The sequence below is a fragment of the Balaenoptera borealis genome (assembly GCF_965194805.1).
Source record: "Balaenoptera borealis genome assembly, chromosome: 5".
Classification (NCBI taxonomy): domain Eukaryota; kingdom Metazoa; phylum Chordata; class Mammalia; order Artiodactyla; family Balaenopteridae; genus Balaenoptera; species Balaenoptera borealis.
In genome coordinates, this window is record NC_138862.1 from 39,317,011 (window position 1) to 39,461,189 (window position 144,179).

Genomic DNA, 144,179 nt, shown 5'->3' on the forward strand with positions numbered 1-144,179 from the left:
TTGAGGCATTTGAAGGCAAATTTCTAATACCAACACTGGAAGTTTAAATGTATAAAAGGGAAAAAAAAAACCTACTTCAACCACTGCTATTTTAGATTGTGTAACACATGTAGCTCTACCTAATCTCAGGCTACAATTTTATTAGTTGTAAGCAAATATACAATTTCTATATAATCCTGGTTAATTGAACATTGATCATTGTGTAGTGACCCTCACTTTCCTATTTATATGTATAGGAAACTTTTGGGCTGTTTATGTTTTGTGTATGTTTCTGGTAAATAGCATATTGTGGGATTTTATTTGATTTTCCATTTGGACTTTCTCTGCTTTTGTTTAACTGAAAAGTTTAGTCCTTTTGATGATTGATATATTTTGACTTATTCATCTTACTTAGTGTTTTACGGTTGTCCCACTTTTTAAGACCATTTTTCCTCCTTTCTTTTTCATAACAATTGTAAATGTTTATTTTTTTCCCTATTTTTCATTGACTTTTACCTTGTAAAATTGGGAAGTTTTGGCTTTTGGCTGTCATTTTCCATGCATCCTTTAATATTGATGTTTGGCCTCTGAATGATTCAAACACCTAAGGACTCTTTCACTTTTTCACCTCTAATCTGTTTTATAGATCATTCTGTTCATGATTTTACTTTCTTCTTTGTAGCCAAACATATTTGATATTATACAGATAAATTTGTCAAAAAATATTTATTTATTTATTTGGCTGCGCTGGGTCTTCATTGCAGCATGCTGGATCTTTGTTGCGGCATGCGGGATCTTTTTAGTTGCAGCATGTGGAATCTTTAGTTGTGGCATGTGGGGTCTTTAGTTGCGGCATGTGGGATTTAAATTTTAATTAGATTTTAATAAGTTTATAGCATTTTCGGGGCTTAAACAACAAAAATTTGTTGTCTCACAGTTTTGGAAACAAGAAACCCAAAATCAAAATGTCACTAGAGTTGGATCCTTTTGAGAGCTATTAAGGAAAGATCTGTTCTAGGCCTCTCTCCTTGTCTTGCAGATGGTGTCTTCATTTCACCTGGCATTTTTCTGTATTTTTACATCATCTTCCCCAAACCACTTTTTTTTTTTTTTTCCACTATTCTTTCTTGCATCTTAGACCATCCTTCTGGAATTTTTTTTTTCCTTCCTGAAATATACTTTTTAGATATTTCTCTGGGGAAGAATTATTTGTGGAAAAAATTAACTCTAGTTTGTTAGAAAATATAATTGTTTTACTCATTATTAATATATGGTTTGGCTGTACAAGCAAATTTAGGTTGATGGCAATTTTTTCTTTTCATTCAGTCTTCTGGCTTCCATTGTGGTTGATAAGTCTGCAGTTAATCTATTGGTCTATCATGTCATTATTAGTGCTTATTTTATGTTCTTTTTATATGCTACTTTTTACCAATAGTCTCTTGTAATTTTATTATAATTTATATTGTTTCACACATATTATGGATCCTATTTCTATGACTTTATCTCTGATTAGTTCTGGGATTCCATTTGAAGGATTTTTAAAGGCAGTAAGTTTTAGTCAGTACTATTTAAACCTTAATATTACCACAAATTTTCCAAATGGAGAGGATTTCTCCTCAAGAAGGATGAGGCCTACTGATTCTAGGTAAAAGAAAATCTGTGTGGCATTTAAAAATTCATTTATGTATGTTCCTATTTATGAATTTTTAAATGCCACACAGATTTTCTTTTACCTAGAATCAGTAGGCCTCATCCTTCTTGAGGAGAAATCCTCTCCATTTGGAAAATTTGTGGTAATATTAAGGTTTAAATAGTACTGACTAAAACTTACTGCCTTTAAAAATCCTTCAAATGGAATCCCAGACAATAAAAATCATTTTGGGGAGAACAAAGATGATTTTAGGTAAGAATTTTTTTTCTCCCTCTTTTCCACACTAAAAATTGCTGAACTTTCTCCCAAGGTTAAGTAGGCGCTAAGTCATCTTATGTAGACAGCCAGGTAAAGGAAAAAAAGTCACAAAATAAAAAGAGAGATGGTTTCTCTTTCCATGAGCATACAGAGGGTGCTTCACTATTTCTGGCTTATTAACTCTAACTTGATTTTTTCTTCTCTTAAAAAAAAAAAAAAGATGTGGGAAAGTGGGAAAGTAAGTTATATTGATGTTACAGGAATAAATTTTTTCAATATTAAAATTAAATATTCACAAATTTGCAGCTCAGATTTAACCTTGAAAATAACAACACCTCCACTTAAAATTATTATCTTAAAGCTCTAGTACCAGTTTGTTCACTCATTCATTTATTCTGCAAATATGTATTAAGCTAATAATGCAGGTTATTAATCTACCCCTCTTTTGAATTTTTCTTGACACCTGCTGAATAAATGAACCAAAAATGTAATGGAGACTCACTTTAAATTAAGGGGGAGAAAAGGAAATGATAATTTTTTCTTAAAGTATTATTTTTAAAAAGTATAATGGGGGAAATAGTTGTAAACCCATATATAATGGTATACTCTATTTTTAAACTCTCATATATTTAGATCTTTTCAGAAGCAAGAAGTAGGTTAAATAGAATCCAATGCCATCCTTGAAATATTGATCTTGTAGTAGTAAATTACTGCAACAAAGTTAACCCTTATCAGTAGTCATTTTGGCTATTGCCTATAGGTTCATGTCCCACTGTATCTGTATTGTACTGAGTTTAGAAATAACCCAACTTCCTACTGCAAATCCTTTATAATGAGGACAATTTTAATCCTCAGTTTCTTTTTGTAAGCTGTTCTCACTGAGAATCTGTTTCATTGATAATATTTTAGCTTCTTTAAAAGTAACCCTTCATCTTTTGAGGTATCTTTGATATTTTTGAAGGATTGCAGTAAGCAAAGCAATGATTTATTATCTACTTTTTTCATTGAAACTTATAAACTATCATGGTTGAATATATTTACTATCCCTATATATTAATATTTTGAAGTTAAATTTCATGACATAAAATGCATTAACTAGGCAGATAGTATAAAAAATATTTAATACATATTCGTGTTCATTGAGGATACCAGAGTTTAACTCAGAAGTTAATGTATCTACTCTACTAATGTTTAATGAAGGGATGTGGCTGTGAATTACAAAGAATAACCACGATTAGTCTCATTGGTCATTTTTGTTTTAAAATAAGGATGTATATATACAGGGCCAGAAAGTTAATTTTTAAAAATCCTATGCCTTCTTGAAGCTTACCATCTAAGTAACTAACACTAAATTAAGCAAAATTGGACTAGGCAAAAAATATTCTGTAGAAAAGAAAATCCTTGAATTAGTTTAATGAAAGGAACAAATTCTTACTTCCAAGTACGTGTTTTGGAGTTAGACGACTCAACTTGAAATGCCTTTGGGCAAATTTCCTCATTTTTTTTAAGTCTCCACCTCCCTTCCCCCCACTCCTCCTCCCACCCCCAAGGTTTTCTTTTTGTAATACGTGGTTATAATATCATCCCTATAGCACTGCCCCTGTCACATGCCTCAGCTACTTCCGAAGATTTCATTGTACTACCCCCCCCACACACATTTTCCTTTGAGATTAGAATAATTTAGTGGCTGAGAAATGGAGTAGTGTGTTAAAAATCGGTGAAAAAAAGTCAGTAATTCATCTCGGGCTAATTTTACTTTGCTTGTATGTGGCAGAAAGATTTGGGATAATTATCATTTTTTTATTAAGATTTATCTTTTTCTGTCTTCTTTCCAAAAATCAAGTCTTCAAGCAAACATTTGCATTCAGGTGAGAGAATTTCTAGAAGCTCAGGTCTTTTATTTTACTCAGGCGGTAATATGTTAGGAATCACAGGACTTGATTTGGAATCACAGATCTCCTAGAACCTGTGGATTCTGTTGTTTCACATGATAAATTATAGTAGTAAAACCTAAATCACAAGGTCATTATGAGGATTAAGTTAGAAAATATGTACAAAATGCCAAGTAAGCAAACAGTGCAAGAGATGCCAACAATTATTAGTGCATATTAATTAGAAGTGGGTGGAGATATCATACCTATTTATGGAAGTGATCTTAAAAATTTATTTTCATATTTTATAAACAACTTAAAAGCCAAACTAGAATCATTGATTTTTATTTTTAGAATTTTTACTTTTTGTAGAGGAAAACTACTATCAGAGTTTTATTGAAATATACAAAATATACATATTTTTCACATGAAATTCACAACACTATGCATGATCCTTCCTTATGTAACACATTTTATCATTTCACTATCCATGTTTGAAGATGTATTAATAGTTTTATAATTTGCATCAAGTGGGAAGTACATAATAATAAAGGCTAATTCTTATTGAATGTTTAGATTGCCTATTCAAAATGCTTTATACGTAGTATGTAATTTAATTTAAATTATACTCCTATGTATAGAGATATAGAGAAAGAGAAACTGAAGCACAGAGACCTTAAATTGCCCATTATCAAGAACCATAAAATAGATGTGAGAAGATAAAAGTAAACAGTAGACTTTAGAGCCAGTATCCCTTTATAATACTGTTACCCTCTACTAAAAGTATTGATTGAGAAAAAGTGAATTATTCTCCATATACTAGATAACTTCAACATTTAAACATATATTTTCTGTTTTTCTATATGATTCTAAATAATTGAGTAAACATCTGTTTTACATACCTTAAATTATGTGGACATAGAAGTGATCTTCAAACTAATTATTTTCAGTATTAAAACCAAAAATATTAAAACATTTATTTTGCCTTATTTTTAGAATAATTTTTAAATGTGTATCTGAATGGCTAACGGAAAATATGTTGTAAAATACTCTTGGTATTTTATGTAAATGGTGGCTGAGATAAATTGCCAATTCTGATTTCAGCTCACTATGTGATTGGACATTGAGAAGAATAAAAGTTAAATATGCAGAGTGACATTACAGTTTACTTTTTATAAGCTTAATTTAGATGTATGGCAATTATATTCTTTAATATTCTTTACATTTTGAGTTAATTTTGGTGTATGATATAAGGAGTGGTCAAGTTTCATTCTTTTGCATGTGGTCGTCCAGTTTCCCTGACACCATTTATTAAAGAGACTGTTCTTTTCCCATTGTATACTTTTCACACCTTTGTCATAAATTAATTGACAATATATGAGTGGTTTTATTTCTGGACTCTCTATTCTGTCTCGTTGATCTATGTGTCTGTTTTTATGCCAACACCATACTGTTTTAATTACTATAGCTTTACAGTTTACTGTGAAATCAGGAAACGTGATGCCTCCAACTTTTTCTTTCTCAGTATTGGTTTGGTTATTCAGTATTTTTTTTCTGTGGTTTCATACAAATTTTAGGATTATTTGTCTTATTTGTTTGAAAAAATGCCATTGGAATTTTGACAAGGATTACATTAAATCTGTAGATTGCTTTTGGTAGTATGAACATTTTTACAATATTGATTCTTCCAATCCATGAGCACATCATATGTCTCCCTTTATTTATGTTGTCTTCAATTTCTTTCATCAATGTTTTATAGTTTTCAATGTATAGGTTTTTTGCCTACTTGGTTAAATTTATTCCTAGGTGTCTTATTCTTTTTCATGCAATTATAAGTGAGATTGTCTTATTTTTCTTTCTGATAAGTTATTGGTTATAGAAATGCAAAAATTTTGTGTATTGATTTTATATCCTGTAACTTTACTGAATTTGCTTATTAGTTCTAGCAGTTTTTTAAATGAAGTCTTTAGGGTTTTTATATAAATATCACATCATCTACAAATAGTGGCAGTTGTACTTCTTTTCCAATTTGGATACCTTTTATTTCTTTCTTTTTCTTGCCTAATTGTTCTGGCCAGGACTTCCAAAATGATGTTTAATAAAATTGGCACAAGTGATCATCCCTGTTTCTTTTCTTAGAGGAAAGGCTTTCAGCTTTTCACTATTGAGTGGCTATTAGCTGTGGGCTTGTTATATATGGCCTTTTTTATGTTGAGGTATGTTCCTTCTATAAAAATGTTGTTGAGAGTTTTTGTCATAAGTGGATGTTGAATTTTGTCTAATGCTTTTTATGCTCCTATTGAGATAATCATATGATTTTTATCCTTTATTTTCTTAATGTGTATCACATTGACTGATTTACAGATATTGAACCATTCTTGCATCCCTGGAATAAATTCATCAAATGTATTGTTAAATTCAGTTTGTTAATATTGGCTTTATATATTTAGATGCTCCTATGTTGGGTGCAAATACATTGTCAATTGTTATATATTCTTGTTGGATTGACTTCTTTATCATTATGTAACAACCATCTTTGTCTCTTATTATAGTCTTTGTTTTAAAGTCTATTTTGTCTAAGTATAGCTACTCCTGCTTTCTCCTGGTTTCCATTTTCATAGAGTATCTTTTCTTCCATCTTTTCACTTTTAGTCTGTATGTCCTTATATCTAAAGTCTGAAGTGAGTCTATTTTAGGCAGCATATAGATGTGTTTTATTTTATTTTTTTAAAATCCATTCAGCCACTCTGTGTCTTTTGGGGAATTTAGTTACATTTAAAGTAATTATTAATAGGTATGTACTTGTCATTTTCTCAATTGTTTTGTTATTGTTTATGTTGTTCCTGTCCTCTTTTTTTCTTTTCCTTTTTGTGGTTTGATGAGTTTCTTTAGTGATATGCTTAGATTCTTTTCTCTGATCTTGTGTGTATTTAACATAGGTTTTTGCTTTGTGGTTACTATGAGGCTTATAAATAGCAACTTACATCTCTATCAGTCTATTTTAAACTGATAACAACTTAAGTTTGATCCCAGTCTAAGTTTCAACATTTTTACTCTACCCTCCATATTTTGTTTTTGATGTCACATTTCACATCTTATTATTGTGTGTATCCCTTTACTAATTATTGTAATCATAGTTATTTTTACTACTTTTGCCTTTAACCTTCATATTAGCATTATAAGAAATATTTCATTCCTTTTACTATATATTTAACTTTCCAATGAGATTTACACTTTCATATATTTTCTCGTTACTAATTAGAATCCTTTCTTTTCAGTTTAAAGAAGTTCCTTAAACATTTTTTTGTAAGGCTGGTTTAGCTGTGATGAACTCCTTTAGCTTTTGCTTATCTGGAGAAAACTTTATGTCTCCTTTAATTCAGAATGATAACTTTGCCAGTAGAATGTTCTTGGTGGAGTTCCCCCCCACCGTTGAATATATCATGCCACTCCCTTTTGACCTGCAAAGTTTTTGTTGAAAAATCTGCTGATAGTTTTATGGGGATTCCCTTGTACATTACAACTTGTTTTTCTCTTGCTGATTTTAATATTCTCTTCTTGTCTTTAAGTTTTGACATTTTAATTATTAACATGTCTTGATATGTCTCTTTGAGTTATGCTTTTTTGGGGCTCTCTGGGCTTCCTGGTCTGGATGTCTGTTTCCTGTCCCAGATTAGGGAAGGCTTTAGCCATTATGTATTCAAATAAGATATTTGCCTCTTCCCTCTTCTCCTTCTGGGAACCCTATAATGCAAATGTTAATTTGTTTGATGTTCCCTAAGTCTCTTATGCTACCTTCACTTTTTGTCATTTCTTTTTCTTCTATTTGGCACTCTTATATTTTCCATCTCTTTGTTGAAGTTCTCACTGTGTTCATCCATTCTTCTCCCCAGTTTAGTGAGCATTTTTATGACCATGACTTTTTGAACTCTTTATCACATGAATTACTTATCTCCATTTCATGCAGGCTTTTTCCTGAGGCTTTATCTTGTTCTTCGAATTGGAAGATATTCCTCTGTTTCTTCATTTTGCTTGATTCTCTGTGTTAGTTTCTATACAGCAGATAATACAATCACCTCTCCCAGTCTTAAAGGACTGGCCTTGTGTAGAAGATGAAACTTGTCATTCAACCCTGCTTCAGCTCCTTATTGTCTCTCAAACCTTTGTGCTTGTCCACTCAGCCTATTATATTTTTAATAGTTTTCAATAGTTGAGGAAGTGCCAAGCCTGTCAGTATCCCTCAAAGAGATCTCAGCACCTAGAATCAGGTTTGAAAACTGAATTCTCAGGCAGTAGCTTTTAAAAGTATGTCAGTATTTATAGTCAGGTGGAACTACAACCATAACCTCACTGTCCAGAGGATCTTGCCATGTCCCCTGGGCAGCAGTCACAAAAATCAGGGCTCTCGATGAGTATATAAGCTTTTTTTCTGGGATAAAAGAGAAAGCTGGAGTGAGACAGAGGGAGAGTGCCAAGATGGTGCCCACAGCATACACTCCTTGAGAGCAGCTCCATAGCCTACTAGATGTGTGTCAAACCTGAAAGTCTTTCCCTCAGGCCAAAGCTCCAGGACAAGCAAAGAGGGCTTCCTTCACAGAAAGACTCGGGGTGTGCCTTAGTCTGTGCAGTACCTTGTGGAGGGTGGTGCAGCTGCAGTCTGGTGGAACCTAGGAATGTAAGTGCCCTGGCCACCTGAGCCACATGATCAAGAGTCATCCCCTGGGTGGCAGCTGCCCAAACCAGGGAACCAGACATAAAAGCCAGGTTACCAGCCATGTGTAAATATCCCTTCCAGGAGACACTTAAGCTCTGGATCACAGCAGAGGGAGAGCACAAAGAGGTATCTGGAAAGGACTTCAGTCAGCCCCCAGAATCCTGCCTCTCAGGCCACAACCATAATGATTAGCTAACAGGCTTCCTTCACAGAAAGACTGAGCTCCTGGGTCTGTTGCCTCTTGTTGTGCCCTGGGGGTGGTAGCTATTTAATAACGTTTTCTCTGTTAGTAATAGTTCTGTAGGACTCATGAGAGTAAGCCCCACTAGCTTCCAGAGCCAGGCAATATAGAGGTGTCCCCTGACAGAAGTCACTAAAATTGGGGTGCCGGACAGGCATAGGAGATTCTTTCTGAGTGACACTAATTATTACAGTCCCCCTGGGACCAGGAACCAAAGTTCTCCTGGCCTCCAGAGTCAGGCAGTCAAGAGGCATTCCCTGGGTGGGTGCCACAGGGATCAGAGCACCAGACACGTGAGACAGCTCCCTCTCAGGAGATACTGGTGCTCTGCAGCACAGGAAAAGAAAAGCATAAATATGCAAACTGCTAGTCTCCATGCCTAGATAGTGTTCCAACAGGATCCTAGATGTGTATTTTAAATTAAATGCCTGCCCTTGAGCCGATGCTTTAATATAAGCAGGTAATGCTCATTTTACTTTCAGTCTGGGTACCATCGGCTGCCTCTCAGTTAGGTTCTGGGGTGGGTAAGTCTGAGCATCACAGGGGCCCTTTAAGAGCTGTTTCCCAGATGGCCACAATCTTGGGGGTCTCATGATGTGAGCCCTGTTGGTTTTCAAAGTTCTGGTGTCTTGTCTCTCACGTGTAAGCCCCATGTAGGGTTTGAACACTTTGCTCCTTGGAGATAAGCTCTGGGTTTTGAGTTTTCTCCCAGTTGTGGGTCACTGTGCTGTGGATAGGATTTATGGTGAGATTGTGTCCCAGCCTCTCCTACCCACTTTGATATGGTTTTCTTCTTGTTTGCTCAGTAATCCTCACTCAGCCAGGCTTTAGGTTATTTTAAGAGGAAATTGTTTTATATGTAACTGTAGACTCAGTGTATTCATGAGAGGATGTGAGTTCAGGACCTTCCTACGTCACTGTCTTGAACCAGAACCTTAGTCAAATTACCAGAATTAGTCAACTCTTGGTTTAAACAACAATAACAACAACAACAACAATAAAAACCCCTCTGTTGTATACTTTACATTAAGTATAGAGAGTGGTAATTTAATTCTGTAAAAATAATCTATAAAACCTGAAAACAACAACAAGGTGATATCCATGGGAAAAAACGATTTTACCCCAAATAGCTCTGATGCAAGTCATAAAGAATCTGGTTCTGGGGTGCCAAGAAAAAAACAAAGGTAAGACCATGAAAGCTTGTGTTCATTTGCTCTGATAGGATCATTTTTTACACAGTGTGAACTTATTTATCAACATGGTGGATACACAAAATATAATCCCTGCATTTGTGAATGATTGGCTACTGATAGAACTCTACAAAACAAAAACAAAAAACAAACCCCTCACTCTTGACCACTTTTATTAGCAAGTTTTTTTTACTTGCTAACGGATGCTAGATTAGAGAATTAAACCAAACACATAGAGTGTTTACACCTCACTGTTATTACTAGCACAGATTTTAAATGGTCCATATATCTATCTGTAACACTAAGGAAATGTGTCTGTGTTGATGAGAAGCAGGCTGTTTGAATGAAAACCCCAGTGGCTCAGAGGAACATAGCTTTGGAAGCTCAGAGATAGTTCTGTAAAAAAAAAAAAAAAAAAAAAAAGAAAAAATTAGTCTAGGAGAAGGGAGGCCTGTATTCCAGTCCTCACTCTTTTGGTAACTGACCATGTGATCTTGGGCTTCTTCATTCCTATTTAAAAACTAAGTAGATTATTTTTAAGCTCACTTTCAACTCATAAAATTTATATCTCTGCAAACATAAGTGTTCACTGTCAGTATTAGGTGGATCTTCTCCACATGGAACATCTTTCCTCAAAAAAAACCCCATATATATGTGTGTGTGTGTGTGTGTATATATATATATATACATTTTTCTTATAAGACTAAATATGGCAAGTAAGTTTATGCACTAGAAGTTTTATGCATTTGATAACAAAATACATTATTTGGAGACTTTTTGTAGACTAGTAATAAGAAAATAGTGATGAAAAAAGGATCATTGCTGTTAAGGAAAATAGGCCTATGTGATTGAGTCTCACACTACTGTAACTGACTGCAGCTTATGTAACATTAGATTTTCTTTTTATGCTTAGAAGAAAAAAACTCCATGGCCGCCTTCTGATTTGCATTATGTTTTACTAATTAGCATATCAATAAATTACAACCTCATTTTCCTGAATGCATTTTCTTTTTGGAATCCTACTTATTTACTTCATATTAAAGATTCTTCAAATTTAACCACAGAACTTGAATTTACAACAAAAACTGCACTACTCCAATTTTGGAAAGTGTCCAAAAACCTTTAGATTCACTCAGTCCATTTAACACTTGAAAAGTAAACCTGATTGAAGTCACTATGTGGCCATGCTCTAAGTGAATAACATTCTCTCTGTGGCCATGCATAATTCTCTCTAGCTTTAATGCCAGTTGTGATTTTGCCTCAATAGAACACCCCAGAGCATAGATACATGGTGGCTTGAATCATGCTTACTCTTAAAATATTAAATATATGAAATAATTATCAATATATGCAAATGAATAATAATGGGATCGTCACAGATTAACAAAGAGGGAAAAAGAAAGAAAACTCTTGGTAGATAAAGAATTTTCATTAGGAACCAACAAACCTGTTGGCTCAAGACCACTAATAAAAAGGATAATTTTTTATTTTGCTAGCATTACACAATGTTTTGAGGATAGAGGTCATGGAACAGGACACAGCATTCAATCAGCACTCCTTAGTCATAGAGCACACAGAAACTTAAGGGCGTTTGTCCAGTAATGAGATTTTTCGCTAAAGGAAGCACATTTGTAGAACTCAGTTTTCTCGGCAGAAGCTTCATTTGTGTTTTTTCCCCCAACTTTATTGAGGAATAATTGACAAATGTAATTTTGTATGTTTAAAGTGTACAATGGGATGATTTGACATACATATACATTGTGGAGTGATTACCAAGTCCAAGATAATTAACATGTCCATCAGCTCAGTTAAATCTCTCTCTCTCTCTTTTTGTGGTGAGAATACTTAAGGTTTATTCTCAGTAGCTCTCAAGTATACAATACCATATTATTAACTATAGTCACCATGCTGTATACTAGATCCTCACAACTTATTCTTCTTATAACTGAAGGATTGTGCCAGTTAACCTTCATCTCCCCATTTCTCCCTCTCCCTACCCCCTGGCAATCATTCTATTCTCAGTTTCTGTTACTTGGCTTTTTGTTGTTGTTGTTGTTCACGTATGTGATGCCATACAGTATTTGTCTTTCCCTGCTTGGCTTATTTTACTTAGCATAATGCCCTCCAGTTTCATCCATATTGTCACAAATGACAGGATTTTCCTTTTCTTTTTATTGGTACCTTTATCTCGATGGACCCACTGTGCTCCCCAGTATCTGTGCTGGGCTTAGTTCTAGCCTTTGGTTTTTTGTTTTTGCTTTTGTTTTTAAAATTTTTATTGGAGTATAGTTGACTTACAATGTGTTAGTTTCAGGTGTACAGAAAAGTGAATCAGTTATACATGTACATATATCTATTCTTTTTCAGATTCTTTTCCCATATATGTTATTACAGAATATTGAGTGGAATTTCCTGTGCTGTACACTAGGTCCTTATTAGCTATCTATTTTATATATGGTAGTGTGTATGTGTTAATCCCAGTCTCCTAATTTACCCCTCCCTCACCCAATGTTTCCCCTTTGGTAACCATAAGTTTGATTTTAAAGTCTGTGAGTCTGTTTCTGTTTTGTAAATAAGTTCATTTGTATCATTTTTTATTAGATTCCAAATGTAAATGATATCATATGATTTCTATTCTTCTGATCTTCACTACAATCTCAGGCCTGATGAGTCATGGGGCGAGGTGATATTTTCTTTTTCTATTTGAATTTTATTTATTTATTTATTTATTTTTATACAGCAGGTTCTTATTAGTTATCTATTTTATACATATTAGTGTATATATGTCAATCCCAATCTCCCAATTCATCCCACCACCACCCGCCCCCCACCGTTTTCCCCCCTTGGTGTCCATATGTTTGTTCTCTACATCTGTGTCTTTATTTCTGCCTTGCAAACCGGTACATCTGTACCATTTTTCTAGATTATACATATATGTGTTAATATACAATATTTGTTTTTCTCTTTCTGACTTACTTCACTCTGTATGACAGTCTCTAGGTCCATCCACGCCCCTACAAATGACCCAATTTCGTTCCTTTTTATGGCTGAGTAACATTCCATTGTATATATGTACCACATCTTCTTTATCCATGCCATTCGTCTGTCGATGGGCTTTTAGGTTGCTTCCATGACCTGGCTATTGTAAATAGTGCTGCAATGAACATTGCATGCATGTGTCTTTTTGAAGTATGGTTTTCTCTGGGTATATGCCCAGTAGTGGGATTGCTGGGTCATATGGTAATTCTATTTTTAGTTTTTTAAGGAACCTCCATGCTGTTCTCCATAGCGGCTGTATCAATTTACATTCGCACCAACAGGGCAAGAGGGTTCTCTTTTCTCCACACCCTCTCCAGCATTTGTTGTTTGTAGATTTCCTGATGATGGCCATTCTGACTGGTGTGAGGTGATGCCTCATTGTAGTTTTGATATGCATTTCTCTAGTAATTATTGATGTTGAGCAGCTTTTCATGTGCCTCTTGGCCATCTGTATGTCTTCTTTGGAAAAATATCTATTTAGGTCTTCTGCCCAGTTTTTGATTGGATTGTTTGTTTTTTTTAATATTGACCTGCATGAGCTGTTTATATATTTTGGAGATTAATCTTTTGTCTGATGATTCATTTACAAATGTTTTCTCGCATTCTGAGGGTTGTCTTTTTGTCTTGTTTATAGTTTCCTTTGCTATGCAAAAGCTTTTAAATTTCATTAGGTCCCATTTGTTTATTTTTGTTTTTATTTCCATCACTCTAGGAAGGGGGTCAAAAAAGATCTTGCTGTGATTTATGTCAAAGAGTGTTCTTCCTATGTTTTCCTCTAAGAGTTTTATAGTGTCTGACCTTACATTTAGGTCTTTAACCCATTTTGAGTTTATTTTTGTGTATGGTGTTAGGAAATGTCCTAATTTCATTCTTTTACATGTAGCCATCCCGTTTTCCCAGCACCACTTATTGAGTAGGCTGTCTTTTCTCCATTGTATATGCTTGTCTCCTTTGTCATAGATTAGTTGACCATAGGTGTGTGGGTTTCTCTCTGGGCTTTCTTTCCTGATCCATTGATCTATATTTCTGTTTTTGTGCCAGGACCATATTGTCTTGATTACTGTAACTTTGTAGTATAGTCTGAAGTCAGGGACTCTGATTCCTCCAGCTCCGTTTTTTCCCCTCAAGATTGCTTTGGCTATTTGGGGTCTTCTGTGTCTCCATACAAATTTTAAGATTTTTTGTTCTAGTTATGCCATTTGTAATTTGATAGGGATTGCACTGAATCTGTAGATTGCTTTGTGTAGTATAGTCATTTTCACAGTATTGATGCTTCCAATCCTAGAACATGGTATCTCTCTCCATCTGTTTGTGTCATCTTTGATTTCTTTCATCAGTATCTTAGTTTTCTGAGTACAGGTCTTTTACCTCCTTAGGGAGGTTTATGCCTTGGTATTTTATTCTTTTTGTTGCAGTGGTAAATGGGATTGTTTCCTTAATTTCTCTTTCTGAACTTTTGTTGTTAGTGTATAGGAATGCAAGAGATTTCTGTGCATTAATTTTGTATCCTGCTACTTTACCAAATTCATTGATTAGCTCTAGTAGTTTTCTGGTGGCATCTTTAGGATTCTGTATGTATAGTATCATGTCATCTGCCAACAGTGACAGTTTTACTTCTTTTCCAATGTGTATTCCTTTTATTTATTTTTCTTCTCTGATTGCCATAGCTAGGATTTCCAAAACTATGTTGAATAATAGTGGCAAGAATGGACATCCTTGTCTTGTTCCTGATCTTAGAGGAACTGCTTTCAGTTTTTCACCATTGAGAATGATATTTGCTGTGGGTTTGTTGTATATGACCTTTATTATGTTGAGGTAGGTTCCCTCTATGCCCACTTTCTGGAGAGTTTTTATCATAAATGGGTGTTGAATTTTGTCAAAAGCTTTTTCTGCATCTATTGAGATGATCATATGGTTTTTATTCTTCAATTTGTTAATATGGTGTATCACGTTGATTAATTTGCGTATATTGAAGAATCCCTGCCTCCCTAGGATAAATCCCACTTGATCATGTTGTATGAGTCTTTTAATGTGTTGTTGGATTCTGTTTGCTAGTATTTTGTTGAGGATTTTTGCATCTATATGCATTAGTGATATTGGTCTGTAATTTTCTTTTTTGCAGTATCTTTGTCTGGTTTTGGTATCAGGGTGATGGTGGCCTTGTAGAATGAGTTTGGGAGTGTTCCTTCCTCTGGAATTTTTTGAAAGAGTTTGAGAAAGATGAGTGTCAGCTCTTCTCTAAATGTTTGATAGAATTCACCTGTGAAGCCATCTGGTCCTGGACTTCTGTTTGTTGGAAGATTTTTAATCACAGTTTCAATTTCATTACTTGTGACTGGTCTGTTCATATTTTCTATTTCTTTATGGTTCAGTCTTGGAATTTTATACCTTTTTAAGAATTTGTTCATTTCTGCCAGGTTGTCCATTTTATTGGCATGGAGTTGCTTGTAGTAGTCTCTTAGGATGCTTTGTATAGCTGCAGTGTCCATTGTAACTTCTCCTTTTTCATTTCTAATTTTATTGATTTGAGTCCTCTCCCTCTTTTTCTTGATGAGTCTGGCTAAAGGTTTATCAACTTTGTTTATCTTCTCAAAGAACCAGCTTTTAGTTTTATTGATCTTTGCTATTGTTTTCTTTGTTTCTCTTTCATTTATTTCTGCTCTGATCTTTATGATTTCTTTCCTTCTACTAACTTCGTGTTTTGTTTGTTCTTCTTTCTCTAGTTCCTTTAGGTGTAAGGTTAGATTGTTTATTTGGGATTTTTCTTGTTTCTTGAGGTAAGATTGTATTGCTATAAATTTCCCTCTTAGAACTGCTTTTGCTGCATGTCATAGGTTTTGGATCATTGTGTTTTCATTGTCATTTGTCTCTTGGTATTTTTTTTATTTCCTCTTTGATTTCTTCAGTGATCTCTTGGTTATTTAGTAATGTATTATTTAGCTTCCATGTTTTGTGTTTTTTACATTTTTGTCCCCTGTAATTTATTTCTAATCTCATAGCATTGTGGTTGGAAGAGATGCTTGATATTATTTCAGTTTTCTTAAATTTACTGAGGCTTGATTTGTGACCCAAGATGTGACCTATCCTGGAGAAAGATCCATGTGCATTTGAGAAGAAAGTGTAATCTGCTGTTTTCAGATTGAATGTCCTATGAATATCAATTAAATCTATCTGGTCTATTGTGTCTTTTAAAGCTTGTTTTTCCTTATTAATTTTCTGTCTGGATGATCTGTCCACTGGTGTAAGTGAGGTATTAAAGTCCCCCACTATTATTGTGTCTCTGTCGATTTCCTCTTTTATAGATGTTAACATTTGCCTTATGTACTGAGGTGTTCCTATGTTGGGTGCATATATATTTATAATTGTTATATATTCTTCTTAGATTGATCCCTTGATCATTATGTAGTGTCTTTCCTTGTCTCTTGTAACATTCTTTATTTTAAAATCTGTTTTATCTGATATGAGTATTGCTACTCCAGCTTTCTTTTGATTTCCACTTGCATGGAATATCTTTTTCCATCCCCTGACTTTCAGTCTGTATGTGTCCCTAGGTCTCAAGTGGGTCTCTTGTAGACAGCCTATATATGGCTCCTATTTTTGTATCCATTCAGCGAGCCTGTGTCTTTTGGTTGGAGCATTTAATCCATTCATGTTTAAGGAAATTATCGATATGTATGTTCCTATTACTATTTTCTTAATTGTTTTGGGTTTGTTGTTGTAGTCCTTTTCTTCTCTTGTGTTTCCTGCCTAGAGAAGTTCCTTTAGCATTTGTTGTAGAGCTGGTTTGGTGGTGCTGAATTCTCTTAGCTTTTGCTTGTCTGTAAAGCTTTTGATTTCTCTGTCGAATCTGAATGAGATCCTTGCTGGGTAGAGTAATCTTGGTTGTAGGTTTTTCTCTTTCATCACTTTAAGTATATCCTGCCACTCCTTGCTGACTTGTAGAGTTTCTGTTGAGAAAGCTGTTAACCTTATGGGAGTTCCCTTGTATGTTACTTGTCGTTTTTCCCTTGTTGCTTTTAATAATTTTTCTTTGTCTTTAATTTTTGTCTATTTGATTACTCTGTGTCTTGGTGTGTTTCTTCTTGAGTTTATCCTGCCTGGGACTTTCTGTGCTTCCTGGACTTGGGTGGCTATCTCCTTTCTCATGTTAAGGAAGTTTTCAAATATATTCTCTTCAAATATTTTCTCAAGTCCTTTCTCTCTCTCTTCTCCTTCTAGGACCCCTATTATGTGAATGTTGATGTAGTTAATGTTGTCCCAGAGGTCTCTTAGGCTTTTCATTTCTTTTCATTCTTTTTTCTTTATTCTGTTCTGCCGCAGTGAATTCCACCGTTCTGTCTTCCAGGTCACTTATTCATTCTTCTGCCTCAGTTATTCTGCTATTGATTCCTTCTCGTGTATTTTTCATTTCAGTTATTGTATTGTTCATCTCTGTTTGTTCTTTAATTTTTTTAGGTCTTTGTTAATCATTTCTTGCATCTTCTCAATGTTTGCCTCCCCAAGGTCCTGGATCATCTTCACTAGCATTATTCTGAATTCTTTTTCTGGAAGGTTGCCTATCTCCACTTCATTTAGTTGTTTTTCTGGGGTTTAATCTTGTTCCTTCATCCAGTACATAGTCCTCTGCGTTTTCATTTTGTCTGTCTTTCTGTGAATGTGGTTTTTGTTCCACAGGCTGCAGGACTGTAGTTCTTCTGCTGTCTCAGGATTTTCCTTTTTTGTGGCTGAATAATATTCCATTGTGTAGGTATACCACATTTTCTCTATCCATTCATCTCTCAGAGTATGTTTCAATTGTCAGTATCTTGGCTGTTGTGAACCTTATTTGTATTTCTATGTAACTTCACTATAATTTTATTTTAGGAAAAACTAGGCTAAATAGTCTTTGTTTCTTAACTTTTACTCTTCTAGAAGCCACACTAAATGTAATAATACATGTTCAAACCTAAATGAAACAATTCATCCTGGAACATTGAGATCAGAACTTTTTCAAAAACTATTAGACCTTTCCAGATAGTATACCTCCATATATTGGTATTTTGATAGTATACCTCTCCATATTGAGAACAGTGGTTCTCAATCAGGGACCACTTTTCTCCCAGGAGACACAGTTGGTTCTTGCAGTTTGTTGAGATAAGTTGATACTAGCATCTAGAACCCAGTATGTTGCTAAATATCCTACATTGCATGGAACAGCCCCCATGCCAAAGAATTATCCAGTCCAAAATATAAATAGTGCTGAGGCTGGAAAACCCTGCAGTAGACTATTTCATGAACATAAAACTTACTTTTCTAATTTAAAACATTTCATAGTTTGAGACTATCTGTTGTTGAATTATTACTATTGGGAATGTTAATGGCTCTTTCTTATATATCTATATTTTTAGTATGTAATGTGTGTGTGTGATGAGAACTAGTCATTCATATAGAACTGAATTGGAAGGCTCCCAAATATCAAGAAACATTGCCTTTATAATAAGTAAAGCAATGATGGGTGACCCTTCTCTTCCTTGAGCAAGTGAAGTATTCACACATTTCTGGGGACTTGATGCATCTAGCTTAGCTGAACCTGAAATTCTTTTATTCATCATTTAAAATGTAACATAATCTCATTAAAGAGTCCTGACACTTAGAAGCAAGAATAGTATTCTTGCTATATTCTCTGTGTTTTTAGGGAAACAAACAGAATATTCACTCTCCAGGGGACTTTAGAGATCATCTATTCTAATCCTCATATTTTATAGATGGAGAGAATAATCCTCAAAAAAGGGAAGTGTCGATTTTCAGTTGCACAACTAGTTAGTAATGAAACCATATCTACAGTTACGTTATATATCCCTATCAAAATGAGGTCATGATTTGATGACTTTGTAAAATTGAATCTATGTATATTGAGATGTTATATTTAGATGATTTATAATGGAATTTTGCTCAGCTGCAATAGTTTGGAATTGTCCTTCATGACTGACATGACCTCTTTTGCCATCTGGATAAGATGGAACTTACTGCATAATTTTTTCCTTCTCTGGGATGTACTTTCTTTGTGCTAGTATTACATTCATACTGGAAACATCATTTTCAAGTCACAATGTGCCATATATAATATTCTACCCTAAATCATGTTATGCCTTTAAAGTCATACAAGTCTGTGTCCATATGTCAGAGAGATTTGGAGATGAGTTTCTAAAAATTCATTCCTATCCACAAATCCATTAATCTTTTACATTTTTATGGAAAAAGTCTGCTTTCTGTCCTTGAACAATAACCTACATATAGACATTTTTAAAAATTTTTTTGCTTTATTGTTAAGCTGATTCTTCTGGGTTTTGTGCCTAATATGTTAATAGGGCCATATGGCCAAATTATTTTTCCTGTTTTAATTTTTACCTCAAATTCAAGATAACTGATGTTGTCTTTAAATGAAGATTATAAGATTAATGGAAACTATATATTTTTCTCTCAAGGTGATTATACAATAATCTATATTTCATATCAATTTGAAGTGAAAAACTTTATAGAAGTTTGACTGAGTTATTAAAAAAAAGTGCTTTTAATTGTGTTGAAAGTATCATCCTGACTTATGACCAGTTGATATGATCTTAAATAATATTGTGTTATCTATGCTTTCACTGACACATTTTAATAAACTGAAGCTTCATATATAGAAAGCTTCAAGGCAACATATATTGACAAAATGAACTCTTCTATTTACATAGTGTCCACTTATATATAACTGGTACATTTCATGATCCAGAAATTAAAACTTATTAGGAAATATCCAATATGTTATGTTAATGTTACCGAGGCCTAATTGAAGGCCCAAACATTTAAGAATATCCTTCATCAAGGAACAAGCTGTCATATCCTCAGCAGAGTGTATTGTTATTTTTTGACTGTCTTCTTGTTATAGGTAATTTTAGAAGACATTAATAATTATATAAAATAATATGATAGCATATAAAATTGCTCTGATATGATGTCCTCTTTTCATATAAGTTGTAAGGTATTTCAAAGTTGGTACCATATTTAGCATTTAATTATATTCAACTGAGAGGTTCTCAGAATGTCAAACCTATCTTAGGGATTAAGGGTTTCAATATATAGCACTCTTTTCCCTCCTGAATTAGAAACAAATTGAAAAATAAAATACAAGAGACAGCAGGTGGATATAAAAATCATTATTGTAAAAAAGTATAGAAAATTAGTCTAGATTTGTATCTAAAAGGGGTTGACTATAATTCTTTCCTTCTCCTACAGCACCCCCTTGTCCTATACTTATAAATGCCTTGGAACCACCCATCCCAGGAAAAGGCTTTGTTTACAAAGCAACTTGAGTTTTCAAGGCAGCTGTCTCTCACGGGTTGAAGTGGGGAAAAAATAAAGCAAATGCTTAGAAATTAAACCTTTCAGTGCTTTATTTGTACAAAGTCAAGAAATATGAACCAGATAGTAAATGACAGTATCTTCTTATCCAGCCTGATAATCAGTCAAAAGAGAAATAAAAGGTGAGGAGTATAGCAAGAAGACATGTTCTAACACAAGTGTCTTCATATGAAAATGTGATATCAGAGAAAGGGAGTGTTCCCACTAACATAACATATTCTAATAAAATGTGTTTCACTTTGTTGATTGACTATTCCTTGATAAGATACTTTGATCCCTCTAATAGTGACTCATTACTTTTTTTATCCCCTCAAAATGAAGCAAAAATGTCAATGTGTCCTCTGGGATTCTGTAGCTCTGCTGAAAAAGAAAAAAAAAAAAAAAGATGGTTATCTACTTGTAAGGGACATGGAATTATATGGACAAGAGAAATAACCAAAAAATTGGGTTGATTATTAGGTGGAAAATATTTACATGAGAGTACTGATTTTTGTCTCTAATGTTTAACATTTATACAAATAATCAAGATTAGTCTTGATTAAAGATTCACTTTTGTTTAGATCTTAAATTTTTTTTTATTAACTTCCATACTATTCAGTTTTGTTAATGAAAATTGCTATTATGGGGAACTTTCAGAATATTGGAATTTTATGCTCAATTATCTAATGATTCTCACTAAGGTAAATTCGGATAGAATGTAGAAGTGTGCAAATCACATGCTATATATTTTCCCTAAATTAGCAAAGCTAAATACATATAAATAAAGAGGATATAAATGAGAGAATGAATTTAAATACTTGTGTTTTATTTGAGTAACTTTAGTAGTCGTATTCATTTTTAAAATTTTTGTGATGATATGTAATTATAATGTTGTTAAACTATCCTAAGGAGAAATATTTCATAGGAAGTAATATAGCAGAATATGGAATCCATGGCTTGTATTAATATTTTCTCATTCAGCATTTTGATAAAATTGTATCTATTTATTCAGTTGATAAGACAAGGTTAGATATGACAAAAACAAGTTTTAGACTAAGGAAATGTGTCTTATTTCAGTTGTTTCTAATTGAGTCTTTATTTGTACTACTTTGAACATAAGAAAAACATCGAAGACTCTATTTGTTTCTGTATATCACGGCTGTAGTATATGTTACCTAGATTTCAAGGCATCGGCTAACATATTCAACTTGACAAGCCGAAGGGAAAGCATAAAGACAAGCTAGACTTCAGCTTGCCATGATTCTAAACTAGACTATCCTGGCATCCTGAAGTAATCTCTAAATTAATCCACATGAGATGAAGAACACTCAGAAGGGACATCTATGAATTGCTGTCCATTCAGAGAGTAATCCCAGGGCCTTCTTTTGGACACCAGGCACATTTTTACCTGTTAAAGTGGAGCTTTTCCCAAGATATTATGACTAGAGTCTCCGGGGGGAAGAGAGACTTCTATAGCAAATTATAAAAGATGGTAATAAAGTACAAACATTCATTTTTTTCCTCCAGTTTTTTGTATAGATAGAGATACAGATATAAATATAGATATGGAGGTATAATAAATTGAGTTTATTTATTTTCCCTCACATATTCATATTTGGTAGATAAATATATTCATGTTTGGTAGATAGACTTCTGCTGGTGAAAGCTCAGTATGATCCCTAGGAGAAATAGAGAAAGATGCGTGAAGAGTATCCCTCCCTGCCTCCCTGCCTCCCTGCCCCCCTGCCCCCCTGCCCCCTGCCCTCTCTCGCTCTCTCGCTCTCTCGCTCTCGCTGTCTCTCCCTCCCTCCCCCACCCCATACTAGGCAAAGATCTCTTTGTCATGCTTCTGCTCAGGACAGTGAAGGCTCTGACCAGGCTAAACAAGTGTGGGTTGGCAAGGTTATGGCTTTATTAGAAAATTCTCTCTCTAATATCTCAAATACCCAAATACCAAAGTTGGAGTTGCCTGAGTCTGTCTTCTCTGATTTCCCCCAATACATTACTCAGGAGCTCTCTGTCAAATTTGGTACTACTGATAATAAGCAGTCTTTTGTATTAAATGCAAGTTCTCCAGGAAACTTTTGAAAGTGAAAAGGAAAAATATAGAGAAAACTGAAGACTAGAGGGAATATATTTTTGTTCTACAGCAATACATTTACTCTGTAAAATAATGCATTTATCTATAATTATGCTTTTTACTTCTATATTAACCTCATCTGATTTATGCTAATTTCTGCCCCAAATGACAATAGAAACAGAAGTTTACAGCTTCACACACAGTATTTGCTTTACTATTACTCCACCTACTGGAATTGCCCTTCACTGACCACAAATTTCTAGGACAGAAACTTGAAGAAAAACAAGAGAAAGGGAATCGGAATTATTTACAAGCACCAACAAAAGCATTTTCTTCATATTGATTTATTTAATAGGATGATACTTACAAAAATGAGACGGGTAATTTTATTAGACCATCAATTGAAACTGTTCAGTAACAGGATACATTGTTTTACTCTTTATTATTTTATGTTCTTCTCAGCTACTGAGTCCCAATCACATCATGTAGAAATAGTGTTATTTTGATATTAAAATGCTGCACTATACATTATTCCAATATGTATCATTTGCTTACCAGTCAGGCATGCATGCTTTTGTTATAAAAATAAGATGTATGTTCTCAATGTTTCAGAAATGTATTCAAGCAAAACAATTCTAGAGGAAATAGTTTGTCGAGTGTAGTTTTAACATCAAAGTAATTAAAATAACTAGTTACAAATATAATAGAGAAGACTTTTGAATTTACTTTAAATTATATGTTCTAACTTAATAGGTTTTCCAGATCATTTAGATCAGAGCAAGAGAATCCTCTATGTATAAACATATTTGCATTTATTTTTAGATATGTTTTACCTAATTTTCAATCTTGGAGTACCTGAAAAATACAACTTTATTACATTTAATCAGAATTTAATAATAACTAAGATTACATGATATTTATATGGAACACTTAATTGAGCAGGTAATTTGTCCATGTCCATTTGTCCATGGACAAATTTTAGAAGGTGTATCTTAAAATAACATACTGATGAAAAATATTCTAGGATATTAGCAGTTATCAGGCTCACTATACTTTGATTCATTAAAAAATAAAGACATAAAGTCAGCTGAATTTATTTTTGAAGTGAATTTAAAAGTGACTTCCCTTTATAATAATGTGGAAACAAATTGATACTAAACTAATGCCGAATAATGTCCCTGTGTGCGTGTATTTATATATGTGAACAAATATGATATATAGAGGCATTGTCAATCCCCACATTTATGTTAACTTTTCTTGAATGTACATTAGTAAAAATAACAGGACAGACAACTTTATATTAACATCTAATGTGGTTTGGGGCATCTTTTAGCATATTCCATTAACTATTGACTTTATATAGAGTCTGTTAACTCTGTATTATAAATGATTGTATAATAAATACTAGATTAAGTACCTCTATTTTCATATCCACGAAAGGCAAAATGTTTTTAAAATAAGTCATAGACTAGCTTAAAAAAACATAAATTTTTTGTGAGATCATTCACAAATACTGTATGGAACATGGCAAAAATAAGAGACTGTATTATGTTGTTTTTGATGAAAAATACCCTTGCCTGAGTACAAATGAAATTATCTTCTTTTCCTCTGCAGCACAATAAAAGCATGTACTAGATACAAGTGAATCAACACAGCTGGTTGATGGCATTATGATTAGGAATGCACTAGTTTGGGTAAAATAAGAACTGGCCTGAATCTTTGCCCAAAGCTTGAACTGAAATGACCCTGAAAGAAGTTAAAATACTTTGCCAAACTTCTTTTTTTTCCCTCTAATTTCACATGTCCTGTTTTTATAATGAAAGATTGGGGGCATCCTATTTCTTGATTAACTTAACAAAGGAATTCTAAAATAAAAATAACCAAATATACAAGTATAGAACAAGACATATGCCAAATTTTAATAACCCAAATTTAAAACCCAAAATTGAGTAAAAATAAATTTTATTTTTAAGTGAATTCCCTCTTGGGTTCTTTTTCTCAAGTAAACATTAAAAGAATACAAACCAATAAATGTTAAATTTTCCACAAGATTTTTGAGGAAGGGTATTGAATATTTTATTTCATGTTGATATATACTTTGTGGTGTTTCATGTTTCAGTGATCATTATTGCACTGTTTTGTTGGGTCATATTCTGAATAAACTTAAATTTATAGCTGTCCATTTATAAATTTATATAGCTGTCCATTCTGCAGTACGTGTTAAAGTATAGGTAAGGCTATTAATGAAAAAGGATGTGTTTCAAGGATGAACATTATTGTCAGAAATTGGGTCCTCAAAAGTAGAACTAATATGAGTCACAGATAAGCACTCTAGAGGAATCATAACTCCCAAATGTCCTTGCCTTCTCAGAAAAATGCAGATATCACTATTAATGTTCTAACACTGACACTTGCATTGCATTTCCCTTAAGCTGGGTCTCAGTAATAAATCATAAACCAGGTCATAACAGTTTAGTGTTCTTCTACCTACTGACTAATATCTCAAACTAGCGTCACATGATTTAAAGCCAATCAGCAGTTGTTGAAGACACAGATTTTATTTATTTATTTATTTATTTATTTATATTGGAATACAGTTGATTTACAATGTTGTTTTAGTTTCAGCTGTACAGCAAATGATTCAGTTATACATATACAATATCAGATTCTTTTCCCATAAAGGTTATTACAGAATATTGAGTAGAGTTCCCTGTGCTATACAGTAGGTCCTTGTTGATTACCTATTTTATTTATAGTAGTGTGTATATGTTAATGCCAAACTCCTCATTTTAAAAGTTGAACATAGACAACCTCTAAGGGGCATATTACTCACTGGAACACAGCAAGCTGAAAAAACAGAACACTGTCTTCCTTTATGGAAAGTGGCCAGCAGTATCCTAGAAGGGAGAATGAAAAGAGAAAATGTTTAATGAATGAAAAATGAGAAGGGGAGAGAGTTGGGTCAGAGGAAACAAAGAGACTAAGAAGGAAAAAGCAAGAAAAAAAAAAAAGAAGGAAAATAGGAGGGACAGAAGAAGAGAGGAAAAAGGGTGGAAGTGTGATGATATAAGGAGGAAAAAAGCAGGGTGAAGAGTAATGGGTAAGAAGCAAAAAATAAAGGAGAAGAAAGAGCAAATGAAGATAAGTGAGGGAGAAATAGGAAGAGGGAATAAGTGGTAGTGGTTTCTCTCTAGCTTCCTTTATTTTTTGTTAATATCTGTTTAAGGGTGATCGGAGGAGACCTCCCTGTTCCTCATAATCTAGGTCCCAGGAGTGCAGGGCAAGGCTTCCCTCAGAACTTTCTTTGTGTGCCCTGCCACATACAGATCGCTATGTGGAGAGGCCTTCAACAATGTCTTCAAACCAAACTTCTACCATTATTTCATCTTTTGTGAACAATAAAATTCAAACTTAGTTACAAATGAATTAGGATGTTGAAGAAATAACAGGCATTGCCAATTACTACTTAACGAAAATTAACTCAAGTACTATGTTGATTTCAGAAGATAAATTAATTTTTTAAAAGAGCCTTATCTTAAGGAATTAAGATCAAATATTCCTATCGTCTTCAGTCTCTTTGAAAAACATCTTTAATTCATTGACCCTTCTTCAACTTCATCATCGAATTGCTTGAAACTTTCTCTACTGTAAAATTGTTATATAATCACAGATATATATATATACATATATATATGTATATATATATATGTATGTGTATGTGTATATATATATATATATATATATATATATATATATATATATATATATATATATATATATATATATATATATATATATATATATATATATATATATGTATATATATAGTTTCCTTCTTTGTCCAGGCTCCTGGCCAGAGTTGCTAAAAGTCTTGTAATTTCCTAAGTGATTCCTAAGTGTAGTTTTCTAATTTCCTAAGAGCAATAGGAGTATATTTTGTCATAATATTTGGTTTTCGTCCCCAGTTCCTGAAACAGCTCCAGAGCAATAGAAATGAAATGAGCATCTTTTGTTATTCATAACAAATGCCAACTCAGATGAAGGGCACCTCAGTTTATGTTAATGCGGTGACTCTTGGAAAGCCCCTAAGTCTGAGGGGTGGATTACCAGGGGAACCAATTCCTGTTATCAGAGTTGGAACTTTCAGCCCAACCCCCAAGCTCCAGAGCCAGGAGAGTGGCTGGAGGTTGAGTTGATCACTAATGGGCAATGATTTAATCAGTCGTGGCTAGGTAATGAAGCCTCCGTAAAAAACCCTAACCACAGGGATTTCGAGAGCTTCTGGGTTGGGGAGCACATGGAGGTGTGGGAAGGGTGGCTTGCCCAGGGAGGGTATAAGTGCATGCCACCCCTTCCTATATACCTTATCCTGTGTATCTCTGTATCTGCCTGTTCATTTTTATCCTGTAATATATTCTTGGTTATAAATCAGTAATAGTAAAGTGCTTTCCTGAGTTCAGTGAACCATTCTAGCAAACTACAGAACCTGAGGCGGGGGTTGTGGGAACCTCCGATTTATAACTGCTTGATCAGAAATACAGAGAGCAACCTGAAAATTGTGATCAGTGTCTGAAGGTGGGGTGGGGCAGTCTGATGGTACTGAGCCCTTAACCTGTGGAGTCTTCACCAACTCCAAACAGTGGCAGAACTGGGGACACCCAGTTAGTGTTCATCGAGAATTGGAGAATTGCTTGGTGTGGAGAAAACCATGCATCTGGTGTCAGAAGTGAAGTGTAGTAGAGTACAGAAAACATGAGTTTTTCCCTTTATCTACCTTGACTTCTTGTCCTAAAGATGGTTCTTCTCTTTCCTTTCTCCTGAAGTCTCTGAAATGCTGGTGTTGTGGTGAACAGTATTTACTCAGCCCCATCACAGAACATATGCAGCCTCATTTTGCTTCAACTCAAACCCAGCTCTCCCTATAGCATTCTTTATTTTGGTCCTTTTAAAGGAAGGCTACTTATCTTCCAGTGAAATTGATTCAAAAGTGGAGGGGGGAGTCAAAAGTCTTTGGGCTTTCAACTATTATTTCTTGCCTGCTTATAAAGTGTCCTCCTTCTTTGTAACTCATGCCCTCTGCATATGCTAATCTCCTTTATACTAGGGTATTCCAACACATCTTTAAGGACTGAAAAACTTTGATTTCTGTTCTTGAGAGATATTAGGGAATCTGTGGGGATAACCCATCTAGCTCCCTCAGTCCGCATCCTCAGTCATTGTGCTCTGCTTGAACAACCTGGTACAGAAACTGAATCATTCATCTTGACATAGGGGCCACATTACCACTGCACTGAGACAGTATTTTGAATATTTTCGTGTTTCTGCATCAACGGAGCTATTGGAACAAAGATTGCTGGACCCACGGTTAGAGGAATATTTGAAAGGAAAACAAATCTTGAAAATTAAGAACAGAATGAAAGGGTTCAGAACATGCCACCCCGAAATATGCCAATTTGGCATATTGACTTTTTGAGCTAAAGGTACTTAGAAAACAGCAGGTGCCCAAAAAAAGCATCTGACCTCCACTTTTCTTCTTGAAATGAGAGATGAAATTCCCCTGTGAAAGATGCTCTTCCTGAACCTGGAGGAAAAGAACATGCTTATCACCAGGAAAGGGGGGTTGAGGCTGAGAAGAATCTGTACAAACACACTTTGTTAAGATAACCCTTATCTTCCTTTAGCCTCCCCGAATATTTTGCTGTTTCACCATTACTTTTCTTTGTACAACCTAGTATCTAAGTACTTAGACCTAAGCACTGTTTGGGCATTCATTTTCCTGTGAAGGCTTCCGTGTATATGTAAAAATCAAATACGTATGCTTTTCTCCTATCAATCTGTCTTATGTCAACTTAATTCTCAAGCTCAGCCAGACACCCTAAGTGGGTAGAGACAAAATTTTGCTTCCCCTACAAGACTTTCAGAGAGATTTAGAGACAACTCCTCTGGACCACTTATTTACATATCAAGTGAGAATACCTCTAGGAATCTTTACCTCCTTTCCCCAGACAGGGTGCCTTTGCATTCCAAACCAAAGGTCATTCTCTCTTCAGAGAGGAGAAGAGGTAAATGTGCCAGCTGTCCTCGATAATCTCCAGGACTCGTAATTTCAGAGATGCTCTCCTGTGGTATTGACAAGAAGAATGTATCTGACTCTCACTGCATTCCCCCTTGGGTAATTAGGGCATAGAAAATTAGTGCTAAGATTGCCGTGTGAGTAAATAATCAGTCTGTGTTCTGATCCAGGAAACTTGTGTTTTCTGTCAGGATAAATAAATTTAGATATAAAAACTTAATGCACACTTCTTCTTTAGCTATATGGAAACATCCTGGACCTTTATCCCTTCATTCTCTCTGCAATCTAGCAGATCAACTCTGATTTCACATTCTTTTCTTCAAGTTCTATTATTTTTAGCTCTCAATTACTTTCTAATTTTCACATAAAATAGAGATCACCAAGAAGAATCTCTAGTTTCCTGCCTCTTGTCTGTCAATGTCTTTTATTTGCATGAATCTCAAAAGTTGAGACTCATCCTATATTACTCCTTTGGCTAACACATCCAATTCATTTTATACCTTATTGACTCTACCTTCTAAATATATCTCTGCTCTTGACTTAGTTTAGACCCACATCATTATTGAATGGCATTAGTGAAACACACACCTTAAAATAAAATTGAGGTGATGCTGATGCGGAACAGAATGCCTGGAGTGGGAGGGCAAATTGCTCTTTAAAACTGTACTTTTGGGGACTTCCCTGGCAGTCCAATGGCTAAGACTCCATGCTTCCAATGCAGGGGTTGTGGGTTCTATCCTTGGTCGGGGAACTAAGATCCCACATGCCAGGGGGCGTGGCCAAAAAATAAATAAATACAAAAGTAAAATAAAACTGAGCCTTTTTTCAAACAATTATTTTTAATAGAATAATAAATACTGAAATTGCTCTGAATACATTTTTTATATTTATCTGTTCTAAATATGTACTTAGCACTAGATGGATTTAATCAAAATATTTGTGGGTTTTGTTTTTTTTTTTTTTTTAAGCTCTTGATTATTTTATGGTAAACCAGCAGACTTACTTATGTTTTGTGGTTCTAGAATTTTTGATGCCAATTACTTTATGAAGATAGTTCTTATTTTACCCTGTTGCTGATTAACATACTAGAACTTGCTTACCATTTAGTAATATATTTGATAGTTAGTAAAAAAAAAAAAACCTTTAAATATATTTCAGACTAATGCAAAAATCCAAATCTGGGGTAATTCACATTTATCCCACAAAACATATTAAACTGAATATAGCAATTTAGTTTTAGAATCCAGAAAAATAATATAAAAATTACAATATTTTTCTAGATGTTTATCTTCACAAATATTGGATTTATTTCAATGGTTCTAAATCCAATAGCAGAAAGGTAATGATATTTGCCATGATATGTTTTATGTGTTGTTGAGGATAAAATGATATTTTCCAACACAAACACATAATAAATGATGATTATGAGTAAATAAAAGATCTTTTTATTCTTCTGATTCTCTTTATAGCTGCAGAATACATCTGCAGCTGAGTCTGAAAGTAAGGTCTGGAGAAATGAGTTTGTAATAATGTATAAGGACAAGACTTCTTGGACATTCAAGAGGGAGAAGGAGAGGAAAAGAGTTTTAGAGGGAAGAAATAGGAGAAGCCGAAAAAATGATGTGTGATTGGGATTCTTTGTGGTGAAAAGACAAAAAATATTCTAGTGTTGGAGCACCTAGGAAAGGCTTTTTAAGTAGTTATGTCTGATATTTCTTTTGAAATTGCCTTATTTTTGTAATCTAAACTCCTTTTACCAATGGAAGTCCTAAACAAGATCTATTACAAACACAGTTCTTTGTGTGACCTTTGAGTGTGTTTGGAAATTTAGAAAATGACCTAATTCCATGTGTGGTTGGATAAAGTGAGGAGTACAAATAGCATACATAGGAAGGAGAGGCAATCTATAAGTGAAATAAATTATACAAAGCAAGATCTCAGGAACTTCAGTGATAGATTCACAGCTCTAATGAAGAGTATTTTAAACTCCTTCAGGTTTAGTCTACCTTTCATAGATCAGTAGGGCAAAGATAAGCCAATTGACATCTGAATTAGTTATACAGGAATGTAAAGTACACACTTTCAGCTGCCAATATCATTATTCATCTTTCATTCATTTAATAATTCATTCAACAAATACCTACTGAACTTTCAGTGTGTACTGAACATTCACTGGATGCTGGCCTAAAGATTGTGAACAAAAAGCTAGTTAAAACAATACCCTGGCCATCAAGGTCTCACAGGGAAACAAGTATGACGAAAAACAGTTGTAATGTGTGATGGTTCCTAAAACATAGACACGCAAGGGCTATAGGAGCTCGGAAGAGGAAAAAAAATCTAACTTGGAAAAATCAGAGAAGGTTTCAGAGGTATTAGCCTTTGAATTAAGTAGTGAACAATTATTAGGAATTCTTTAAGAACAGAAAAGTATGACGGACAATCCAAAAAGAAGTAATATGTGCAAAAATACAGAGGTATAAAAAGCAGTGGTACGTTCAAGATAACCTAGAAGTGTCCAGAGTAAGTGTGCACATGGTACAAGACAGCAGGTAACCTTGTAAATCACCCAATAGAAATGTAATGCAGGCCACATATATAATGTTAAGTTTTCTAGAAGCCATATTCAAAAAGTAAAATGGTAAAATCAGTTTTACTAATATGTTTTATTCACCTGATATTTCAAAGATATTATCATTTCAACATGGAATTAGTGTAAAATTATCAATGAAATATTTTGCATTAAAAAATGTCATTAAAGTTTGGAATGTTATCTATATTTACAGCGCATCTCAATGCAGACAAGTCACATTTCTGTGCCCATCAGACGCATGGTGGAGTGATCACTTTATTGGACGGTGTACCTCTAAAGTTAGATTGATTGTTGCATGACGTTGTTCTTAAGTAATGTAGAGATTCATTTTAAAAGAAAGGTCATTCTCAGGAGTCTTACATTGTGGACAAATCACTTCTTTTCCGTTTAATTTTATATTTATTGTAATGTTACTACTTAAATATATGCAAGTATGAATCTAGTGATAAATTTCTCAAGCTTATAGCTCTTATACATTTATAAGATCCACACAGATGTAAATTCATATAAGCAACTTAAATGCTAATAATCAACATAAATTTCATACGATGAGTAATATAATTTACTTAATGTGTCAAACATAAATAAAAACTTGGCTTCTCTGAGCATGTTCTTTTAAGTTCAACATGTTATACACTAATTTAAACTACTACAAAACCTTTGCTAGTGTACTGCATAATGATATTTGTTATTTCAAGGCAAGAATGGATCTTTTTCTTTTTAGATTCCACATATAAATGAGATCATACGGTATTTGTCTTTCTCTGACTTATTTCACTTAGCATAATTGTGTCCTCCAGATCTATCCATGTTGTCACAAATGGCAAGATTTCATTCTTTTTTATGGCTGAATATAATATTCCATTTGTGTGTGTGTGTGTGTGTATATATATATATATATATATATATATATATATATATATATATATATACACACACACTACATTTTCTTTATCCATTCATCCATCAATGAACACTTAAGTTGTTTTCATAGCTTGGTTATTGTAAATATTGCTGCAATGAACATGGGGATGTGTATCTTTTTGAATTAGTGTTTTCATTTTCTTTAGGTAAGTGGATCTTTATCATATTGAGTCACCATTATTCTTTAATTTGTTGACCTGAAAATTAAAATAGTTTAAAGTGGTGTCAATGTGATTTTAAAAACAAACTCAACCAATGAATTCCTTTGTCAGTTCTTGGTTATAGGGCAGGTTATTCAGATAGTTCAGATATATTGAGTGTTTTAGGTGCTGTCAAAATGAACACAGAATATTTTTTAAACATGATACAGAACCTGTGAATTCTCTGAATTTAGTTTACAGATGGTCCTGTTTGAGAATTGTTGCTGTTGCCACATTAGAATGTTACTGTGATATCTAAAAGGTTAATAGGGAATCATTTAAAGTCTCTAGGAATTTACAAAGTAAACTTCAGGTTTTAAAAAGAGAAGCTCCTGTGAGTGTAGATAGATGTTGTACGTGTGTGTAAGAAGTATGATTCTAAACTCAGGAGGTTTTGGGTTGAGAAACATAACAATTTAAATATCCTTCTTTACTGTGGGAAAGAAAACACAGTTAAAATATTGTTATTCAAACCATTTTTTGATATCTTCTTTGGAATTGCCTTAAAAATGACTTAGAGTTGTATAAGCAAATCAATTCCATTATGTTATAATCCTCAAAATTTTATTACTAAATTATCCTCAAAAATGAAACTGCCCCACCACTGAGCATGTTCAGCAGAGCAGTGAAGTTTGAATAGGTCCTTGGCCTGCCTGGGGTACTACCCTGAGAAAAAAATATTCACAGTGTTCAGTTGAATATACATGACCAGGAGCACTTGTTTTTGTCTATGCTAACACAGTTCGGTAGCCATAGTTTGAGTTTTCTTCATTTCTGCTTTTGTATGTAATAACTTAGTAGTAGCTCTTTTTTCAAATATCTGAATCTCACCTAGTATTTAAAAAGTCTGTTATCAGCTCCACCCTCTGTGATATTAGTCAGCTAATTATATTTGATTATATTATTTGTTTATAAAAAAGATGTCTGGAAAACTGTATTAGTAGTTCTTATATTGACTTGCTAAATAAGAGTAAGTCGACATATTCTTTTTCTGCATGTATGTGTGAGCATGAACTTAATTAGATATACATCCATTCAGAAATGATATATTAAACTTATTTGGTTTTAGATGTTATTTAGAAACTTACATATGTTATTAAATAACGTGTTACTGAAAAATTCACAATATCCATGATAAAATGCTAAATATTACAAAGATCATTTTCTGAATATGATACTGATTATACATTCAACCAAAACAATTTTCTCAAAGATTTGTTTCTCAAAAGCCGTACCCAGTTGAGGAAAAAAAAAATGATTACAAAGGCTCAGTGTACCAAACAAATCAACAATATATCCATGTGTGCTTTATGGCCTTTTAATTCCTTAGTATATTAATTTGTGTTTTACGAAAAAAGGGTTAGATACTCAAATAAGTTTACAAAATCATGGGTTAAACCCAGTTATATAGGTTACTTTAATACTGACTCTCTCCCTGTCTACCACGTAATAATTTGCTTTGTGACTTTCTGATAGAAAGCTATACCTGCAGAGGTATGAAAAGGTTTCTGACCAAGCTACAACTTTCTCTACAGGACCATATATCTAGATAACTAACTAAAAATAAGAAAATGTCTAATATTTTTTTAAGTTATAGCATTGCAGTTAGATGCTGATAGGAATATTTACTGCACAGGTAAGAGGTTTTCTTCAGTTTTTACACATTTTTGTGTTCCTGCCAATGACAAACACATAAATTAGATTAAAATTGATTATACTGAAATACTTATATTTTGTTTTATAAGACATTGTACAAATTCATGTTGCAACTATCATTACATAGTGAACTAAATATAATTAAGAAGCCCTCAGCAAAATTATCTAGTCTTAATGATAAAATTAGCCTATTTGCCATTGACTGAGAATATTTACGCTTTGGACTTTAAATGACTGATTTTAATAGGTAAACATAACTTTTTATGATAACTGAGATTATTTTATTGCATATTTTAGGAAATGGGTTTATATTTTTCTTTAGGTTGATTTTCTCAATCTCCTAGTTTTCTGTCCTTTAATGCATTTCAAAAAATTTGAGTCGGATAGAACTGGACCATTCATCCATTCATTCAAGAAATATTTATTGAAAACCTGTTTCCAATCATGTTCTAGATGGGGGACCATATAATAATAAATTTAAAAATTTCATAATATTATGAAAGGCATATTATAGTAAATAAGTATGCAAATAAATAAATCTAATATATTTCTCATGGTGATAAGTGCTTTGGAGAAAGATAAAGCAGAGGAGGGAACTAGGAAATACTAGGGTGGGGAACAGATTTACAATGTTAAATAAGGTTGTCAAGGAAGTTGTCAATCAGAAGGTAGAATTTTGTAGAATTTTTACGAAGTGCTGGGATGGATAAGAAAGCAAGCATTTATGTGTCTATGTAGTGGAAAAATATTCCAGGCAGAAGAAAAAGCAAGCACAAAGGCACTCAGGAGGGAATTTGTCTAGTGTGTTCAATAAGTAGCAGGACATGAACTGAATGAGGGGGAGGATAGAAGGTGATGAGGTCAGAAAAGTAATAAAAAGAAAAACATATCATGTAGGGCCCCCTAGGTCATTGTAAGAACCTTCACTTTTACTATAAGTGAATTGGGAAACAATTGGAGGGTTTGGGACAAAGAAATAATATGATCTGACTTATTTTTAAAGAACACTCTGAACTGTGTTGAGATAAGCAGTAGGGGAGAAAAGAGGAACAGAAATATAAGTTGGAAGCTATTGCAAAAATCCAGATAAATAATAATGATGGTGTGAGCTAGGGTAGTCATGGTGGAGACAGTGTGAAATGGTCAGTTTCTGAGCATGCTTAAAAGTAAAGAGAATAGTATTTTCTGACAGACTGGCTGTGGGGTGTGACCACAGGGTTCTAGCTCAATCACTTAATTAAAGAGTGGAGGAGGAGAATGTGGAAGGGCAAGTGTGAGAAGACTATGGGACTTCTAAAAAAGATATTGATAACTGGAGCATTTAATACGGAGTTCAGAAGAGAGGTCTGAACTAGGAATGTATATCTGGGATTGTCAGCATGGAAATGGGTCTTAAGTTAGTGGGACTGAATGAGATAACCAAGGAAATGAGCGAAGACAGAGAAGAAAAGAGGAGCAAGGACTAATCCCTAAAGCTCTTCGAATTAGCAAAACAGGAGAATGGAAAAGGATATCAAGAAAGCTAGTGGGAAGAACTAGCCAGTACGGTAGGATGATACTAGGAGGATAATATGGAAGCAAAGTCAAGAGTATGTCAAGATATGCCAAGTCAGATGAGAAATGAGGATTCATCATTGATAGCTGACTTTGATAAGAGTAATCTTGAGTAATGTGGTAGTGGCAACAGGCTGAATGGAGGGAGTGAGCTCAAGGGAAAATGGAGGGAGGGAAATAGAGAAGCACTCAGGGACCAAAACATTAAAAGATTTGCTGTAAAAATAGGGCAGGGAAATGAGCTATTGTCAAGAGAGGATATGGATCCAAGAAATTTGTATTTTGATTTTTTTTTTGAAGATGGGAGGAGTTACTACTGATATGGTACTAAAAATAATTTAGTAAGAGAAATGCTGAAGCTGTGCTCCTGTGTAGATGAGAAAGAACAAAACGCAATGCATATGAGGAAGATTGATTTTAGCACATAAGTCATGCATAGTAGTAGAAGGGAAAGAACACGGGTTAGGGAGTTTGGTTACAGTTGGTGGAAATTCCTTCCTGATTGCTCCTTTTTTCTTGTTCAAATAGAAAGCAAGGTCATCAGCCGGGAGGAAGGACTGGGGAGATAGAGTTAAAGGTCTGAAGAAAAAGAGGAAAGAAAACAGCTTTCTGGGAGCATGGGGTCTTGACTGAATTTAGGGAAATGCATTTTGATTACTTGGCATCACTAAAGAGCATGCTTGATGTTTGTGATTATGAACTTAAAGAGAGACTGGCCACCATGATTGGCTGTTTCTATCTAGCCATGTTCAGCTATATGGTACAAGTGTGGAATAAGCAGGGAGTTGTATTACCTAGAGGTGAGGTTTTTTTTTTTTTTTTTTAACATTTTTATTGGAGTATAATTGCTTTACAATGTTGTGTTTCTGCTGTATAACAAAGTGAATCAGCTATATGCATACGTATATCCCCATATCCCCTCCCTCTTGCGTCTCCCTCCCACCCTCCCTATCGCACCCCTCTAGGTGGTCACAAAGCACCAGCTGATCTCCCTGTGCTATGCAGCTGCTTCCCACTAGCTATCCATTTTACATTTGGTAGTGTGTATATGTCAGTGTTACTCTCTCACTTCGTCCCAGCTTACCCTTCCCCCACCCGTGTCCTCAAGTCCATTCTCTACGTCTGCGTCTTTATTTCTGTCCTGCCCCTAGGTTCTTCAGAACCATTTTTTTTTCTTTTTTTAGATTCCATATATATGTGTTAGTATACAGTATTTGTTTTTCTCTTTCTGACTTGCTTCATTCTGTATGACAGACTCTAGGTCCATCCACCTCACTACAAATAACTCAATTTCGTTTCTTTTTGCGGCTGAGTAATATTCCATTGTATATATGTGCCACATCTTCTTTATCCATTCATCTGTCGATGGACACTTAAGTTGCTTCAATGTCCTGGCTATTGTAAATAGAGCTGCAATGAACATTGTGGTACGTGACTCTTTTTGAATTATGGTTTTCTCAGGGTATATGCCCAGTAGTGGGATTGCTGGGTCGTATGGTAGTTCTATTTTTAGTGTTTTAAGGAACCGCCATACTGTTCTCCATAGTGGCTGTATCCATTTGCATTCCCACCAACAGTGCAAGAAGGCTCCCTTTTTTCCACACCCTCTCCAGCATTTATTGTCTGTAGATTTTTTGATGATGGCCATTCTGACCCGTGCGAGGTGATCCCTCATTGTAGCTTTGATTTGCATCTCTCCAGTGATCAGTGATGTCGAGCATCTTTTCATGTGTTTGTTGGCAATCTGTATATCTTCTTTGGAGAAATGTCTATCTAGGTCTTCTGCCCATTTTTGGATTGGGTTGTTTGTTTTTTTGATATTGAGCTGCATGAGCTGCTTGTATATTTTGGAGATTAATCCTTTGTTACTTCGTTTGCAAATATTTTTTCCCATTCTGAGGGTTGTCTTTTTGTCTTTTTAATGGTTTTCTTTGCTGTGAAAAAGCTTTTAAGTTTCATTAGGTCCCATTTGTTTATTTTTGTTTTTATTTCCATTTCCCTAAGAGGTGGGTCGAAAAGGATCTTGCTGCGATGTATGTCATAGAGCATTCTGCTTATGTTTTGTAGAGGTGAGGTTTTGATAAACGAATACGAGGGAAACAGAGTTCAAGGTTGATGATCAATTTCCCAGGTATAAAAGTTACTCATTTAGTGATCATTTATTCTAATATTATTTTAAAAGTAATATTGGTGGTTAAAGTGCCACAATGCAAAGGTCTGTAAGGCAGAATAAACAAATTCACATTAAAACCACTCCAATTCCATGTCCCAGAGGTTGCCACTATAAATAGATTTGTGTCTATCCTTCTAGATGTTTTTCTATGAATACATAAACAGATAGATTTTTTTAAAACCACGTACTGCTTTACACGATTCATATGGTTCTGGTACTTACTTTTTCACTGAATAATATATCATGGGCATACTCCATGCTGGTCCTTAGAGATCTGTCTCATTCCACAAGTACATAATATGCTATTGTATTACTAAATCATAATTTATTTAAATAACCACTTTTTTGATTTAGGTTGTTTCCAGCTTTTGCTATTATGGATAATGCAAAATGAACATCCTTATCCACAGAAGCTGATTAGTGCTTGAATTATTCCTTCAATATAGACTATTAGAGGAAGGATTGCTTAGTCGAAGAATATGCACTATTTTATAGTTTTTACTAAATAATAGCCACAAAGAACGTAGCAATTTATTCCTCTTCCAAGTTCTTATCAACACTAGATATAAACAATGATAATTCATTTAAGTATATTTATTATTATGAAGATGATGAACATCTTATCTATTGAGATGTTAGTTCTTTTTCTCTTAAAGATTTTAAATGTAAAATCTTATATTCCTTAAATACTTTTGACTTAGTGATGATTTGCTAATATTTTATTTATTTAAAATTATTTTTTATAACTTTTACACTTATATTTTAAGAGAAAGTCACCTGTAATTTTTCTCCTATGTCCTTATCTAGTTTAATATCAAAGTTACAATTATTTGGCATATTTTTCCTTTTTCCCCTAATGCAAATAGTTTGAATAAGACAAATATCTATTTTTTTTTTTAATATTTATTTATTTATTTATTTATTTATTTATGGCTGTGTTGGGTCTTCGTTTCTGTGCGAGGGCTTTCTCTAGTTGTGGCAAGTGGGGACCACTCTTCATCGCAGTGCGCGGGCCTCTCACTATCGCGGCCTCTCTTGTTGCGGAGCACAGGCTCCAGACGCGCAGGCTCAGTAATTGTGGCTCACGGGCCTAGTTGCTCCGCGGCATGTGGGATCTTCCCAGACCAGGGCTCGAACCCGTGTCCCCTGCATTGGCAGGCAGACTCTCAACCACTGCGCCACCAGGGAAGCCCCGAATATCTATTTCTAAAAGACTTTAAGATACTTTCTTATAAAATAGCTGGACCTATATATTTTTTTTTACAACCTTGTATTTATTTATTTAACATCTTTATTGGAGCATAATTGCTTTACAATGGTGTGCTAGTTTCTGCCTTACAACAAAGTGAATCAACTATACATACACACACATCCCCATACCTCCCTCTTCCTATGTCTCCCCCCACCATCTCCATCCCACCCCTCCAGGCGGTCACAAAGCACCAAGCTGATCTCCCTGTGCTATGCGGCCGCCTCCCAGTAGCTGTCTATTTTACATTTGGTAGTATATATAAGTTCATGCCACTGTCTCACTTCGTCCCAGTTTACCCTTGCCCCCACCCGTGTCCTCAAGTCCATTCTCTACGTCTGCATCTTTATTCCTGTCCTGCCCCTAGTTTCTTCAGAGCTACTTTTTTCTTTCTTTAGATTCCATATATATGTTAGCATACAGTATTTGTTTTCCTCTTTCTGACTTAATTCAGTCTGTATGACAGTCTCTAGGTCCATCCACTTCACTACAAATAACCCAATTTTGTTTCTTTTTATGGCTGAGTAATATTCCGTTGTATATATGTGCCACATCTTCTTTATCCATTCATCTGTCGATGGACACTTAGATTGATTCCATGTCCTGGCTATTGTAAATAGAGCTGCAATGAACATTGTGGTACATGACTCTTTTTGAATTATGGTTTTCTCAGGGTATAGGCCCAGTAGTGGGATTGCTGGGTCGTATGGTAGTTCTATTTTTAGTGTTTTAAGGAACCTCCATACTGTTCTCCATAGTGGCTATATCCATTTACATTCCCACCAACAGTGCAAGAGTGTTCCCTTTTCTCCACACCCTCTCCAGCATTTATTGTTTGTAGATCTTTTGATGATGGCCATTCTGACTGGTGTGAGGTGATACCTCATTGTAGTTTTGATTTGCATTTCTCTAATGATTAGTGATGTTGAGCATTCTTTCATGTGTCTGTTGGCATTCTGTATATCTTCTTTGGAGAAATGTCTATTTAGGTCTTCTGCCCACTTTTGGATTGGGTTGTTTGTTTTTTTGATATTGAGCTGCATGTGTTGCTTGTATATTTTGGAGATTAATCCTTTGTCAGTTGCTTCATTTGCAAATAGTTTCTCCCGTTCTGAGGGTTGTCTTTTCATCTTGTTTATGGACCTAGATATTTTTGAAATGTATTTTTCAAATGTGGGTTAGGAAGGTGGAAGAATTTTAGCTAATGATTTGATTTTCTTAATGGTGTGTGACTATTGAGATTTTCAATTATTTTATTATGGACCAATTCTATTACTTAAAATATATTTCCTTCCATCTCACAGGTTACTTTTGTCCAGGATTTTAATTCCATCTTCTTTTTGTAATCTAAATATTAGTTGGTATAATTATCCCTATTTTATGTACTTCTTGCCTTATTTTTAACTAAATGCTTAATGATTGTTTCTCATGTTCCATTCTATCATTCAGCGAGGCAATCACAAGACTTACAGCATCATCTGTTTTCCAGCTGATGGAATTATTTCAATGTTTTAACAACTCTTGTGGCTGTTCTGATGAATACCAGCTGAATAATAGGTCAGGATCCAGAAACAGTAAACTTTATTCAGTTTCCATTAGAACTTTCAACTTCAGGTTTGAGTAGTAATTTGCCAGAGTATAGCCATCTGGATTTATATATGCTTTCATTCAACACGTTGAAGATGTTATCCTTTGTCATCTTCTTTGAATGCCGTGATTGAGAATTCAAGTTTGAGTCTAAGTGAGGTTCCTTTGCAAATAAGCCATCTTCCTCTCTAGTGGCTTCAATACTATTTTCTGTTTTATTATTATGTAGTTTCGCTATGAGGTGACAAAGAACACATGGTGCATATAAGGGATGTGTGTATCCACGTGGAATCTTCTAATTTACTTCTCTTTCACACTTTCCTTTGAGAACTCAAGTGTATGTTAGATTATCTCATTTTAGCCTCAATGTCTTTTTACTACTCTGTCATACTTTTTATCTCTCTGTGTTGCATTCTAGCTAATGAGTACAATGACCCAGTTCTCCAATCCTGTCTTCAACTATTTCTAATTTATAGAAATTATGAGTTTTTAAAAAAGTTTCACTGTCTATATATTTTCATTTTTAATTGTATTTTGGTCTGTCTTAAATCTGCCTGATAGTTTTTACCTTCCTAATCATTCGGTTATTCTTTCATGACTGTAATAATATTAAGTATACCTATCTTATTTCTGTTTCAGATTACTATGATATTACATAGAGTATATAACTCTGAAAGTGACATTTTTTTGTGTCTCATAGTGGATTTTTTTAAACTAGTGTTTTCTCTTTTATGTGTTTGTGCTGAGTTTTTAGAGGACATTTTTTTGTTTTGTTTTTGGTTGTTTTGTTTTCCTGTGAGTATCTCTGGCCTAGATTATGGTTCTTCCCTTCAGAGTGCTGTTGTAATTGTTTCTTGTAGTACTACTTCCAAATATATCACCTGCTCTGTTAGTCAGGGTTCTCCAGAGAAAGAGAACCAGTCAGATGTGCATATATAGAGAGTTTTATTTTAAGGAATTGGCTCATGTGATTGTGGAAACTGGCAAGTCCAAAATATGCAGGGTAGGCCAGCAGGCTGGAGACTCCGGGAAGAGTTGCAGTTCAAGACCTAAGGCAGTCTACTGGCAGATTTCCTTCTTCTTTAAGGGATGTCAGTCTTTTTCTGGAGGCCTTCAACTGAATGGATAAGGCTCGCTCACATCATGGCAGGCAATCTGCCTTACTCAAAGATTTAAATGTTAACCTCACTCAAAAAATACCTTCACAGAGTCATCTGTGAAAGTTGTTCAGATATCTGGGTGCCAAGATATTTGGATGCCTAGTCAAGGTGACACATTAATTAGTCATCACTACCTGACTAGAACAGAATTTTACACTGATTTCTTAGCTTGAGAATTTCCAGGCAATGCAAATTATTATAAGGTTTTATCCCCTCTCTGTGAGTGGCATTGACAAAATCACAGGTCTTTAAGTTTCCAACAAAAAGAAACAGGGTTCCTCGGTATCTCCCTTCCCCTCTGGGTATATTTTCTTTTTAATCCAACCATTCACTGACTTGGAAGCTCTTCAAGGGTTGGCCACATTTCTAATTCTTCATCTTTTGCAGACTTATAGCTTATTCCTCTATCCCTGTGAAGTTAAAAGCTAATTCTCTAGTTTACCTAGGTCGACCTATATTTCCCTGGGTAATGACAATATCTGCTTACATTCTTACCATTCTACTTTTCTGTTTTCTTTTTCTATTTCCTCTTTCCACCTCCCCCATCTCTTCCCTCTCCTTCCTCCTCTTCTTATGAACTAAAGTATAATTCTGTAATAATTTTATCTTCAATTTCCAGATGCTTTTAGTGGGCAAGATTTTTGTCATATGATTCATAGCAGAAATCAGAAAAGCATCTTTTAAACATACTTTGCTTTCTCTCTCTAGACTTCTATTAATCTTGCATTCATTTTTATTGTTTTAAAAATTTTATTGATTTTAACAGGTTTTGGCATATTAAGGACATTAGACATTTAGCTCTCATGTTATTTTCTGTATATTTTATCCAATTTATTCTTGTCCTTTATAATTATTTATATTTTGTTAAACTTTATATAGTCTAAAATTTATCAACTACATTTCTTTCTATGTGGCTTTTGAGTTCTCTGTTATGATTATAAAGAATTTCCCCAATTCTGAAATAAACAACTAAAATAAAATAACTTTTAATTTTGGTATTTTGTAATGGTTTTTATTGTACATTTAAAGCCTTAAGGACATAGAATTTATTTTAGCTTAAGGAATAAGTTTGGTGTTCAGGTTTATTTTCTCACAAATAATTAGGCAGTTACCCTAAACTAATTTTAATTAATCTGTCTTTTTCCAACTCATACTCATTTTACTAATAAAGGAGCTCAGCCAAAGTATGACTTACTTAATATTACAGGTGATTAATAATTAAAATGGGACTTAAATTAAAACCTCCATATAAAATTTAGTCCTCTAACTACTTAACTCTTCTGTGATTTCTATTAGCATAGTAAAAATTATTTTATTATCCACTCTTGAGATACAAATAATTTTTTTGTTAAAGGCATTCAATTTGCTTATGTTAAGTGCCACAATACTGGTAACAGAATGTTTCAGTGTGCATTTCTGTGTGTTTGTAAATTAATTCTCTCAATGAAGAATATCATAAAATTAATAAGACCAGCACCTTTATTGAGTAACAACAGAATAATGGCAATCATAAAAAGTGAGTGCAGACTGTAATAAAGCAAATGACAGTAAAAAGATGTGAAACATATGTAGGAAAAATTTAATTGGTATTTGTCTATAACATGAACTTTATGTGGAGAAGTAGCTTTTAAAATTGGAGTTCACTGTAATGGGGATGTAAAAAGTCAACTAATTATATCACCACACATCCTCAAATATGAGTGCACCCTGATTTAAATATAGAGAAATTTGTTGCCTTGATTTTGTTTTCTTTTTCTATTGATTGGTTATTTAAAGTTATGACAATACGTCTAAAAAATAAATGCAGAAAACATTTAGATATATAAACATAAATAAGAGAAGTTGTGTTCAATAACTGAATAGTGAATTAAGGCAAATGAAATTTGTGCATATAGCTGTGTGTGTATGCTGCTGTGTCTATTTTAAATCAATCAATTAGCATGTATTTGAGGTATGTAAGAGAAATTGTAAAACATTGTTTCTCTTCTTAAATAATTTAATACTTGTTTAGGAACATAATATATTGATACCTAGAGATGAGTAATACAAGTATATATTATGGCTCAATGTGTAGGAAAGAAAATGAAACTATAGATGTTGAGAAAAGAGATAGTGCAGTCAAAAAATGATGAAGCTAAATTGATATCTGGGTGATTTTTGTGCCCTTTGAAACAACTTTATATCGAAGTTGATGTGTAAGTCAGGGAAGTGAATATAGTATTTTAAATTAACTAAGTAAGGGATATATATATATATATATATATATATATATATATATATATATATATATATATATACAGTCAAACTTACAAGTATTATGGTCAACACCCTTATGATAGAATATTAAATTTACATTGATTAATCTGATGTGCTTGTTATTTTGACCCAAAACAACTACTGGTAGCCCAGTTATTTCACCTGTTTTAATTATCAGATTATACATATGATTTGGTAAGTTCACATATAATAAATAAAGTAATAAAGTCAAGTTTAGTGCCCTTGCCATGAACATCAGAACAAGAATTATGTTATGGTGGAGTCTGATAGAATCTCATTCAGTATATTTTATTTTAAATGTAGTGCTTTGCAAAAAAGCACTGCGCTGAAGTGAGGGAGATTAAAGGTCCAGGTTTCAGTTCTAGGACACTAACTTCCTTGCTGGGTGATTTCTGGCACGCTACCTAAGTTCTCTGAGCTTTAGCATCCTGAGTGGTAATATAAGGAAAATGACTGTCCGCAATACTTACTTCTTGGGTTTTTATGAGAATCAATTTAGAATTTGTAATATAATTTACAAATCTGTAAGATGTAAACAGGGCATCATTAACCTTAATGTATCCTTTGCCTTATGTCCGCATCTGTAGATACTGAGAAACAGTTAGCCCTGTGAGAATCAGAGCTACTGGGCTCTGGGATCTTCTATTCTACACTAGATGAAGCCTGGCTATTATTCTGGGGCATGGTGGACAAAAACCCTGTATTCAAGTACAGAAGTTCCAATATTCAAAGCTTCTTCTCAGACCATTTTTCCTTTTTAGATTATAATAGTAAAGGAATGGGGGAAAAGGCAAAAAATTCCTAGAATTGTAAGTAATAGTTTTCAAAGGAAACAACAGTACAAAAGAGCAAAGGGTTTATGGGCCTCCATTCAAGCACATACAAGCACAAATAATAAAAGATTAAATTTATCTCCACAGAGAAAGACAAAAAATTAAAATGAGGCAAAATTTAGAGAATAGAAATGGAAAAGCCAGAAACATCCTTAAGGCAGTTAAACTGTAAAGTTCCTACACTTAACTGCTATTATGATACAAGACTAAGTGCAGTATTGATTCTCTATAAAGAGACGCCACTATATTTTTAAGGGCGGGGTGAACTATATTTTCACACTTTAATCTTAGCATAATTTATAAGATATACACTTAATGGAAGTATATTTTATAAAATTGAAAATAAGAAGAGATACAAATAGTTTATAAAGAGCTCTATCCTGCCTAGGTTTCCTGTTATGCTATAATACACAAGCCAAAAGGGTTTTATAATTTGAAAATCAAATATCAAGACCATTTTAAGCCTTTCAATAAAATGCATGAACATTTAATAACATACCTTATTTACAATGAAAATTATTATGATAGAGTATTAAAAATAGTATTACTAAGTATCTATAGCTTAAATAAATAACTGCTTGAAATCACCACCATCGAATTATATTCATTTAAAAGAAATTAATGATTATTTTCTATGTGTTTTTACATTGGTATTTCAATTGGGAATCATGTTTCCAATGTCTTTATACCTTGATAATACCTTCCATTTTTTCAGGAACACTTTAAATAAGACTTCTGCTACTTCAAAATAAGACCTGATTCTGCCATTTTGAATTTATGCTTTTTCTTGCCCATATATATTTAGTATGACTGTCAAATATCACTAGTGCTAACTTCCAGAATTATCATGCAATAATATAAAAATATCACATTATTTCCCATACTTGTAAATGTCGTATCAGCAATTAAACTGTCCATATATTTTATTGAAACACCTTGTTTCTTTCTACACCACTGCTTCCTAATAACAAGAGGTGTGACCATCTGAGGATTTTCAGAGCAATTTAGCACAAAGTGTGGCTATGAATATTAAAGGTTTTTTTTAGGCTGATTCTTGAAGACATAGTAAGTCTTATGGATAAAAGTTAGGTAGTTTTCACTACCCTTTCTCTAATTTTTCTACATTGTTATCATGGATGATATATATAAACATAATTTGTTTTTCTCATCGTTCCTCAGTTGTCTGCAAAATGCAACTGATGTAGAATTCATGATGATTCAATATTAATTAAAATATTACTTTTTCAGTGAGGTTTTCTCTTGCCAGTGATATCTTCCCTATCATTCTAAGAAATTATACAACCATTTTAACACTTGTTAATTCCTTCCCCTGCTTTATATTTCTCCTAACTCTTATCAAATAACACATTCTATATTTTGCTTAATAACCATGCCCATTGTGAGTTTCCTCCCACTAGAAAGTAAGCTTCATGAAGGCAAACATATATTTTGTTTTTTAAATGTTTATCTATTTTCTAGTATTTGGCAAATTACTTACTTTTTCAATAAACAAATGGAAAAGAGGACACAGCTAGAAAACTAGGAAGAACAGACACTACAGTTAAGAAAATATACTTTTTAATATTTACCTACTGTAAAATTCACTCATTTTTGTGTACAGTTGTATGTCTTGATAAAGGCATAGAATCATTTAACCACCACTATAATAAAGATACCATCAACACAAAATATTTCCTAGTATTGCTTTTTTAAAGTTGGTCACTCCCCCTATTCTTCATTCCTAATGACCATAGAAATGTTCTCCATTCTCATAGTCATGACTTTTCCAGAACAGCATAAAAATGGAATCATACAGTTTGTAGTCTTTTTAGTCTAGCGTATTTTACTTATTGTGCATTTGTGGTTTGTCCATGTTGTTGCACGTATCAGTAGTTTACTCCTTTTTTGTTGTTGAGTAGTGTTTCATCATATAGTTGTGCCACAGTTTCTTTTGTTTGTTTTTTTACCAGTTGAAGAAAAACTGGGTTGTATCCACTTTTTTGCAATTACAAATAAAACTGCTACAAACATTCACAAGTAGGTTATCAGTTTTCTTGGGTAGATACCTATGGTCAAGATTATTGGCCATATAGCTTGTATATGTTTAGCTTTATATGAAATTACTAAGCTCCTTTCTAAAGAGGCTGTACTATTTTGCCTTCTCCCCAGCAATGTATGATAGTTTTAGTTGCTCTGCATCTTCACCTATATTTTTACTGTCAGCTTTGGCTATGTTGCTTATTTTTAAAATTTGTTTATCTGCTTATTTTGATGAAGTACAATTTGATGAAGTTCACTTTGGTTTATATCTAAGAACATTTTGCCTAAAATGTGGCCACAATGATTTTCTCCTATGTTTACTCCTAAAAGTTTAGGTTTTACATTTACATCTATTGTTTATTTCGAGGTAATTTCTGCAAAAAGTATGAGGTACAGGTAAAGATTCAATTATTTATCCATGGATATCCAATTTTTCTAGTACCATTTGTTGAAAAGACTATCCTTTCACCTTAAATTACCATTTTACCTTTGTTGAAAATCAATTATTCATATATGGTGGGTCTATTTCTGAACTCACCATTCTGTTCTATTGATATGTGCATTCTTCAGCAATACCACACTTTCTTGATTACTGTAGCTTTATAATAAGTCTTGAAATTGTATAGTGTGAGTTCAACTCTTTTATTCTTTTCTATATAAATTTTAGAAAAATCTTTTTAATATCTACAAAAAATTCTCCTGGAATTTTGATTTGGATTACATTGATCTATAGGAGGAATATTGATATAATACTCAAGTCTTCCAATTATGAACTTAGTATATCTCTCTATTTATTAGTCTTCTTTGATTTCTTTCATCCATGTTTTAGAGTTTTTATCAGACAGATTCAGGCCATATTGTGTTAGATTTTGTGTATATGCTCTTGTAAATTTTGATTTCCAAGTGTTCAGTGCTACTATTTAGAAAAAACAACGGATTTTTGTACTATTAATCTTGTATCCTGACATCTTGCTAAACTCACCTATCAGTTATAGGAGTCTTTTGTGTAGATTCCATGAGAGTTCATAGACAATTATAAATTGTTTGTTAATAGAGACAGTTTTATTTTACTTTTTCCAACCTCTGTTTTGTTAATTTTTCTTTATTTCCTTGCTGTACTGTCTAGAACTTCCAGCACAATATTGAGTAGGAGGGGAGGGGCTAATTCATTGATTTTTAAATCTTTTTCTCTCTACTGTTCCTATTAGAAAATTTCTACTGCTCTATGTTCAGTTTCACTGATTCATTTTTCTGTCATCTTTATTCTGCTATTGAGGCCATCTAGCATTTTTTAAAATTCAGATATCTTATATTTAATTTCTAAAATTTTCATTTAGATCTTTTCTATTATTTCTGTTTTTCCGCTATGAACTTCTACTTTCCATTCAGGAGTGTTTACTTCATAGCTTATGTCTTAAGAGTTCTTATAAGGTCTTTGTGTGATAATCTCATTGTCATGGCAATCTTGGGTTGACATTTTGTCTTTTTCCTTGATGATTAGTCAATTTTTCCTTTGTCCCCTCATCCCCCAACTTTGGCATGTTATTATTTTGGATTGTACTATGGACATTTGGAATATTATGTTGGGGGATCATGAGCCCTAGTCAAATCCTTGTTGTTATTTAAAAGACAGTTAAAATGATTAGGTTCAGAAGGCAAGTTCTATTTCATCCTCTGTGAGCAGTAGCTCCAATGTCAGTGTACATATAAATTCTGCTATGTGTTTATGCCTGCCAGTGCATGAGCTACTCAGGAGTTCATCTGGGACTAAAATATTTGGTGGTTTATATCACACCTCTATTCTCAAATCCTTTACCCTGTCTAACTGGGTGTCGACCTTGGAAGTAGGCTCAGGCTCATGTATTGGACCATCATACACAGGATTAGGGAAACTGCTTCTCCAGCTCTCACTTCTTCAGCGCTCCCTCCACAATTTCCGGTTCCCAGGGTCCTCGTTTCCCAGCTCCTCTGGGTGGAAAAATAGTTTCTCTCAGAATTTTAGCCCTTGTGCTATCACACAGTTCCACACGACTGGGTCCATCCTTGAGGTGAGATGTCAAATAATAAGAGAATAAAATAGTGGTGATTCAGAACACAGGGGTTCCTTTGGCTAAAGATAAATGTTTTCTCTTTTTAGGGTAGGAGCCTATGCCATCATCAGCACCATAGCAGTGCCTCTCCATGACTAGGGCTGATCTGAGAGCAGAGGTGAGAGAAGAAAAATAGAAAGGAAAAGAAAGGATTTTTCTCTCACCCCTGGGATCTCAAAATCCCCTTTTCCTGGTCTTCTGAACAGATATAGGGGTTCTCTAAGAGATTCAGTTCTCTGCCTGTTGTGCAGTTCTGCAATTCAGACCACACTCAGAGCAAAGGTGTCCCGACACCCAATCCAGAGCTTTCTCTGCTGTATGTTTTTCTTTTTAATTTATTATTTTTGGGCCATTTAAAAAATCTAAACAGAAAGTCAAGAAAGAACAACTTAAGGGTTATTTATCATATCAATTAACATATTTATTTAGAATTTGAATATGGAATATGGTCAGGTTCAATTTTCATTTGAAGGGTCTGACTGAGGACTTGCCAGTGCTGTTGCCTTAAATATAAAATCAAATGCTAATCCTACAGTTGTGTAGCTATGAACTCCCAGGCCATGAAAAACTGTGGCTAAAGGATTTAACTAGTTATTTCCAATCGAATGAATAGATAGCTCATCAGAATAAATATACTTGGGTTTTAATATAAAGGCTCTATTTTTATTATCCTGTGTAATTTTGAAAATTCTAACTTAGCTTTCCTCTTTCTCTTATTATGGGGCTGGCTATATATTTTTCCCCCTTAAAATTCTTGGCCATTTCCCTGAAGGGGATAGAGTCAGTGGACTGAATAGGATTAGCATCAAAAGCCACCACTGCTTTCCCAGGCAGAGTTTAAAAATAGGATCATTGAATAATAAGGGATTTAAGTCTCAACCAGGTAGGGTGTGGAAGGAAATTATTTGGATTTAGACCAATAGAGATTAGAGTGTGATTAGCGACTACCATGTCCTTCATATCAGATTAAGGGACTTGAAAGAGAAGACTTGCAGGAAAAAAAGTCAGGTCACAAAATTTTGCACCTGCTTCCCTGAATCAATCAAAGAAAGATCTCTGTTTCCCTGTACATTTCTGAGTCTGAGAGCACCGACTGAAGCAAACACAAAGAGGTGAAGGTCCAAAAGTGTTACGGTGTAAGGTTTAATGAAAATTACCTTTGGGAAATAGTCAATATAGGAATCAAGGAACCAAGACAGGTAACCGATAATAATAACTTTTATATAGATCTTTTATCTTAAAGAATCCCAAAACAATTTCCACGGAAGAAAATGCATCATATTCAGCAGAAATCCATCCATCCCTAGAGTGAGGCATTTCTATTTAATATAGAATTCTTAGCAGGGACTAAAGAGAGAAAAACTTTTTCTTCAATATAAGGTTAGCTTACATTGTTACTCAATGCTTAGATAAAAGAAAGAGTCCTTCTTTGATTTGGTAAGATATTTTGGGGGGAGAAAAAAATACCTATATAAAATCACTCTTAAAATATTTCCTAATCAAATGAGGTAGATTTCTATTTATCATCTCAATCAAATTTATTAAGAAGGCAATTAGTAATGAGGCAAAATTGGTTATCATGCACCATTTAAGTATTATAATAGCAAGTATGAAGAAAAAATCATTTTCAAATTGCAAAACATTTTACTTACATAAGTAAAAACCTTAATGTTAGAAACATTTTTATACAATCTGTATTGTTTCCTTTATGAAGATAGTACCAGTGTTTTGTAAAAGAATCTGTTCAAAATCTATCTGAACAAACTAGGACACGAAGAATTCTTGTACTTTTTTTCAAAATATACATCAAGTTAAACTGACACTTGAACACTTTTCTTTTGTATCTAAAATTCCACTTGTTCTGAAATCTGTAGAAAATTTCATGGCAGTGGCAGGAATATAAACCTTTTACCTATGGTTAAAAATTCTGATGTCACTAAGTGTCTGTCGGCTTTTTGTTGTTATTTACCCTGATTTTATTGATTTTTTTAAATTATAGACCAATAGATTTAATTTTAGGTGTTAATTGAAATAGGGAGTAAGATTGAAATTATTACACATCAACTTTTGAACAAAGACAACAAAGAACAATAGACTTTTTCTCTCCATAGAGGTAATTACTTATTCTCTTTATTGTATTATCAGTCATCAGTTTTTACTATAGAACTGTGAAAACCTACAATGGAATATTACTCAGCCATAAAAAGGAACAAAATTGGGTCATTTGTAGAGATGTGGATGGACCTAGAGACTGTCATACAGAGTGAAGTAGGTCAGAAAAAGTAAAAACAAATATCGAATATTAACACATATATCTGGAATCTAGAAAAATGGAACAGATGAACTGGTTTGCAAGGCAGAAATAGAGACACAGATATAGAGAACAAACATATGGACACCAAGGGGGGGAAAGTGGTGGGGGGGATGAATTGGGAGATTGGGATTGACATATATACACTAATATGTATAAAATAGATAACTAATAGGAACCTGCTGTATTAAAAATTAAATTAAAAAAAACTGAAAACATTAATGTAATTGATAAGAATTTACTAAACTGTAATGAACTAATTAATATTATTCTGAAATTGAACAGGAGACAGGCAGTGTCTTACAGGTCCATTAGTTTAATCATATTTACCATAATGAATGTATAACTTTAAAAACTGGATTGATTTGTCATTTACCTAGATTAACCATTTTAAATAGTAACTCCACGTGGAAAATTGGGAACTGTGTGTGTATAATAAATATACATATATTGTTCAGAAATAATATAGTAATTTAGTCAGGTACAGAGATTATGAGACTCTTTGACAGCTATCTTTTTTTAAGCAAATTTGAAGTATGATTGATGTACAAAAAGCTGTATATTTTTAATGTATACAATCTGATGAGTTAGAAGAGAAGTATATATCCACGAAACCATCATCACAATCTATGCCATAAACATATCCATTACGTCCCACCCTTTTTATTTATTTTTTTTCCTCAGTGACTATCTTGAATCATGACACTGTTTACCACCAAGATCAGCATTCTTCTTTCATTGTTTAGAAGTTTCAATATTATATTAATAATTATTAATAACTCAGTAGATAGTTCTAAATATGAATCAGTACTCCATACTGTTCCTCTTTCATAGAGAACTGTTCCACTTTGAGGAGAAAATTTCATTGTCCTCATGATCTGGTAAGTGTCCTGAAATTATAGAGAATTTTTAACAATGTCAAACCAAACAATGAAAAATCAAACACTACTTTGAAAATGTTTGTTCATCACTAATCTATTTCATTAGATAACAGCTTACTATAATAGAAAGAGGAAAATGAATTATTTTAGAACAGTGCCTAAGACACAGTAAGAGCCAAATAAATTGCTGGTAAATGTTATTATCACTATTCATGTTAGGTTTATTTTTTCAATTTTTAAATTAGGGATAATAATACTTAGCTCATTGAATGTCTCTTGGAACAGGTGAGTTTGTGCATCATAATTCTCACACTTGAACTATGTTAACTAGTAAATAATAAATAATGATAGAGTTTAATAAATACTGCTATCATTGTTTCAGTCTATAGAAGGAGGCATCATTTTGTAGGAGTGAGACATTTATGGATGCCGTTAGATTTAGGCATGTTGATAAGGAACGGGTGGGTATACTGTGTGATGTGCAGCGTGTATGCCTACAAAGCCTGGGAGAGGGTCTTTATGTTTGGTGCACAGGGAGAAGTTGTGAATGTTGACGGGAAATTGTGAAGGATAAAAATATTGAATTAGCTGTAAACCCTGATGCCACGAAAAGGCAAAACGATGGGAAGTCTTAAAAGTCAGTTAAGCAGCTTGGATTTTTCCATATTTTGTTTAAATTTTATTTTGTGACAGCTGCCTTTTCCCTTTGGAAAATTTCACATTGTTATTTAGAAAACACAATTTTCAAATCTTTTGAGGATCGAAATGATTGGGAAGAAGAAATCACCACTATGACTTTAAGGCTTTAAAAAGATGATAACAAAAAAGACATTCAAAACAAAAGAAAGCCTAGGTCTGGACCTGTAAAGAGCCTTACATAGTATGCAAAGTATTTATTTTGTGTTTCTTTACTCGTAAGTTTTGCCTGCTTGGAACATTATGCTATTTCTCCTAAATTCTGGGGCTGGTTATTTTGATGAATGTTGAGAGGCTGTGAAAATGACTTCTCTGCATATCTTGACTAGCTAGAAACCCATCTGTCTTACATGGCTTAGTTGCAGTCCTACCTGGAGGCAAGGATAGATAACCTGAAACAGAATAAGAGGTCCAAAGGAGAGGATTAAGTCACTAGATTAGTGGTGACCATATGCTCTCTAGAAGGTTCATGAAATTGCTTATTTTCATGGGAAAAGATAAGTTTTTCTCAGTGGCCTTGAATTTTAGTAAGAGATCAAGGCCACTTCTAAAATGCCCATTAAAACCACTGGAGCAAGTAATCTTTCAAGGAGAATATTTTTGTTCCAGATATAAAAATGCTAAATTATTAGGAAAACTCTCTCTTCTCTCACCTTCACCTCTTACTTCCTAACTCTCTTTTCCCTTTCTCTTCTTCCTCTCACTTCCTCCCTGCCTCCTCTCAGCCCTTCTTTCCTTCCTTCCTTCCTTACAAAAGATTAAAAATGCTTTGATATATTTTTTCAGATGCTATGTTTTATTAGATTGCTTAGAAGTAAGAGAATATCCTAAAAAGAAAAAAAATATCCTTTGAATTCAAGGCATACGCTCTTACATTGATTCTTATTCTACTATTAGTAATGGAAGGTTTTAAACATGAAACAAAACTGATTAAGTTACTTTTCTAAAAGTAATTTCATACTACTGCAAAGAACTGTACTGCACCACATAGTTAGAAAATGGTTTCTAAACTTATTTAAACTTTTCTTCTCTGTATTTGATCTTTCCTTTACTTTAACCTGAATATAGAGCTTTCTTTACTGTTGCTGAGAATGTATTTATTTTTTTATGAGACAATTAACTCCAAAGAAAGACATCAATACTTTTTAAACTGGGAAGAGTCTAAGCCAAAGGGTTTTATTTCATGTCTTTTTTTTCTCTCTGTATTAAGTAACACTTATTACTTTACTAATTCTAGTAAAGTGTAATATGAGTTAGTATTTTCAATAAGAGAAAAAAGTAGAAATTCATTAATTATTGTTAAATTGTGGAATTATTTAAACATATTTGTGAATTTACTTCACTCTCACTCATGAGAATTCAATACCATCTAATTGTTTTTGCCTTCACATCACCCGTTTTTTCCCTGCCTTGCCTTAGACTATTCCTTTTGCCTGGAATGTTCATCTTCTCTCTCATCCATCTTGCATTGCCCTACTCCAAATGCCACCTCTCTTATGTGCTGTATGGTGCTTTTCTTGAGATCTCTCCCCATGACCTCTCTTTGAATATTATTGAGTTTCTTGTTGCCTTGGAGTATAAGTGCATTTAATAAATCATATATTTTCTATAGACTGTAAACTCCTTAAGGGCAGGGACAGTTTCATATTTATAGAACAGGATGTTCAGTGTCATGTACATAGGCATTTAATGAATATTTGTTCCATAGGTGTATTAAATGATTTATTCCACATCTGAAACATGGAGGCTTTACATCTTGTTATAAAGTTTTCGTTTATTGTAAACAGAGTTTTGAGGAATATATTCTGCTCTTCCTTCTCTTATTTGAAATGAAGTAATAGGCACATTTTATGATATATGCTTGGTTAAATGTAAATTTGCTTTTATCCCAGCTATTCTTGTTAAAACAAAAAGGCCTTAGCATGACTAGTGAAGTCCACAGCCTAAATATGTAAGGTTATTAGGCATGAAAAATTCTAACTGAATATATCCCTCTATATTTATATAATAAGACAAATTTTTAAAAAGTAAAAAAAAAAAAAAAGACATAATGTCAAAACAGCTAGCACTTTTACAGTACTTACTCTGTGCCAGGCACTGTTCTACGCTCTTTGCATATACACCCCACATTTACCCTCATAAAAGCTGTGTGAAGAAACTGAGTCACAAAGAGCTCATGTCACTTCCCTAAGCCATACAACTTGCAAGTATCAGAGCCGGGGTTCAGAGTCAGTTACTGTGGCTCTAAAATTCATACTCTTAAACACCATGCTATATTATATATTACTTTCTAATGGGTAGCAAGGGTGCACAATATGAGTTCTAGTAAAATGTATATTATACATTCAAAAAGAAATTATTGAGCTTCTTTTGTGCATTGTCACTGTAAGAAGTAATCCAGATAAAGTCAATGCATGTCTATTCTTGAAGAAATCAAAGAAGTTTGCTTTTATTAAAGTTTAGTAATAATAAAATACCTGTTCAAGGTTAAGGTGAAGATATCTGAACATATTTAGCCAAAGTCTACTAATATTTTCTTAATATAACTTTTCTTTTTATTTCATCCTGGATCTTATTCTTTCTCTTATACTGTTACTGTCTTTTGAAATAATGCTTTATAAAATAGTATCTATCATTGAAATATTTTATTATTGTTAAAAAGCCATTCACATGTCTGTGGAATACTAAGTATATATTAAATTTATTATCATTTGCTGAGTTTTTCATATAAAACTTATCAGTACATTTTCAGACCATAAAATGTAGACACTTTGGGGACAGTGAAAGACACTGGAGTCTGTCAAACTTAGCCTCTTAATTTTAGAGACAAGGAGATTGAGATCCAAAGAGGCTATGTGACTTGCCCAAGGTCAATCAACAGTAAGTGACATGATGATTAAGTGAAGTCATTCGAGGTAATTTTTTAATGGAGTGCTACAAAACAATTAATCTGTGCTGACTCTCATTTGAAAACCTTATACCTTATAACCTTATCCTGGTTTGTCAGAGTTTCTCTGGTTTACATGTTAAAGTTATTTTCTTTGTCATAGGAGTATAAACACTTTATTCTATATGGATACCATATAAGCATACCTTCTAAACTTATGAATTAATTTTACTCAAAAATTTAATTTTCCTTTATTTTATGGTACAATGAAGTAGGTGAAGATATTGAATATATGTACAGTTAATTCTTGATGTGGAAATAAAAATATATAAATATGTATATTTATGTGAAATATATATCAACAAAACATATATAGCAGAAAATACTAAGATTATTTACATTTTTCACTTACACTGAAGTTTGGGTGAGTCTGATACTTGTAAACTCAAATTGAAACTACCAAAAGCCCACAGTGAAAAACTAAATACTATGCTCTTTATTTAGCATTAATTAATGATAGATGCCTAAACCTTCTCAGGAAGTAAAATTTAAAGGTTTTTTTGTTTGTTTGTTTGCATAGTGCATAAAGCAAGGGTGTTTCCTTGAAAGAATTTCATCCTATATAACTTGAGAAAAAATATTTCAAACTAAAGCATGTCAAATCCTATGGTGAAGGATGAAAAGCAATGTAATGTGATTGATTTACAGCTAGGGATACAGTGTTGGGAAAAGAGATGGATTAATGAAATATTACTCTATCAAAATTATACGTTTCTGCTATTTGAAGAAAGTAATTTTATTACATGAACCATTAAAAGGAATAACTAAAGTAAGATCTTAAAAATGCAGTGTTTTTAGCTTAAAGTTACAAAATCTCCCCAATAATGGAACTGTCCAATAATAGATATTTTTGCAGAAGATTTTTCTTTATCGGGAGGGAATAGGACTTAGAGAAAGAGGCTCTTCTTTGCATAGATTCTAGGATTCTATATCAAATTGACAATAACACATACTCTCTCTCTCATCATGTACATGTATCAAAATATCTTCCACATTGTCATGCCACCATGCTGCTTTGCCTGGCTTAAACCTACTTATTAGTGATACCATTTCCTTTCTGAACATCACTGTTCCCTTATTTTTCTTCCTGACTGAGGTGATCTTAACATCTACCAGCCTGTGATGTCTATCAATCAAATGACTACTGTTGACCTGGCTGCCATATCTTTCGGTTATCTCTAGATTTTAAAGCAGAGTGCTTTTTTTCTGCTTGTAATCATGACCAAATTTAAATTCATGTTAAATCACCACAATTTTTAACAAACATTTGAATTCAATGAATGGTGACGAGATTTGGCTTTCACATGGACTATGCGGATATGAGTTTACATATGCAAAAAGCACAGTGCAAAGGAAACAGTGACGGAGTGCAATTTTTAGGAAACCAAAAGGAGGTGTTAGTGGTTACAGCACCCTGTTGTCTTCCTAAAGAAGTCACTGATTCATCTTTATCAATCACTTTACATATTGACAGTCATCAATCCTCTTCTGCTTCCACATAATCTATGTTACTGCAGATATCTCATGCCACCCGATCTCTTATATGCACAAGGTGCATATAATTGTATTTCATGCTGATTAAAAGGTTTGTTAAGGTCTTTGCCACCAAGGAGTTTATAATCCGTAAGAGATCTAAACATTCCTATTATTATGGATAGACGTATTCATTCATTCTGTACATTACCTTAGAACATTCTTAAAGGCGTTATTATGAAAAATAGCTTCCTTAATTCCATCTCACCTCTCTGTTCTTTTCACTTTTCCTCTTATCTTCCATTCTTTCTCAACTAAATCCTCCTCTGGCCTTTGCAAACCCTTCCCCTAAACCAATCATTATGGTGGAGAATATGCTGCTTTATTATGATTCCTCTTACCATATTCATCATTTTCTCATAGTAAACCTATAACTAGGGTCTCCTCTTCTCCTCTTTCCCTTGGCAATTATCTACTTTTTGATGACTGCTTTCAACTGAGAGCTACAGCAATCTTTTCCTCCTCTCCATCCTCCTTTGGTCTCCCTCTGTTTGTCTTGATATTTCTTGATGCTTATTATTTTCCAATATCTGTTTATCTAGGGTAAAAGATGCTATGCTCAGCAATCATCCCCCCAAATCCTGAAAATTTGAATTTGGAGAGCTACAGTAATAAGGAGGTATAAACTACAATAAAGTAAAGTAGATTCAGAGTATGAGATAATGCATTGAAGTTCCACTTAGATCTGATCAAATTAAGCTCAGAACCTTCCTGAAGCTATTATTGTGGTCTATGACTTTTCAGGAATAGAATTAGAAAAGGAAAATCAATCATTTAAAGAAAATTTATTGAACTACACTTAATGCAAGGGAAAATGCTCATGCTGGAAATGTAGTGGTAGAATAGAAAATCAGTTCTTCACTAGCACAGTAACTAAGTAAATGTTTTGCCCCTTATTGTTCTGTTTCTCTTCAACGACTATCTATCTTTCTCATTTCTGGTGCAAATTTTCTTTCATCCTTCTCTTTGTAGCACTGTAGTTTCTCCCTTCTGCTGCTCACATCATCAGATGTAATTCCATTTGCAGTTGTGTAATATCTGTATTGTTATCTAGCATGATAGAGTATTTAAGTGTAATTATACACAAAATACATAGATGTATATGCATTATACATATTATAAAATATTAACTATATGCTTTAAAAGTATGGATAGCTAGATTTAACTGATAAATGAACAGATGAACATCAAATTCCATTAATTCCATTTAACTTCCGGGTTTCTCTCCCTGAAGCATTGATGTTTACAACAAAGGAAAAGAAAATCACTGATTGGAAGACAATCCAAATATATAAATAAGAAACAAAACATCTTTGGAGAGAAAGAAGACAAAACATTTGTTTTCATAAAACTAGGTCAATAACCACTGTATAACAAGTTGTTTTTAATAAATTTACTTCAAACAAATTTAGTTCCTTTATAAACTGTGGAAGGCAGAAAACCAAAGACCCATGTGTCTGATGGTAGAGGAATTCCTCTATATTATTCATACTACGTTATATTATGACTCAGTTATTTGACTTTTAGGGAAATCCTCGGTGACATCTTTAAATGATGCAAATCTGTCTCGGTTAGTCTGATACCAATTTTTTTCTGATAAATCAATATTTTGTAATTTGTCTAGATCTGAAATTAACTTTGCTCATATTAAGAAATGGTTTTGGCTGCAAGGGATTATTTCATTACAGTCTGTAGTCCTTACATATAGAAAAATATAATTACCTCAGACCAGCCTACCCAAAGGTGAATTTGAATAATGTTAGCATTATTAGCAAAATATAGCAAAAAAAAATCAAAATTCAGGTTTCAGCTGGAAGTTTCTAGGGTCAACCTGAAAACATTAATATATATATACATACATATATATATATATATATATGTATGTATATATATATTAGACAATGAAATCCTCTATGCCTATAGGAGAAATAAAAAAGTGAATTTACTTCCCACTCTGGTGTTTTTCATATGATGGGAGGACCTGATTTATATATATTATCTGACATTTCCTGTAATATTAGTTTAAAATGACAACTGTAACAATCAAAGCTCATAGGTGGTAAAGATGAGACCAATGATACAATTTGTAGGGCTTCCGTGATATCACTTAGAGATGGAAATCATGAGTTTTGACTTCACTTCTGAACTATGTTGATTAACTCTGTAGCTGTGGAAAAAAAAAATCTATTAATGACTCTATCCTTTGATATAAATATGTGGAATGGAAGTGCTTTATGAAAAAATCATATTTTGTGAATTAATTAAAATTGAAGCAATATTATTAGCTGTACTAAGTACAGTAGGCATCAAAATGAAATAATTAGGCCATTTAAAAATATAGACGGTGTTTAAACACAAATCAAATATACTATCATGTGCTTCAAAATGTGCTTATTTATCTTGCAGTTTGATTTTTAGCTTATAATAAGCTTGTTATCAAAAGGGAAAAAAGTCTCTTGGAATTGAACTTGTGTTAAACATTTGATTTAATGTCTTGCAAGTCTAAGTACTTTGAGGCATCATACATAGAGTACGTTGTATTGAGATCTTCCCTCTTCATTAAGGATATTTTATACCTTATGGAAAGTATGTGTTTTATTTGCTCACCTTTTAATTATAGTAATGTCCCATCTTTCATTTTACAAGTTTCATAAGAGAACTGAAACACACAATCTAGAAAATATCATTGTAGTCAATATTTGTAGTTATGGCAACTTTACATTTTTTCATCTTTGAAAAAATAAGTTGGTAAGAAGATTGATAAAACTGTTACTGAAGCACAAGTCTGTGTGCCCGATGCACAGTGAGGCCAAACAATGGCAAAACATTGGAGTTTGGAACAGAGAAATGTTTATTGCAGGGCTATGCAAGGAGATGGATGGCTCGTGCCTTAAAAACCCCAAACTCCCTGAAAGCTTTCAGCAGTGCCTTCTTATAGGAAAGGTGAGGGAGGGATATGGTTAGTTGTTGCAAACTTCTTGGTGTCAGAGCCTTTGTTCTTGAGGTCAGGTCATGGTCGGGTAACAATGTTCCTATAAATCTCCACCAGACAAATGTTACTCTCTGTTCTGACAAGAAAGGGGAAGGTCCCAAGGCACAACTCTCACCCTCCAAGGTCCAGGCCTGGCTAGGAGAAGGGGGACCAGTTACCCTGCCCTGGAGCATTTGTCCAACACCCAGTCTGGGTCCTCCTGCCTGTGCCCAGGCTTGGCTGAAGAGGCAGATCTCAGTTGGTGGCTCCCTCAGGGCCAGGTCCCCAGACCTGCCCAGCTGTCATCACTGAGGAAGCCAGTCACCCAGGACCCAACTGACCCTCAGGCTCCTCAGGCCACCCAAATGGAGGGGGCCAGGTCTCACAACCTGTGTCCTATGCAGACTGCCATTAGGTCACAGAGACGGGGATGGGGGAGAGGTTCACTGCTGCCTCAAGGCCTGGGCCTGGCCTTGGCGAGGGCTCTGGAACCCTGCAGGACACAGCCTGTTCCCTGGGCCCCCCCCAGGTCACCTGCTGTGCTGGCCCTAGGCAGGGAGGGCCCCTGGGAGAATGCTGGGGTCTGCCTCTTACCTCACTCTCCACCTGATGACCACTTTGCCTACTGTTGGTTGGATGGGCCCACTGACAGTTACTCATTGAGTTGTTGCTTGGGAGTAGGGTCCACTGCAGCACCGACCAATGACTGAGCAACCATTAGTGGTCTCGAGGTAGGGTCATGACTTTGGAAAAAGTACTGCAGGGATGGCCTGTTACTCCTCCCTAATGAATGGGTTCTCAGGTAGAAGGCATGAAGTCTGGGAGTTGGAATCATCTGAAGGCTAGTTCACTTACATATCTGGCAACTATAATATAATGACTGTCATCTGGGGGTCTTGTTTCTCTCCACATGGTCTTCTCTAAGTAATCTTTGCAAGTGGGATGGTTTAGGATTCTTCACATTATGAGTGTCCTAACAGAAAGATAGCCATGAAGAAACCATGTATTCTTTTGTGACTTATCTTTGGAAGACATATAGCATCACTCCCCCGCCCCCACACACACATTCTATTTGTTAAAGCAATTACAACATCTGGACCAAGTAAAATGATAGTACTTGAAACTATTGCTTTCAAAGTCACAAATGACCTTGGTAACATTTGTTTCTCTTATTTGAAAAGTCAGAAATATTTGGCACAGTTCATCACTCTTTTTCTAGTAATGCTATCTTCTCTTGGGTTTCATGACAATACATATTTAAGGTGTTCCCTTTACTACACTGTCAGCTGCCTCTTAGCCTCTCTTGCTGTTCAACCTTCTCTGTCCTCTAAAAGTATTGGTGAGCCACTGGGATTCAGATCTTGACCTGACTTCTCTTTTTAATATGTACATTTCCCCTAGAAAAATCTTGTTTATGACTTTAAACATATAATCTCTATGCCAGTGACTTCCAAGTGTATATATCTAGACTCTACCTCTTTATTGAACTCAAAATACATATAACCTAATACCTGCTTTATGCTTTCATTTGGATATCTAATTAACACCTCAGAATTAATGTATCAAAACTAATTCATTCTTTCTTTCTCAAACCTTTTTTGCATATTTGTAAATAACATTACTATTATTTACACTAGCAAATTTATTGATTCTATCTCCATAAAACATTCTGAATCTATCCTTTCTCTACCTACCTCTCCCAGTACAATCTTAGTCTAAAATCTCTAGCCCAGATAATCAAAGGTAGTTTCCTAGCATGTCTCCTCACATAGCAGGAACAACTTGCAGTCTACCAGAAAGATTTAGGCACCACTTCTGCCATGCCGAGTTGTTGCTTTGGCTGCCCAATCAGGTACTACATTTTAAAATTTCTTGTATGAGCAGAATGGGAAGGAATGTGATAAGTTATTTCAGTGGGTTATGCATTAAAATGAGCAAGATTACTTCTGAGCTCAGGTGGCTTAGAGGCAAGTGGACTTTGCTTAACCTATCTTCTCCTATCCATTGGCTAAAATCAAGGATTAGGAAGACCTAGAAATAAAGGAGCCAAGAGGTGGAAGAAATCTATGTCCCTGAATCACTGCATTGAGTTGCCAGATAAAAATCATATTGAGATATGGGAGCAAAAAATAACTTCCATTGTGTTAAACTACTTATATTTTGGAGCATTATTTTCTATTAGCAGTTTCTGTCATCTAATCTAATTTAGTATTTTATGCTTTCTAGACCCTAAAGCAACTCCTAAGAAAATAACTCAAAAAACACAGCTAAAAATTATTAAGGAAATTAAAATGTTATACTAGAAAATATCCACTTAATAGACATTAGTAAAGGAAGAATAGAGGAACAAATTAATAATGAGACATATAGAACAAAGAAGCACAATGGCAGACCTAAATCCAACCATATCAATAAAAACATTAAATGTAAATGGATAAAACAATCCAATCAAAAGACAGACATTGTCAGACTGCTATTAAAAAAAAAAAAGAAGAAAACACAGGATCTAACTCTATGCTGTCTACAGGAGACAGGTTTTAGAGCCAAAGATAAAAATAGGCTGAGCATATAATATACATTCATTCTTTAATCCCTTCCTCCAATTTATTCTTCATTCAGGGGCTATTGCTCCAAGTTACCTACTGGCTTTCCATTACACTTAGGAACAATATGGTAAATGCAAATTTCCTGTCCTGTGTTCAAATATCTAAACCATTAGTCCACCAGTTTGGTCTTCAGACCAGAAGCATCAGCACTACCTGGGAGCTCATTAGGAATGAAAATTTGCAGAATTTTCTCAGAATAAACCCACACACTTGTCAATTAATCTATGACAAATAAAGCAAGAATATACAATGGAGGAACGGCAATCTCTTCAACAAGTGGTTTTGGGAAAACTGGACAGCTTCATGTAAAAGAATGAAATTAGAACACTCTCTAACACCATATACAAAAATAAACTCAAAATGGATGAAAGACCTACAGGTAAGACTGGATACTCAAACTCCTAGAGGAAAACATATTCAGAACATTCTTTGACATAAATAGTAGCAATATTTTTTAGCACCATCTCCTAGAGTAATGGAAATAAAAACAAACAAATTGGATATAATTAAACTTAAAAGCTTTTGCACAGCAAAGGAAACCATAAACAACAACAACAACAAATAGTATGGAATGGGAGACAATATCTGCAAACAATGCAACGAACAAGCGATTAATTTCCAAAATATACAAACAGTTCAACATCAAAAAAAAATCAACCCAATCAAAAAATGTGCAGAAGATCTAAATATACATTTCTCCAAAAAAGACATACAGATGGGCAACAGACATATGAAAAGATGCTCAACATCCCTGTTAGAAAGATGCAAATCAGAACTACAATGGAGTATCACCTCCACCCACCAGAATGGCCATCATCAAAAAGTCTACAAATAGTAAATACTGGAGAGGGTATGGAGAAAAAGATCCCTCCTACACTGTTGGTGGGAATGTAAATTGGTGCAGCCACTATGGAGAACAGTATGGAATTCCTTAAGAAACTAAAAATAGAGTTACCATATGATCCAGTGATTCCCCCTACTAGACTGGAGAAAACTCTAATTTGAAAACATACATACACCCCAATGTTCATAGCAGCAACCTGTGTCCATCAACAGATGAATAGATAAAGAAGATGTGGTACATATATACAATGAAATATTACTCAGCCATAAAAAAAAAAAATGAAAGAATGCCATTGCAGCAACATGGATGGACCTGGAGATTATCATACTAAGTGAAGGAAGGCAGACAGAGAAAGACAACTGTCATATGATATCACTTATATGTGGAATCCAAAAAAATGATTCAAATGAACTTATTTACAAAACAGAAATGGACTCAGACATAGAAAACAAATATGTGGTTACCAAAGGGGAAGGGGGGGATAAATTAGGAGTTTGGGATTAAAATATACACACTACTATATATAAAATAGATAACCAGCAAGGACTTACTGTATAGCACAGGGAACTATACTCAGTATCTTGTAATAACCTATAATGGAAAAGAATCTAAAAAAGAATACATATATTTACATGTATATATATGTATATAATATATAACTGAATCACTTTGCTGTACACTTGAAACTAATACAACATTGTAAATCAACTATATTTCAGTAAAAATTTTAAAAAATGAAAATTTGGGGCCCCACACCAGACCTACTGAATTAGAAGATCTAGCAATCTGGTTGTGTGTTTATGTTTTAAATTCTCCATATTTGCTTAAGTTTGATAACCAGTCCTTTACAATATCAATTAACTACCAACCTATTTTTTGCCCTCATTTTATACTTCTCTGTTTTTCACTGCATTAGAGCTTCCCTTATTTCCTCTTCTTTTGGTTGAACATAACAAATTCATTCCAGCTTAAATCTCTTGGAGTATTTGTCTCAGGCAGAGGGAACAATCCTCCTTTGGTTTCCCTTCTCCTTTCATGTCTCATATCAAATATTATTCTCTCAGATCTTTCATCATCCTCTAATCTAAAGAAAGTAGTCCTGTTCCATTGGCTGTGTCTCTTTTTCTCACCTTGTACAATCTGTTTTCCTCACTTATTTATCACTTTCTGAAATTATTTTGAGGGTTAGTTGGTTTAGTAAATTATATGTATTTTTTCTCCTTTAAAGTGTAAGAGCCAAGAAATAGAAATTCCGTATCAGCAGTCCCTAGAACAGTGCCAGGCAAATAGGGTAGTAATTGATTATAATTATATTTCAAAAAATTGAAATATAAATATTTACTTTCTATTACACTTTAAATATATTTTGACACTGAGTGTAGTTTAGAACACTCATTCTTAAAGCCATCTCCTTCTCATATATTTGAGAGACTAGGTGATCATTCCTGAATCAGACATGTTACCAGTCTTGTTTTGACTTGCTGTTTATTTTCTAGTCTTCCATAGGCAACTCATTATCTTGCCTTCTTCAAATCCTGAGATGCAGTTTCCCACAGACAATTCTGTGACTTCAAAAGAACCTTGAAGAAGCATGGCTTGGGCAGGCTTTCTTTCCTTTTCTGGATTGTCCCTTACTTTCATACACATCAAGTTTAGAGGTAGAGGAGAGGGAAAAATTCACCAAGGCAGTCCCTGCACAGAGTGACACTGCAAGGTGCTAGGCTTTTGGTGGCATCTGTGGTGACCTCGTTGGCAAAGGTTGTGGAAAGCAGAAACCTCTCCCACAGAGGAGGAGGAAAACAAAGGTGGCGAGTGACTGCTTGGCTGTTCCATTTGTGCAGGTTGCAGATGGAGGGACACAGTTCTCAGAAATCTGAGGCAGGACCTCTCTGACTAGGAGGAGGGAAAGAAAAGGGAAGCAGGCTGTCAAGAATAAGATTCTTGCTGTCAGTTTTAAGACTTCAGCAGGAGGTTCTGAGAAATCTGTTGCATTTCTCTACACTAACAATGAAAGATCAGAAAGAGAAATTAAAGAAACAATCCCATTTACCATCACATCAAAAAAGAATAAAATACCTAGGAATAAACCTACCTAAGGAGGCAAAAGACCTGTACTCAGAAAATTATAACACACTGATGAAAGCAATTCAAGAGGAAACAGAGATATACCATGCTCTTGGACTGCAAGAACCAATACTGTCAAAATGGCTATACTGCCCAAGGCAATCTACAGATTCAATGCAATCCCTATCAAATTACCAATGGCATTTTTCAAAGAATTATTAGAACAAAAAATTTTACAATTTGTATGCAGACATGAAAGACCCTGAATAGCCAAAGCAATCTTGAGAAAGAAAAGCAGAGCTGGAGGACTCAGGCTCCTTGACTTCAGACTATACTACAAAGCTACAGACATCAAAACAGTATGGTACTGGCACAAAAACAGAAATACAGATCAATGGAACAGGATAGAAAGCCCAGAAATAAACCTACACACTTATGGTCAATTAATCTATGACAAAGGAGGCAAGACTATACAATGGAGAAAAGACAGTCTCTTGAATAAATGCTACTAGGAAAACTGGACAGCTATATGTAAAATAATGAAATTAGAACACTCTTTAATACCATACACAAAAATAAATTCAAAATGGATTAAAGACCTAAATGTAAGAGTGGATACTCTGAAACTCTTAGAGGAAAACATAGGCAGAACGCTCTTTGACATAAATTACAGCAAAATCTTTTTGAATCCATCTCCTGAAGTAATGGAAATCAAAACAAAAATTAAAAATGGGTCCTAATTAAACTCAAAAGCTTTTGCACTGCAAAGGAATCTTTAAACAAAATGACAACCCACAGAATGGCAGAAAATATTTGAAAACGATGCCTCTGACAAGGGATTAATCTCCAAAATCTACAAACAGCTTATGTGGCTCAATATCAAAAAAACAAAAAATCCAATCAGAAAATGGGCAGAAGACCTAAATACACATTTCTCCAAAGAAGACATACAGATGGCCAAGAGGCACATGAAAAGATACTCAACATCACTAATTAGAGAAATGCAAATCAAAACTACAATGAGATATCATCTCACACTAGTCAGAATGGCCATCATCAAAAAGTCTACAAACAATAAATGGAGAGGGTGTGGAGAAAAGGGAACCCTCCTACACTGTTGGTGGGAATGTAAATTGGTATAGCCACTATGGAAAACAGTATGGAATTCCTTAAGAAACTAAAAATAGAGTTACCATATGATCCATCATTCCCACTCCTGGGCATATATCCAGAGAAAACCATGGTTCAAAAGGATACATGCACCCCAATGTTCATGGCAGCGCTGTTTACCATAGCCAAGACATGGAAGCAACCTAAATGTCCAATGACAGAGGAATGGATAAAGAAGATGTGGTACATATATACAATGAAATATTACTCAGCCATTGCAAAGAATAAAGAATGCCATCGTAGCAACATGGATGGACCTGGAGATTATCATACTAAGTGAAGGAAGTCAAGCAGAGAAAGACAAATATCATATGATATCACTTATATGTGGAATACAAAAAAAATGATACAAATGAACTTATTTACAAAACAGAAATGGACTCAGACATAGAAAACAAATATGTGGGTACCAAAGGGGAAAAGTTGTGGGGAGGAATAAATTAGGAGTTTGGATTGACATATTCACACTACTATATTTAAAATAAGTAACCAACAAGGACCTACTGTATAGCACAGGAAACTCTACTCAATATTCTCTAATAACCTAAAGGGGAAAAGAATTATGTATATGTATAACTGAATCACTTTGCTGTATACCTGAAACTACCACAACATTGTTAATCAACTATACTCCAATATAACATACAAATTTTAAAAAAAGAAATGAAAGAAATAAAAGATGTCAGCAGGACGTCCACCCACAGACCTTTGGGTGTACCCCAATTGAGGATTTCCCTACCAGGTTGTGGGTACCACCAAATCCTTAATTGCTAAGCTCATGTCCCCGTACTCCCTGCCAGTTCCTTGTGCAAATTCTGAGAGCATGTGGGTAGGACAAACCACAAAGTTGAGCTGTAACACCACTTCTAGAATAAAAAAAAATTTTTTCTAGTAGTCTATTGAATTGTAAGATCCAAATTAAAAATAAACTAGAATTTGGAAAGCTATAAGGCATTGAAGAAAGAAATTGAAGACGACATAAATAAATGGAAAGGTAGATATACAATGTTCTTGGATTGGAAGAATTAATAATGTTAAAATAACCATACTACCCAAGGCATTCTACATATTCAATGCAACCCATATCAAAATACCAATGTCATTTTTCACAGAACTAGAACAAATAATTTTAAAATTTGTATGGAAACACAAAAGACCCTGACAAAAATAACCTTGAGAAAAAAGAACAGAGCTGGAGGAATCATGCTCCCTGACTTAAAGCTACAACAGCTATAAAGCTGTAGCTATAAAGCTACAACAATCAAAACAGTGTGGTGCTGGCACAAAAACAGAAATATAGATCAGTGGAACAGGATAGAAAGCCCAGAAATGAACCCACGCACCTATGGTCAATTAATCTACAACAAAGGAGGCAAGAATATACAAAGGAGGAAACACAGTCTCTTCAATAAGTGGGGCAGGGAAAACTGGACAGCTACATGTAAAAGAATGAAATTAGAACATTCTTTAATACCATATAGAAAAATAAATTCAAAATGGATTAAAGACCTAAATGTAAGACCGAATAACATAAAACTCCTAGAGGAAAACATAGGCAGAACATTCTTTGACATAAATTGTAGCGATACTTGTTTTGGATCTGTCTAGTAAAGCAAAGGAAATAAAAGCAAAAATAAACAAATGGTACCTAATTAAACTTAAAAGTTTTTTCACAACAAAGGAAACCATCGACAAAATGAAAAGACAATCTACTGAATGGGAAAAATATTTGCAAATGATATTAGCAGTAAGTGGTTAATATCCAACATATATAAATAGCTCATATAACTCAACATCAAAAAAACAAACAACCCAATCAAAAACTGGGCAGAAGAACTGAATAGACATTTTTCCAAAAAGGAAATGCAGATGGCCAACAGGCACATAAAAGAGTTCTCAACATCACTAATCATCAGGGAAATGCAAATTAAAACTACAGATATCACCTCACAACTCTCAGAATGTCTATCATCAAAAAGAACACAATTAACAAATGTTGGAGAGGATGTGGAGAAAAGGGGACACTCATACACTGTTGTTGGGAATGTAAATTGGTGCAGCCACTGTGGGACACATTATGGAGGCTTCTCAAAAACCTAAAACTAGAACTACTATATGACTCAGCAATTCCACTCCTGAGTATATATCTGGAAAACCTTAAAACACTAATTTGAAAAGATACATGCACTCCAATGTTCAGAGTAGCATTATTTAGTTACTAAGATATGGAAGCAACCTAAGTGTCCATCAACAGATGAATGGGTAAAGAAGATGTGGTATATATGTACAATGGAATACTACTCAGCCATAAAAAAGAATGAAATTTTGCCATTTGCAGTAGCATGGATGGATGTGGAGGGTATTATGCTAAGAGAAATAAGTCAGACAGAGAAAGACAAATACTGTATTATTTTTATGTGGACTAAAAAATACAACAAACTAGTGAGTATAACAAAAAAGCAGACTCAGATATACAGAACATACTAGTGGTTACCAGTGTAGGGAGAGGGAAAAGGGGTGGGGCAATATAGGGGTAGGAGATTAAGAGGTACAAACTATTATGTATTAAATAAACTACAAGGATATTTTGTACAGCACAGGGAATATAGCCAATATTTTATAACTATAAATGGAGTATAACCTTAAAAATTGTGAATCACTATATTGTACACCTGTAACTTATGTAATATTGTATAACAACCATACTTCAATTAAAAAATAAATAAAACCGTAACTTAAAAGGGAGTCTTCTACTTCAAATGTGAAAGCAGAAATGGATATATTCAAATACTTTGGGAAAAAAATCAAGGAAATATGGTATCACAAAAAGAAAATTATATTCTCCAGAAATGGAACTGGAAGGAATGAAATATTGTAATCTAACTGATAACGAATTAAAAATAGCTATTGTGAAAAAATTCAACAAGCTATAAGAAAACTCAGGCAATTCAATGAACTCAAGAATAAAGTCAATGAAAATAAGGATTTCTTTACCAAAGACATCAAAATTATAAAAAGGAACCAACAAATTTTGGAGCTGAACAATTCAATGAATAAGATGAATAATACAATAGAAAGCATTGGTAACTGGGCAGAGCAGATTAAAGAAAGAAAAAGTGACTTGGAGAATAGGAATATAGAAATAGTTAATTTACAAGAGGGGAGAGAACTACTTTAAAAAAAAAAAAAACCCTACAAGAGCAATCAGATTCAATCAGAGAAGCAAATATAAAATAATTGGTGTAGTAGAAGGAGAAGAGAGGAAGAAGGCAGCATAACGTTTATTTGAAGAAATAATAGTTGAGAACTTCCCAAACCTGGGAAAGGAATTTGACATACAAGTCCAAGAAGCTAATAGAACACCCTATTATCTCATTGCAAAAAGACCTTTTCCAAGTCACACTATAACAAAACTATCAGAAATCAATACTTAATGGCAGCCAGGTGGGGAAAATAAGTAACTTACAAAGGAGCCACCAAGGAACCACCATTACATTAACAGTAGACTTCTCAGTAGAAACTCTGCAGGCTGGGAGAGTGTAGAATGACATATTCAAAGTATGGAAAGATAAAGTATTCTTGGCTGGCAATTTTTATCTGGCAGCGTTATCCTTCAGATATGATGGGGAAGTAAAGGCTTTGTCAGACAAATAAAAATTTGAGGGAGCTTACCACTAGACCTTACCTTGCAAGAAATGCTGAGAGGAGTTCTTCAAGGTGAAATGAAAATATGCTAATCAGTAACACACAATTATTTTAAACTACACAACACTCTGGTACAGGTGAAAAAGAAACAATCAGAATTCGAAAACTGTAACTCCATATTAGAATAGTCATTTAACCACTTAACTGTAGTATAACATTTAAAAGAAAGGAGTATTCAAAGTAACTATAGCCACTATAATTTGTTAACATATACACAGCATAAAAAGAGGTAAATAGTAACATCAAAAATATAAAAGGGGAGGAGTATAAGTGTGAAGCCTTTATAGGCAAACAATGATAAGTTGCTATCAGCATAAAATGGACTGCTTTATCTGTGAGATGTTTTAAGAGAGCCTCATGGTAACCTCAAAGTAAAAATCTAGAAGAGATTCACAAAACATCAAAAAAGGGAAGACTGGACATACACCATGGAAAACACAAATTTATAAACGTTGTCAGAAACAGAGGGAAAAAGAAACAATGGAGATACTAATTCCATCCTATCTTTTGCCTTGGATTAATTTGTAAGTCCTTACATATCAATAATCACTCCAAATGTAAATAGATTAAATTTACCAACCACAAGGCACAGAGTAGCTGGCTGGATTAAAAAGGGAAGACCCAATAATATGCTGCCTAAGGACACTCATTTCAGTTTTAAAGACACACATAGGCTCAACATGAGGGGATGGAAGAAGAAATTTCATTCAAGTAGAAATTTTTTAAAAAGTGGGATAGTCATACTTACATTGGATGAAATAGATATCAAGCCAAAAATGGTAACAAGGGCAAAAAATGGCATTATACAATGATAAAGGGACCAAGAAATCAAGAAGATTTAACAATCATAAATATATATGCACCCAATATCAGAGCATCTAAATATATTAAGCAAAACTAACAGATCTGAAAGGAGAAATAAACAACACAATAATAGTAGGGGTCTTCAATCCCCACTGTCAGCAACAGATAAATCATCCCCACAAAAAATCAACAAGGAAACATTGGAATTGAACCATACTTTAGACCAAATGGACTTAACAGACACACATAGAATATTCCATCCATAGCACCAGAATAAACATTCTTCTCAAGTGCACATGGAACATTCTCCAGGATAGATCGTATGACGGACACCAAAAACAAATCTTAGCAAATTAAGAAGATTGAAATGATACCAACTATCTTTTCTGACCGTATGGTATGAAACTAGAAATCAACAAGAGGAAAGCTGGAAACTCTATAATATAAATATGTAGAATCTAAGCAACATACTTCTGAACAACAGTTGAGTCAAAGAAGAAATCAAAAGGAAACTGAAAAATTATCTCAAAACAAATAAAAATGGAAATTATCAAATCCTATGGGATGCTGCAGAAGCAGTTCATAGAGGAAAATATAAATGCCTATATTATGTAATAAAGATCTAAAAAAAAACACAACCCTACCTTTATAGTGATAAATGTATATGTTAAGATATTAGAAAGATCCCAAATAAACAGCCCAACTTTACACTGCAGGGAACTAGAAAAAAGAACAAATTCAGCCCAAAGTTAGCAGAAGGAAATAACAAAGATCAAAGCGGAAATAAATAAAATAGAAAAACACTAGAAAGAAGCAGGGAAACTAAAGCTGTTTTCTTTTTTAAAGATAAGCAGTGTCTACAAGCTTTAGACTAAGAATAAAAAAAGAGACTACTTAAAATTAGAAATTAAAGAGGAGACATTACAACTGATACTACAGAAATGCATAGGATCATAAAAGATGACTATGAACAATTATATGTCAACAAATTAGATAATCTAGAAAAAAGATAAACTCCTAGAAACACACAACCTACAAAGACTGAATCAGGAAGAAATAAAAATCTGAACAGGTCATAATAAGTTAAGAGAGTGAATTGGTAATCAAAAAACTCCCAACACAGAAAGCCCCAGGACCACATGGCTTCACTGGTAAATTCTACTAGACATTTAAGAATTAACACGAATTTTTCTCAAACTCTTCCAAAAACTGAAGAGGAGGGAACACTTCCATACTCATTCTAGAAGGCCAGCATTATCCTGAAAACAATGTCAGATAAGGACATTGTAAGAGAAGAAAACTATAGACCAATATCCCCGATGAATACAGATGCAAAAATTCTCAACAAAATGTTAGAAACTGAATTCAAAAACACTTTCAAAGGATTATACACATGTGGTCAAGTGGAATTTACCCCTGGGATGCAAGAATGTTTCAACATATTCAAATAAATTAATGTAATACATCACATTTATAGAATGAGATATAAAAATCAAATAATCACAATTATCACAATAGATGCAAAAAAGCATTTGACAAAATATAAGATCCTTTCATGATAAAAACCCTCATCAGATTGGGCATAGAAGGAGGAGACCTCAGCATAATAAAGGACATATATGACAAACCCACAACAAACATTACACTCAGTGGAGAAAAATTGAAAGCTTTTCCTCTAAGATTAGGAACAAGACAAGAATACCCACTCTCACCACTATTATTCAGTATAGTTTTGGAAATCCTAGCTAGAGCAGTAAGGCAAGAATAAGAAATAAAATCATCCAAATTGGAAAGGAAGAAGTAAAACTCACTATCTGCAGATGATATGATTTTGTATACACAAATCCCAAAGAGTAAACCAAAACACTACTGGAACTAATCAACAATTTCAGTAAAGTTGCAGGATATAAGATCAATATACAGAAATCAATTGCATTTCTGTACACTAATAATGAAACATCTGAAACAGAAATAAACTATCCTGTTTACACTTGCACCAAAAACAATAAAATGCTTAGGGATAAATTTAACCAAGGAAGTGAAAGATCTGTACAATGAAAACTACAATACTTGTTGAAAGATACTGTAGAAGACATAAACAAATGGAAAGACATCCCATGTTCATGGATTGGAAGAATACTGTCAGCATATCTGTACAACCCAAAGTCAGGTATAGATTCAACAGAAACCCCATCAAAATTTCAACGTCATTATTCACAGAAATAGAAAAAACAATTTTAAAATTTTATAAAACCACAGAAGAACTCAAATTGCTAAAGCAATCATGAGAAAGAAGAACAAAACCAGAGGTATCATATTTCTTGATTTCAAAATATACTAAAAATCTATAGTAATAGTAACAGTATGGTACTGGCAAAAATAGACATAGACAAGTGGAACAGAAGAGAGGGTCCAGAATTAGATCCCTGTATACAAGGTCAACTAATATTGGACAAGGGAGACAAGAACACCCATTAGAGGAAAAATAGTCTCTTCAACAAATGGTATTGGGAAAACTGGATAAACACAAGCAGAACAATAAAACTGAACTCCTATCTTACACCACTCACAAAATTTAATCCAAATAGATCAAAGACTTACACATGAGGCCAGATACCATTAAACTCCTAGAAGAAAACATAGGCATTAAGTTCCTTGACATTGGTTAAGGCAGTGATTTTTTGTATATGACACAAAAGCACAAACAATAAAAGCAAAAATCAACAAATGGGACTATATCAAACTTAAAGCTTCTGCACAGCAAAAGAAACACTTAACAAAATGAAAAGGCAACTTACAGAATGGGAGAAAATATTTGCAAACCGTATATCAGATAAAGGGTTAATATCCAAAATATATAAGGAATTCATACAACTCAGTAACAACAACAACAAAAATTAAACAGATTAAAAAATAGGCAGAAGAATTAAAGAGATATTTCTCCAAAGGTGACATCCAAATAACAGGTAAGTGAAAAGATGTTCAATATTACTAATCATCAGGGAAATACAAATCAAAACCACAATAAGATATCACATCACACCTGTCAGAATGAATATTATAAAAAAGACAAGAAGTAACAAGCGTTGGTGAGGATGTGGAGAAGAGGGAACACCTGTACACTGTTGGTGAGAATGTAAATTAGTTCAGCCACTATGGAAAAAAATGTGGAGATTCTTAGAAAAATAAAAAATTGATCCACCATGTGATCCAGCAAATTGTGCTTGTTTGGTATACACCTAAAGTAAGTGAAAACAGGATATTGAAGAGATATATGCATTCCCATGTTTTTATTGCAGCATTATTCACAATAGCCAAGATATGGAAATACCTATTAATCAAAGGATGAATGCATAAAGAAGATGTGATATAACTACAACGAGTATTATCAGCCATGGGAAAGAAGGACATTCCTCATTTGTGACAACATGGATGGACCTTGATCACATTATTTTAAGTGAGATAAGTGGGACAGAGAAAGACAAGAAATGTATGGTATCACTTATATGTGAAATATAAACAAGCCAAACTGGTAAAAATGGAGAGTAAAATGGTAGTAACCAGGGGATGGGAGGATAGAACAAATGTTTTTTAAGGGTACAAATCTGCAACAAATAGTAAATAAGCCCTAGAGCTCTAGTGCACAGTATAGTGAATATAGACAACAATATTGTTTTATAATTGCCAAACTTTCTAAGAGACTAGAACTTAATTTTTCTGACCATTAAAAAGAAATATGGTTATGTGAAGTGACAAACATGCTAATAATCACCACAGTGGCAATCATATACAATATATAAATATCATCAAATTAATATGTTGAACACCTTAAATTTACACAATGTTATGTATATTTAATAAAAATGCATATATTATTTAATTGATATATTTAAGAATTTTGTCTCAAAATACACAATTTGTCAAGAATATTCATTGCACATGTATGATGGGCATGGGGAAACATTAGAGAAAACTCAAATAGCAATTAAATGGAAAATGAATAAATAATTATATATTGAAATACAGAATAACAAAATACATACTACTCATATAGATAATTTTACTAGTAATATATTTAGTGGAAAATATCACGTTACAAAACAGGATTTATAGTGTGATCACAAAATTACATGTGCACACACAGAAGTATAAGAATTTATTATCTATACGTGTATAGGAAAAGATCTAGGAGAATACATAGGAATCTATATACACTAATTTTTCTTTTTTTGAAGAGTTAATTTGGGGCTGATAGAGAAATTTACTCTCTTCAATATTTTTAAAAAATATATTCCATCAGAATGTATTTATTTTGCAATTTTTAAGAAAGCAATACACTTAAAAAATAGAATTATATGTGCAGAGGTCTTCCTTTTTTGGGGGAGAAATTAAAGGAAATAGATCATAATACTGATAAACGGATTATACAGTGATGTGTATTAGCTTTTATGATCATGACCTAATTTAATTTCCAGTTTTGCTCAAATTTTTGTTGTTGCTGTTGAATATCAATTATTTAATAATGTTTCCTTTGAGCATATCAGTGCACTCATTAGTAACCTGAAGTGTAAAATAACATGGTTTGCATGCAGAAGTTCAATTTTTTTCTGAAGTGTTAATACAACGTTTCAACTAGTTTGCTCTGATAGTTTTAATTGAGCATTTCCTACTTATTATATTTTTACCAGTGGCAATTTAAAAAGTGCCCTTGAAAATATATGAAAGCATAACACATTTGAGATGTTAACAAAATACATTTCACATTTTGTATGCTTTTACTTAGTTATATACCGTATATATTTAGAGCAGTGTTGTTAATACTTTTAACATTAAAAAGGCGTTTTTAAAATTCTAAAGCTATAACAATAAAGAGGAATAATTGAAAGTAATAATTTAGAATAGAAAACATGAAAGACCAAGGTTACCATAGATATAAACTATTTTAAAGAGGCTTAATAAATATTATTTGTTAATGAGTAACACAAATTGGGCTATGATAATTCTACTATGCTGTATCTACATTTAAATGTACTAAACAGAACCAAGAAAATTAAAAGCTTGTGGAATTGGTATTTGAATGAAACACAGTGAGAAGATGAGTGTTGTCTATGTGTTGTTAGAAATGAAGTCTGAAGTCTTGCAATCTTCTTCCCTGGAGCGTTATTGAATGAGAAAAGAGTGTTAAGAGAGAACTTAGCGTGACCCCTGCAGTTAATTTAAAAAAAAAAATCAACTAAGAGTACTTCAGTTTCATGAACCTGTATAATGTACTGAAGAGACCCAAAATGCTTGGCTATACACAGTGAATGTTGAAATGAAGATTGATAAATTTATCTATTTGTTAAACAGGATTTTTCCTCCTCTTTCACGTCACCTACAGAAAATGTAACTTGAGGCACTACAAACCACAGATCGGGTCATTCATCCAGACAACAGCATTTATTAAATTGGCTATTTATCCAAAATCATTGTCAGCCTACTTGTTCCACCCATTTTCACCTGTAGATGCTTCTCTCTCAATCTGTGGGATCACGTCCTCTTAATTCCTGAATAACTACTAACCAAGGCTTTCACAGACTTATATCCACTTGTTACAAAGTCTGGAATTAGTCTTGCAGCTGTGAGCAGGAGCTTTTGGTCTGAACTGGGCCAGTAACTTCTCAAAATAAACAAACAATCAGTGGAACAGAATAGAGAGCCCAGAAGAAAACCCCAACACCTATGGTCAATTAATCTATGACACAGGAGGCAAGAATATACAATGGAGAAAGGACAGTCTCCTCAACAAGTGGTGTCGGGAAAGCTGGATGCTACATGTAAATCAGTGAAATTAGAACACTCCCTCACACCATATAAAAAAACTCAAAATGGTTTAAAGACCTAAATGGCACCATAAAACTCCTAGAAGAGAACACAGGCAAAACATTCTGTGACAAATCATAGCAATATTTTCATAGGTGAGTCTTCCAAGGCAAAAGAAATAAAAGGAAAAATAAACAAATGGAACCTAATCAAACTTAAAAGCTTTTGCACAGCAAAGGAAACCATCAACAAAATAAAAAAACAGCCTATGGAATGGGAGAAAATATTTGCAAACAATGCTACAGATAAGAGGTTAATTAATGTATATAAATAGCTCATACAACTCAATCCTGAAAAAACAAACACCCCAATCAAAAAATGGACAGAAGACCTAAACAGACATTTTTCCAAAGAAGATGTACAGAAGGCCAAGAGGCACATGAAAAGATGCTCAATATGAATGGACCTAGAGAATATTATATTTAGTGAAATAAGTCAGACAGAGAAAGACAAGTACTACACGATAGTACTTTTAGGTGAAATCTAAAAAATACAAATGAATCTACATACAAAACAGAAACAGACTCACAGACATAGAAAATAAACTTATGGTTACCAAAGTGGGGAGTGAGGGAGAATGGGACAAATTAGGAGTATGGGATTAACAGATATAAACTAGTATACATAAAATAGATAAACAACAAGGATTTACTATATAGCACAGGGAATTATATTCAATATCTTATTATTATCTATAAAGAAATATAACCTGAAAAAATAACTGAATCACTTTGCTGTATACCTGAAATTAACACAATATTGTAAATCAACTATACTTCAATGAAACAAAATAACCCCAAAAACATATACACACATACTATAACTTTAAAATATTTTAAATAATATTTTCATATAAGCATATGAAAATACAGAGCATTATCAGTACTTTCTGAACTTCTAAACACCAAGTTTTTTGACCTGGGTGCCGACAAATGTGCTGGTACATCTCCTCTTTTTCTTCCTAGCAGGGGTTGGACTTTGACTTGCATAACTCTGGCTTTTGATTTTCAGCTATCAGTGTTGTGCATAGTGACTCATCAATGAGAAACCATAAAATCTTCTGTTCTAACTTCTCAGTGGCAGAATCTATAATATCTTCATGAAGAAAAAATTGTCCAGGGCACTCAGTAGTGAAAGGGCCAGTACTTGGTAGGGTCCAGGCCCCAGAACTGAGCTAAGCAAGGACACTATACAGTATCCAGTAGCAGACAGCCACAGAAATGGAGAGTTTTATGCAAGCCTTGTCCTAGGGTACACCAGGGGTTAAACTGTGGAATCTAAACTCTTCTGTTAACTTCAAGGGACCAAGAGGTGGAAACCGTTGAAATGAAGCCAATAACAGGAAAGGGAGATGATAAGATCATTTTTCAGAAAAGAGACTAGAGTGACTGAGGCCCACTGGTTGACCTTTGGATGACTTCATGCCGTTGGGCTATGGTATAAATCAAGATTAGTCTAGCTGCTCTTGGAAACCCATGGAAAGTATATAGTGGCTCAAACATGACTGACATTTCTTGTTCACATACTACTACAAAAAAATGGTATTTGTGCTTTACAGTCACCTATATATTAATGAATCAAAGATTGTGGTCTAGCTATGTACCTAGGAATAAGAAAAATGGGTGTGGCTAAACTGCTGGCCAGCTTCTACTCTAAACATTCTTGTTTAAAGACACATGACTGATGATGAGGCATCTGGATATCTGAGTTTGAATATTCATGCTGCGCCTCTTCTGACTGGTGATAATCTTGATCATTTCAAATTTGTCATGTCCTATAGCTGGATTTGCTGTCTGCTCTATCAGGATTTCTCAAGGGTAAGCCAGGTCCCCTATCCTTATTCTCTCCTGATCTTGAAATTCTTTCTCTTTTATTTACAGTTTCCCTGAAGATCACTGAATAGCCACTGGCAGCGGTTGCTTGAAATATGACTGTCACTGTGTTAGGGAGGCTATCATAAGAGATATGACATCATTCAGCAACCTATAGCTTGAAGATAATTGTTGTGTACTTCTAATGACATGTGAAAATGCTTTAAGAGAACATAAGTAACTATATTCAATACTGAGATGTTAAAAATGTAGGAGAGAATAATTTAAATATAAAAAGTGAAATACATAAAATGCCTTCATCTGTCTTTTCTTCCTTCCTACTTTCCCTCTCTTTATATAATTTTGCAAACATCCAATTCAATATATAAAATCAGCCTTTGTTGATTTGAATGTATTGCTCTCAGTTGATTTCTCCATCTTTAAGTTATATAAGATTCCTAAACGTGTGGGGTCATACTGAGTTCCCTTTCATCACCCTTACTAGTCTTCTGTAAGTTTCATATCCCCTATGGGAGAAGGGGGGAAAAAAAAAAAAAAAAAGACCAGATTAGAGAGAATCTAAGATTGCATTTCTACTGCTATGCAGATAACTGCTTGTCCCTTAACTCTGATTTTGTGAAAAAGTATTGGAGCCCTCTGTTCTCAGGTCTGATTCTTGTAAACATCACCTCTGAATTCACTCACAAGTCAGCACCTGAAGCCTGCCAAGCTAAAGTAAAGAAAATAACTGAAATCAATTATTGGGGCTGTTACAGCTTTAATTTCCTTGCCATCTAAATGTAGATAAATAGAAAATCTAATTTTTATTATACCTCACCTACCACTTTTAATAAATATTAATGTACACGACTGTGGCTGACCTCCCTCTAGACTTAAAATCAATAGTTGTTGATTAAGGTCTTTTGGGCAGTATTACAAAAATGAAGACTCACTATTTATTCCCATCGCCTCTTCTCTGATCCCTAAACAGGTTAACAGTGGGCTTATTAAGAAAAGTAAAGTATCGGAGCAAAATCTGGTCATGTAAGAATACTTGAGCAAGGAGGTGAATTATGCCTATTATATCTACATAGGTTATGTGGCAATTTTTTAATTTAATTTTCATCATTTGTGAATTCATTTCTGGTTTCCACTTTTTAAGGACCATAAAGCATACTCTTGTCAGTTTCTTTTACCACATGCAACTCCAGGGTAGCAATTTAAAATATTTTTAAATCTTATAATATCTCATTGGTTTTTCTTATTGATTTCAGTCAAAATCCAAATTCATCAGAAACACAGAGCACAGATTTTACCAAAGACCTTGCATTTGCTTACTAATTTATAGTACAAATATTTTGTTTTTAAAAATGTTTCCTTATGCATGTTTATACTTTAAACAATCACTTGGTGCCAGATACGGTATTAGACGTTACAGATCCAAAGGCCAGTAGCACAGAGCCCCTACCCTTGTAGAAATTATGGCAACAGGAATATAGGGAAAACTAAGTAACTATGTTCAAATAGTTTTATACCCTTCACTGGAGCAGAGGTTATAAAACTGGGAGGTAACACCAGTGTGTAAAATTACAACATGAAAAGTCCAAGCTTTCATAAAACCTTGGCATCAGATGTGAAAATCTAGAAGCCTATGTATGTATCTATTTGCTGCATAATGTGGGAGCTACTTAAAATGAGTAAGATTCCACTAAGATAATGCATATGAAGAAAGAAAATTATAACATCAATCTCTGAACCCTCATGATGCATCTGGGGATAATGGAAGATTTAGTAAGTAAGATGCTGAATGAAGAAGTAAAGATTAAGGCAACCGGGCTTCCCTGGTGGCGCAGTGGTTGAGAATCTGCTTGCTAATGCAGGGGGCACGGGTTCGAGCCCTTGTCTGGGAAGATCCCACATGCCGCGGAGCAACTAGGCCCGTGAGCCACAACTACTGAGCCTGCGCGTCTGGAGCCTGTGCTCCGCAACGAGAGAGGCCACGATAGCGAGAGGCCCGTGCACTGCGATGAAGAGTGGCCCCCGCTTGCCGCAACTAGAGAAAGCCCTCGCACAGATACGAAGACCCAACACAGCCAAAAATAAATAAATTAATTAATAAAAAAAAAAAAGATTAAGGCAACCAAGAAAAGGGCAAAATTTTGGAAATGCACAAATTCACAGAAGCATCCTTCCCACTCCATCCTGAGGAAAGGTCCATAGACCATACTGAACACTAAAGAGACCTAACGATCAGGTTCACGGACAGACATCATTATTAGCTCCTTCATTGTCTTAATGAAGATCTAACAGAGAAATTAACATGTTTCTTCTGTTTGTCCTTCCTTAAGCTGATGTTCCGTTTCAAGAATATCAGTATATGTTAGCGATGTAACTGAATATAAATATCTGGGCATGCAAAGAATTAATTCCTAGTACGTTAAATGCCAAGTTTAGTGGACTTCTAGTCCCTGGCTCAGTGTCAAGCTCCCCTAACCAAAAAACAGAGGGAACATGGCAGGAATTTTGAACAACAAATGCTGCTAATCCTAGACACAGATATGTGAAATAAAAAATAAAGGGAGCTATAAATTACTATAATTATTATTATACCATTATATTTTATAAAAATATTTTATAATATATATATTATATATAATGGTTTATATATGTGTGTATATACATATGTGAAATGATAATATGTATATAATCTATATCTATATATCTATCTATATCTATCTATCTATCTATCTATCTATCTATCTATCTATCTATCTATATACAGGTCATCCTTTGGTATCAGAGGGGAATTGGTTCCAAGACCTGCATGGATATCAAAATCTATGGATGTTCATGTCCCATAATTGGCTGTTTATATCTGCAGATCCTGCATCTAAGTATTCTACCAACCGTGGATTGGATGTATAAAGTTTGAGATCCTGGGTTAGTTGAATCTATGGATGTGGAAGTGCCCATATGGAGTGCCAACTGCGTATTTATTGAAAAAAAAACTGCGTGTAAGTTGACCCATGCATTTCAAACCTTGTGCTGTTCAAGGGTCGCCTGTCTGCCTGCCGTCTGTCTGCCTATCTTCCTCCAACCTTTCCTCTGTGGAGAGGGAGAAAGAGGGAGAAAGAGGGAGAAAGAGAGAGAGAGAGAGAGAAAGAGGGAGAAGGAGAGAGAGAGAGGGAGGGAGGGGTGTTTGGTTTCATTAAGCTCAGGAGTAGGGGGGCCAAAAGAAACTTACTACCACTTCTAATATGGTTTCATAAGGAAAAAATCTACTCCATATTCTAATGTGTGATTTTCAAACATTTGAGACTTGCTGAACCGAAATGGAATACTGCCTGCATTAACTTGAGTTTAGAAACCAACTACTGACACTATGATAAAATTGCGTATCAAGGATTTTTCCTGGGTTTTTAGAGGCTATTATTCTTCCTGTTCCTACATTTACAGCATCTTGGATCTCTTGCAAGGTGCCTTTACTTTCCATGGCAGATGGAACACGGTGTTTTTGCACGATTTTGGAATGGTAAACAACAAATGCAGCAAATATTATTTCCACTAAGCATGTATATTTCATTTGAAGCATCAGTTTAAAACTTCACAAAAATTCAAATCCATAATCCAACCTTGAGGTAACAAATTGATTATATAATAGTTTTGTACTTAATATGGAATTAGAAATATTTCTGGTAACCAAGCTAAAATGTAGAATAAAAATAGGCGTCTATGAATTACAAAGCTTTGTTGCCATCAAGAGGTTCCTGCTGACATAAATATGCCTATGTGATTTCCAAAAAAAAAAAAAAAAGCTTTTCATTTTGTAATTGGTAGTTAGGAAATACTTTAATACATTTCAAATGTTTGTGAAAATTATGAAATAGGAGTTGAGTATCACATATGTGTGGTTTCTGTTTTCAATATGTACATATTTTAGTACTTAGCTGATCTCAGTCAATTACTTCTCCTAAGGGGAAATAATGGGACCTAATAAAAGGTTGTTTTATCCTGTAACTTCAGTTCTTGAACCATGGTATTTCTTCTACAAATTTATTTTCTTCAGGATTGGCCCAAGGCTAAAGTTTTGAGACAAAATCTGTCTTACTTTGCCCTCTCCTCCAACCTTCCTTTCATTTATTACATTCCTTTTCTTTATTCTCATGGCGGCATTCCAACTTGTTATTTTTTTTTGTGGATAGTGCCTCAACTTCCTATCTCAAAAAAAAACAAGCAAAAAAATGAAAACAAACAAACACCAATTCATTACTTTATTATCTAGATTTCAGTTGGTTATTGTGAAAAAAATTCCCTGAAAACAATTCCCAGTGATATGTGCATGACTTACTATATAACTCTGCATTAACGTTTTTAAAGATTATTAAAGTTGATTATTAAACACAACTTTTAACATATTCAGGTTAGGTTGGCAAATATTAATAGAATAGATATTTTATGAAAGCTACTGTTTTAGGTGATAGAATATTAAAAATAAATGGAAAGAATATTAAAAATAAATGGAAGGGAAATGAGGATTGAGGAGATCTAATATTCTATTGTTTTCATATGTTGTTTCATTGTATCTTCAGAGTAATATAATACCTATGCTTTTTTTTTTAAAGAAACTAAAGTTCACAGTCTTAAGCTATCACCCATGATCAAATTTTTAGAAATAAAAAAGTATACATTTGAATCCATGTCATCTACTTCTGTTGAGCAGATTCTGACAATTACCACACATATGCAAAAGCATAAATGAAGACCATAGGAAACTGGGGGAAAGGAAGAGAAGAAGGGTAGAAGAGAAAATACACAATAATGAAGATGGGATTTGAGACTGGCTTAAAATACAGATGAATAAAATTAGCTTAGAAGGTAGGAGTATTACAGATATAAAACCTGGAGCTTAATGAAAAATGACTTAATAACAATGTAGGAAATGATAGGTAATAAGAGATACATTTACTTAGCAGAATCATGGGGTATAAACACTGAAAAAAATATAAGAGGAGACTGGAAAACAGAGTTGAATCATATCACAAAGATCCAGGTATATAAGATTGAGGGGTTATAGGTGATGTAGAATACCATGAGAATCTTTGAAGACTTTTAGTAAATAAATGAAATTTACTCAGTCTGCATTTTAGACAGTATAATATAAGTACAGTATCTGGATGGATTAAATGGAATTTGGGAGATTAGTCTAGGTAAGAAGTAATAAGATTCTAAGCTAGTGTGGTACCTGTGTAAGGAAAAAGATAGATAAAAGACATGCATATTGCTGAGGTACAATTATACTTGAGGACTGGTTTGTTGTCAGTAAATGAAGATAACAGTGTCTCTAGGGTTTGGAATTTGGGTGACTTGGATAATGATGATAATGCTAATAGAAATTGATAGAGGAGGAAGAGGAGCTTATTTTGGTGTGATGTGTGATGGCTTATTATTTGAGATTACTGGAGAAGAATCAAAGCCAGATGGATTGAGAATAACCACAAAGCTCTGAAGTTACTTAAGGTCATGCAGCAATGCTGCACGTTCTATATTTAGCTTATTCTTCCTCTCTAATCCACAGTGCCTTATCTACTGATTCAAAGCTTCTGTATTCCTTTTCTTCCCTTACCCTCAGCAAATTTTACCTTTAGTTCACTGAAAAGAAAATATCCCCACAATGATAAAATTTGCTTCAAAGACTACAAATTTAGTCACATTCACATAAATCTCAATTCTCCTTCATTTTTCTTTGTACTCTGGATAAACTTTTTCTCTTTCTTTCAAAGGTCAATAAGATGTATATCCTCTGTTAGCTTCCCAGGAACTACAACTACTGACTATCCATCTTTCATTGGCATTACCAACCTGTTTCATTACATATTTAGAATCTCTGGTCTTAAGACAATAAAAACTACAATAAAAGCGAAATAATTCCAGTTACTATCCTATCTCTCCAGACCCTTTTATAGTTCAGCTTCTATATTCTTACGTTCCATTTATTCTTCAACTCATTCCAATCTGAAATCTGTTCTTTTTGTACCAAAAAAAAGCTGCTCATTGTAGAGTCTTTATTTCAGTATTGCAAAATGAAGTAGAAATATTTCTTTTATCACATTAGATTTATCATGAACATTCAACAAAGTTAAACAGTTCTTCCTTCTTAAGACAATATTTTCCCTTGGAATACTTGAAATGATACCTTCTTGATAATCCCCCCAACATTTAGGGTCACCCCTTTACTCTCCTTTTTCAAATTCAGCTCCTCAAAGGATTTCTAAAGCTGGAGTTCTTTTCTCCATCTTTTCTCCCTCTTCCTCCTCTTGCTCTCTCTCTCTTACATCTATTCCTATGACCTCAGATCCATTCTATAAACTGATGGCTTCCAAATGTATATCTTCAGATCTCTTTCTGAGTGAAAAATTTCTAAGCCCAACCGCCTGCTTCACATCTCTTCTAAGATGTGTCTCTCAAGTTCAAAATGTTCAAAACCAAACATTTTGTCTTTCCCAGACCTCCTCTAATCTTCTCAATCTCAGGAACAGGCAACACCCTTCTTCCTGTTAATAAAGCCACATACCTAGAAGCCATCCTTGACCCAGTCCCCTCTCTCACCTACTCCATCTAGTCAAGACCAAATTAACAGATCTCCTAAGTAGTTTCTTAACCTCTATTTTAAAAATAAACTTTGACATATTTAAAAGCTAATAGTAATTTAGAAACTTAGAAATCAAAATAATATAATAAACACTTTGAACTGGCACTAAAATTAAGCACTAGAATATTACCAAAACTGTTGTATTTATCCTACATCCTGCCTCCTTTCAGAGGTTACCATTATTCTAAATATTAGATGTATCCTTAATTTGCTTTGATTTTCAAAATGTTTTTATTCATGTATTGTATATCCCTAAAAATAGTTTGTTTAATCATGCCTTTTTTTTTTAGTTTTACAGTTAGAGTATCATGCTATTTGTTGACTCTGGTTATTTCTGAGATTTACAGATTCTACTCCATGATTTACACAACACTTTTAGTAATCTTATAGAAAGTAGTTTACATTATGCCATTTAAAAAATTTTTTTCTATTCTTTGATTGCTTCCCAAACCCACTGGCATGACCCATAAAATTCAGGTCACTGTCTGCTTTTTAATGTAACTATCTGGACATGAAACTGTGTCCTAAAACCATCCTGAATTTTTTAAACTTCCTTTAATGTAACAAGCCCTTTCCCACCTCAGGTAACTGCCTCAATGTTTTGTTTCCTTTGACAGGGATACATTCCCCACTCCAACCCCAAGATTTCACCTTGAAGATTTCTACAAATTTTCTTCAAAAGATTTTTGATTCCTGCCACTCAATTTACTCTCTTTCCCAAGAATTTTTACTGTCTTCATGGAACTCATTAAAATTTATAAACATTATTTTTTCTTTTGTTTTGTTTCCCTTCTAATCCTTAACATGAGATGGAATGCTTAATAAATGTTCAGACTATAATTCCCATGACAGTCATTTTGTGTTATTCAATACTACACACTTATACCTAGTACAAGGGCTCATACTAGACACTAAATAAAAGTTGTTGAAGAGTGAACATTAATTTCCCTTAACCCATGGAACACACAGCAGAACAGAACAAGCAAGTTCCTAAGTGCTGATTTACAAGTTCTTCTAATGTATTTATTGGGAGAGGACTGATTAATTTAATTAAAATGGAGAAAATATAACACATACTATATTTGTGGATTATGTATCAAAACCAAAATTCTGTCCAAAAACTCCTATTCTAAATGTGTGAGAGTGGTGTCACCAAGATGGTAACATAGGGCATTCCTGACATGCTCTCTCACAAGAATCACAACTAACTACAATTCATGGACAAGACACTATTGAAAAAATCCTAGAACATGGAAGGAAGCTGAACCCCCGCCCCCCACCCAGCTTCACAATAGAGACCAAAACAGACTGCATGAGAAGGGTAAAAGGAGGAGCTATACACTGATTGCATTGCCCTTTACCCAGTATGGTGCAGCACCACACCGAGAGGTCTCCTCTGAGACAATGGTTTCTCCAGTGGGAAAATGGAGCCCAAGGTGGACATCCAGCTCCCCTAGCATTGTGGGTCACTTCTTGGGAGCCCCCACTCCAGTCTCACTTCATGAAGATTGCAGGGGAATCTGCAGTGCTTGACCACTGGGAAATGGATTGTGAGAAAAAAGTGGGGAGGGTCTTGCAACCAGTAGCTTTTTGATCTAGGCAAACAAAGTTCCTCTTTGCAGCACCCAAGTAGTATTCCCAGCCAGCTGATTTGCTCATCTGTAGAGTCAAGACAGTGACATGGTCTGACCAGGGAACTCAGCAGGGTGCAGGTGTACTTGATTTGTGTCCTTAAGTGAAGAGTCTTGTTAACCATGGAGCCTGGTCTGCTCCTGCCAACACAAGGGAGCTGAATCATACATAGGCCCATGGCTCACTGTAGTTCCTGGCCCCACCCAACCAGGAAGGCTGGCAACACCTGGAAGATGTATAGCCCAGTAACATTTGAGCAGTGAGTACCACAGGCAGAGCTGATTGTCCACAGAGCAAAGCTAGTGGCACTGTTCAGCCAGTGAACTTGAAGCATTGATTAGCTTGAGTCAAGACCACTGACAAAGAGCCTTGTCAAACTTGGAGATGGTTTTCCATCTCCACCTGGGCAGGGACACTAATTTATAGCCCTGTCCATTGCTGAATACTGCACTCAGTTCACTTAACCAAGGAACCTAACCAGAGCACATGGGAAGCTGTATAGCTCATCCAGCAGTCCCGCTTACAGTGGCACTGTAAACAGCACAACCCATGGCTTTCCCTGTGTGCAGAGCAAAACCAAAAGCCCCATCTGGCCAGGGAATTTTGTGCATAGTCTTGCATGATTTGTGTCCCTAAACAGTGGTCCATGTAGGCCCTAGGGACTGTTCTGCCCTGACAAGGCAGGAAAGCTAATATGTAGCCCCACGTACTAATGAGTACAGTATTTAGTCTGACCATCTAGTAAGCCTGACCAGAGAACTCAAGCAACTGTGAATCCTACCCTATAGCCTTGCTAAGGAGGGGAACCACTCCAGCAGTCCCACCCAACTGTTCTCAGCCAGTGGCACACACTTCACCTCTGACCTCAGAGCTTGGGTGGTGGCCTCACCCCAAAATAGGCCCTAATATCAAGCTTACCTGCCTAAGAACATTACCAGTGGACACATCTAGAAACCCAAACTGAGTTGACTGTTGAAGAACTGTCTCTGTTAAAGCAAAACTGTAAAGTCTGGAAGAGGAGACCACTTAACCACTTACTCAAGTGCACAGATACCAATGTACGAAATTAAGGATCAAGGGAAGTCAGATAAACATGGCACCACAAAAGTAAACTAATAAAGCTTCAATAACTAACCCTAAAAAAATAGAGCTCTATTAACCATCAGACAAAGAATTCTGAATAATTCTGTTAAAGAAATGTAGTGAACTACAAGAACACAGACAGATAACTCAGTGAAATTAGGGAAAGAATTCATGAACAAAATAAGTTCAACAATAAAATATAAATCATCCCCCACCAAAGAAAGAAATACTAGAGCTAAAATAAATAATGGCTGAACTGAGAAATTCAATAGAAAACTTCAAAAGCAGACTTCACCATACAGAAGGATTAGTGACTTAGAAGACAACACAGTTTGAAATTATCCAGCAAGTAGAGAAAAAGAGTAAAGAAAGCCAATGAGACTTAAGGGACACAATCAAAAGAAACAATATCTGCATTATGGAAGTTCCAGATGGAGAAGAGCATGAGAAAGGGACAGCTAGTATATTTAAAGCAATAATAGCTAAAAACTTCCTAAAGAGGAGTGGACATCCAGATTCATGGAGCCCAAAGGATTCCAAATAGGTTGAATCTGATTAGGGCTAGACCAAAACACATTATAAGCAATTGTTAAAAGTCAAAGACAAAGAAAGAACTTTGAAAGCAGCAAGAGAAGAGGGAATCCAATCAGACTATAGGTGGATTTCTCATCAGAAACTTTCAGACCAGGAGAAAGTGGAATGATATATTGAAGGAAAAAAATCTGTCAATTAAAAATTCTATAACTGGCAAAGCAGTCCTTCAAAAATGAAGGAGAGATAAAGACTTTTTCAAACAAAAAAAGATGAGTGTGTTTATCACTACTAGACTAACCCTACAAAAAATGCTAAAGGGAATTTTCAAAATGGAAGCATAAGGATGTTAATTAATATCATAAAAACATAAGAATGTAGCATAAAACTCACTGGTAATGGCAAATATATAGTCAAAATTAGATTTTTTAATATGGTAATGGTTGTGTGTAATTAATTTACAACTTTAGTTTTAATTTAAAAAACAAAAGTAATAAAAAATAATGATAACTACAGTAATCTGTATTGGATACACAATATAAAATACGTAAACTGTTAACAACAATAACCAAAAATGTGATGGGGGGAGGAGTAAAAGTGTAGAGTTTAGAAATGCTATTCAACTTAAGTTGCTGTCAGTTGAAATAAGGTATTATAATTTTAAGATATTTTATGTATGCCTTATGGTAACCACAAAGGAAAAGCCTGTAGTAAATACACAAACATGGTAAAGAAGTCAAAGCATGTTGATACCAAAAATCATTAAAACACACAAAAAGAGTAAGATATGCGGAACAATGAATCTCCAAAATAGCCAGAAACAATGAACAAAATGACAATATTAAGCACTTACGCATCAATAACTACTATAAATGTAAATATATTAAATTATCCAATCAGAAAACATAGAATAGCTAAATGGATTTTTAAAAATCCAACAATATGCTATGTACAAAAGATTCACTTTAGCCTTGAAGACACATATAGACTGAGAATAAAGGAATGAAAAGATATTTCAAGCAAATGGTAACCAAAAAAAGGGGGGAGGGCTAGCTGTACTTATATCAGACAAAATAGACTTTAAACTAAAAATGGTAAAATGAGAAAAAAAGGTCATTATATAATGATAGAGAATCTGAACCATCAAGAAGATATAACAATTATAAATAGTTATGCACCCAATATTAGAGCACCTAAAAAAGCAAAACCTAACAGAGCTAAAAAAAGAAATAAATAGCAGTACAGTAATAGTTGGGGACTTTAATACCCCACTCTCAACAATGGATAGATTATCCAGACAGGGAATCAATAAGGAAACAGCAGACTTTAACCACACTATACACCAAAATGGACCTAACAAAAAAAACATAAAACATTATATCTGACAACAGCAGAATACACATTCTTCTGATACACACTTGAAACATTTTCTAGGATGGACCGTATGTTAGGCCACAAAACAAGTCTTGTCAAATTCAAGAAGATTGAAATCATACCAAGGATCTTCTCTGACCACAATGGTATAAAACTAGATACCAATAACAGAAGGAAAACTGGAAAAATCATGAATACATGGAAATTAAAAACACCCTTGTTAACAACCAATAGGTCAAAGAAGAAATTAAAGGGTAACTAAAAACTTATCTTGGAAAAACAAACATGGAAACACAACATACCAAAACTAATGGGATGCAGCAAATTCTGTTCTAAGAGAGAAGTTCGTAATGATAAAAGCCTACATTAAGAAACAAGAAAGATCTCAAATAAATAACCTAACCCTAGTTTCTAGCCTCAAGAAACTAGAAGAAAAAACATTAAGCCCAAAGTTAGCAGACAGAAGAAAGTTATAAAGATTAGGGCATAAATAAATGAAATAGCAGGAAGACAACAGAAAAGGTTAACCAAACTAACAATTGGTTCTTGGATAAGGTAAATAAGATTTACCAACCCTTAGCTAGATTAACCAGGTGCAAAAGGAAGACCCAAATCAACAAAATTATGTATGAAAAATGAGACATTACAACTGACACCACAGAAATACAAAAGATTATAAGAGGCTACTATGAACAACTATATGTGAACAAATTCAACAACCTAGATGAAGTGGAAAAATTCTTAGAAACTTACAATCCACCAAGACTGATTAGAAAGATATAGAAAATGTGAATAGACTAATTACTCTTAAGGATATTGAATCAGTAATCAAAAATCATCCAAGAAAGGAAAGTCTAGGACCAAATCTTTCTAAAAAATCAAAGAGGAGGGAACACTCCCAAGCTCACTTTACAAGGCCACTATTACCCTGATACCAAAGTCAGAGAGGGATACTAAAAGAAAAAAAAACAAAAAAACAAAAAACTGCAAAACAATATCCTTGATGAATATAGATGCAGAAATTCTCAATAAAATACTAGCAAACAGAATTAAGCAACATATTAAAAGGATCATTCACCATGATAAAGTAGGATTGAGTCCTATGATGCAAGGATGGTACAACATATGCAAATCATACAATGTCATACATCACATTAATAAAATGAAATTTAAAAATCATATGATCATCTCAATTGACACAGAAAAAGCATTTGACAAAATTCAACATTTGTTCATTGTAAAAACTCTTAACAAATTAGGTATAGAAGGAATGTACCACAACATAATAAAGGCCATATGTGACAGGCTCACAGCTAACATTATATTCAGTGGTAAAAGTTTAAAACTTTATTAAGTTCAGGTACAAGACAAGGATGCCCACTCTCACCACTCCTATTCAACATAGTGCTGGTAGTTCAACCAGAAAAATCAGGTAAGGAAAAGAAATGAAAGGCATCAGAACTGGAAAGGAAGTAGAACTGGCTGTATTTGAAGATGACTGATTTTGTATAGAATACCCTAAAGACTCCACCAAAAAACTATTAGATGTAATCAACAAATTTAGAAAAGTTGCAGGATATGAAATTAACATACAAAACCACAACAGTTTCTATAAACTAACAACAATTTATCTGAAAAAGAATGAAAGCAACTCTATTTACAATAACATCAAAAACAATAAAATCCTTAGGAATAAATTTAACCAAAGAAGTGAAAGTTTTCTACTCTGAAAACTACAAGACACTGATGAAACAAATTGAAGATACAAGTAAATGGAGAGGTATCCTGTGTTTATGAATTTGTAGAATGAATATTGTTAAAATGCCCATACTACGCAAAGCTGTTTATAGAGTCAATGCAATCTTGATCAAGATTCCAATGGCATTTTTTACAGAAGTAGAAAAAAATTCCTAAAATGTGTGTGGAACCAGAAAAGACCCCAAATAGCCAAATCAATCCTGAGAAAGAAGAACAAAGTTAGAGGCATCATACTTCCTGATTTTGAACTATATTATAAAGCTATAATAATCAAAACAGTATCATACTGGCATAAACACAGACACATAGACTAAGGGAACAGAATTGAGAGCCCAGAAATAAACCCTGCATATATGGTTTAACTAATATTTGACAAGGAAGCCAAGACTACTCAACAGACAAAAAGAGTCTTTTCAATAAATTGTGCTGAGGAAATTGGATATGCACACGTAGTAGAATGAAATTAGACACTTATTTTACACCACTTACAAAAATAAACTCAAAATGAATTAAAGACTTAAATGTAAGACCAGACACCATAAAATTCCTAGAAAAAAAGAGGAAAAGAGCTTTTTAACATGAGTGTTGGCAATGGTTCTTTGGATGTGACACCTAATTTAATTGCACAAGCAATTAAATAAAAAAAAAAACAGAAACAAAAACAAAAAACAAGTGGGACTACATAAAACTAAAAAGCTTCTACATAGCAAGAGAAATGATCAACAAAATAAAAAAACAATCTTCAGAATGTAAAAATATATTTGCAAACCATATATCAGAGAAGAGGTTACTATCCAAAATATATAAAAACTCATACAACTCAATAGCAAGAAAATAAATAATCCAATTGAAAAATGGGCAAAAGACATGAATACACTTTTTTTCCAAAGAAGATAAATCGTCAACAGGTACACTAAAATGTGATCAACATCACTAATCTTCGAAACCACAATATCACCTCACACCTGTCAGAATGGGTAGCATCAAAAAGACAAGAGATAACAAATACTGGGGAGGATGTGGAAACAAGGGAACCCTTGTGCACTGTGGGTGGGAATGTATATTTGTATAGCCACTGAGGAAAACAGTATGGAAGTTCCTCAAATAATTAAAAATAGAATTTTCATATGACCCAGCAATTCCACTTCTGGGTATTTATCGAAAGGAAATGAAAACACTAACTTGAAAAGATACCTGCACCCCTATGTTCATAGCAGCATTATTTACAATAGCCAAGACATGGAAAGAAGCTAAGTGTCCATTGATGGATGAATGGATAAAGTAGTAGAAGATGGGGTATATAGGTAAAATTTATATATACACACACATACACAAAATTGTGTACGTGTGTGTATATAAATTATTAATAATAATAAATTATTTATTAATAATAAATTTATTATTCAGCCATAAAAAAGGAAATCCTGCTGTTTACAACAACCTGGATGGACCTTGAGGGCATTATGCTAATGAAAATAAGTCAGAGAGAGACAAATACTGTATGATCTCACTTATAAGTGGACTCTAAAGAAACAAACAAAAACACCCGCCAGGACAAATAAATACATAGAAAAAGATATCAGATTTGTGTTTACCAAAGGTGGGGAGTTGGGGGAGGGGAATTGGAGGAAGGTGATCAAAAAGTACAAACTTGAGTTATAAATAAATACTAGGGATGTAATGTACAACAGGATGACTATAGTTAACATTGCTATATGGTAAATTTGAAAGTTCAGAGAGTAAAATCCTCAAAGTTCTCATCACAAGGAAGAAAACAATCATTTTTCTTTTTTTTTTTTTGTATTTATATGATAATGATGGATGTTAACTAAGCTTATTATGGTAATCATTTCACAATATACGTAAGTTAAATCATTATGCTATACACCATACATTTATATAGTATTGTTTTTCGTATCTCAATAAAACTGGAAAAACTAAATTTATATATGTGCATCTTTAGACAATACAAGGATGATCAAGAGCAAACCAATATAATGTGGTAATTTTGGGTGCTGGACCATTATTCATTCTTTCAGTGTACTCTCATTATTTATTCCTTGACATACTCCATTATTATAATAGAACAAGCTTCTTATTGGACTGCTATTCTCTTTCATACTCTATGATCTTCTGTTCCTTCTATCATTCTTATTTTACTTATGCTCACCTTTATTTCTATCAATACCCACCAGTCCATAGCTTCAGAACTCTGGCTTAAAACCTTGGCAAAACCTTGTTTTTAGTTAGTTAATGTCCTATTTTACTTTCTTTTGTTATACTAGTAATGGTGAAATTGGGAATATAGTCAGACCAGTAATTCAGCCTCTGAGAAGACTGGAGTTTGGGGTGATTAGGCATCTCCATAAGATTGGTGGCTGGCAGAAAACTCAAGTATGATTTGGGGAAAGGGCTGATTTAGTGGGTGACTCAGAATGTTTTGAATTGCTCCTTTGATATGTCCCAGAAGCTGGCTGCTGTAGAAATTAGGATATATGTAGAGGTTAAATAATCTCAGCTATTCTGTTTGGAGGACCATAAAAAGGAGTAAATCAGAAAAGCCTATAAAATAACCTTATGAAATATAGAAAATTTAAAATAAAGATTGAGGAATTTCCTGTAAGAAAGACATTAAAAATTGTAGCTTAAAGCAATATGCTCAGATGGTTAAAGGCGGTTCTAGTGATGCCAAGGTCATATAGATCATATAAGGGCCAGTTAGTTTTGAATTAAAAAGAAAATCCTCCTCATGATAATGGATGCTACTCATAATCTAGATCCTTTGCAAATATGTGCTACAGACTCATTAGAAGCAGCAAGAGACTGAATCAGCTCAGACCATGTATATATAGACCTGGAAAAGTAATTTATAGTACATACACCACCAATAATCTTCTAGTAGATCTGCAGTAGCATCACTGTATATGAAGTTGAGCTCATTTTTATAACTATGATGAATAATTGTAAAATGTATAATTTTTAACCTTGCAGTATATAATCATAATTTGCTAAGAGACCTAAAAATGAGTATTTATAGGCTTTTAAATAATAATACCAGAATGGTCAGTATCATGAAAGGAAAGATATATTACACTAACTTTTTTTGAAACTCAATGTCTAAAAATAGTGACAATCTTGGATTGTGTAACAGGTAGAGATTAAGAAGCTATTGACCATAAAATCAAGACATGATAAAGTGTTGGTTTTTCATATAAATCCAAATCTTTGTACAGCTATTTTTTCAAGGTGGATCTATCCCAAATGTCAAATGAAATTGATCCAAAGTTTTCACAGCTGAGCCAGAATATGACTACATTTTGGATTCATCCTATTTTATCTGTGGATTCCAAATATGAACTGTTGGTGAAAATCATCTAAAATTGATCTTAAAACATTTAATTACAGACTATGATTTTGATCTGAATAGAATTATAACTTCTGCATTGATATATCACCCCAAGGCACTTGAAATATCTTTAAAAATCAGAATTGTTATTACTATTTTACCAATGAGAAAATATATAATCAAGAGAATGATGCTAACGGTTCAAGTAGACACCAGTAAAAATGACATGGTTTATAACAATAACTAGACCCTCAACACAGTACAGCAATTTTGTTTTTACTTGATCCTGGCTAATATGCTTTTGGGCTTTTCTCATTTGCTCTTTCATAATTTAACTATTCTTTTCAGTTTTTCTACTCATCTGTACCTACTTCATTCTAAAAAACTCCTTGTGCTCTGTATCACAAGGAAAATAAAGGCTATCCATTGTGAACTTCTCTGATCTTCAAATTATCCATCATTTCCTCCTTTCATAAATGCATGAATATCTGTCCTTTCTAAAAGTGTGAATCCCTCCTTTTGTTTATTTATCCCTCAACTTCTCATGTAATCCAGGATCTTGTTATGCCCATTGTCACCCTTTCTTCTGTTGCTTTAATTCTCCAGATGTTTTTCCTTTCCTTCAAACTGTAAATGTGCTAAAATCAAACAACAAATAAAAACTTCTTTGACTCTACTTTTAGTTCAAGCTGTTACAGTTACATTCTTCTCTACAACAAAATTCTACTTTCTCTACTCCCTTTATTCCTAGAAAGACTGCTCTCTGATTTCTTTCCACCTCACTTAGTTTTCTCATTTTAATTAGCATATAAATAACTAATTGCAAAGCTCTAAATTTCTATTCTAAATGTCTTTGCCAAATCAAATGCCTTCTTTTCAAAACTCCCCTCTGTGCTAATTTCTGGTTTTCCTTCTATTACACTGACCGTTCACTTTCAGACTTTCTCCCACTGGTTCTTCTTTATTTTTGACACTCAAATGTAGGTGTCCCTTAGAGCTTCATTCTTGACTGCTCTTCCTGTGGTTTCCAGACTCTACATATAGAGTGCACATACTCCCATATATACCTCAATCATGGTAACTCCACTTTTGTCAGCATTATATACAGTCTCTAAATGTATTTAAAACAAAGGATTTGTGGATTAGAAACAAAACAAAAAAACAAGTCTACCACCACCTAGAGGATTTCATTCATTTTCATCACTTTAAATGCAACAACTGAAAAGCCCATACCTTCTCTCTCAGGTTTACCCATTGGATAAGTCATTGGATAAAGAATGCCCTATTAAATCAAATCCAAGTTTATCATGTCCTTCCACATTAGTATTTGGGCTGATAACTATTTCATGACAGTTTATTTCTCTCTCCCCATTTTTTCCTGCTGGTTATGTTTTGGCCCAGCCACAAAGCTGAACAAACATGATTAGAGATTGTAAACACAATGGTACGTGGCCCAGACAGGAATAAGAAACAATAAAGAGCGGTGGGAATGACCTAAGCAGACCAAACAAACACATCTGCATGTCAGATGTTGCTCACTGATCGCCAGTATTCAGCCTCTGTGCTAACGGTCAGCATTCCCAGTGCTGGGCCTCTGTCACTTTGTCACGGTACTTGATGTTGAACTCTGATTATGGCTAATAACAGGTATCCAAAAATGTTTGAAAACTTAGTGAATAAACTGAGAAATACTCAAAGTGAAATGAAGCCCACTTACACATTCTAAATGGTTTATCTAGGTCTGAATATGGAGTGATGTACAGGTGAAGACACAGACAAACAATAATCACCAAATTTTCTATTTCCCCATCTTCTTTTGAGGGCTTTTTCCTAAATTCCTTAACTTAAAAATATATATATACTATCATTACATTTTGAGCAAATACACAGGATTTTCCCAAAGAGAATGCCATTGATACTACCCTTTTGCTACTGATATAAGGCACAGTTATCAGAAAAACTAAGTTCTATTTTGAAAGTAAATTTTTGTTCATTCAAAGTAAATTACTCCTTCCAGAATACAAGAAGGCAGACTGCAGTTTAACATTTTTAATGTCCCAGACGATGGTAATTTACTAAGATGAGAGGTTTACTTCTAATAGAGCATATTTTCCTAACACTCTCCTCTCATAGGATTAGACTCAATATTAATTTTTATCATGTTATGAGCAGTCTACTAAGTATATACCAAATTCAATTTCTGCTTCTTAGAAAAATAAAGTGCAAGTTAAAATAATATACTTGATGCTAGTAATTCTTATATTTTGTATTATGCCATTGAGTTAAAGATAAATACTTTGAAAACATTAAACCTTTAAACAAAATTCTTATTTTACTCACTCATATTATATTGGCTATTTTATTTGAAGAGAGGCTAGAGATGAGGATGTTGGAGACATCCACAGGCAGGTCTTCATGAACCAGATCACCTAGGAACAGAAAATAGAATAAAATAAGCAGAGGGTCAATTTCAAAGCTCAAGGATATGTAGGGAGAGAAAAAGGAGACCAAAAACTAACCAAGAAGAAAACGTGGAAGGATTATGTACAAACGTTAAAAAAACTCAATAATATGCACTGAAGGAGTAAGGAAAATACAGACTTAAAACTTTTTTTTTTTCTGGCATGTAGAAGGTCATGAATAACTTTTGCAAAAGGAAATGTACTAAGTGACCTTAGAAGAGTAAAGGTATTAGAGGGGAACCAGAGGTCTGTTTTCTATGGGTTATAGAAAATACAGAAGGCAAAGTTTTTTTTGTTTTTTGTTTGTTGGTTTAGTATAGAAATAGGTTTCTAAGCATATTATATTGAAATAATGTGTTGAAGCTTCTAACTCCTTCACTGTCAGCTTTTCAAAGGTAGAAGTCATTTATTTTTTTTGGCCCTTGCTTTAGAGTGGGTATTCAGTTATTCTTTAATGAATTTTCTGTGAATATTAAGAAAAGGAGAAAATATACATGACGAAAATTATTTATATGAAGAGATGTTTCTTATCAATCAGAGGGATGGACTAAATGACCCTAATTACCTTTTAGTTTGTGATGTCTTTGCTTTTTTGCTTTTAATATAACAGAGGATCAACTAGTATTAACAATTATAGGCATATTTATGATACTTAAGTCTCCTAGGAATATCTTTGCTTCTGCTCTCTTTATTAACTTACAAAAAAACCCATAAAGATAATTAAAATGCCTCCACCAGAAATTTCCCCCAGTGTCAGCACCACTACATAGAAAGCAAATGCTTGTCTATAACAAAATGTAAGTTAAAGTTTTTAAAGTTTTGGATCATTATCTTTTCCATGTTATATTAGATGCCTGTCAACACCTCTGTATTTTTAATTTTAAATAAATATTATTTATTATTATTTTAAATAAATACTACAAATAATTTAAAATTTTTATTTAAATAAATTAAATTCAAATGAATTTAAATTATTTTGCTACGTGACCTTAATCTGACCATCTGGCTGTGCTGTATATAGCTCAATCATAGCTCTTTACAATTTAAATTCACATTATTCTGTAACTGGACTGAACCTGAAACTTAGAAGTCCTGACTTTGAGGTATATCTATTTTACTCATTATTTTTTTTTCTTCTATGGTCATATGAAGAAGAAAGAGAAGGAGGAGGATGAAGAAGAAATGATAGTATTTCCAACTGTCAACAACAACGAGATCATTGTCATATAGTCTGGCAATAGGCACATTTGATCACCAGCTATATGTAATGCACACTCTGTACCAGGCCCCAGCTATTGACAACCATAACAGCAGAAAGTGATCTGATAATCTATTTATGCATGGTGGTATATAAATGAAAATCTTCTAAAGACAAATTTATTATTCCCCAGAATCCTTACAGCATTGATGAGACCTGTCTAGAGTAGACAGGAAGAGGCCGTTCATGGCAATGCATTAATGTTTTTGGACACTGCAATAGCCTCTTAGGTGCACTTTCTCCTTACATCCTTAGCCTATAATCCATTTTCCTCCTAGAAACCAGAGTGGTGTTTTTTTTAAACATACGTGCCACAACATCATTCCCTTGCGTAAAACCCTTGACATCTTACATAGAGGAAAATTTTCACATTTTGTCTATCTCATGAAGCCCTACTGGCCCAAGTCTAGGCTCCCTCTGTTAACTTAGCCATGCTGCTGCTCCCAACCTGTTCCAGCCACGCTGATTTTTTTCTTTCATTTTTTGAATTAAGTTCTTTCTCCATCTACCTTGAAAATTGTATCCAATATTTGCAATATTGGTTCATTCTTAGTACTCATATGTTAGAAAGATACTCTCCAGCCATCCAGGCTAAAGCTGTCACACTCTTTCATCATTTTATATAATTTTCTGCCAGATAATCTCTATCAGGTGATGGTCTTATGTTTACTGTGTGTTTTCTTTCTCACAGTACAATCCATGACAATGGAAATATTGTTTTTTTGTTCACTGATGCATCCTCAATGAGAACAAAGAATGACACCAAGTGAGCATTCGATAAAGATGTACAGAGTGAAGGAATGCCCATGTATAATTCATTTAAGCTTAGACAATGGAGCAGTGTTAATATAAGCATTCACAGCAAATTAATATAAGCATTCAAGTTTCAGGTTCAAGATGGTGATGTAGGAACTCCTGAACTCACCTCCTCCCACACACACTCTGAATATACAATTTCCTTTGAAAGAGACCCAAAACTAACTGACTCCTACATATTGGGTGAACAAGAAGAAAATCCACATCAAAGCAGGTAGGGAAACTGAGACACAATCTTGCTATAAACCCCCCTTCAGCTCAGTGATTCACAATCAGAAGGGAACTCATAAACCCAAGCTTCTCTCTGAGGAGTGAAGGGTTTGAACCTCATATCAGGTACCCCAACTTTTAAGATCTGCACCTGAGAGATGAGCCCCAAAACATCTATCTTTGAAAGGCAACAGGGCTTGAAACCACAAGGCTACAGTGAGCTGAGAAACAATTTTTAGAGTTTGCACACAAGGAGAGCCCATTGCAGAGGGAGCTGACTGAAAAGCACCCAGACTTTCTGTGAAAGAGGCTTATGTGCTTATCTTAAAGCACTGACCAGAGGGGCAGGCATCTAATTTAACACGCGTGTAGGGGCCTACTGAACTACTCTCTGGGGATGGATGATGATTGGCACCATCTTTGTGATCTCCCTCTGCCTTGTCCCAGATTGCCAGTATATCCTAGAAAGGAGCTTGTACAAACATCTGGTGTCCTGATTTTTGCGGTTGCCACCCATGGGACAACTCTAGATCACTTGACTCTGTTGGTCAGTGGAACTAATGCTTGTGAATCCCACAAGACAGTAACAAACAGAGAAATAGTTCTTAACCCCTTCCTGACCCCAGGGTAAAGCAGAGAAGCAATAGATTGAGGTGCCCAGTCTCTCTATAAAGAGGCTTTTTAGCTTATCTTCAAAGCTGTGGCCTGAGGGGCAGGCTAGAATTAAACACACATCTAATGGCCAACTATGATCCCCTCCATACTTTGGAGGGTGGGTGCTATCTTCACACACTCTCTCTCTGCTACACTCCAGAGACCCAGTATCTCCTGGAGGGGAGAGTGTACATGTCTCTGGTATCCCAGTTTTTACATCTGGTATCCCAGGTTTTGTGGCTGCTGCTGAGGGGATGCCTCTTGATCACCTGGCTCTGTGGCCAGTGAAGCTTGCATTCCTGGGTCCCACAGGATTGTAACATGGAGAAAGAGTTATTTGTCAGCTACCACCAACAGGCAAAGTGCAGACTGCAGACTAAAAAATACCTCCAATCCTTCTACGAAAGAAGCCTATTTGCTCTTTTTGGATCTTTGGTCTGAGGGGCAGGCTTCTGGTTCAGCACACACCTAGAGGCTTACTGAGGTGTTCTCAGGGAATGAAAGCCAGTGGACGTCACCTTTGCCTCTCTCTCAACTCACTGGTATCTCTCAGAAAGGAACTTGTACCCATGTGTGGCACTCCAATTTTTTGCAGCTGCCACCCAGGGCTTAACTCTAGATAGCCTGACTCTGGTAGCCAGTGGTACTTACATTTGAGATCCCACAGGACTGTATATATTTGCATTCTTTAAAATCTGCTGCCTGAGGGTCTGGCTTTCAATCAGCCTGAATCTAGGTGCTAAGTAAGAACCTCTCCTTTGGGACACTGACATGTTTTGGCATACACTGAACTACCAGGAGCCATTAAGAATAAACAAGGCTGCTTGGACAATTATAGAAGTTTGAGAAATAACCAAATGCTAGGATAGGGTTGAACAAAATTCATCTCCTATATGAGGCCACTCCATCAAGACTGGGAGAGGTGGTTATTTTATCTAATCCATAGAAACCAACTCAGAGAGCCAAGCAAAATGAAGAACAGAGGAATATGTTCCAAAGGAAAAAACAAGATAAACCCCCAGAAAAAGTTCTTAATGAAATGGAGATTTGGTAATGTGATTTACCTGATAAAGAGTTCCAAATAATAGTCATAAAGATGTTCAATGAGCTCAGGAAAAGTAAGGATGAACAAAATGAGAACTTCAACAAAGAAAATGTACCAAATAAAAACCACGGAGATGATGAATACAATAACTGAACTGAAATATACACTATCAGACTAGATGAAGCAAAAGAAAAGATCAGTGTACATGAACACAGGGCAGTGGACCTCACCCTATCAGACCAGCAAAAAGAAAAAAGAATGAAAAAAAGTGAAGGTAGCTTAAGGGACACAACATCAGGTGGAGCAACATTTGTAATATAGGGGTCCCCGAAGAAGAAGAGAGAGAAAAGGGCAGAAAATGTATGTGAAGAAATAATGGCTGAAAACTTTTCTTAATCTGGAGAAGAAAACAGACATCCAGATCCAGGAAGGCAAGAGAGTTCCAAATAAGATGAACCCAAAGACACCCACACCAAACACATTATAATTAGACTGTCAAAAGTTAAAAACAAGGAGAGAACCTTGAAAGCAGCTAGAGAAAAAAAACTTATTACACCCATAAGACTATTAGCAGGTTATCCAGCAGAACCTTTGAAGGCCAGAAGAGAGTGGCACAATATATCCAAATTGCTGAAAGAAAAAAACAACTGCTAACCAAGAATACTCTACCCAGTAAAATTGTCATTCAGAATTGGAGAAATAAAGTGTTTTCTAGACAAACAAAAGGTAAAAGCATTAATCACCCCTAAACTGGCTTACAAGAAATGTAAAGGACTTCTTTAAGCTGAAACTAAAGGGCACCAAGTAGTAACAGGAAAAAATATGAACATATAAATCTCCCAGTAAAGGTAAACATATAGTAAAATTCAGAATAATCTAATCTTGTAAAGGTGATGTATTAATCACTTCCAAAACTAGTATGAAAGGTAAAAGAGAAAATTAGTAAAAATAACTATAATTACAATAATTTGTCAATGAATAGAGAAAATAAAAAGTAGTAAGTTATGACATCAAAAACATGCAATATTGTGGGATGGGTAAAAATGTAGAGTTTTAGAATGCATTCAAACTTTTTAATCAACTTAAAGTAGACTGTTATGAATATAAGTTGTTTTATGTAAGTCTCATGGTAACCACAAAGTAAAAACCTAAAGGAGATACACAAAAGAGAAAGAGAAAGAAATTTAAGCATACCACTAAAGAAAACCATCAAACTGCAAAGGAAGAGAGCAAGAGAAGAAAGAACAGAAGAACCATAAAAAAGCCAGGAAACAATTAACAAAATGGTGATAGGTACATATCTATCAATAATTACTGTAAATATAAATGGACTAAATACGCCAATCAGAAGACAGAGTGGCTGAATGGATAAAAAACAAGACCCCTATATATGCTGCCTACAAGACTCACTTCAGAATTAAGGACACACAGACCAAAAGTGAAGAGAAGGAAAAAAAGATGTTTCATGCAAATGGAAACCAAAAGGAAGCTGGGGTAGCTATACTTATATCAGACAAAACAGACTTTAAAACAGACTATAACAAAAGACAAAGAAGGGCATTACATAATGATAAAGGGGTCAACACACAAGAGGGTATAACATTTGTAAATATTTATTTACCCAAAATAGAAGACCTAAATATATAAAGCAAATATTAACAGATCTAAAGGGAGAAATAGACCATAATACAACAATAGTAGGGAACTATAATACCCCACTTACATCAATGGATAGATCATCCAGACTGAAAGTCAATAGGAAATATTGGCCTTAAGCAATATGTTGGACAAGATGGACTTAATAGAAGCATACAGAATATTTCATCCAAAAACAACAGAATGCACACTCTAAGTACACTTGGAATACTCCACAGGACAGTCCATATGTCAAGCCACAAAACAAGTTAAAAATTTAAGAAGACTGAAATTATATCATGCATCTTTTCAGATCACATTGGTAAACTAGAAATCACTTACAAGAAGAATATTGGAAAATTTACAAGTATGTGGAAATTAAGCAACATGCTACTGAACAACCAGTGGGTCAAAGATAAAATCAAAAGAGAAATTAAAAAATTATCTTGAAACAAACCAAAATGGAACTACAACATCCCCAAAGCAGTGATAAAGCAAAAGCAGTTCTAAGAGGCAACTTCATAGCAATAAATGCCTAAGTTGAGAAACAAGAAAAATATCAAACAACCCTTTTTTAAACCTCAAGCAAATAGAAAAAGAATAAGAAAATCCCAAAGTTAATAAAAGGAAGGAAATAGCGAAAATCAGAGTGGAAAAAACTGATAGAGATTAACATGACTATAGAAATAATCAATGATATTAAGAGCTGGGTTTTTGAAAAGATAAACAAATTGACAAGTTTTTAGCTAGATTCAACAAGAAAAAAGAGAAGAATCAAGCAAATAAGATTAGATATGAAAGAGGAGATATTAAAACTGATACCACAGAAATATAAAGAATCATAAGAAACTATTATAGCAATTACACAATAGCAAACTGAATAACCTAGAAGAAATGGATAAATATCTAGAAACATACAACCTACCAAAACTGAATCATGAAGAAATAGAAAATCTGAACAGACTAATTACTAGCAACATGATTGAGTCAGGAATCAAAAACCTCCCAAAGAAAAAAAGCCCAGGACCAGATGGCTTTTCTGGTGAGTTTTACCAACCATTCAAAGAATTAAAGCCAATTCTTCTGAAACTCTTCCAAAAAAGTAGAAGGGAACACTTTCAAACTCCTTTTACAAGGCTGGCATTACCCTGATACCAAAACAAGACAAGGTCACCATAAGGACACAATATTAGAGGCCAGTATATCTGATGAACATAGATGTGAAAAAATTCAACAAAATATTAGCACTCAAAATTTAACAATGCATTAAAAGAATCACACTCCATGATAAAGTGGGGTTTACTCAGAGATACAAGGATGGTTCAACATCTACAAATCGATGTGTACACCACATTAACAAAATGAAGAATAAAAGTTATATGATCATCTCTAATAGATGCAGTAAAGCACTGGACAAAATTCAAAATCCATTTATGACAAAAAGTCTCAACAAAGTGTGTGTAGAGGGAATGTATCTCAACATAATAAAGGCTATATACATACAACAGCTAACATCATACTTAATTGTGAAAAGCTGAATGCCTTCCCTGTATGATCAGGAACTAAACAAGAGCACCCACTCTCACCAATTTTATTCAACACAGTATTGGAAGTCTAGGTAGAGCAATTAGGCAAGGAAAAAAAATTAAAATCATCCAAATTGGAAAGGAAGAAGTAAAATGGTCATTATTTTTAGTTGGCATGATATTATATATAGAAAACCCTAAAAACATCACCAAAAACTCTTATAAACAAATTCATTAAAGATTCAGGATACAAAATCAATATAAAAATGTCATGTTTCTATACACTAATAACAAACTATCAGAGAATTTAAGAAAAAGACTCATTTGCAAATGCATTAAAAAAAACAAAAAAACCTAGAAATAACTTTACCCAAGGAAGTAAAAGGTCTTTACACTGAAAATTTTAAGACATTAATGAATGAAGAAGACACAAATAAATGGAAAAATATACTGTGCTTTTGTATTAGAAGAATTACTATTGTCAAAATGTCCATACTACCCAAAATAATCTATGGATTCAGTGTAATTCCCATTAAAAATTCCAATAGTGTTTTTCACAGAAATAGAACAATCCTAAAATTTGTATGGAACCACAAAAGACCTCAAGTAGCCAAAGCAATCTTGAGAAAGAAAACCAAAGCTGGTGGCATCATTCTCCCAGATTTCAAATTTTACTACAAAGCTATAGTAATCAAAACAATATGGTATTGGCATTAAAAACAGACACATAGATCAATGGAACAGAACAGATAAAAACAGAAATAAACCCACACATATACAATCAATTAATTTATGAGAAAGGAGTCAAGAATATACAATGGGGAGGGAAAACAGCCTCTTCCATAAATGGTGTTGGGAAAACTGTACAGCCATATGCAAAAGAAATGAAAGTGTAGCGGAATCTTACACCATACCCCAAAACTAACTCAAAATGAATTGAAGATTTTAACATAAGACCTGAAACCATAAAACTCCTAGAAAAAAATGTAGGTGGCAAGATCCTTGACATCGGTCTTGATGATTTTTTGGATTTGAAGCAAAAATCAACAAGTGGGACTCCATCAAATTAAAAAGTTTCTGAACAGAAATGAAACATCAACAAAATGAAAAGGCAACCTACTTAATGAAAATTTGCAGATCATATATCTGATAAAAGTTTAGTATCTAAAATATATACAACTTGTACAACTCATACAACTAAATACAAAAAAAAAATCCAGTTAAAAAATGGGGGGAGAATTTAATACTCATTTTCCAAAGAGAATATACAGATAGCCAACAGATACATGGAAAGTTGTCCAACACCACTTTTTAAAATTTTGTTTGATAAATTTATTTATTTACTTATTGGCTGCATTGGGTCTTCGTTGCTGCACGTGGGCTTTCTCTAGTTGTGGCAAGGGGGGCTACTCTTCATTGTGGTATGTGGGCTTCTCACTGTGGTGGCTTCTCTTGTTGCAGAGCACGGGCTCTTGGTGTGCAGACTCCAGTAGTTGTGGCTTGTGGGCTCTAGAGCGCAGGCAGTAGTTGTGGCGCACGGGCTTAGTTGCTCTGCAGCATGTGGGATCTTCGTGGGCAAGGGCTTGAAGCCGTGTCCCCTGCATTGGCAGGTGGATTCTTAACCACTATGCCACCAAGGAAGTCCACCCAACACCATTAATCATCAAGGAAATGAAAATCAAAACCACAAAGAGCTATCTCCTTACACCTGTTAGAATGTCTGTGATCAAAAAAACAAATAATAACAAGTGTTGGCCAGGATGTGGAGAAAAGGAAACCCTTGTGCACTATTGGGGGGAATATAAATTGGTGCGACCGCTATGGAAAACAGTTTGAATGTTCATCAAAATATTAAAATTAGAACTACCATATGATCCAGCAGTTCCACATCTGAGTATTTATCCAAAGAAAACAAAAACACTAACTTAGAAAGGTATATGAACCCCCATGTTTGTTGCAGCATTATTTACAATAGCCAAGACATAGAAGTAACCTAAGTGTCCACTGATGGATGAATTGATAAAGAAAATGTGGTAAATAAACACACACACACACACACACAGAGGAATATTATTCAGCTATAGAAAAGAAGAAAATCTTGCTCTTTGTGACAACAGAAACAGACCTTGATGACATTATGCTAAATGAAATAAATTAAAGAAAGGCTAATACATATGATCTCACTTAAATGTAGAATCTAAAACAAAACAAAATTAAAAAAATCAGAAAACAAAAAAATGAGCTCAGAGATACAGAGAACAAGTTAGTAGTTGCCTGATGTGGCGGAGGGGGTTATGGATGGGCAAAATGGGTGATGGGGGTCAAAAGGCACAAACTTCCAGTTATAAAATAAATAGGTCATGGGTGGTGTAGACAACATGATGCCTATAGTTAATAACATCGTATTACATATTTGAAAGTTGATAAGAGAGTATGTCTTAAAAGTTCTAGTCACGGGCTTCCCTGGTGGCGCAGTGGTTGAGAATCTGCCTGCTAATGCAGGGGACACGGGTTCGAGCCCTGGTCTGGGAATATCCCACATGCCATGGAGCAACTAGGCCCGTGAGCCACAACTACTGAGCCTGCGCGTCTGGAGCCTGTGCTCTGCAACAAGAGAGGCCGCGATAGTGAGAGGCCCGCACACCGCGATGAAGAGTAGCCCCCGCTTGCCACAACTAGAGAAAGCCCTGCACACAAACGAAGACCCAACACAGCCAAAAATAAATAAATAAATAAACAAACTTCCTGGTCCACAAAAAAAAAAAAAAAAAAGTTCTAGTCACAAGAAAAAAATGTTGAAACTATGGTGACAGATGTTAACTAGACTTATTGTGGCAATCATTTTGCAGTATATACAAATATCCAATCATTATGTTGTACACCTGAAATTGATATAATGTTATATGTCAATTACACTGCTAACATTTTTTTAAAAAGCTGTTAGGTACTTAGAAAGCACTAGGCACTAAACACATTACCTGCAATAACTAATTAAATCTACATCTATATATTATTATTCCAAATTTAGAGAAGAGGAAACTGAGCCTAGAAAATTTAAATTGCAGAAAGCCCCACACCTATCAAGCAATGGAGCTGGGATATTCAACCAGGTCTTTCTGAAATCTTATTTGGAACTCTTATTCCATCAACTGTACACAAAGTTACACCACAAAGGAAGACAGATATTGGGCTGCAAATTAACACTGATAGAAAAGGTGGAAAACTGCTATGAACTGAATTGTGTCCCCCCTCAAATTCATATGTTGAAATAATTTACAATGTGACTGTATTTGGAGATAGGGCTTTTAGGAGGTAATTAAGGTTAAATGAGGTCATAAGGATTAACTCCTAGTCTGATAGGATTGGTGGCCTTATGAGAGGAGGAAGTGAGAGAGATCCTTCTCTCTTTCTGTCATGAGAGGACATAGTGAGAAGGCAGCAGTATGTAAGCTAGGAAGAGGTCAGTCACCAGAATCCAACTATGTTAATCTTGGACTTCTGGCCTCCTGAACAGTGAGAAAATGAATTTCTATTGTTTAGGTTCCTAGGTCAATGGTAATTTGGTATGGCAGCCTGGGCAGGCTAAGACAGAAGCAAATACTGCAATTTGTTTTACTATCTCTGAAGAAGAAATAGAAAAAAAAAAAAATAGTGCACTCTAACTAACCAAAACTTTTCTTGTGAATATTATTTCCACACAAGATCTATGAATATTCCAGCTGTTAACCCTCCCCTCATGTACTCACTTCTGAGTGACCTCAGGTACATTGCAAGAACTGCAGCTTTGTAAATTCGAGTAAGAGAACCCATACACATTCAGAAGTTTTTGTTGTCAAAGATTATAAACAATAGACATGCAGAGCTTTAAATAATCATCAGTTCTTTAAAAAACACTTTTAATAGGGCAAATTTAACTTAATAGGGCAAATTTAATTTTTGAAAGCATATTTGTGCTACACTACAATGATTTTTCATGCTGATGGCTTCAGAAATATAGGAAGTACTTTCTCAGTCCTCCCCCCTTTACGGCCTAGTTTACCCACTACACTGAGTTCTCATTAATTCAAGAACATAAAGTGGAGATTAAGAATTGGGTCAATGGGTAAGAAATCTTAGACAAGATCATCTCTGCATATGAGTAGAAACAGGCTGTGCTGTACATGCACAATTAAATAATTAAAATATCTATTAATATGCATTCAAATAGAGAAATACATTTTTATGTGAAGGACATCTACAATGATGTAAGACTCCATTTACACATACACAGATATTGTAGTTAATGTCTGTAAATGCCCAGAAAGCCTACGCAGGATGTTTTATAAGCTTAATTGCTCTGGTTAAATTGAACTGACTAGGGGAAGTAGATGGTGATCACTGGTCTATACTAGTCTCTTATTAATGAAAGAATTTTAATACATTTTAATAGTTAAATTTGCTAATCAAATATGGTATTTCTACAAATTTATAAACTTATAAAGTTAAAGTAAAAATGTTATCACAAAATTTATGAGGAAATTTGGTGATAATAATGTTTCTTTGTTTGAAAGTTTTCTCTAATAATCCTGGAATAGAAAAAAAATACTGTATTATCTTTAGAAAATCTTCCTCCAGTTGTTCCTCCTATGGCCTCATTTTGCCATCAAATGAGCATCAGTTAAATGATAATTCAATCTGTTAATGTCAGCTTAATGTGTAAGAGTTATGAACAACAAAGTTAAATTGCATTCAATCAGCAATATGATAGTGTTGCTATTTTACAAACATGAGTGGTTCTTTTCCAAAGAAACATTTTATTTCTCATTATTAAGGTCAGATTTGCATAAATAGTTATATGATTCTTTGAAAAGGCAAAGATAGATCTATACCTTCAAATCATTTTTCTATTCCCTAAGCAATCATTAAAATTTTATTCAAGGTCAGGTAATAGCCTTCATTCCTGTCTAACAGAATATGCTTTAACACTATTCTATGTCAGAGCAGAACTATCTTGATCTGATGTAAAAAAATTTTTCAGTGAAAAATGAACTTTGCTCTCTTAATTTTTAGTAAAATCTACTGATAAGATCTATATAGCCCACTCAACTAGAGAAGATTTGTAATAAAATAACTTATTTTATTATGTTTTTTTAAATAAATAATGAGTCTTTTGCTTCAAAAAGGAAACAAAATTATTTTGAACCAATAATAGGGTGTTACCCAAAGTTCTGCACAGAAAAATTACATGTAAAATAAATTACAGATGCTAAAATATTTGGCTCTCATGTCAGATTTTTTCATGTTTGAGAATGGGTCACCAGGGTTTTCCAAGAATTTCCTCATTACAAGAATCACCTTGGAACTTGTGAAAAATAAAGACTCTTAAGTCCCACAACAAACATACTAAACCAGAATTTTATCAGGGAGAGTTGTTTCCCCTTTAAAAGGAACTTTTTGTAATAGGAAATTTCAAACATATAAAAACATATAAAGGTTAGTATAATAAACTCAAATGCTTCAATTATCAACTGATGATGAAACAACAAAATGCTTAACACACCATGTTCTACCTCTTTCTGTATGATTTTGGAGTAAATCTCAGACATCATATCAGTTCACCCATATACAGTTGACCTTTGAACAATGCAGGAGTTAGGGACGCCCACCCTTGTACAGTGAAAAATCCACTTATAATCATCCCTCCATATCTGCTTTTCCTTTGTCTGCCCTGGTTGGTATCCAGTATTCAACCAACCTCAGAATGTGTAGTATGATTGAATTTACTATTGACAAAAATCTGTGTATGAGTGGACCTGAGCAGTTCAAACCTATGTTGTTCAAGGGTCAAACATATTTCAGAATATATCTCATAAACAAGACTCTTCTTGTAAAATGGCCACAACAACATTACCACACCTAAAAATCCACCAGTAATCACTAAATATTACTAAATATCTGGTCACTGTTAAAATTTTCCATTGCTTCATAAGTGCACATTTTTATAGTTTGAATCATAATCCAAACAGAGATCATATAACTCACTTGATTTATATATCTTTGAAGTCTCTTAATCTATAAGGTTTTTTCCCAAGCTCCCTTTTTTTTTTTTCATTGCAATGTGTTTGTTGAAGATGAATATTTATTTTAATAAGAGTTCCCAATGATTCTTATTAAAGAAGTTGAGGAAGTTCAGAGCCAGTGGATTTAGCTCAGGGTATGTGCATATACTCTTTGCATTCATGATATTCCTGGATTCATGACTGCCTCACCATAAATCTGAGACAAGGCGGTTGACCTGTTGTCTTCTTTGCAAGGATGCTGTGAAGATTAATGAGCTAATATCGATAAAGCACTCTGAACTTGTGAGAAGAAAGGGACGTTTGAAAAGCTTATAAGAAACTTATAGCCCTTATAATACTCTTCTGTAGGATACTGAACAGTCACCTCCAGCAAATGCACACTACCCCATGTGAATTGTGTATGTGAGGAATTAATGACGAATACAAATCAATTTGTCTCAAACTAAAGAGCTATAAATTGCTAGGATGGATGGATGGATATAGAGAGAGAGATACGGTATTACAGATAGAAGGAAATAACTCATTTATATATTTTACCATTTATTCATGTGGTTAGTTTGACAGAGTCTAAATTCCTTTGAGATTTAGATATGAAAGTATTGTAAAAAATTAATATAATCCTTCATCACAAATAATTAAAACTGTAATTCCATCAAATCCTAAGAAACCCAGTAGATTGTTCAGATAACCTCATTGCTAACAAAATTTAAATTTATATAAACAAATCCTACATAATCACGGGTTTCTAAAATTTTGTAGATAGTGAGGAGTCTGTATTATCATCCTATATAAATAATTTCTGCAGTTTAAATATTTGAAAGACTATAGAAATGAAAATAAAAACTCTGGTTCAATTTTCCTAAAGCCATTAAAATATGTATAATCTGGAGCATGTCACTTTACCTCTCTGAGCTACAATTTATTCCACAGTACAATAAGTAAGTTTTTCTTTCACGTTCTAAAGCTATGAGTTAGGGGAAATGTTTTCTATTGGAAGACATTCTTTATTGTTTTTTTTATCTGTCCCTGCATTTCTGTTAAACAAACTAAAATTAAGACTTAAAAATAGTGAGAAATGCAGACAGCAATTTAAATTCAAAATCTGTTATCCCACTCTACTTTAGTTGCCTTCTGCTGTTGAACTATCCATTATATAGTATTTATAAAATCATAGTCTTAGGGGACTTACCTGATTAATATCCTCTTAGTTCATACACTTCATTAGTAGCTAGAATCAAAGGATCTATGCTATTTCAAATTATCAAAATACAACAAAACATTTTATTTCAAATTATATAAAAATAATTTATTATTCCTAAGCTATGGCTTTCCTACTAGAAATCATATAATAAAAAAAATATAAATTTAGCAGTGAATGCCTAGAACATAGCCTTCCAAATATTTTAAATGGACCCATATTTTTTATATAAACATTCTATTTTTGAAATTCCTGCCATCTTTAACTTAAACAATGCTATTATTGCTATCTACTCAACTGAATATTACATCAACACATATCTAATTCCTTACTGGAAGGACAACACTCAGGTTATCCTCAAGGTTAGGATAAAAAGTTAAATAGGATCTGTGGATGTGCGTAGGAAGGAAAATTTTATTGTGTGTAGATCAAACTTACATTTATGTTTCTAGTTTCATTTTCGAGTCTTTATCTTAGGGGAAGACAGGCAGCCAATTGGGAAACAAGGATAATAGGGAAATAGGAAATAGACGTGCATTAGTTAATAGAGTAAACAGGAAAAGATCTAATAAATTAAGAAGATTCCTGAACAAGCCAACAGCTGATCTGTTATTGGAACATCTTGTTTGGGGTTCTCACCAGTGTAAAATCAATACCTTTATAATGTAGGACATAGGTGTCACTTCTTGAAATGTGTGCTTTTAATCTTATATGCATACATTTATATAAAAGTATATATTTGCATAATAAAGTACTTGGTACTAGGCAAAACTAGGGATTTGCCAGCTTATCTCTTGTCCTAAGATTAACACAAGGTAAAAAAAAAAAAAAATTACTTCCATTTTACAGATGAGGAAATCAAAGATTTTGAGGTCATATGGTCATGATTCTGCCTGCCATTCTAGTCACACCTCAGAGTAGTGAATTAGCTGGACATTCTGACTGTATTTCTTTTTCTTTTTATCTTCAGAATCCAAGACATTTGCTTTCATCCTTATGTCATCATCAATAAACATGAAAGTTTCTAAATCTGCAATATCCCTAGGACGCTATAAGAGCATGGGAAAGCATTGAGATCGAGAAACAAGGCAAGTTTGGTCACATCTCCTTGGACTCCTAACCTTTTAATATATCATAAACTCCTTGGAACAGGGAAGATGTTGTTCACTTAGTTGCACAAATATAGCACCTGGTTCATTGTAAGGGTTTAATTAAAAAATAAAAAAAGATCTGTTGATTGTTGAGTGTTTGTAACCATCTGGTTGTTTACCAGATGTTAATATAACTTCTTTGGCTTTTTACTTTTGTTCTCTGAAGCATAGTGTTATGATCTTTTTTCTACTTCATCTTATGTCTCAGAAATGGTACACTCCTTTGTCACTTGCATGGGCATTTCTGGTACCTCTAACAAACTTCAATCTTAGTACTCCCATCACAAAAAGCATATTAGAATGAGAGTAAGAAAAATTGACATTCTTATATCAATAAGTGCAGAAGTATTTTTGTTAATACTTTCTGTATTTTTTATTTTTCTATCAGTAACAAATTACTGTGACTCACCTCATAGCTGCTGGAGGTCATGCAGTCAAAACCAATGGTTGAACACTACAAATCTGAGAGTTTGAGTTCAATCCCACTGGGAATCAGTTAACTTCTTGGGTTGCCTGACTTAATCCCTACATCTCTACCACCCCAAAACTGGGACTACTCGACAATCTGCAGACCAAGCTCAAAACTGGAGACCTGTCTTGAAAATCTTGTTTCTATATCTGAGTCACAAATGGGTCCCTGCTACTTATTTCCACAGCTCTTTTTTTAAATTAATTTTTATTGGAGTATAGTTGATTTACAACGTTGTATTAGTTTCAGGTGTACAGCAAAGTGAATCTGTTATACATATACATATATCCACTCTTTTTAAGATTCTTCTCCCATATAGGTCATCACAGAGTATTGAGTAGAGTTCCCTGTGCTCTACAGTAGGTTCTTATTAGTTATCTATTTTACTATATAGTAGTGTGTACATGTGAACCCAAATCTCCCAATTTATCCCTCCCCCCTTCCCCGCCTTGGTAACCGTAAGTTTGTTTTCTATACCTGTGACTCTATTTCTGTTTTGTAAATAAGTTCATTTGTACCATTTTTTAGATTCCACATATAAGCGATATATGATATTTACCTTTCTCTGTCTGACTTGCTTCACTCAGTATGACAATCTCTAGGTCCATCCATGTCACTGCAAATACTCCACAACTCTTGATGCTGGCTGCTGCTTTACCTGCCTTTGGGCATTTTGCCTGCTCTGTTCCTAGATTACACATAAGTAGGTCTTTCTAACCTTCTGAAATACACTCATTTCACCTGTCGATTTCAAAAATGTCAAATCACTTCATTCATTAGAAGCTGTATCTCCCTTGTTTGAATTTCTTAACCTACAACTTGTATCTCCTCCACATCTAACTCTTCTCCTCCTTATCCTCTCCCTGACCTATTATCAATTGTGATATGGCATATACTACAGGATTACATTTCCTACCCTTTTCTTGACCTCCTATTTCTCAAATGTTAGGAAAAGCAGCCTAAAATATATGTTCAATAACAAGAAGATTATCATGGTGAGCTTTGTATGTGTGTCAGAATTTTTTGGTTGGAATATAACTGATATTTTCTTAATGTATACATTTATCATTATATAAGGAAATGATTTATTTTAGAGGAATAAAGGCAGATATCTTGACTGTTTTCCTTTAGTAATATGAAAGATGGAACAAATACTATTTTGCAAAATCATATTCCAGAGCACTAATTAAAGATTTATTTCATGGACAAATAAACCACCTGCCCCTGTATTCTTTATGAAGATGTTTTACATTTTCCAATCTCTTTTACACATTCATTAATTACACAGAACAGTGCAGTTTGCATTAGGCATTTTCATAAGTATGAAATATTCAGCTTCCACAGTGTTAACATAGCCAATGTAATTATGAATACTAACTCTGCACCTCTGCAAAAGTTCAGATATGAGTATGTGTGTAAATGTGTATATGTATGTGCATATACATACACATATGTAGGCACGTCATGAAGAGCCATATACTTTTCATTTTTTCTTTTATCTTTATAATGTCTATTGTTGAAAAATTTAAAAGTTTGGAAATATTGCTTAATTTTGAAAAATCATCACCTTCTTTCCTACATAACATTATGATGAATATTTATGATGGATTTTATTCACAAATCTTATTTTTATTGATAATTCCAAAATTTATTGCAAATTTTTGTAATAATTTCAAAGCATGGCATGTCCTCTGTAGTTCAACTTGATTTTTAATAACGTTTTAAACTTCTATAATGTGCATCTATTATTAGGTTGATCAAGACATTTCTAGAAATTATATTTTGGGCTATTTTAGACGGGCATTTGTTAATAAAAAAATGACTAATTATAGATCCAAATATATTACCAAATAAAACAAATAGACAAAATATAACTGAGGTGATTCTGTTACTATTTCAAATTCTCTGCTGTTTGACTACAATAACAACCCAGTGAGATCCCACCACCACCCCACTCCTCAACAGTTTTCCACGAAGATATTTTTACAAAAGCAGTTTCTTGATCACATGTTGACTACCAACTCCCTATAGAAACTTAACCATAGTGAAACAAAAACTGTCAGACTAGTGATATTTTAACAAGTTTATATTACAAGTCTTATTTCCAATAGTTTCCAGTAGAATTTTAGACTTTGATTAAGGATTTTTTTTTTTTAATTGGTAGCTTTTTACAAAAATTTTTATTGGAGGATAGTTGATTTACAGTGTTGTGTTAGTTTCTGATGTACAGCAAAGTGAATCAGTTATACATATACACATATCCACTCTTTTTTAGATTCTTCTCCCATATAGGTCATTACAGAGTATTGAGAAGAGCTCCCTGTGCTATATAGTAGGTCCTTATTAATTTGTTTTATATGTAGTAGTGTGTATATATCAATCAGACAGACAAATATCATATGATACTGCTTATATACAGAATCTAAAAAAAAATGATACAAATGAACTTATTTACAAAACAGAAATAGAGTCACAGATGTAGAAGGATAATTATTTTTTATTTAAATCATTAGGTACTATTCCTAAGTTTGATGTAAAAGGCTTCACCAGTATTGCCCTCTGTCCTTGTGACACATCTGCCTCCCTGACCCCACTACTGAGCCCCTATTAAGGAGATCGTATCACTCAGAGTAGCTGATAGCTGACCCACCTCTAAGATACCATAAACGAATAATTGACACCAGTTCTATAAATTTTCTGCTGTCAAAGGCAGTGGGGACCTATTAGCTATGCTAGATTGTCCAATAATTTATCTTAAAAAGGTTTTAACATATAGAAAATCAGATCCTGATGTTATATTGCAACATTTGGTAGGGGGTTAATTTTTAGGAAAAGTACTGCTAAAGGTATCTGTTTTTCAAACTCAGGATTTCTAATCTATTTCTCTCTGCTTCAATTTGTCTCAGACTATTACCTTATTTCCATACCTATCATTTGCTATCCTATGCTCTACAAACTTTAGATAACTGTAGCAGTGTCATTATTTTTATTTAGCTTGAGCAAAAAGGAAAATATATTTCTATTATTCTTTCAATTGTTTTGTCCTATCAAAATATAATTCAATATAATGTTTTCCAATTTTCATTCAATATTTTAAAACAAATTGAATATATAAATAAAATAACAAATAGTATATATGGATATGTATGTATATATCATATATATTTATATTATATATTTATGTAATAGTATGTATATGTATGTATATATTACATATTTATATATTTATATAAAATCTTGGGTTGAAAAAATTTTAAATATCTCCCAGATCATTAGTATCTGAAGATTTAAATGTAAAAAGGTTATTCTCTGTAGACTATGAAGTGCCTACAAAAGATTTACATGCCTTGTGTGTGTATGTGTGTATATTTTCAGAGTGTTTTGAAGTCAAAGTTTTCATAAAGAAAATATTTCTAAAAGATACATAGCAATAACTCAACTTCTGAAAAAGTAAATATAACACCCAGTTGCAACCAAACCAGTTTTAAAAGCATTTCTTGGAAAAACAACAAAAACTTCACTTCCATTAATCAGTGTTGGTCTAAGCAAGATGGTGAGATAAAAATTTGGTCCATAGATAGGGAGGATGGTGGAAGAGCTGGTTAATATTTCAGAGGAAGAGGGTAGAATATGACAAAAGTTTTCATATGGATATTATGGATTTCAAAATAAGAACTGTCATCTTTGGTTATGATGAAATAACTTGTCCTGGACTAGCTCTCCTACTGAAAACAGTTTAAAAGTGAATGTATGAGTTGTATGAAATAACTCTTTAGATGTAGTACATAAAGACTGTGACCCTTATAAATTGGGAGATTGGGATTGACACATTCACACTACTATATACAAAATAGATAACTAATAAAGACCTACCGTATAGCAAAGGGAACTTTACTCAAGACTCTGCAATGACCTATATGGGAAAAGAATCTTAAAAAGAGTGGATATATGTATATGTATAACTGATTCACTCTGCTGTACAGTAGAAAGTAACACAACATTTTAAGTCAACTATACTCCAATAAAAATTAAAAAAAAAAAAAAAAAGACTGTGACCCTTGAGAGATAGGATTATAAGAGTTAAGTTCCAGACTTGTACCAGATACCTGGCTGGATGTATTTTCTTGACTACAGTAAAGGAAGTGGAGGCCAAAAAATACATGGAGGTCTCATCAAGCTGAGGAGATAGAAACTGGATTCAGAGTCACTGAGGTGGTGGGAAAGAGGACAGGGGTCCTGTGTCAGAAACAATACAGAGAAGGAACTTCAGATTCTTCATGGTGTTTGTTGCCAAAAACTAAGCTGTACATTCAAAGGTTGAGATTCTATAAGACCTGGTAAAGTACAACAACTGGGAAAAATATAACTACCAGATTTCTGTGAGCTGAACAGATACTGAAACTTATATAGTTGAAAAAATACGAGTTCTGTCCTGTCAGACTGAAGAAACATCACTGACAACCCCAGGCATTCATGAGACAACCTAGAGAGGTCATACATTTGGTTAAGTCTCCTCTAACCCCAAAGTACAGACTACTCTAGATCCACCTTAACAAAGGTCAAGTAAAGAGCTCAAAAAGAGAAGATTTTCCTCCAGTAAAGCAACTGCCAGTCAGAACAAAATGAAATACTGTATTAACTGAAGAAAACACAATCCAGACTCTCAACAATGTAGCATTCAAAATGTCCAGCATACACTAGGTAAGAACATTTTAATAAGCATGTAGGTAGAGAAATGTGGAAAATGTGACCCATTACCAGGGATGAAAATAAGCCAATACAAATAGACTACAAACAACAAAAATGATGGACTTAGCAAAACATTCATTTAAAATTCTGTTAGACATATCTTGAAGGATTTAAAAGACAACAAAGGAGCAAATAGGAAATTTTAGAGTTACTATTAGAACCACCAAGAAAGAACCAAATGGAAATTCCAGAAATGTGAAAAGCAATATAAGAAACAAAAATCTCACTGAATAGTATAACAGTGTATTAGAATCTCCAAATTTTCACCACCTCAACAAGTTTTAAAAATGGTACATGGTCTTCCCTGGTGGTGCAGTGGTTGAGAATCTGCCTACCAATGCAGGGGACACGGGTTCCAGCCCTGTTCCAGGAAGATCCCACATGCCGCGGAGCAACTAAGTCCGTGCGCCACAACTACTGAGCCTGCGCTCTAGAGCCCACGAGCCACAACTACTGAAGCCGGTGTGCCTGGAGCCTGTGCTCCGCAACAAGAGAAGCCACCGCAATGAGAAGCCTGCGTGCTGCACTGAAGACCCAGCACAGCCAAAAATAAAATATAAATTAATTAATTTTAAAAAATTAAAAAATAAAAACAGTAAATAAAATTTGCTCAAATTGAAGTGCAAAAATACGGTGAGCAGAGCCTCTGTGATTTACAGGACAGAAACAAGCCATAAAAGATATGAATAATTGGAGTACCAGAATGAGAAGACAAAGATATTCAGGCAGATAAAAATATTTGAAGAAATGATAGAATTTTTCCAAATTTGATGAAAATTTTAAACTTCCAGTTTCAAGAGACTCAATAAAATTCAGAAAAAATAATCTCTTTCTCTGGCACATGGATACACACACACTGACAGCCACATCATAATGAAATAGCTGGCAACCACTGAAAGAGTACAGTGATTTAACAGTCAATGGAAAATTTTTGATTGTTCTGTATATAGTCTTCAAAAATTAGTCAAATATTAAGAACTCTCCCACTGTCAGTTATAAATGTGTAAGGAAAAAGAAAAAATAATGCTATTAACATTTATTTATTACTCTGTAATTTAAAACACTAGAAGTGTTGAGAAAGTATTTCTTTGTAAAAAACAAAAATTACCAAGAATAGTTTGAAAGTGCTTGCCTTCTTATTGTGTAGCTTATGATATAGAGGGTGTAACTTCTCTACACTTTGGTAGATTGTCATAGTCCTTTCTATGTTTGAATCAGCTTTGAACATTGTATCCTTTGTGGACCCAATGTTGTGAAATAACCAATAATGTGAAGTTTTTTGTCAGTGTCACTTTCTCTGGGATCTCACCTTTTTTTTTTTTTTTTGGTCACAACCATTTTCCTCTTTTGTGTCAATAAATTTGCCTTCACTTAAGTTCTGTTTGCAAATCTAGAATATCTTGAATGGGGGGGTTGACATTCTCAGTGTCAACTTTTTCTTCTTTAACAAAATTTGCATTTGACTTAAATTTCACTTGCAGCATTATCACTTTGTTACTTTGCTGCTCTTTTACCATTGCTGGCTAATTTCCTCTATTGATTTTCCCTTTTGGAAAATGTCACAATTTATCACTGGGAAAACTGAAAAACAGAAAAGCGATACAACTATATACTTTGCTGTCTGTGTGTGAAATGACTAACAGGTGTTCAATGAATAGTCACCAGCAGACTTTGAAAGAAGTGACATGGTTAGTCATTGATCATGGTGTACACCTATTATTCAGTTATTTGTGAACTGAAGAGCTGGGTATGTACTTTATTCAAATATTCATAGTTAATACACCTTGGTAACTGAAATTTGAACCATGTTGTTGAGGGACTGGTGTTATTTAAACTCCGATAAATGAGATTTGTGTATACTGGAACCATGCAAAGTAAGGACTGCCTTACCAGCTTCTAAAAAAACTTAGTTTATTTTTCCCAGAAATATACAACCTTTCTTCTCACTGAATTTATTAAATTAATGATAACTTTAAATTTATTTTAATTTTAGGCTGTTAGAAAGTTGACTGTACATTATTACATATTTAGGCACTTGTCACTTTTCAAAAAATATTTCTACGGTAGGTCACTTTTCTGTAATGTGTCACCTGTGTGAAGAGAAACTCTATAGTGCTACATGATTACTAACAGCTTATATATTAGCAAGAATAAATATTTTTGCAACCCCTACTTGCAACTCCTGAATGGAGCCTATTCTCCCAATCCTAGAGGTAAGATAACAAAATTATTAATTTTTTCTTTTATAAAATGTGATGTAGTAGGTAGATCCAGAACTTTCAGAAATGAAAATATATTTGGATTAAGGATTCAGAGTATAGAATTTTTATCTTTGGACTATGGGTTTTACCACTATTACCCCAATGCTCTATCCTAATTTTATTATATTTGTAACAGATAAACTATTGCATTCTATAGTTCTAAAGATTTTAATACAATTTATTCAACTCCATTTGAGTTTTTATTTGCAGATCCAACTTTGAGTATTCAGAAGTGTCTCCAAAGAAACAAAGTTGGTTTCAAATCTTAAATGGAAAGAGCAAATAAAATTTTAATGACCTATTGAAAGCAAAAATACCTGGGAAATTAATTTAGGTGGCATTAGTGTAGTGAAATTTCTTATTCACTTTTTCAGATTTGGAAAGCATTTATATATGTGGCAGAAAGGAGGGAGAAAAATGATTTGAAAGATTAAGAGTTACCATTGTTTAAGCAGGTATATTTTGGAAGATAGAATTTTCACTTTATACCCAAACCCATACTAACACTAGAAAAACAATATTAATTAACACTTCTCACTAAGTACTTGACCTATAGCATCTCAATTAGTTCTCACAAAATCTTGACTCAGTAAGTACTATTATTATCCCCACTTTACAGATATAAACAGGTGCTGAGAGCTGGTGTAAGTAACTTGTACAAAATTACATTACACCATTTGTGATTGTCCATGCTGAGATTAAAACCAAGGGAAACTGACTCTAATCTGCCATATTATCTTCAGTGCAATAGAGTGTTTGGTAGGACCTCACTGTGCTTCATGTAAAAGATGCTTTGGGAGAAGTAGCATAGGTGCTGATAGTTAATTTCTACAGTCCACTATTTGACAGCTTTATAGGCTTAGGACGGTATGATTCTTTTCATATCTTTTCATATTTAAACACTGAGTAGTTGACCTAAACTGATTTAATATCAAGGTGGATATTTAAAAAATATTTGCTCATTATTTTATTGAAGTATAATTGACTTACAAAATTATATTAGTTTCAGGTGTATAACAGTGATTCAATATTTTATACATTACAAAATGATCACCACTATAAGTCTAGTTATCATCTGTCACCGTACAAAATTATTAAAATACTATTGACTGTATTCCCTATGCTGTACATTACATCCCATACTTATTTTATAAATAGAAGTTTGTACTTCTTAATCCCCTTCACCTACTTTGCCCATTCCCCTCACCCTCCTTCTCCTCTGGCAATCACTGTGTTTATGAGTCTGTTTCCATTTTGTTATATTTATTCATTTATTTTCTAGATTTCTTATACAAGTGAAATCATATGGTTTTCATCTTTCTCTGACTTATTTCACTTAGCATAATACCCTCTAGGTTCATCCATGTTTTTGCAAATGGCAAAATTTCATTTTTTTATGACTAAATAATATGCCATTCTATATATTCTATATACATATTCTGTACATCTTTATCCATTTATCTATTGATAGACATTTAGGTTGCTTCCATATCTTGCTATTGTAACTAAATGCTACAATGGACATTGGGGTGTATATATATTTTCAAATTAGTGTTTTCATTTTCTTCAGATAAATACCCCAAAGTGGAATCACTAGATCATATAGTAGTTCTATTTTTAATCTTTTGAGAAACCTCCATACTGTTTTCCATAGAAGTTGCACCAATTTACATTCCCACCAAGAATGCGTGAGGGTTCCCTTTATCCACATCCTCACCAGTACTTGTTATTTGTTGTCTTTTTGATAATAGCCATTCTGACAGGTGTAAGGCGATATTTTATTGTGGTTTTGACTTGCATTTCCCTGATGATTAGTGATGTTGAATACCTTTTCCTGTGCCTGTTGGTCATCTGTATGTCTTCTTTGGAAACATGTCTATTCAGGTTCTCTGCTCACTTTTTAATTGTTTGTTTTTTCAATGTTGAGTTGTATGAGTTCTTTGTATATTTTGGATATTTACCTTTTATCAGATATATTGTTTGCAAATATCTTCTCCTGTTCATTAGGTGACCTTTCCATTTTGTTGATAGTTTCCTTCTCTGTGCAAAAGTTTTTTAGGTTAAAGTAGTCCCATTTGTTTATTTTTGGTTTTATTTCTCCTGAGGAGACAGAGCCTAAAAAATATTGCTAAGACTGATGTCAAAGAGCATACTGTCTCTGTTTTCCAGGAATTTAATGGTTTCAGATCTTACATTTAAGTCGTTAATCCATTTTGAGTTTATTTTGTATATGGTATGAGAAAGCTTGATTGATTGAGAAAGTCCAGTTTGATTCTTTTGCATGTAGCTGCCCAGTTTTCCTGACACCATTTATTGAAGAGACTGTCTTTTCCCCACTGTATATTCTTGCCTACTTTGTGATAGGTTAATTGACCATATGAGTTCATTTCTGGCTCTCTATTCTATCCCATTAATGTACGTGTCTGTTTTTGTGCCAGTACAAAACTGTTTTGATTACTGTAGCTTTGTAGAATAGTTTGAATAGTGCGACACCTCCAGCTCTGTTCTTCTTTCTCAAGATTGCTTTGGCTATTTTGAGTCTTTTGTGCTTCCAAATATTAAAATTGTAGAATTATTACTTAGAACTATTTAGTTCTAGTTCTGTGAAAAATGACATTGGTATTTTGATAGGGATTACATTTAATCTGTAGATTGCCTTGAGTAGTATGGTCATTTTAACAATAATAATTCTTCCAATCATGAGCATGGTATATCTTTCCATTTGTTTGTAACCTCTTCAATTTCTTTCATCAGTATCTTATAGTTTTCTGAGTACAGGTTTTTTACCTCCTTAATAAGATTTATTCCTAGGTATTTTATTCTCACTGATGCAATTTTAAATGTGGTTGTTTTCTTAATTTCTCTTTCTGAAGTTCATTGTTAGTGTACAGAAATGCCATCTGGAGCTGAAGTGTTCATGGGCCTGGAGGTACCAAGGTGCACCAGGCTGTGGCCACCTTGGTGGGATAGCTGGAGCAGTTGTGGGCTGGGAGTTTCCTGGGGTACACTGGCTGAATCTGTCTGGGCAGGATGGCTGGAGCTGGAGTGAGCATTGGGTGGCTGTGTGCTGGAGTGGTCTTGGCAAGCAAGTTTGAGCACCATGTGCCTTTCAAACCATTGTCTCTGAGCTGGGACTCAGAGCAATGAGTTTGTGCATGAGCCCATTAAAAGTGGTTGCTTGGTTTTCTACAGTCCTCCAGCTTTCATGGACATAATCCCTGCTGGTTTTCAAAGCCAGATATTATAAGGGCTTGTCTTCCTGGTGTCGGTCCCCAGGGCTGGGGTGCCTATTGTGGGACTTGAAACCCTTACTCCTTAGGGAGAACCTCTGTGCTCATGCTATCCCCTCTTGCTTGTGGGTCATTGTGTAGAGGATGTGGGTCCTGACTAGATTGTTTCTCTGCCCCTCCTACCCATCTCAATGTGTGTGTGTTTTCTTTAATATCCTTAACCGTAGAAGAGCTGTTCTGCTAGTCTTCAGGCTGTTCTCAAAGAGAATTGTTCCATATGTAGTTTTGGTGTGTTTGTGGGAGGAGGTGAGCTCAGGACCTGCTACTTCACCATCTTGATCCTACCTTCTAATATTTTCTCATCTGATTATTATTATGAATCACCCTTGTACATGGCATGCTATGTTTATCACAGTATTTATTTCAAAGCCACCATTTCTGCATTGTCATAACATTTTTGGCAAATCAAAAGAATGGGTTCATATCAGCTTGCTTTTATTTATTTAGTCTCTCTTCTTTATAAAGACTTCTGTCGCTGCTTCTCCAAGTCCTTCGTAATTTAAACACAAACACACACCAGTCTCACAGCATCTTCCAAAATAAAGATGACTCTATTGGGTCTGCAAACTAATTCATTGTATAGGATTTTTTCTTCTGCAACTTCTGACCCCTTATAGACCATCAAGCAACTTTGGAACCAACTTTGTAATTGTGAAACCATATGTTTTCACATGTAGTAAGGGGTTATTGTATTATCTGAAGTCTAACTGAAAATCATGTGCCTTTATAAAAGCATAGAATGTGGATTAAAGAAATAGAAATCTGTAGTAACTTCTAAGTATGAAAGTTTATGGAGCCAATGTTGGAATTTTTACGTTTAAAAAAAGTGCTGCATGCTTCAAATTATCCAAATCATATATTTTGAGGATTGCTCAGTTGAGACCTCATGTATATTGTGAAAATAGTGAGAGAAGCAGCATTTTCAGACAATAAAATCCTCTTAAAAAGAATGATATACTCTAGATGAAAAGACATGAAGTAATGCATATAATTATTTAGAGAAAAACGCAATGATCTAATGAGGATATATACAATAGTGCCACTTGTTTTTAAAAAAGATTGTTAGACTAATCAAAATAGTAAGCAATGGCTAACAACAATTTTCTGGGAAACACTGGTGGGCAGGAGAAGAGACGAGAAGGAATGGGTCTATTTCAAAGCAGCTTTGTTTTTAACTATGCATTATCTGTATCATTTGACTTTTTTCAGTGACTGGATCACTGTGGTAATCAAAAATACATATGTATGTATATGAATATTGATATATAATTATAGCTAAAATTACTTCAAATAAGGTGTTTTAGGGAAGTGATTCTAATGGTTGTTCTTGGTTAATGTATTCCTTTTCTGATGTTCCATAACAAATTATTATGAACTTAGTCTCTTAAACAGCACAGACTCATTATTCACAGTTTCTTGGGTCAGGAGTCTGGGAATGAATGGGTTAGCTGGGTTCTCTGCTAGGGGTTTCACAAGTTGGCCAAGTGGCATTGTCATCTGGAGTTTGTGGTTCTCCTCAAAGATCTCTCAGGTAGCTGGCAGAATTCAGTTCCTTGAGGTTATAGTTACTGAGGTCCCTGTTTTTCTGGCTGGCTGTCGTCTGGGGTCAGTCTCAGCTTCTTGCTGCCCTTCCCTCTAGGCCCACTCACAATATGCCAGCTTAATTCTCTGTTCGGGCCAGAAAGATAATTTCTCTGATGCTTTATCTTCCTTTAAGGACTTACCTGACTGGGTTAGGCATACTTAGGATAACCTTTCTTTTAACTAAAATCAGCTGATTAGTAACCTAATCCTGAGTTCAATGGTTGTACTCACACTCAGAGGAAGAGGTTATTGGGATCACTTTAGAGTTGTGCCTACCAGAGTTAGATATCTTAGAAAGAAAGAATAGCTGCAAAGTCAATCATGTTAACCTTCCATGTTACCCTTTCTTTTATAATATATATAAAATAACGTGACGAATACAGATACATAGACCCATCTTTGTCTGACATGGAATGAGTTTTCCCTGGGAAAACAAACAAGCAAGCAAACAAACAAACAAACAAAAAAAACCACACACAAAATCTATAGACAACCAAAGAAAAGCAAGTGAAGTATTTTGATATTTCAGTCCCCAAATACAGCATACACATTCTAAATAGATACCTGCCCCTCCATTTTTATTTTTCTTAGTTGAGTTCATCTTATAAGATCTGTTATGCACACACCATCTCCTTCACAATCTCTCTCCTGCCTTCTCTATCTACTAGTAAATGAAAGTTAGAGATGTAAAGATATAAGGACTTGAAAACTTGGTATAATTCTCTTACTTTCACACCAGACTTATACAACATACTGGTTATGCTAACATCTCTTTTCTCCATCCAACTCACACTTGAGTTTTCTGAACCATTAATTTGTAAGTATATTATGAACACAGATACTTTTCTCTATTAAGATATCTATTCTCAACAACACTGTACTATTTGTTATTAGGTCACATTTTTATGGTTCATCCGATTCCTTTATTTTTTTCATGTTTTTAACTTTTCTCTTGGATTGCTACTTTTACCCCTTGATGTGGCAGAAAAGAAAAATCCAATACACTTTTACATTTATGTTCATAGTTATTGCACATATTTTTTTAATCAAACTTGTAGCACCACAGTTAGGATAATACTCTAGCTCTACTGGGCTATATTATGAGGCAATAATCTTGCTGCTTATGAGTGAACTCAAATACAGTCCTATAAAACTATAGTAGAAATGCTATTACCTTATATACATTTTTGTTTTGATCTTTTATTTATTTTAAAATTATGTCCAGTAAAGATATATTTAGAAGTCAAAGTTCTTCAGGTACAGCCTAACTGAAAATCAAATTAGAAAAGTCACAAAATGAAAATACCTTATTTATGTGTCTTTTAAACGTCCCAAATTATATCTGTGCAACTTTCCTTTATTCGGTTGACCTGGAATATATGTGTGCCTCCTCGTTTTTAAGTGTTATTTTGTGAAATATCTGAAATATGAATGCTAAGTTTAAAAATGGAAATCATTCGTAATTTACTCAGCCATTTTTTTAAAGTGATAACTTAGTTTCTTGAATCACTGTTTTGCACCATCAAACTTCACTACGGTCACGCGTGCTTATATTTGAGCTAGATAAGTCAATGTTGGATTTCAAGCTTCTTTTCTCTATCTGTAACTAATTTCAATTTTACCTGATTTAGAAATTTTTTTTTTAAAGTCCACACATTTATTGAAGATTTGTTACTTGCAAGCAAGAATGCATTGTCATTGCAGACATTAAGAGGAACTAACTATGGCACATAATGTTTCAAATTACACGTGGTATAGATTCACAACCGTGAAGTGGACAATAGCAGTTTTGCTTTATTTTGTTTTTGGAAACATCTTTTTCCTACATAGTGTTCTTATGATTATACCTATCAAAAATAACTGATTTTTTTTAGATTCCATATATATGTGTTAGCATATGGTGTTTGTTTTTCTCTTTCTGACTTACTCTGTATGACAGACTCTAGGTCCATCCACCTCACTACAAATAACTCAATTTCATTCCTTTTTATGGCTGAGTAATATTCCATTGTATATATTAAAAAAATGGTTCTGACGAACCTAGGGGCAGGACAGGAATAAAGACACAGATGTAGAGAATGGACTTGAGGACACTGGGAGGGGGAAGGTTAAGCTGGGACGAAGTGAGAGAGTAGCATTGACATATATACACTACCAAATGTAAAACAGATAGCTAGTGGGAAGCAGCTGCATAGCACAGGGAGATCAGCTCGGTGCTTTGTGACCAACTAGAGGAGTGAGAAGGAAGGTGGGAAGGTGGGAGGGAGATGCAAGAGGGAGGGGATATGAGATATATGTATAGATATAGCTGATTCACTTTGTTACACAGTAGAAACCAACACAACATTGTAAAGCAATTATACTCCAATAAAGATGTTAAAAAAAAAACAACCAATTTAATTTGGGATCTGAATAACTGAATCATCAGGGATAAAAAAGATCTAAAGTCTGTCTTTTTCCTTATAATTCAGGACTTATTTTTATTGAGATATAATTGGCATATATAATTGACAAATAACAGGTTTCAAGTGCAGAACATAATGAGATTTATCGTTTTTAAAAAATAATTTGAGATACTTCTGACATAGTATTTAGATGTCCTCTTTCTTTTGATTTTTTAAAATGCAACATAGTTATTTTTCTTTTAAGTAATTTCTGTTTCTGACTTTAAATTTTATTATTTTCTTATCCTTTACCACTTATACCTCTTGGCCTTCCCAAGAGGTCACTTGTAGAAATTTCCATAGAAGCCCATGGCTTCCTGCATCTTTCTGCCTGAGGGCATTCTCTAGTTACAAGATCACCTTCTGATGTGCTGGGCAGGGTTATTGAGGGTCTACAACAGGAGTTGGCTAACTGTGGCTCTCAGGCCAAATGCAGCTCACCACTTGTTTTAATAAATAAAAGGAACACAACCGTAGCTATTTGTTAACAAGCTTTCTGTTAGATGCTTTTGTGTTACAATGTCAGTGTTGCATAGTGTGACAGAGAACACGTGGTTTGCAAAGCCCAAAGTATTTACTATCTGGCCCTTTACTGACCACTGATCTAGAAGCTAACCTTAATCGAATGGAAATGGTAAATAAATACCCAAGTTTCCTCACAACATTTCCTCACAAATTTTAAGGTGTGTTCTAAACCTTAGCCCCTGTTACCCACAGTGGTTACTAGTTCAGTATTACACCATATTGGCTTTTCTCATCCAGTCTGATGCTCCCACATTCTTACCAAGCTTTCTGGGATCATCTTCCAAACAAGCTACTGTACCGAAAACTCAGTCTCAGAATGTGATTGTGGGGAACCCAAACTTAGATATCTTCTGTTCAGCATCTTTTTATCTGTCCAACTACTGCTTAAGTTAGCTTAGTGACTTGTTACATGACAAGGATATATTCAATATTTATTCATTTTTCACTGAAAACATCACGGTCCAATCTATAAGATATGGGTAAAATTGTGAGATATCTGAGGGATGTATTTTGTAATTCTCCTTACTTTGGGCACCTTTTAGTGCTCATATTCAAAATTAATTTTAATTTATGTTGGTATCTTGCCATGTATCTTATGAGTACAAAATATTCGTCATTCTCTTCTACTCTTAAGGTATATAGTAATTTATAGTCAAGCAACCTAAATTAAATTATTGTAGGTTACTGTGAGGAATATTAAATACACTTACCCCTTAGTATAAAAGACCAAGTAGGGAGAAGTCACGACTTTTTGCTCTTGACTTAAACAATGCATCAGTGGTGGGGAGAATAAGCATAAGCTGCTTGAGAAAGTCTTGGGGACCAGAGACATCATCAATAGTATAAATGGACACCCTTCTGCTACAAAACATGCTAAGGATCTAAGGCTACCATGATCCAGCTTGCTATTTACTGGATTAAATAACCACAATGAGGGTGAAGAATAATAGCTGGCCTTTTAGGAAGAAGGCAAGCACATAGTTGAAGTATTCTATCTCAGCTAATGTCAATGGAAAGGGCTTGGAATCTGCCAGTCCAGACTATTGAGACAGACTAATCAAGAAAACTGAAATATTATCATTAGAGGGTTTAAATCCCCTCCATGTCTAAACATAGAGCAGAAGAGCTAGACGGACCCAGCTTCCATGGGTTTATGGTGGCAAGATAAGTTGCCAAGTGTTTAATAAAGTGAAGTTTGGAGACAAAGAGTTTTGGCAGAAATATGTAGTCAGTCAATGGTAACCAGAGTTCAGTTTCAGTGATCTATATTTTTAATTAGAAGTAGCAGTTGTGCTATCAACAGTGGTGGTGTCCTTTTGCAGAGGAATAGATCTGGAAGACAGTTCTGTAGTTTCATTTTCTTTTTATTCTAGTATTCTAGAATACTTTTAGGGCCTGGGGAATCTAGGGAGCTTATAATATCTACCTCACATTTGTTCAGAGTAATTTGACTGCGGTTACTTCCTTGGGATCTAATAGCTGACTTCAGTGAGATATCCAAGAACTTTTGAAACATACAGTTTGTATTAAACAGAATAGGTCAAGGGATCTTGAATAGGATAGGAAGTTCTAAAACTCTGACTTTTATCCTCTGTACCTCCACATCAGGTATTATCTGCAAGACTACCTTCTCTGTTCTATATCTGTTATTCTACATTCTCAAATAATGTTGACTTTGATTTAAAAAAATGTCTCATTCCCTTTTTGAAGATACCACTATAGATATGCAATCTCTCACTTTGGTGGCTTTCATAGTTGAGACTATCAAGAAATTTCCTTCATGCCTGAAATATGGTATGCTAGAATCACTTTCAATCTTTCATTTAAAAAAAGAAAAAAAAAATAACATCTAGATCATGTCATAAAATGTTTTGCAACTTGCAGTCACTCAACTTCTGTTGATCTTGTCACTCTTTTTTTGACTCTCTGGCAGGTGTCTCATTTTTGCCCTTAGCTACTTGAAATAGTGTAGTTCTTTATCAAGATGTTTTAGATTTACATCGTTTAATCAGAAGCTACTTCTCAAAAATAGTGGGCTTATCAAAAAATCTGTTTTGTCAGTTTCATCTCATGTTATCTAATACTCCCTGTAGTAAATAGCCTAAGTAATGGAAAGTTTTAAACAATAAATTCCCCGATTCACATTCCGGAAAGTAAAACATTTTCCTTTGGAATCATTATTTTTCTCCCACCCTGTATTTTGAGTTATTCATACAACTGTGAAAAAACATAATCTTAGCCACAAATTCCTTTTTAAAAGCAATTAGCAGATGCTTATTAAAATCTCTAAATTTGCATATTTATTCCCCCTTTCCCCAAACACTGAAAACTGAAATATTTGACTGTAATAAAGACTCTCCATAAATATTTTATATGGTGTTCCAATGTTAAATTTAGGTCAAAGTTGTATACGTTGTCTTAATTCTCTATGTATTTTTATTTATTTATAATTTCTAAATTTGTTTTAAATTTCCTGATTTTTAGAAGATGTGTTGCCTCATTTTTACTTGATTTTAATTTACACTATCTTAATATATCTTGCAAAATATATGAATAAATAAAATATATTGAACTTGTCAGGCAAATAATTAAAGGACAGGACTTCGCATGAAACGTATAGTATATGAAACCTACAGAAAAATAGTGAACATTTTCAAATCCAGATACAGAAAATTTTTTTGTCTGTAGGTTTAAAGTTTTTCTTTTTTTCCTGCCACATAACTCAAAATTTGTTGGGAGTTTGGTTAAAGGAGTAAAATATACAACTGAAGTCAGGAGGGTTTAAGTTATGGTTTGTGTAGGTTGTTGAACAGGTTTACGTGCCAGTCAGTCACTCCTCCCCTTCATTAGACTATAGCACCCCATTATGGGTTTAAGAACCTCTATTCCTCCATGACTATCATTTTGGGATCCATTTGAAGCTTTAGTTTTTTTTCTGGCTACTATTGATTTGTCGGGAGTGGACACCTAAATCAAGCTGAAACAATCACAGTAATTCCCCACAATTTTTTTCAAACTAAAATTAGAAATAGAGTCCTTCTGTAATAGAGGCATGTATGACATTCAGGAAATGTTGGTGACCATGTTTTCTGTCAAGTGGAAAAAAGAAGGGGCAGTGAGAGCAAATGGATTTATGTAGAAAGAAGCAATTGAGTTAAAGAGAGAGAGACAGAGCCAGAGAGCCAGAGAGATAGACAGATAAGGGTATCTAGCAAGAAATCTATCAAATGCCTTACTGAGATCTTATTTCCTTGGCTTGTTAAGGCCAATAAATGTTCAGTTTTTCTTTGCCTAAAGCTTGTCACAGATGCATTTTAATTACTTTCATTTAAGAGCCCTAAACAGTGCTAAAGTTTAGTTTCTTCTCATCTACTTTTAATCTATAAGAAGATAATAGTTTAACCTAATTTATGGAATTATGACAAATAATTTCCTCATTAACACTGAGAGTTTATTTACCTTAGCTATATTTATAAATAATATTCTTATACTATTGTAGATTGGAGAGTCTCAAGGATCCTAGAAAGACTTTTATTTTTAGCTCCTCATTGATTAAAGAACTAGAACTCTATACTGAAATTTGTACATTCCTTTTACTATTGAACAAAATAAATGCTTTGCAAAAAAATTTTAAGATAAAATTCAGCAATAATTCAGCAATATGACCTATGAAATTGATTAGAAACTGTGATGTTAATTGTACATTATAATTTTTACATCATTAGTGTAGAATATTTATAATCATAGTAAGTATATAGTAAGTGCATTTGTGTCACATAAGTGCAGTAGGGTAATGAAAATACTGAAGATATAACATTTTATAAAATGTGCATATGTATGAGAAAAAAACTTATTTCCTTCTTCATATACTACAATATATAAAATTTAAAATAATCTTAGAAATTCCTTGAATATCTTCGCATCCTCTCCTTCAAAGGTCCTCTGACCAAGAAAATTAGCTGAGGTATAACTGGAGGAAACTCCTAGCCAAGACTAGTAAGAAATAACTACTAAGAAAGTCTAAAAAGGCAATAAATAGTGGTCACTATGTTTTTCAACATCTTAGGGATTTTTTACCTGAATCTTGAAACCTCCTTTAGGTTTAATATGTCTTACTAAAATTGAATAATACTTAAACCAGTGTCAACTAATAATTTATCCCTGATGCGGTACAGCAAAGATTATAAGGCAAGGTTGTAGGAGTAGGAGAAACATGAAGTGGTTACCTGGACCCATACTGATGAAATATAATGAACCTATGTGCTGAGATGTGTAATATGTTCCTACAAAGAAGTCATATAGGTTTTCTTACTGATTAAAACCAAGAGGTTACTCTGACACCAGAACATGAGGCAGGGTAATACAGAGCTTAGACACAACAAACTTATGCATTTGACACATGCACACCAATGTTCATAGCAGCATTATTTACAATTGCCAAGACATGGAAGCAACCTAAGTGTCCATCAACAGATGAATCGATAAAGAAGATGTGGCATATATATACAAAGGAATACTACTCAGCCATAAAAAGGAATGAAATTTTGCCATTTGTAGCAACATGGATGGACTTGGAGGGCATTGTGCTAAGTGAAATAAATCAGACAGAGAAAGACAAATACTGTATGTTATCGTTTATATGTAAAATCTAAAAAATACAACAAACTAGTGAATAGAACAAAAATGAAGCAGACTCATGGATATACAAAACAAACTAGTGGTTACCAGTGGGGAGAGGGAACAGGGGAGGGACAATATAGGGGTAGGGGATTAAGAGGTACAAACTATTAGGTATAAAATAAGCTACAAGGATATATTGTACAACATGAGGAATATGGCCAGCATTTTATAATAACTATAAATTGAGTATAACCTTAAAATTATGAATCACTATACTGTATATCTGTAACTTATATAATATTGTATAGTAACTATACTTCAATAAAAAAAAACTTAGAGAAATAAAACAATCCTAAAATGTGTATGGAACCCCCAAAATCCCCAAATAGCCAAAGCAATCCTTAGAAAGAGGAGCAAAACTGGAGGCATCACGCTTTCTGATTTCAAACTGTATTATAAACATAATAATCAAAACAGCGTGGTATTGGCATAAAACAGACACATATATCAATGGAATAGAGTAAACCCATATGTATGTGGTCAATTAATTGATGAGAAAGAAGCCAAGAAAATGCAATGGGGAATAGATAGTCTCTTCAATAAATGGTGTTTGAAAAACTGTCCAGCCACATGCAAAAGAATGAAACTAGACCATTATCTTATAATACAAAGAAAAATTAACTCAAAATGGATTAAAGACTTGAAGGTAAAACTTGAAACTAGTAAACTAGAACAAAACATAGGCAGTAAGCTCTTTGACAGTGGTCTTGGTGATGATTTTTTGGCTTTAACAACAAAAGAAAGACAACAAAAGCAAAAATAAATAAGTGGGACTACATCAAACTTAAAAGCTTTTGTCCAGGAAATGAAATGATCAATAAAATGAAAAGGCAACCTAATTAATGGGAAAAATATTTGCAAATCATATCTGATAAGAGGTTAATATCTAAAACATATTGGACTTCCCTGGTGGAGCAGTGGTTAAGAATCTGCCTGCCAATTCAAGACACGGGTTCAATCCCTGGTCTGGGAAGATCCCACATGCTATGGAGCAACTAAGCCCATGCACCACAAATACTGAGCCTGAGCTCTAGATCCCGCGAGCCACAACTACTGAGCCTGCGTGCCCTAGAGCCCACACACCACAACTACTGAGCCCATGTGCCACAACTACTGAAGCCCGTGAGCTCTAGGGCCCGTGTACCACAACTACTGAGCCCACGTGCTGCAACTACTGAAGCCCACGTGCCTAGAGTCCATACTCCACAACAAGAGAAGCCACCGCAATGAGAAGCCCATGCACTACAAGAGTAGCCTCCACTTGCAACTAGAGAAAGCCCACACGCAGCAATGAAGACCCAACGCAGCCAAACATAAATAAAATTTAAAAAATAAAAATAAAATAAAATATATAAAGAACTCATGCAACTCAATACCAAAAACCAAACAATACCATTTAAAAATGGGCAGAGGATCTGAATAGACATTTTTTACATACAGATAGCCAAGAAGTACTTGAAAAGTGCTCAACATCACTAACCATCAGGGTAATGCAAATCAAAACTACAATGAAATATTACCTCACAGTTTTTGGTATAACTATGATGAAAAAGACAAGAAATAATAAGTGTTGGCAAGGATGTGGAGAAAAGGGAACACTTGTGATCTGCTGGTAGGAATGTAAATTCATACAGCTACTATGGAAAACAGTATGGAGGTTCCTCCAGAAATTAAAAATAGAACTACCATATAATTTAGCAATTACACTATGGATATTTATTTGAAGGAAATAAAAACATTAATTCAAAAATATATATGCACCTTCATGTACATTGCATCATTGCCAAATGCATAGCCAAAACATAGAGAGCAACTTAACTGTCTACCAATGGTTGAATGAATAAAGAAAATGTGGTATAAAAATACCACGGAATTTTATGCACTCAGAAAAACAAAGGAAATATTGCCATTTGCAACAGCACAATGCCTTCATGCTCCATCCATTTTCAATGGTATAAGTCAGACAGAGGAAGACAAATACTGTATGATCTCACTTATATGTGGAATCTAAAACGACAAAATACAAAACCGAACTCATAGGTATAGAGACAGATTAGTATTTGCCAGAAGTGGGGGGTAAGGGGTAGTGAAGCTAGTCAAAGTTACAAACTTCCAGTTATAAAATAAATAACTCCTGAGGATGTAATATATAGCAAGGTGACTATAGTTAATAATAACGAATTGTATATTTGAAAATTGTTAAGAATAGATCTTAAAAGTTCTCATCACTAAAACAAACTTGAACCTATGTGTGGGGATGGATATTAACTAGGCTTATTGTGGTGATCATTTCACAGTATAGAGAAATATTGAATCATTAAGTTGTACACCTGAAATTGGCATAATGTTTTACGTCAATTATATCTCAAAACATCTTCAAAGCCAGAAAGTCTTTGATCTATGTTTATTCTATTTTATATCTTCTCCTAAAGTAGCAATATGGAAGAACTTGCCTCATTTTATCTTCAGAAGAGTTGACTTAATTCTGGCCTGCTTTATGAAAGGTATAGAGACTAGAAGAGTCACTGACTCTTTTTCTATAGATCGTGGTTACCAGGAAACTACGTTCTACCCTTAGCTGAATTATGTCCTTTCTGAAAACCAGATGAGCCTCCAGCTCGAACTCATCTTTTCACAAACAGGATGCAAGAGTGCATCAAAGGGCAGTTTGAGTGGCAGAAATCAAGTTTTAGTTTTCAGATGAGCTGCAGTTCTGGTTCTAGCCTGAGGTTCCTTTACTGTGTAAATGATAAACACTCTGCCACATAATTACTCCTAGGGCCTGAGCCTGTTTCTGGTTAGGTAAATGGTATTTCTGATAATGGTATATATTACAAACCTAAACCAAATTCATTAGTCCAGGGACTCTGGTGGAAGCTGCTGTCAGAACAAGTTTTTAAAAGACTCAAGATGTCATTTGACTCTATCTCTGCCTTTGGCTGACTTGTTCCTGGTAACTTCACTGTGGCAGTTTTCCTGTTTGCTTAGAAGGGAGAGAGGTTTATTATCATTTAACCTCCTGGAGAGTATAAAAACAGAAGTAGGGTAGCTAATGTTTGGGGTTGACACTTGATCAGGATCAACTGCAGAAATAACCAGCACAGGAAGATGGGATAATGTTTAAGTCTAGCCCATTGGGAGGGATATAACTGTGGTGCAGAGGAGTAGTATGAAAAACCTGCTATACAGCTATGGACCAACTTGCTCCCAGAGGGCACCCAGAAGTAGGCAGAAGACCTATCCAGTAGCTGGATTTTTCATGTCTTATCTTCATACTGAAAGTAGTATAGATGTATTCTTTTGGCCATCAAGAGGCTTTCATACACAGCAGAACTGAAATTTTAGCACACAGCCTCACTGCAAATCAATGCATATGCCGTAGAGAAAATACAAAAAAAGAACATGCTCTCCTTGACAATAGAGAGTAGAAGGTGAAGGAGTTAAAGGAAAAATTTAGTAGATATACATCATTTTAAATGTTTTTTATAAAGGTTATATTTTTATTTCCTATAATTTCATGTTTAGGTCACATCTGTAGAATCAATCTTCTGTTCATATTGGGTTCACATTTGTAGGATTTTGTTAAAATACACATCTTTGTCTCTGGTTACAGAGACAGCTTCAGTAAAAATTTGTAAATGTTACTAAAGGCAGGGAAGATTTATGGTGTTCTGCTTGTGGAATGGTTTACTTATACATATACACAGTGTGTCTTGGTAGACTGAAGAGAACTATGAAATTATTACATATACCTCTGAGGAGTTCTTTGGCTACATTTTGGGAAACTCATATGCTAACTAATTCTTTCGTGGAAATTATCATCAATAATATACAATACATAGAATCTTCTCCAGCATTATATGATGGTTAGACTTGTTTATATGAGCAACTAAATTAATCTAAATGATTAATAATACATGCTGTTAGTCTTATATGTGTCTTCCTCTACAAGTGTTTCATAGTTAATTAGAAAATTTTAAAAATATTGTAAATGTTTACCATTTCTTTTTTGTTTCTTTATGGATAATAATTGATCTGGCTTCAGATATCACTGGCAGAATGAAGGAAAATAGATTTGGTGGGTTTGATTTCCGTAAGCTCATGGCAGACTTTTCTTCCAGCAATGGTGTTGATATTTCACATCGCCGTGTAAACTGCTATAGCTAAGCAGAATTATGATCTTATTTGGACACATCTAACTCTGCCATTTTTGTGTGGACATGGCCTTGGCCAATACTGATTTGATTTTAGATGGAGTTTGACAAAAGGCCAAATGTGAAGAAGGTGAAATACAAGTAGACGCACAGCAAATTAGAGGCACCACATTTCTTTTCCTGTCAGGCCTGTAGTTGTGACATGTTTAAAGAGGCAGAAAACTAAAATGGAAGAAAGGTCTGAGAATTCAGAAGTCTCAGTGAGAAAATGCTGCTGCTAAAAGATTAAATGGCCTTTACGGATTTTGCTCTTCATGTCTTGAGAACTGTTTTAGGAGTTAAATTTTGAGAGAAGTAGCATGAATATTCTTATCTCTAGCCTTGTTAAAGGACATTTTAGTTAAATAATTTTAATGCTAAGGTTAATTAGGGAAGAAGGTACAGAGAAATCCATTTGTGTTGTAAAGAATGAACTGCTGAGTACAAAAGGATAGGGCAAGGAGAAGAGAACCTATTTCGTTTTATTTTTGGTTTTTGCTTTTGTTGTTGTTTCCTATAAAGATTTGTTTCGAGGTCTACAAAGTTATTCCGTTATATCCTATTTCATATTTTCTAGGTCAACAAGAAAAACCATTCTCTCAGGAGTCATTTGATGAAAAAAAAATGTGTTATGTCCAAAAAGTAGAAGGCCTATCATTTTTCCCCTAACCTGGTAAGCTTCTATTTGTGGATGATAGTTCTTATATTTGCACTGTTCCAGCTGCTGGATTCCTAAGAGTAAAAAGTGCGAATGGAGCAAAAAGATAATTCCAATGAGAAAATGAATCAATTAATGTTAAAATCTCTGAAAGTTTGATTTCTTGAAAATTCTTGTAACTTTCTCTGATAATAAACACATATACCCCTGCTGAAGGAGAAAACAATAGGGAGATTTTCAATCCTCTTGGTTCTGAAGTTTTCTAATTTATTAAAAGGAAGTAATGAAACCATCTTACTCTAAGTGACAACATGTGATTTTTTTTTTAAAAAGTACATAATCACTTTAAATTATCCCCAATCCCGAACTCACCCCTGCTTTACTTTGCTTTCCCATGCCCTATCCAGTCTTTAGCTATAAAGGTAAATTTTTCTTTCTCTGAAACTTCCTTCTCTGAATTCCTTAGAGTGAGCACGTTTCATTTTAAAATAAGCATAATTAATATTAGCATATATTTTTGTTTTAATTGTTTTTATCTCAGTTATTTCAAATCTAGGTTTTTTTTTTGCTTTGATGCCACTGTAACTAACCCCTGGAAGGCAGAGTTCAAGGCTTAAGTAGGTGGTGATGATACAATTTCAGGTATTCCCCCACTTGGTGTTCCAAGCCCTCAGAATACCTTTAAGATCTTTAATCTCACAAGTAATAGTTTTCTTAAAATAGTCACTTTGATGGAAATATGGAAAATTAATTCTGTTAATTCTTTAAGTCCTTTGTAATATGGATGTATTAAAATATTTAAAAATAAGTTTTGGGATATGTAGGAGAAGATAGGACCTGAGTGTTTTAAGACACTGGACAAAATGTAGTAATTGTAGGAATGAACAAAAACTTAGTGGCTATTTCCAAATTGTTTCGGATTTGACCATAAACAACTACTAGTGTTGACCTCAATATACACTTCTAGACTGGGTGGAAAGCATTCAAGTATCATGTATCTTGTTTTGTTTTGCTTTTTTAGAATAAAAACACATTGAAAAGAGAAAAATCAATATTTTTTGGCGGCACTATTTTCCATATATTTTTTCCAGTGTTAAATACCTAATATTAAAATACAGCTTTATTTCAGGAGTAGAAATTGTACATTGAAAAAAATTGATGTCAAATTCTTAAGTACTTGATATTTTTCTTTCTAAAGTTGAGTTTCTTTAATTTGATGACACATATTTAAAGTGTGGCTACAGCAAAGTAATGTAATTTATAGAAATAAAATATTGGAAAATATTTGAGAAACTGATATTTAGGTCTGGCTTATGAAAAATTCAATTGAATTTCTGGGCACAGAGCTCCACTACTATTTTTAAGAATTGAGCAAGAAGATAATTTAATGTAAGAGGTAAGTTACTTTATAATAATGAGTTCTTTACCCTGACTTGTCTTCAGAAAACTTGACTTTCTTTAGACAGGGAGTAGTGTTATCACAACCCAAACCATCTTTGTCTTAGTGACTGCTGCTATTCTAAGAACTGAAAAAGGGCACTAGCGATACTGAGAGGTGATGATCAAACATTAAATGCACCTAAGAATCATGGTTAGAATGGAGTTTGGTAATAATTTAGAAAACTAATACATTAACTTCAATATTTGTCATCTTTCTATTGCTAACTTTTGTGCTCTGGCTGGATGATAAGACATTAATTCTAGACTAACCAACATGTAAAGACAGATCGATTGTATTGCTATGTTCTTAATTGTGCTCATTTCCTTTTCGTATAGGGAGAAAAGAGCAGTAAGAAGCCTTGCGCCTTGGGGTAGAGCTCCTCTCCTTCCTCCTTGAGTAAGGATCACATGACCAAGTGAATGTAGGGGAGGGGGCGTCTCGGGCAACTGGGAAAATATCTCTTCTACTTCCACGTTTCCTTCTAGGGACACATTTAGCAGAGCTTCTTTGCTGTTTTTCTCTGGCCACCTGAACGCTGAGAGTCTGTAACGTCATGAAAAGGTGACAATATCTGACACACACATTGATGACAATGTGGCAAATGCCTCTTTTGAAATGCTTGATGAATGAAAAGAAATGCATTGCACCTATCCTCGAGATGTTTAGTTTTAACATTTTTCAGAGCTCTTCTCTTTTATAAACAATAATATTTATACATAAAGGATGTGTTTACTAAAATTAGGTTGTTGTGCCATCTAAGAAATGAGCTATAATAATAGTTTGAAATGAGTAATTTATATTTTTCTGTTTCCTAGCTGTACTCAATTTTCAATCTGTGTAGTTACCCTACTTTTATACCTTTGTTTTATTTGATTTCATTCAATTTACCATTTCTGCCAAGATCAAACATTAATGTGGATCAAATGTCGCTTACATTAGAAAGAGTTTTTACCTTCAAAGGCCATTCATTGATGCATGTTGAAACTAGCAATTGATAGGTTAGGAGTGGCCAGAAAAACATTGTTAATAAAGGACATACTTTTTTTCCTCATGAGTGATATTTATTTAGTGTATATGAATGTTTTGTTTTTGGTGTTACCGGAGATTTTTTAATCCTTTACCAAGCTTAATATTTTATTTTGATATAATAGCATTTTAAGGGATTATACCTAAGAGTAGTAATAGTGACATTTGGTAATGTTTAAACTTTTATTTTAAAGTCTGTGGTTATTTCCTCTCAAACCAGTTTTTTTTCATGTGGAATGTAGAACAAAAATGTAATAGTTAAATTTGTCTTTTATCAAAGTCTCAGGGGAAGTAGGTTGAGAGAGTGAGTTGACATAAGAAATAGTATTTATTTCTTCTCTTTGATACACCACATTAGGTTTATCAATTTGTGAATCATTTACAGAGTGACTGTCAATTTGATGGTTTAACAAGTCCATTCCCTTTTTAATAAATACCTGTATTATGTTTAGTTATTTTTACTCACCACAAGGTTATTTAGTGCCTGAAATTAGTTGTGTGGGTTCTCCAGATGCAACTAAACTTTAATAGTTTGTATGTAGCCGAAGATTAGAATACAGTGAAATTCTTGCAGGAGGGTGATTCAGTCCACACTATTCAGGAAACTATAGGCGTGCTTTGAATTCTGAGTCCAACAATTTTTTAAACTATTTAATTTTGAAGAACTGCAAACTAGCTATATATGTGACTAATCAGATTCTTATAATTTCTCTTCTGATATGACAACAACAGAATCAGCAGCTCCTTCTTTTGTCCTAATAGGGATAACAAAAATAAAACTAGCCATGATATTTTGCAGTATGTCCCTTTTTCCTGATTGTTTTTTTTTTTAAACATCTTTATTGAAGTATAATTGCCTTACAATGGTGTGTTAGCTTCTGCTTTATAACAAAGTGAATCAGTTATACATATACAATATGTTCCCATTTCTCTTCCCTCTTGCATCTCCCTCCCACCCTCCCTATCCCACCCCTCTAGGTGGTCACAAAGCACCGAGCTGATCTCCCTGTGCTATGCGGCTGCTTCCCACTAGCTATCTATTTTACATTTGGTAGTGTATATATGTCCACGACACTCTCTTACCCTGTCACATCTCACCCCACCCCCTCCCCAGATCCTCAAGTCCATTCTCTAGTAGGTCTGTGTCTTTATTCCCGTCTTGCCACTAGGTTCTTCATGGCCTTTTTTTTTTTTTTTTTCCTTAGATTCCGTATATATGTGTTAGCATACTGTATTTGTTTTTCTCTTTCTGACTTACTTCACTCTGTATGACAGACTCTAACTCCATCCACCTCATTACAAATACCTCCATTTCATTTCTTTTTATGGCTGAGTAATATTCCATTGTATATATGTGCCACATCTTCTTTATCCATTCATCTGTCAATGGACATTTAGGTTGCTTCCATGTCCTGGCTATTGTAAATAGAGCTGCAATGAACATTGTGGTACATGACACTTTTTGACCTATGGTTTTCTCAGGGTATATGCCCAGTAGTGGGATTGCTGGGTCGTATGGTAGTTCTATTTGTAGTTTTTTAAGGAATCTCCATACTGTTCTCCATAGTGGCTGTATCAATTTACATTCCCACCAACAGTGCAAGAGTGTTCCCTTTCCTCCTTCCTGATTGTTTATGTTTGATGTTTATAACCCATGCATTTATATATTTGTAGATAAATATGAAGACACAGATAAGCTATTGATACCAAAGTCTCACCCATATATGGGTATGTATGTAGGCTGGGTATGCAAATATACATTTTCGGATTATTTTGGTTTGAATAATGAATATAGCTATTTTCATAAGAGAACATGTGTACATATATACACATATATGTGCGAGTGTGGGTGTGTGTCTATGTGAGAGAGGCTGACAAGTATGGTGTAATAGTTTGTGGTCAGTGTTCAAAAGTTTTGTTATTTTTCTGCTTTTATTGTCACAAAGTCCTATGGTTTTGGAGGGTGGTCAAATAAACTGAAGAACATGATGGCAACTTCTTTGACTACACATATTTTTTCCTATAATAGTCTGAATGATAATGTGGACTCTGTTGCTTTGACACCTCATTTTCCTGTTACAACAAAATTTACTCAATTCAGTAGTAGTTCTGAGGTGATAAAAACAGATTTTCAAGTACCCTGGCCAAATGCTAGGGCAGTTGAAAATCTTTTTTCTTAATATTAGAAAACCAAGTCCCAGAAAATATATGCATTGCTGAAATATTTTCAGATATAATGTTAATTTTAATTCTTCCCATTTACTTCAGGCTAAAAAGTTTCTAGAGAAATGTTGTGTACTGAAATTTTGCTCAGTAGGGGTGAATGTCTTCAGTGACTCTTGATCTATTTTAGTCATTAAAGGTGTTTAATGATCCTGTGTCCACAAGGAGAAAAACATTCTTCTCCTTGCCAAGTTACTTGCATATTTTCCATGCTTTTAGAGGCAGAAGTGTGTTTAAGAGAATATTTCCCTTTCATTTCTCACCTAAACATGCAGGCAGCTCCTTCTATACACAAGGAATGTGTGCTACAAAGTCCTCGAGTATTTCTTTCAACACAAAATACTTTCCACAGCAGCTCACTTTCTCTTGCTTCACCTCTATTTCTTCCTCTAATGATACTAAAGATAAGCCTCATCTAACTGCTGCTAATCCATTCACCACTTCTTTTAAAAGCCAAGTAGAGAAAGACAAATACTGCATAACATCACTTATAGGTGGAATCTAAAAAAAAGTTCAATTCATAGAAACCAAGTAGAAAAGTGGTTATCAGGTGCTGGGGGGTGAGGAAAACAGGAAGAGGTTGGTTAAAGAATACTAAAATTGTCAATTAGTTCTAAGATGAGTAAGGTTGGAGGATCCAACACATAAACTTGGTGACTATTGTTGATAATACTGTACTGTGTAATTGAAATTTGCTAAGAGAGTAGAAGTTAAATTTTCTCAGCAAAGAGAAAAAAGAAGTAAATATATCAAGTGATGGATGTGTTAATTAACTCAATGGGGGAAATCCTCACAGTGTATACAGATGTCAAGTTATCACATTGTACACTTTAAATATCTTACACTTTTATTTGTCAATTATACCTCAAAGCTGAAAAAAATATGCTTACATAGATATGGGGAGCTGAAGAAATGCAAGCAATTGAATCAATGTCAAGAGTACATAGCAAATAGAAGAAATTATGAACGCTGACAGTTTGAAATTGGAGTTCTTGATGAATACCATACTTTATCCCTTAGAGGGATATTTTAACTTTGGAGCTATCACAGACACTTTTCTCATAGATACATTACAGTAAACATACTCTTGGAGGAGCTGTATATATTATGCAGAATAAGAACTGAATTAACTATTCATGTAATACAATATGAATTATATTACAAGCCTTGTATTTATGCTCATAAATTATTTTGTTATATATTTTGATACATTTATTTCAAAATAAATATTTGTGACACATAATGATAAGCTC

General features: G+C 34.1%; 1 long non-coding RNA gene across 1 annotated transcript; it reads right to left on the bottom strand.

Moving 5' to 3' along the window:
- Positions 1–24,939: 24,939 nt before the first annotated feature.
- LOC309628922 lies at positions 24,940–107,410 on the bottom strand. Its single transcript, XR_014244786.1, has 2 exons — positions 97,710–107,410; positions 24,940–28,505 (listed from the first exon to the last, which is right to left on the bottom strand). It is a non-coding gene; the product is annotated as an uncharacterized lncRNA (long non-coding RNA).
- Positions 107,411–144,179: the final 36,769 nt, after the last annotated feature.